At 45.9% G+C, this 121087-nt stretch overlaps 2 protein-coding genes and 1 pseudogene across 2 annotated transcripts; all 3 read left to right on the plus strand.

The window, feature by feature from the left end:
• Nucleotides 1-30681: 30681 nt before the first annotated feature.
• On the plus strand, nucleotides 30682-31444 carry LOC144695319 (claudin-3-like). The gene has a single exon (XM_078566222.1). The coding sequence runs from the start codon at nucleotides 30682-30684 to the stop codon at nucleotides 31312-31314; it is 633 nt and encodes a 210-aa protein (XP_078422348.1). The 3' UTR covers nucleotides 31315-31444.
• A 30117-nt stretch (nucleotides 31445-61561) lies between these two features.
• On the plus strand, nucleotides 61562-96321 carry LOC144695584 (guanylate-binding protein 1-like). The gene is made up of 10 exons (XM_078566475.1): nucleotides 61562-61625; nucleotides 63257-63458; nucleotides 68192-68319; nucleotides 73962-74071; nucleotides 78093-78289; nucleotides 81013-81255; nucleotides 81761-82038; nucleotides 84091-84303; nucleotides 84652-84754; nucleotides 95639-96321. The coding sequence occupies exons 2-10, from the start codon at nucleotides 63266-63268 to the stop codon at nucleotides 96034-96036; spliced, it is 1863 nt and encodes a 620-aa protein (XP_078422601.1). The 5' UTR covers nucleotides 61562-61625; nucleotides 63257-63265; the 3' UTR covers nucleotides 96037-96321.
• A 7244-nt stretch (nucleotides 96322-103565) lies between these two features.
• Nucleotides 103566-113872, plus strand: LOC144695495 (zinc-binding protein A33-like; annotated as a pseudogene).
• Nucleotides 113873-121087: the final 7215 nt, after the last annotated feature.

Raw genomic sequence — 121087 nt, forward strand, 5'->3', positions numbered from 1 at the left:
ACCTTGCACAGCCTTAGGGCCTGCAAACAACAGAAAGGCCTTGGGAGCTGGACTGGAGTCAGAGGATGACAACAACATAGATTAAGTGAGCTCTTCAACAGATAAGGAAAGGACAGATGGTCCCAGCCTAGATAGGGGGAGAGGTCTCTGCCGGTGTGAAAGAGGGTGTATGATGTAACCTATATCCTGACAAGGTTGGAATTTGAACAATGTTCTTGTCGGTGATCAGTAGTTTATAACTAAGCTGTATACTTGTGATTTGGTAGAGTTCTACCTCAAGCTGCTTTGAGGTGGCTCTCTCCTTGCAATTGCTTGAATAAACGATTGTGGCCTGTACCTGAGCCTCCTGTGGTTCGTTTGTCAAAGTTACCACAACAGTTTGGCGTAGTCGGCAGGATACTCTGATCGGATCCTCGGGGCGGCTCTGCAAAGTGGGGGAGTATGCTTTATTTACCACCCGTAGTTAGTGCAGTAAGCCTACCCAAGAATTGTCCAGAAGAGTATCAAAAGAATCGGGAGGTGGACTCAGGAAAGGATGTGCTGGGGTAGGAGGCAGAGCCGTGCTGGCAGGCTAGCAGTGCCAAAGCCATGCAGGGAGTCCGGACCACTACCGAAACAGGAAGCGGAGCCGTGCTGGTGGACTATGGTTTGAAATATAACCATAGCCGAAGTCACGCAGGGAGGCCAGATCCCTGGTTAGAGAAACAGGAGGCGGAGCCTTGCTGGCGGGTTATGGTTTGCAATAAAGCCATAGCCGAAGCCATGCAGGGAAGCCAGACCCCTGGGGAAACAGGTAGACCGCAAGTACCGCAAGTATCTAAGTTGTCAGAGCCGCCCGAACTAACTGCGCAGAGACAGACGGAATAGAAGAATAGAATGCCATTAGGAAAACAGGAAAGTGCTATGGAACTCGACTGTGGAACCATGGGCTCCATCACGAGATTCATAGCAGAACAACAGTCAAAATTAATCAAGAAAATGTGGAAGGATGATTGGAACTCGAAGGGTCCCCTATTGAATTTTCTGTAACTTAAAGAAAATGAATTGATCTAAGTTACAGGAGATGTTTGTGCTGAAGAGAGAGAGAGAGAGAGGGAAAGGGGGCATCCCTCGGGGGGTTAATGAGCACTGACAGGCAGGAGCAGAGGAAATGTGAGCTTCAGTCAGTTTGATTGTCCCTATAGGTGGAGCCTCCAAGATCCCTTTATTCCCCCTGCTGCTACTTGAAGTTTCATTTAGAGTACGAGAGTTTTAAGTCGTTAAGTTCAATATTATAGGAACATATCTACATACCTTTATGTATGTGTTTGTTTGTGTGCAAGGAAGCATTTGTGAGCTTTCATGTGTTTTTTTCCCTAAATTGTCATTTATGTGTGTAGTTCAGCAGTTTAGAGTCGAAAGCCCCATATTAGATTAAGGGAAAAGTATACTCAAACATTCCAAAGTTTTAAGTACAAGGTTTGGTTGAGATTTCCAGCAAAAATTGCAATTTGAAGGTATTGTAAAGATAAAACAAGGCTGGCCTTTGTTTGAGATGAACCAGCCTTTGTACCACCCCCTTGCAGACTGGTAGGAGCCAGCCCTTACCACTAGCTTCCAAGCTGATAGGGATTGATACAAACTGTTGCCACAACAGTTTGGCCTAGCCGGCAGGAGTATTGTCGTATAGTTAATCTTTTCTGGTGTAATAAATGTTTTATTCCTTTGTTAAAAGTTCATCATCTGACTCCTGTGACTCTGTTCAATAGCTACTCTTCATGTATCTAAGCAAACAAATTAAATGTTAGGATCTATCAAGCTGGATTCCACTCTGGGATCAGGCTTGTCCAGGGGTGTAAGCTCAGCTGGGGATCATGACAAAGTTGGGGTTCTTGCAGGATTTGAAATGCGTACAGTGGGTGATCAGACATGGAATAATGATTGGTTTGGGGTTATCATTATAAGGTGGGATTGGAAATCCTTGAATATTGGTGGGATCTGTGAACCCTTTAAAACAAGTACATGGAGGAACAGAGGTACTTGCGTGGGAATTGGAGTTGCTGTGAGGAATGTTTTACAGGTTGGAATTCAAAATGGCTTTCGAGTTTGGTACAGGTGGAATATGTAATCCTGGCTGGTTTACAGAAATTAACCAAGAGTAAGCTAATGGAATTGGCGGAAAAGTTGGACTTTGAATTACCTGAAGAGGTGAGGAAAGCAGACATAGTTGATAATTGCACAGTCATTTGAAACTGGGGGGGGTAACAGAGAGACCACATTCTCCAGGGAGTGAGTCACAGCTGGAGGTAGTGAGACTTCAGTTACAAATGAAGAACAAGCAAAGGAACTAGAAAAAGTAAAAGAAAAGGAAAAAGAGAGAGTATTTCAAAGAGAAATGGAAATGTGAAAACTTGACCTCTGGCGGGAGAAGTTAGCAATGGAGGAAAGCGAGAAGAGACAAGAAGGCGAATAGTAGCTTACAAGGCTGGAAGTTAAAAAGAGATCTCAGGTGCTAAGGAAAGTTCTGATGATGAGAAAAGCTTCAACCTAAAACCTAATGGGGAGATGTTTAAGTTTGTGCACATTCTCCCAAAGTCTGAGTAAAGGAATGTAGGGGCATTTTTATTTTGTTTGAAAAGGTGGCTAAGCAAATGAAGCAGCCAAATGAAATCTGGACATTACTTTTACAGTCTAGGTTGGTAGGTAGAGCTGTTTCACTTTTAGAAGAGGTACTGGTGGATTATGATGCAGTGTAAAAGGCTATTCCGAGTGCATATGAGTTAGCCCCTGAGGCACACAGGCAGAAATGTCAGAATATAAGGAAACAGCCTGGGCAGACATATGTTGAGTTTGAGAGGGTAAAATAAAATAATTTTGGCCGTTGGATATGGGCATTAAAGGTAGAGAAGACGTATGAAGTTCTTAGGGAACTAATTCTCTTGGAAGAATTTAAAGATTCACTTCCTGTTGTAGTTATAACCCATGTTAAAGACCAGGACATTAAAACAGCTAGGGAGGCAGCGGAGGTGGCTGACGATTTTGAAGTGGTCCATAAACCTATACCCTTTTCCTTGCATCCCCTAAACCCGAGAGGGATAGAAGATGGGAAGGTGAAAGGGAGGCAAGTGGCCAGGGAAGAGAAGGGTCAATTGGGAATTCTTCCAACAGAGGGCGCTGGTGAGAGGTGATGGAAGAATTCTGGGAGAAGTCACCGCAGACACCACGACTCAGGAGGGAATTGAGGAGAAGGACTCTTGCACTCAACAGGAGGAAGAACATCCAACAGAGGGTGCTGGTGAGAAGTGACGGAAGTGTTCTGGGAGAAGTCACCGCAGACACTGTGACTCAGGAGGGAATTGAGGAGAAGGTCTCTTTCATTCAACAGGAGGAAGAGCATCCAACAGAGGATGCTGGTGAGAAGTGACTGAAGCATTCTGGGAGAAGTCACCGCAGACACCGCGACTCAGGAGGGAATTGAGGAGGACCCACTATCAAAGAACGGAATAGCCCCAAACATTACATTGCTGTAGTGTTTCCATCCCTCCCTCCTCCTCAAACATAAAAAAAAGAGAGAGAGGAAGAGGCAGTGCCTTCAGGAGTGCACAAGGCTGTGAGGGACACTCTTCTAAAAGTGGATTTTAAAGAAAAAGCAGCTGATTGGTAGTAAATCCTGGGAGCAGACTCAGAGGGAGGAGCACTGGAGCAATGAGTATATATCTAGCTTACCTCGGGGATTCACGGTCTTGTCTCCAGGGAGCAGACTCGGAGGGAGGAGCACTGGAGCGGTGACCTTGGGGCACAGAGTCACTGAAGCCAAAACTGAAAAAGTGACATCACAGGAATGTTGTGACCTGATTGGTTGGTAGGAAATCTGCACCAAATCTGAAAAAAAAACACTGCAAAGCTAATTAATAAATTAATTAACTAAGTCGAGATGGCTGGGCAGGTGATGTGCTGTAGATCTGTGATGTGGGAGCTGGCAGATCCCATTGCGAGCCGCAGTGACCTCATCTGCGGCAAACGTTGGTTGCTGGAGGAACTCCGGCTCAGAATTGATGAGCTGGAGTCGGAGCTCTGGACGCTGCGGCACATCCGGGAGGGGGAGAGTTACCTGGACGCTTTGTTTCAGGAGGCAGTCACACCCGGTAGATTAAGTACCTCAAGCTCGGTCAGTGGTCAGGGTCAGCAGGGTGTGACTGCAAGGGGGGCAGGTAGAGGGATCCTGTGTTTAGGAACAGAGGAGCCTCAGCTCTTGACCTTGTCCAACAGGTACGAGGTACTTGCTCCCTGTGTGGATGAGGAACAGGGCTGTAGGGAGGATGAACCAGCTGACCACGGTACCATGGCACAGGAGGCCATTCAAGAGGGGGGAGCAAAAAGACAAGTGGTAGTTGTAGGGGATTCTATAATTAGGGGAATTGATAGCTTCATTTGTAAGCAGGATCGAGAGTTCCGCATGGTATGGTGCCTGCCCAGTGCCAGTGAGGGACATCTCTGACCGGCTTGAAAGGATATTGGAGAGGGTGGGGGAGGATCCAGTTGTTGTGGTCCACGTCGGGACAAATAACATAGGTAAGACTAAGAAAGAGGACCTGTTTGGGGATTATCAGGAACTAGGAACTAAATAAAAGAACAGGTCCTCAAGGGTTATAATCTGTGGATTACTACCCGAGCCACGTGCAAATTGGCATAGGGACGCGAGAATAAGGGAAGTAAACACGTGGCTAAAGGAGTGGTGCGGGAAAGAGGGGTCCATTTCATGAGGCACTGGCATCAGTGTTGGAACAGGAGGGATCTGTACCATTGGGACGGTCTCCACCTGAACCGATCTGGGATCAATGTTCTAGTGAAAAGGGTAAATAGGGTGGTCAACAGGACTTTAAACTAGAAAGTGGGGGGATAGGGAAAGGTAAAACTCCAAGAAATATGACTAATGGGAAACAAAGCAGCAGGTTGGCGTGTGGGGGGGTGAATTCAACTTCATGGAAAATTATGAAAAAACCAAGGAGAACCCAGGAGAGGCTATTAAAGTCCCCAGAACACAAAATAGGACAGAGTGTTTGGAAAGGGCTAGGAATCTAACTTCAAGCACATCAGATAAAGGGACGACAATGAGATAGGGGACGGGAAATACAAGACTGAAGGTGTTGTATCTGAATGCACGCAGTATACGAAATAAGGTAAATGAGCTTGTGGCACAGATTGAAATTGGCAGGTATGATGTGGTGGGCATCACAGAGACATGGCTGCAAGGGGATCAGGAATGGGAGCTAAGTATCCAGGGATATACATCCTATCGAAAAGATAGGCAGGTTGGCAGAGGGGGTGGGGTTGCTTTGTTAGTAAGAAATGAAATTAAATCGATAGCAAGAAATGATGTAGGGTCAGATGATGTAGAATCTGTGTGGGTGGAGCTGAGGAGCCGCAAAGGTTAAAAAACCATAATGGGAGTTATGTACAGGCCTCTGAACAGTAGTCAGTATGTGGGGCACAAGATATACCAGGAGATAGAAAAGGCGTGTAAGAAAGGAAAGGTTACAGTGATCATGGGGGAATTCAATATGCAGGTAGACTGGGAAAATCAGGTTGATAGTGGATCCCAAGAAAAGGAATTTGTGGAATGTCTACGAGATACGAGATGGCTTTTTTGGATCAGCTTGTGGTGGAGCCCATTAGGGAACAGGCAATTCTGGATTTAGTGATGTGTAATGAGGCAGATTTGATAAGGGAGCTTAAGGTGAAGGAACCCTTAGGAGGAAATGACCATAATATGACAGAATTTACCCTGCAATTTGAGAGGAAAAAGCTGGAATCAGATGTAACGGTATTACAATTGAATAAAGGCAACTACAGAGGCATGCGGGAGGAGCTGGCCAGAATTGACTGGGAGATGAGCCTAGCAGGAAAGAGTGGAACAGCAATGGCAGGAGTTTCTGGGAGTAATTGGCAGGCACAGCAAAAATTTATCCCGAGGAAGAAGAAGCATACTAAAGGGAGGACGAGGCAACCATGGCTGACAAGTGAACTCAGGGACAGCATAAAAGCTAATGAGAAAGCATACAACGTGGCAAAGAGCAATGGGAAACCAAGGGATTGGGAAGCCTACAAAGAACAACAGAGGACAACTAAAAAAGAAATGAGGGAGAAGATTAAATATGAGGGTAAACTAGCCAGTAATATAAAAGAAGATTGCAAGAGTTTTTTTAGATATGTAAAGGGTAAGAGAGAGGCAAAAGCGGACATTGGGCCACGGGAAAATGACTCTGGAGGAGTAGTAGTGGAGAACAAAGAAATGGCGGAGGAACTGAATAGGTACTTTGCGTCAGTCTTCACGGTGGAAGACACAAGTAACATCCCCAGAGTTCAAGCGAGTCAGGGGCCAGAGGTGAGTATGGTGGCCATTAACAAGGAGAAGGAAAACTGAAAGGTCCGGAGGTGGATAAATAACCTGGACCAGATGGATTACACCCCAAAGTTCTGAAGGAGATAGCTGAAGAGATAGTGGAGGCGTTAGTGGTGCTCTTTCAGAAATCACTGGCGTCAGGGAGGGTCCCAGAGGACTGGAAAATCAAGGGAGAGAATTCAAAAATCTGGAGTGCAAAGGGACTTGGGAATCCTAGTCCAGGATTCTCTTAAGGTTAACTTGCAGGTTGAGTCGGTAGTTAGGAAGGCAAATGCAATGTTGGCATTTATTTCGAGAGGACTAGAATACAAAAGCAGGGATGTGCTGCTGAGGCTTTATAAGGCTCTGGTCAGACCACATTTAGAATATTGTGAGCAATTTTGGGCCCTGTATCTCAGGAAGGATATTCTGGCCCTGGAGAGGGTCCAGAGGAGGTTCACGAGAACGATCCCAGGAATGAAAGGATTAAAATATGAGGAACGTTTGAGGACTCTGGGTCTATACTCGATGGAGTTTAGAAGGATGAGGGGGGATCTGACTGAAACGCAGAATACTGAAAGGCCTGGATAGAGTGGACATGGGGAAGATGTTTCCATTAGTAGGAGAGACTAGGACTCGAGGGCACAGCCTCAGGGTAAAGGGAAGACCTTTTAGAACAGAGATGAGGAGAAACTTCTTTAGCCAGAGAGTGGTGAATCTATGGAATTCATTGCCACAGAAGGCTGTGGAAGCCAGATCATTGAGTGTATTTAAGACCGAGATAGATAGGTTCTTGATTGGTAAGGGGATCAAAGGTTATGGGGAGAAGGCGGGAGAATGGGGTTGAGAAACTTATCAGCCATGATTGAATGGCGGAGCAGCCTCGATGGGCCGAATGGCCTAATTTCTGCTCCTATGTCTTCTGGTGTTATGGTCTAAAATCGCTAATGTAACCCCCCTGTTTAACAAGGGAGTGAGGCAAAAGATGGGAAATTACAGGCCGATTGCCTGACCTCGGTCGTTGGTAAGATTTAAGAGTCCATTATTAAGGATGAGATTTCAGAATACTTGGAAGTGCATGGTAAAATAGGGCAAAGTCAGCACGGTTTCATCAAGGGGACGTCATGCCTGACAAATCTGTTAGAATTCTTTGAGGAGGTAACGAGTAGGTTAGACAAAGGAGAGCCAATGGATGTTATCTGCTTGGACTTCCAGAAGGCCTTTGACAAGTTGCCACACAGGAGGCTGCTCAGTAAGATAAGAGCCCATGGTGTTAGAGGCAAGGTACTAGCATGGATAGAAGATTGGGTGTCTGGCAGGAGGTAGAGAGTGGGGATAAGGGGGTCCTTCTCAGGATGGCGGCTGGTGACTAGTGGAGTTCCGCAGGAGTCAGTGTTGGGATCACAACTTTTCACTTTGTACATTAATGATCTAGATGAAGGAACTGAGGGCATCCTGGCTAAGTTTGCAGATGATACAAAGATAAGTGGAGGGACAGGTAGTATTGAGGAGGCAGGGAGGCTGCAGAAGGATTTGGACAGGTTAGGAGAATGGGCAAAGAAGTGGCAGATGGAATACAACATGGGGAAGTGTGAGGTCATGCACTTTGGTAGGAAGAATAGAGGCATGGACTATTTTCTAACTGGGGAGAGAATTCAGAAATCTGGAGTGCAAAGGGACTTGGGAGTCCTAGTCCAGGATTCTCTTAAGGTTAACTTGCAGGTTGAGTCGGGAGTTAGGAAGGCAAATGCAATGTTGGCATTTATTTCAGACTATATTTAGAATATTGTGAGCAATTTTGGGCCCCGTTTCTCAGGAAGGATGTGCTGGCCCTGGAGAGGATCCAGAGGAGGTTCACGAAAATGATCCCAGGAATGAAAGGCTTAACATATGAGGAATGTTTGCAGACTCTGGGTCTATACGCGATGGAGTTTAGAAGGATGAGGGGGGATCTGATTGAAACTTATAGAATACTGAAAGGCCTGGATAGAGTGGACGTGGGGAAGATGTTTCCATTAGTAGGAGAGACTCGGACCCCAGGGCACAGCCTCAGAGTAAAGGGAAAACCTTTTAGAACAGAGATGAGGAGAAACGTCTTTAGCCAGAGAGTGGTGAATCTATGGAATTCATTGCCACAGAAGGCTGTGGAGGCCAGGTCATTGAGTGTATTTAAGACTGAGATAGATAGGTTCTTGATTGGTAAGGGGATCAAAGGTTACGGGGAGAAGGCGGGAGAATGGAGTTGAGGAACTTATTCAGCCATGATTGAATGGCAGAGCAGACTCGATGGGCCGAATGGCCTAATTTCTGCTCCTAGGTCTTATGGTCTTATGGTTCACTAAATTGGTCCCTGGGATGATGGGGTTGTCCGATGATGAGAGGCTGAGTAAATTGGGTTTATATTCTCTGGAGTTTAGAAGAATGAGAGATGATCTCATTGAAACATACAAGATTCTGAAGGGGTTTGACGGGGTGGACGCTGAGACATTGTTTTCCTAGGTTGGAGAATCTAAAACAAGGGAGCTCAGTCTCAGGATAAGGGGCCGATCATTTAGGACTGAGGTGAGGAGAAATTACTTAATTGAAGTTAAGGGTTGTGAATGTTTGGAATTCTCTACCCCAGAGGATTGTGGATGCTCCATCGTTGAATATATTTAAGGTTGGGATAGACAGATTTTTGGTCTCTCAGGGAATTAATGGATATAGGGAGCGGGCAGGAAAGTGGAATTGAAACCCAAGATCAGCCATGATCGTATTGAATAACGGAGCAGGCATTGGAATGTTCCACAGCTCGTCTGGTGGAATCTTTATCTCTAGGATTCCTATCTAGAAAGGTCAGATGTGGTCTGCTCCTGCTCCTATCTCTTGTGCTCATGCAGGTGACCAAATGTTTTAAAAAAAAGACTTGCATTTTCATGGCATTTTTCACAAGTACCAGACATCTCAAGGAGTTTTACAGGCAATGAAGTACTTTTGATGTGGTCACTGTTGTCTTGTAGGAAACATGGTAGCCAAGTTGCACACAGAAAGCTCCCACACACAGCGATGTGATAATGACCAGATAGCATGTTTTTGTGATGTTGATTGAGGGATAAATATTGGCCAGGACACTGGGGAGAACGCCCCTGCTTTTCATTAAAATGGTGCCGTGGGATCTTTTACATCCATCGAATCAGGCAGATGGTTTAGCGTCTCATCTGAATGACGGCACCCCTCTGACGGTGCTGCACTCCCTCAGAGCTGCACTGGAGTGCCAGCCTTGATTTTGTGCTCAAATTTGGTGAGAGAGTTAGGTTTTAAGGAGTATCTAAAGGAGGAGAAAGAGAGGTAGAGAGCCAGAAAGATTTAATGAGGGTATTCCAGAGCTTGGGGTTGAAAGCCAATGGTGAGGTAATTGAAATCTGGAATGTGAATGAGGTTAGAATTGGGGGAGTGCAGAGATCGTGGAGATTTGTAGGGTTGGGGAAGGTTATAGAGGAAGGGTGAGGGGGTCATGGAGAATCATGGAGAAACTTGAGAATTTTAAAATCGAGACATTACCAGGTCAGCAAGCACAAGGATAATGTGTGAACAGGACGCGACGCGGATTAGGATATGGGCAGCAGAGTTTTACATGAAGCCGGGATTACTGAGGGCGAAAGATGGGAGGCCGGCCGGTAGGGTGTTGGGAGTAGTCTCATCTAGAAGTGACAAAGACATGGTTGAGGGTTTCAGCGGCAGATGAGCTGAGGTAGGGGTGGAGTTGGGCAATGTTACAGAGGTGGGAGTGGTCGGCCATTGTGATGGAGCAGATATGTGGTCGGAAACTTATTTTGAGGTTGAATTCTACACCAAGGATTTGAACGGTTTGATTCAGCCACAGGCCTTTGCAGGTTTGGGAATGAAAATGATGGGCAGGGAATGGGTAGGGATTGAAGACAGTAGCTCTGGTATTCCTACTAATTAGCTGGAAGAAATTTCCACTCAGCGACAGGAGTCTGAAGTGGTATTAAATTAGGCTTTGAATGTATATGCTGTACAAAAGGTGATAAATTTCAACTCCATAGCATTGATGGTCTTTTTTAAATGATTCTTTCATGGGATGTAAGCATTGCTGGTAAGGTTAGAATTTGTTGCCCACCCTTAAATGCCCTTGAACTGAGTGGCTTGCTCGGCCATTTCAGAGGGCAGTTAAGAGTCAACCATATTGCTGTGGGTCTGGAGTCACATGTAGGCCAGACCGGTTAAGGACGGCAGATTTCCTTCCCTAGAGGGCATTAGTGAATCAGATGGGTTTTTAAGACAATCGATGATAGTTTCATGCTCACCCTTACTGAGACTATCTTTATATTCCAGATTTAATAATTGAATTCAAATTCCACCAGCTCCCGTGGTGGGTTTTGAACCCGTGTCCCCAGAACATTAGCCCGGGTTAATCGCACATCGCAACCCTTGGATCCATTTTTGGGGGCCATTGAGTTTTCGGCCTGTACGCACATATACAGAGAGGGAGGGGGTGGGTTAAGACCTCCTCTAATGTCACATTTAGAATTAAAATCTTTGCAACCAGCTCCAAATCGTGTCTTTCAACATCACTGAAGAGATTATCCAATCAGCGTCACATTGCTCTTTATTTTATTGTTGTACTACCTGTGTGACTTTACTGTGTGCAAATTGGCTGCACCATTTCTTATAACGCAACAATCCAAAAGTACCTCAGTGACTTTAAAATGCTTTGGGACATCTTGAACCAAATTTCTTTTCTGTTCTTTCCTTCTTTCGCTGTCTCTAAACCCTGGAGCTGACCGAGCCTGTCAGCCACACAGGATGAAAAGGAGGGGATTAAGGGAATTAACTCTGAGACAGCAGGAGTGATTGATGAGCATTTAGGCAAATCCACCTCCCACCTCCAAACCATCATTAATTCTAACAGTTAAAGTGTTAGGAGGCACTTGTTCTGTAGCTGCTTATCTCAAAGCAATAGCTGAAACACCCATTTGCAGCTGGCAGTAGCTGGCTTGTGTTTTCTGGCTGTGATTGATGTCAGATGCAGTACTGATTAAAAAAGCTAATGGGTTGCTCTGTGGATAGAGTTCAGGAACATAGGGAATGGGAGGTGACCATTCAGATAGATCATGTCCAATCTACCCCTCAACTCCATTTTCCTGCCTTTGATCCTGGTCCCTCGATACGCTTACCTAATAATTATCTGGCGATCTGCCTTGAAGATTTAATGCTGTAGTGCCCACCAGATATTTGGGGTAAAGAATTCCAGATTTCCACCACTCTCTGTGTGAAAGAATACTTTGTGGTGTTTCACTCCTGAATGTTGTGAATCATAAGAATTTTACATTGCCGAGGGAGGCTATTTTGTGTCTTATGTCCCTTTCTTTGAATTAGTCCCATTCCCGTACACAAGGAGCAGGCCATACAGCCCATCGAGCCTGCTCCTCCATTCAGTACGATCATGGAGAATCATGGGCTTCGACTCCACTCTCCTGCCTCCTCCCCATATCCCTTAATTCCCTGAGAGACCAAAAATCTGTCTCTTTTACTAAGTGGTTTGCTCAGCTGTTTCACAGTCTGGAGTCACTTGGAGGCCAGGCCCTGTAAGGAGAGCAGATTTCCTTCCTTGAGGGTGTTAGTGAACCAGATGGGCTTTTACAACAGCTGAGGATGGTTTCACAGTCACCATTACTGAGACTAGCTTTTAATTCCAGATTTATTAACTTGAATTTAAACTCCACCAGCTGCGGTGGAATTTGAACCCTTGCCCCCAAAGCATTAGCTTGGGTGTCTGGATTGCTGGTCTATTGACATTACCACTACCCCACCATGTCCCCCTATAGTGCGATGACTTTATGAAAATCTCTCATAACTTTGAACAGCTCTGTTAAACCTCCCTTTAACCTTTTCAGCCCTCAGGAAAACAATCAGAGCTTTTCTCATCTCTCCACATAACTGTTTACATTTGGAGTCAATTGAGAGGCATAAAGAGGTATCCATGCTCACAAAACTTTTAGATAAGTTTTTAAGCAGCTTTTGAAAGTGTCCAGGAGGCCCAAGGAACTTTGCAGAATTAATCTGACAGCTCAGAGAGATTATAACGCACTTGGTGCCAAGCCGAAGTGGAAGTGAAGTCATTTCTCAGGGGGATGGGGAAGGGCCAGGGTGGGAGTCACAGACTTTACCTCTGTGAAGAGATTTTGATGCCCCCCTCCTCCCACCTCCTCACTGTATAGAGGGAACAGATTTATTCCCATTGGGATCTGGAATGTACAGCCTGACAGCGTGGTGCAGGGCTTTCAAAAGGGAATTGGATAAGTACCTGATGGGAAACGAAAATTTGGGTTCTGGGGAAAGGGCGTGGAAGTGGGAACTAACTAGTGCTTGCAGAGGGCCAGCATGGACACAATGGGCCGAAAAGCCTCCTTCTGTGCAGTAACCATTCTGCAATTCTATCATAAGGTTGCATGATTATGTCTGAAGGTTTTTAGATCTTTATTTGGTACAGTACAGTTGTTATGTGACTAGACAAGTAATCCAGAGGCCTGGGCTAATGACCCAGTAGGCGTGAGTTCAAATCCCACGATGGCAGTTCAGAGATTAAAATTAAATTAATTAAATATGGAATAAAAAGTTGTACTTAGTAATGTTAACTGTGAAACAACCATTTTGTTGTAAAAACCCATCTGGTTCACTAATGCCCTTTAGGGAAGGAAATCTGCTGTCCTTACCCGGTCTGGCCTACAAGTGACTCCAGACCCACAGCAATGTGATTGACTCTTAACTGCCCTCTGAAATGGCTGAGCAAACCACTCAGTTATATTTAAAAAGGTGACCCGCTATCACCTTCTCAAGGGTAATTTAGACACGGACAATAAATGCCTGGCCTTGCCAGTATTGCCCAGGTCCAATGCATTAAAAAAAACCTGGTGCCTGTGACAGTCGATAAATAATCTATCAATGTTTGAAACCTGGGAAAGGTAGCAGGATGTACCTTTGGTGTTGTAATGTTAAAATGGCAGAAACTAATCCCGGTAGCTCAGTGGGTGAATGCTCCACCTCTTGAGCTGCCGCAATATGCAGAGTGGGAATGTCCTCTGATCATTGCGAAGTGGGCTGATCTCAGGTGGACTTGACAAGATGGTGGGTGGGGGGCAGGCTACATGTGGTATTATCACTTCTGGGCGAGGGTTTGGAAGATCAGCTCCTGATTATTGCCCTAATGTCTCCTGCTGGAAAGTGTTAAGAGGTGAACATACCAACATATGAATTAGGAGCAGGAGTAGTCCACTCGGCCCCTCGAGCCTGCTCTGCCACTCAATAAGATCATGCCTGATCTGACTGTAACTTCAACGCCACATTCCCACCGACTCCAGTTAACCTTTCACCCCCTTGCTTATCAAGAATCTATCTAGCTCTGTCTTAAAAATATTCAAAGACTCTGCTTCCACTGCCTTTTGAGGAAGAGAGTTCCAAAGACTCACAACCCTCTGAGAGAAAAAAATTCTCCTCATCTCTGTCTTCAATGGGCGACCCCTTATTTTTAAACGGTGACCCTTAGTTCTAGATTCTCCCACAAGAGGAAACATCCTCTCCACATTCATCTTGTCAAGTCCCCTCAGGATCAGGGGAGAGACGGGAGCCAGACTCTGGTATAATAAAAGCAAAATATGGCAGACGCTGGAAATCTGAAATAAAAACAGAGAGTGCTGGAAAAACTCAGCAGGTCTGGCAGCATCTGTGGAGAGAGAAACAGAGTTAACGTTGTGAGTCCGTGTGACTCTTCTTTGGAACTGATAGAACTGACAGCTCCAAAAAAAGAGTCATATTGGACTCGAAACGTTAACTCTGTTTCTCTCTCCAGAGATGCTGCCAGACCTGCTGAGTTTTTCCAGCACTTTCTGTTTTTATTTCCGATGCAATGAAGTTCACAGCCTAAGCGTCCAGAATGAGAATAGCCATTCAGGGAAAGTCTAATTTCCTCACCTTTATTCCATCATTCCCACCCATCCCATCCACCCATTCCCATTGATTGCTGAGGTATCACAAGAGACACCAAGGGCAGAATTTACTGTCCCTGTTGACGTCGGGGGGTCATGGTGGGCGTGAGCGGACAATATGGTGGGAGGGCCAAAAATCAGTTTCACGCCGTCGTTTGCGATCACCCGCTCCGCCCGTTAATGGCGTCCCACCTTCCTGCTGCTGCACGTCAGGAACATCATTTTAATACATTTACATCTGATGATTAGCCCAGCTTGCTGGAGTAAGTGGGAGGATGCCCAGGGGAACGTGCAAGGGTGGGGGGTGCCTCTGGAGCCCAGGACTGCCTCCTGGGGAGCGGAATGAGGGTGGGCATGGTCAGAGGGAACGGTGAGAACGAGAGTGAGCCGGTAGGGTGGGAGGGTGAGGGTGCGATGGGAGTGGTAGAAGGGGCAGCGAGGCTGGTTGGTGGGGACTCAGGGCCAGGCACGGACCCTGGGGGTGGGAGGGGAGGGGGGAGGTCGGAGTGTCAATGTGGATGGGGTGGGATTCTCGGGAAGATAGGGAACGCGCACATTCACCTGGAAATCCTGGAAAGAAAAGGGATTGGAATGTAGGGTGAGGATTTGGGAAGCCTGTCATTGAAGCTGAAAGATGCCATTACACATTATTCAGTGAAAGCGATTATATTTTCAGATTATAAAGTGACAAAACGTGTTCACCCGTGTAACCAGTTGTGATCAGAAGTTCTTAACTTTTCTAGGTGCTGCCCTGACATCCGCGGCAGGGGTGGAGACAACCTGTGCAATGGCTGGTCCTGTTGCCCCTGATGACTTTGGCCTGGGTCCTCTGGAGAGCTGAGGCCTCAAGGGGCCCAGCTTGCTTTGGCTGTCCTCCTATAGACCGGTGACAGAGGACGTATTTGAGGGGGTCACAGGTGAAGGGGGCTCAGAGGGAGAGGACAGCTTCTGTGATTCCCGAGTGGATGACCCAGGGCGGTCCTGCTGCCGCTCCTCCTTCCTTCGGGTGACTGAGGGCCCCGGCCTGACCCCTTGAGGGGAAGGAGCACCTGGAGGGACATCGAGGTGCCTCATTTCCTTCTCGCGTCGCCACTGCAGGAACTCACCCATGGCTCCCGCGATGGAGTGCAGGTCCGTGTACATCTTGGCGTTCTGCTGGACCAGATTCTCCATGGTAACTGCCATCCTTCCCATGGAGACCTCCATATGGACACGTGTGGGCACCGCTTCAGCAGAAAACAGGCAGACGCACTCCTCTAAGTCACGTGCCACTCTGCTGAGGGTTTCCAACAGCTCTGTGTTATGTTCCCCCACCTTCTGCTGACTCTCCAGGATGAGTTGGAAGGCCGAATCCAGAGATTCATCATCTGACTCGGACCTCACAGATGTCTCTTCCCCAGCAGCCCTCCAAGTGCCAGGGAACTCAGCTGAACCTGCCTCCTCCTGCTGCGGACACCTGTCTGTGCCGTGACCACTAGATTATGAACCTGGGCCTGCTCTAGTTCTAGTTCCTACTGAGGTGTGTGTCTCTGCGCTGGTGGAGGGTGTGGGTAAGCGCTGTGATGGGTCTTCCAGGCTGCTTATTTCCAGCTCTTCAATGAAGGAGGTGTCCTCTTGGCTGGAGGTGAGGACATTGATGGAGCTGAGGGACTGGCTGGCTGAGGCTGAGGGTCGCTTGGCAGAGGTATTAGTGCATGGCAGCAGAGTCAAAAGCAGGAGCGAGAGCACGCGCATTTGTGTTGAGAGAGGGATGACATGGTGCAGGAACCTCACGTGGGCGTTCATCGCCGACCTCACTGTCGCCGCAGGTATGGTCCACGCTCCGCAAAGTGAGTGAGGGGCCTAATGTGGACCACTCCACGCCCCGGTCTGGGACCTCTTCGTGCTGATGTGAGCTAGCTTCTCCTGCATGAAAACAGGGAGAGAGTGAGAGCAGGACGTATGGTGGGTAAAATGTCCTTTTTCCCTTCACGCAAATCTGGGACAATTCCTCCCCAAGACTCTATCTCAGCTGTGAGTCTAGGTGGACTATTTGACTATGGGAGCATCACAGCTAAGAGTCAATGCTGTTTATGCACCAGCTACTGGAATTAGGAACAGCTGAAGCAGCCTTGACCGCGATCAGGTAAGTGAGGACAGAATAGAGATCAAACTTAGGCTTTCCCAATACCATGGCACACTATCATACTGGACATGTGCTTTTCCATCAAGGTTTCCACTGAAGTTCTAGAAGGACAGGAAGCAGAATCCATGTGCAAGTGAGGAGGCTTCTCACTTTTTTTCCTTTATTCTTTCATGGGACCTGGGCATCACTGACAAGGCCAGTATTTATTCAGTATTTATTCCCCAATCCTAATTGCCCTTGAACTGAGTGGCTTGTTAGGCCATTTTAGAGATGATTGCTGTGGGTCTGGAATCACATGGTGAATTTGAAAACAATCAACAAGACTAGCTTTTATATTCCAGATTTATTAATTGAATTTAAATTCCACCATTTGCCATGGTGGGACTTGAGCCCGTGTTCTCCAGGTTATTAGCCAGAGTCTCTGCATTACTAGCCCAGAGACATTACCACTATGCCACCATCTCCCTGCTGATTGGAATGGAACTTGATGCCCATTAATTTGTGTCATATGATTGTCAGCATTACACATTGTGTCCTTTATTTGCAGTGTTGAGCTGGGCTGCAGTGGCAGCTCCATTCCAATCAAGTTTTGTAAAATGAAGGATGGATAAACTTCCTCTGGCACACCCTCGGCAATAAATATATCTCTTGTTTGATTCAATTGCCTAGGTTTTAATCAGCAGAGGAGTCATTTGTTATCTTCAACACTCCTTTCAAAGAGGAAGTTATCGCTTAGCTAAGACTTATTGCCTGGAATATTTGACTCCAGACTCCCACCTGACTTTCAGTGTTAATGATTCATCCACGACTGTCATTATTTACGTGAATGCAGAACTTTGGTTTTTCTTGTACATTTTCTGCTTTCTCCCTCGTCTTATCTTGTTTTTCCATGAGTTTCCCAATCCTGAAACTAACTGGCCAGTTCGCACTGTAAGATTTGGCCACTGTTAATTAGTGTCCCCCTTCTGCATACTCATCTTTCAACTTATTTGTTAAAATTAAAGCCCATGGTATTAAAGGGACAGCGGCAGCCTGTATACGCAATTGGTAAAGGGATAGAAAGCAAAGGGTAATGGTAGTGGGAGAGGCAGTGGTATAGTGGTGTTGTTGCACAACTAGTAATTCATGAAGCCTAGGGTAATTTCTTTGGGGGACCTGGGTTCAAATCTCACCACAGCAAATAATGTAATTTAGTGCAGTGTTTATGATACTGGACCAAGAACCCGAAGATCATGTATTTAAATCCCACTATAGCCGGCTGTGATATTGGCATCGAACAGTTCTATTCAATGTTCATGATAGCTGCTGGATTATCTTAAAAACCTAACTGGTTTATTAATGTTCTTCAATGTGGGAACCTACCACCTCTACTCAATCTGGCCAATGGCTCAGAGTTCGACATTTAACACTCCCTGAAATGTCTAGAAACAAAAAGCAAAGAGAAGCACCACAAAGCCATGATGATCTGATACCAGGCACCAGTACCACAAGGATTAATTCAAAAAGAATCACTACCCCCTCGGTGAAAACAGGGATGGTTAATAAATGTGACTTTGTTAGCGTCCTTGAAAAATATTTTAAAATGCCACCAACATTAATTCTTCAGCTGTTTTTTAGTTGCATATTTATTGTGTGCAAACTGGAGGACATTAAACGGGGATTCACTTGAGTTCCTATAAATAGACACAGATTGAAACTGTGGTTGTTGGTGTTAGGAGGTCTATATATATATATATATATATATTTGGAATGAATAACTGTAAATAAATATAAAAGTGTGTAAAGATTGGCTCCAGTTACTGCCCTTTACCACTTTTTTTTCTGAAATGAAGAGTTTCAATCTCCTGTGAGAAAGTCCCACAGCCTTTCTCTCTTTAGTGACCAATGGCAAATCAAGTATAACTCTTCCATCAGAATTCAGGTGTCCTTTTTTAATGTGGCATTTCTATGCAGTCAGGAATCATCATGCTGCACACAGCATCTATTCACCTGTGACCATATTTGCCTCACAACCTTTGACCCTGTTCCCAATCACTGGTCTTTTCCGACCTGGACTTGTTGTGATAATCATCCAACTCTTGTCCTTTAAAGAACAATAACTGCTGGAATGGATGTTTACTTCCCATAATCATCCCATAGTTGAGCCCTCTTAGTGACTGATTAATTTTATACTTATATGCTCCAGTCCAGTGCTCACAGTTAAATAACTAACAAGCATAACATAACATAACTGGTAAAAGGAATAAATACTCACATTCTGATAGCAAACTTATCACATCAAAGCTTTTCAAAGCACATCACACAATTCAGTACATTAGTTCTGGAGAGGCTGGTATATAGACAAAAAGAGCAGTCATGCAGAAAGGAAGTGAGCAATTAGGTTGTTGGCTAATGGAAGAACATTGCTCAGGGCAATGGGAGAACTCACTTTTCCCCTTAACATCTACCCGCATGATTTAATATTGCATCTGTGAGAGGACAACACTTCCTCAGTACTGCACTGAAGAGATATTCAGCTCAGATGATATATTCACATGTGCTTGAACCTGTGACCGCCCCCCCCGAACCTCGAATTGTAAATATTACCAATTGAGCTGAACTGACAGGTTAAATTTCGATTCACTTTGGAAATAAATAAAGGTAATTAGATTCAAGACATCAACATTTGACTTCAATAATGACCTCACTGCAGCCTCATGAGCTGCAGAGATGAATGAATGTTTGCAGTGATGCTCTTTGCTTTTGGAGAGCTATATCGTCTGTCCTGAGTCTGGCACTGATGGAGAAGAAAGCTGCAAAGAATCTTACAAACCACCCACAGAGAGGAAAAGAAGATAAACAGTGTCATCTAATTAATATATTTCAGGCACACTATTAAGTATGTTTTTAAACCATTGAGAAAGAATTGTATATAAAGTTGCCAGCCAGGCTAGAGCCCAAAGATATGCCAATCATCAGTACTTCTAGGGATGGTTCAAGATCAGAAATTTAATGTCATATTGTTGTGAGCTGTTTTGTACTCAGTACAATCCCTCCATGGCCTTCCCTCTCCCTATATTTGTAATCTCCTCCAGCCTGACAACCCTCAAGCAAACTGCACTCCTCTAATGTTGGCCTCTCTCTCCAGATTGCCAACCCCCCAGGATTGGATTGGGGTGTCCAGGAATTGAAGATCAAGCTCCAGGATTTTATTCATCATTTTCTTTGAACATTTCTCTTTACCAGATATAAAAATATTGAACAAGGGGTGGAAAGAAAAGGCTGTCTGGCTGACATCCAATTGGACAATGAGTTTAATTTTTGGCTTTCAAATTGGCATAGGAAGACAGTATGTGACAAGGATGGATGTGTTGGCCGACTAATGGCTGGAGCGTGGGGCAAAGTCATGCGATGAAATTTCCAGGAATACCTTTAATCAAAGTTGGCAACCCTAGTCTTGACCATCCCCAATTTTAATTGCTCTGCAATTTCTGTCATAATGGAAAAGTGTATAATAACTGTGATAACACAAGGAGACAGAATTAGAAATTCAACTTAATAATGATTACAACACTATGAAACCTTAACTTTAGCTCCCATGTTTTTCTTTCCCTCTTTAGGGAAGAGCATCTGCCGTCCTTAGCCTTATTTGGCCGATATGTGACTCCAGGCTTACAGCAATGTGGTTTACTTTTAACTGTCCTCTCCAATAGCCCAGCAACCCACCAAATTGCTACAGAAAAACACCCAAAAGGAATATAACTGGCAGGACAGACCCAGTGGCACGATAGTTGAGGGGGAGCCTCTGGGAGTCTTCAGCATTGACTCTGGACCCCATGAAGTCTCCTGGTATCAGGTCAAATATGGACAAAAATGATGCAGTATTACTACTATCAATTACTGCTTACTATCCTCCCTCAGCTAATGAATCACTGCTACTCCATGTTGAACACCACTTGGAAGAAGCACTGAAGGTGAAACTGAAGCTCCATCAGTGTCATGTAGATCATTTGCTTATGACATGTCAATAAGACATGAAAGAAGTCAAAGCTGTGTATACCAAATTTTTTTTTGCTATTTTAAAATGGACTTTTGTTGAACCAAAAGATGGCTGCTACAGGTCATATGACTCACAGGATTGGCCACCTGTCCTGGAAGCTTACAACAGGAGTTACAAGAACAAAAGAGTTCCCTCTCATCCTCATGGAATCATGTACCCCATTGTAAGGACATTATAATCATGAAACCAGGGAACTTGCAGTGATCGAAACTTGTTATTCCTACAGGGTTGTTTACAGACCCATCTCACATCTGGGACTGTCCAGGTCCATTTCATAAGGGGACCAATGAGGAGAAAATGAAAGTCATTTGCATCTTTATAAGCTTACCCCTCCAGCGGATTCTGAGGCTCTGTCCAGACAATGGCTCCCAAAAAACAAGATCCTCAACATGGATGGTGACTCTTTCAGAGGCTAATGACTGGGACATTATGAGCCATAAAACAAAAGCCAGGCCTAGACACCAGATAAATATCCCTTTTGAAATCGTTGTGGAGGAAGGAGGTCACATGACTCAAGTGACCATTTTGAAAACTCTACATTCAGTTGAGAACTGAGAAACAAGCAGTCTGGCTGGCTTACATGTGACTCCAGACCCACAGCAATGTGGTTGACTCTTTAACTGCCCCCTGAAATGAACCAGCAAACCACTCAGTTGAAGGGCAATAAATGCTGGTGCTTGGCAGTGATTCTCAATCCCCATGAAGAGAGTAAAGGAAAATAAAGTCAGAGAGGACCGTCACCTATGTGACTTCATTGTCGTGTCAACTAATCCCATTCAGGTGAAAGCCGAACTGCTGTGTGTCTCCACTTCTGTTTCAGGTTTTCAGCACCTGCAGTGATTTTCTTTATTATTCACAGTAAGAAACTGGCCCACTCAACTTACCCCTCTAGCAGTACAGACTGCCTGGACATAGCTTCCACCTTACTTCTACATTGACCAACATAGCGACAGTATAAGCTGGGTGGCTTTGACAGCGGGAGGAGTGAAACTGAAAATCAACTGACCCCTGCATTTTCTTATATTTTCCTTACCACTGAGAGGGAGGGGATGAATCACCGTCAGAGTGTTTCTGTAAATTTACAGCTTTTACTGCTTTTTGTGTGTGCTGATGAAGTGGGGAAAGTCAGTATTAGTACTTTGCCACTCTAGGCACCTAGGATCAGCATCAGACTTGTCTACATCAGGAATACTCCCAATTTCAAAGAGCAGAGTACCCCCTACTGTGGAGAAGAGCCAGGAGCCTAACCCATAGCTTCAGAGAAAGTTGACCTTCTTGGTCATGCAAAGGGACAACTAAGAGGAGACCTCGTAGAGGTCTGTATAATGTTATGTAGTACCTTTACAATGTAAACCCAAAGTTAAACTATTATTACAGCACAAGAGACGAAGTAGTGAGTAACAAAATGTAAATTCAGAACTAATTTCAGGAGGTTTTCCAACAATTGATCAGCATACGGAATAGAATTTTGGATAGGGCGATGGAGACAAAAGCCTTGGAATCATTGAAGAAGCATGTGATAGATGGACTGTGGGGTCTTTCAGGAGCAATGAGCTGTCTCAGGCCCTCCTTCATCAGTATCTGCTTTGTGATCTTCTCGAGCATGAGCATTTACATTTCCCAAACCAGCCATCCTTCTGACCACTCTTTTGAGAAGTGGATGATTTTCCCTGATATTAACTGAGGGAAATAATGTTGTAGACATAAAAACATAAGAAATAGGAGCAGGAGTATGGCCCGGTCAAGTCTGCTCTGCCATTCAATTCAATCGTGACTGAACATCTACATCAACTCCACTTTCCTGCTCTATTCTCCATAGGTCTTATTTCCCTTAGCACCATATAAATGGTGGCTACAAGAGCAGATCAGAGGCTGGGAATTCTGCAGCGAGTAACTCACCGCCCGACTCTCCAAAGCCTGTCCACCATCTACAAGGCACAAGTCAGGAGTGTGCTGGAACATTCTCCACTTGCCGGGATGAGTGCAGCTGCAACAACACTCAAGAAGTTTGACACCGTCCAGGACAAAGCAGCCCCCCTTGATCAGCACCCCTTGCGTTGCCTTAAACAGTCATTCCTTCCACCAATGAGACACAGTGGCAGCAGTGTGCACCATCTATAAGATGCACTGCAGCAACTCACCAAGGTTCCTTCCAAACCCACGACCGCTACAATCTAGAAGGACAAGGGCAGCAGACAAATGGGAACACCACCAACTGCAAGTTCCCCTCCAAGCCACTCACCATTCTTGGAAACATATCACTGTTCCTTCACTGAAGCTGGGTCAAAATCCTGGAACTCCCTCCCTAACAACACTATGGGTGTACCTACACCACATGGACTGCAGCAGTTCAAGAAGGTGGCTCATCACCCCCTTCTGAAGGGCAATTAGGGACGGGCAATAAAAATGCTGGCCTACCAGCGATGGCCACATCTTGTAAAACAATAAAAAAAGGCCCAAAAGTCTATCCGTCTCAGTCATGAATATAGTCAACAATTGAACATCCATTTTAGGGTAGAGAATTCCAATTTCAGTATCTGCTAATGATGAGGGATTTTTCACAGTTGTTTTCCTGTGGAGCTGGGAGCAGGCTGCCCATTTAGCACAGGGTTTGTTCAGCCAATAGCCAGAGAAATCCTTCATCCATCAGCCTGAGTTTAATTTGAGTCTAAATACCACCAAGTCCCAAGTCATCTTCACTCTTAATGGTTGACTGAATACAATTTGTTCATCTGGGAACAGATTGTCCAACTATAAAGGAGAAGATACGGATGAAAGATTAATTGTGTCAGCTAGGAACAGGGTGTTCAATGACTAACTACAAATTAGAAGAGATAGATGAATGGCTTACACTCTTTGCTTGGGTTTGTTGTTACGGCAACAAGGGTCATGTTAATTTTCTCCCTTACCGCCCTGTTTGTGCATCTCACAATCAACTATGGCCTCTGGACCAAACTATTGAAGAAACTTTGTAATGAATGTCCCACCATGGAAAAAAGTAGTCAGGCAGATATATGAAGAAGCTGCTGGCTTAAGACAAAAAGCTGATAGATTGTCTATACACCCCAATAATTTAACATTAATTTAAATAGCTTGGGGGTAACTTCCCGCTGTTGCATTCTACAGGGCAGCATCTGGACCAATCAGAGTCCACTTGCCAACCAGTCAGCACCCTACTCCCACGCAGTACAAACTGTTGTTCCCTTTGAGATTTGACATTCTTGTGATTCTGCCCTGATCAGTTTAAAATGAAAAGATTCAACCACAACGCAACAATAATCAAGTTCTCTACTACCAAACGACTATTAATATAAAGTAAGACTTGCATTTACATACAGCCTTATCACATGTCTCAGATATGTCATAAAACATTTAGTATGCAAAGCATTGGATTGAAGTGTGATTACACTAATTTATACAATTAAACTCTTCTGAACACTTCAAGATCCCACAATCAATGAGATGAATGCCCAATTTGTTGAGGAAGGGATATTAGCCAGGACATTGGGAGAGATCCCTACATGATAACCCATGGGGATCCCTTAAACTTCACCTGAACAATTAGACAGAATCTCAGTTGCCATATCTTTTGAAGGAAGGCATTTTCCAACAAAGCAGTGAGTTTGGTTCCCTAACACTCTGCCTCAAATCAGGGAGCCACTACCTCAGTAGCTTAATGAGTGAATCAGGCATTAAACCAGGTCAAAGAGACCAGCAAGTCCTTGGTCCATATTGCTGTGGTGTTAAGATAAAAGCAAAATACTGCAGATGCTGGAAACCTGAAACAAAAACAGAAAATGTTGGAAAAACTCAGCAGCTCTTGCAGCACCTTTGGAGAGAGAAACACAGTTAACGTTTTGAGTCCGAATGACTCTTCTTCAGAGCTAAAGAGAAGTTAAAATGTGATAGAATTTATACGGTTGTAGGGGGCTGGAGCAGGCAAAGCAGGATAGAAGGCCAGCGATAGATGGGGGCCAAGGAGAGATAAACAAAGATGTCATGGACAAAAGACAATGGGAGTGTTAATGGGAGTGGTGAAGGCTAAGGAAGGAGCTGATGGTGCCATAGAGATAAGAAAACAGAATTTGTTAACAGCAGAACAAAGGTCAGCACTCTGTGAAATGGCGGAGGATGATCCTTTGAATGTGGAGGCTGGTGGGGTGAAAAGTGAGGACAAGGGGGACCCTATCATGGTTCTGGGAGGGAGGGGAAGGGATGACGGCGAAGCATGGGAGATGGGTCAGACACGGTTGAGGGCCCTGTCAACCAAAGTTGGGGGAAACCTCAGTTAAGGAAGAAGGAAGACATGTCAGAAGCGCTGTTTTGGAAAGTGGGATCATCAGAACAGATGCGATGGAGGCGAAGGAACTGAGAGAATGGATTAGAGTCCTTACAGGAAGCGGGGTGTGAGGAGCTCCTATCTCCTTTCTACCTCCTTCCCAAAATTGACAAAAGGACTGACCTGGCTGACCCACTGTGTCAGCCTGTTCCTGCCCCACGGAACTCATTGCTTCCTATCTTGACTCCTTTCCCTTTCCCCTTATCCAGTCTCTTCCTACTTTTTTCATGATTCCTTTGATGTCCGACAACATATTAACAATTTCCAGTTTCTTGGCCCTAACTTGGCCTCTTCACCATGGAAGTCAAAATCCCTCTACATTCCCATTCCCCACCAGGATGGTCTGAGGGCTCTCTGCTTCTTCCTTGAACAGAGGCCCGAACAATCCCCATCCACCACCACTCTCCTGCGTCTGGCTGAATTTGTTCTCTCATTGAACAACTTCTCCTTTAACTTGTCTCACTTCCTCCAAATAAAAGGTGTGGCTATGGGTACCCGCATGAGCCCCAGTTATGCCTGTCTCTTTATGGGGTATGTGGGACATTCCTTATTCCAGTCCTACTCAGGACCCCCTTCCACAACTCTTTTTTTGGTACTTCAATGATTGTATCGGTGCCGCTTCATGCTCTTGTCTGGACCTGGAAAGATTCATTGATTTTGCTTCCAATTTCCACCCTCTATCACCTTCACATGATCCACCTCCATCACTTCCCCTCCCTTCATTGACCTCCCTGTCTCCATTTCTGGTGATAGACTGTCTAGCAATGTTACACGCCCACTGACTCTCACAGCTACCTCAGCTTTAGCCGTCACAACCCCAGGGCATCACTGCAGGAGTTCCTGAGGGTAGTGTCCTAGGCTCAAATATTTTTAGCTGCTTCATCAATGACCTTCCATCTCTCATAAGGTCAGAAGTGAGGATGTTCGTCGATGCTTGCAAAATGTTCAACACCACTCGCAATACCTCAGCTGCTGAAGTAGTCCGTGCCCATATGCAGTAAAGCACTGGGCAACAGTCAGGCTTGAGCTGATAAACAGCAGTAACAGTTACACCATACAAGTGCCAGGCAATGACCACCTTCAGAAGAGAGTCCTCAAAACCCTGTCTGCCACATACAAGGAACAAGTCAGGAATGTGACAGGATGCTTTCCAATTGCCTCGATGAGCATGGCTTCAACAACAGTCAAGAAACTCAATACTATACAGGACAAAGCATCACCACTTGCTCAGCATTCCATTCACAACCTTAAACATTAACTCTCTCAACCACCGATGCATAGTGACAGCAGCGTGTACCATATACAAGATGCACTGCAGGAACTCCTGAAGGCTCCTTTGACAGCACCTTCCAAACCCACAACCACCACAATTTAGAAGGACAAGGGCGGCAGATGCTTGGGAACACCATCAATTGCAGGTTCCCTTCCAAGCCACTCACCATCCTGACTTGGAACTATATTGTCATTCCTTCGAACTCCTTCCTGGAATTCCTTTCCTAATAGGACTATAGGTGTACCTACACCAGATGGACTGCAACAATTCAAGAAGGCAGCTCACCACCACCTTCTCAAGGGCAATTAGAGATGGGCAACAAATGCTGGCCTAGCCAGCGACACTCACATCTTATGAAAGAATGAAAAACAATACTCGACTGTGATACTCTCAATATTTGATTAGCACCCACTCATGCATAAGGAATGCCGACTGGTGAAACCTAAGTGAAGACTGTTGATACCCGTGAAGTTGCATCTTAAGCAAGGAGCTTAAGGGAAATAGAGTTGTCTTGGAGGCAGTACAATGAATTAGATTGGTTCCTGGGATGAAAGCGTTGCCCTATGATGAGAGGCTGAGAAAATTGGGCTTAGTCTCTGGAGTTTATAAGAATGAGAGGTGATCTCACTGAAACATCAAAAATGTTGAAGGGGACTTGACAGGATAGACACCGAGAGGTTGTTTCCCCTGGCTGGGGAATCTAGGAAACAAGGGAACAGAATACGGATAAGAGGTTGATCATTTAGGGCTAAGATGAGGAGGAATCTGTCTTTGCTGAGAGTTTTGGAATTCCCTACCCCAGAGGGTTATGGATGCTCCACTGTTTAGTAAATTTAGGACTGGGACAGATGGATTTTCGATCTCTCAGGAAATCATGGGATATGGGGAGCGGGCGGAAAGTGGAGTTGAGGCAGAAGACCAGCCATAATTGTATGGAATGACATAGCAGACTCGAGGGCCTGTATGGTCCACTCCTGCTGCTGTATCTTATGTTCTTAAGACCCAACATCTTAAGGATAAGAGAGAAAATTTATAATTAACCTTTCAGGTGATGGTGGCATAGTAGTAATGCCATTGGCCTAGTAATCTAGAGGCCCAGGCCCGTGTTCTGGAGATATGGGTTCAAATCCCACTATAGTAAGCTGGTAGAATTTGACTTCAGTTAATACAATCTAGAACTTAAAAATTTCAGTTGTAGTTACTATGAAACTATTATCAATTTTTGTAAAAATCCACCAGGTCCACTAATGTCCCTTAAGAAAATCTAATGGTCCCTAAGGAAATCTGCCGTCCTTACTTGGTCTGGCCTACATTGTGACTCTAGGTCCACAGCAATGTGGTTGACTCCTAACTGCCCTCTGAAATGGCTCCAGACAACTGGGATGGGCAACAAATGCTGGCCTTGACAGTGATGGCCACATTCTGTGAAAGAATAAAGGGAAAAAAAACATCATGTAAGGTCTTAATGCCCAAAGTCTCCTCTGCGACTGAGCCATTGTAACATTTCCTGTACTGGATGATGGCTATTCCCAAAGTCAACAATAACCAGAGTAAAAACTTGTGGGTTGCCAATTAATAATCAAACCCATTGTTTCTCTTCTTTTAACTTTGCACAAACTAGCAAACTTTGTCCAGTCCATCAATTACTATTTCCTTTCTTTTAAAACACTCAAACTTTAACTGCCCTGGTGTGGTACTGAGCCACACTGCTCACATGTTTAATTACAGGTCTATTGGCATGTTGGATGACCATAGCCAAGGTGCTGGTAGGGATTTTGTTATTGGCTTGCATGTTGCTAATTGAGGAAATGGCAAGCCAGCAGTTTTCTCACTGCTCATCATTGTACCATATGGGGCAGGGGAAAAGGAGATAGTGATATAGTGATGGACCCAGGTTAATCCTGTGGGGGCATGGGTTCAAATCTCACCACAGCAGCTGGTGGAACTTAAATTCAATTAATAAACCTGGAATAGTCTCAGTAATGGTGGCTGTGATAACTATTATTGTAAAAACCCATCTGTTTCAATAATTTCCTTTTTTGGGAAGAAAATCTGCCACCCTTACCCGGTCTGGCCGACGTGTGACTCCAGACCCACAGAAATGTGGTTGACTCTTAACTGCCCTCTTAAATGGCCTGGCAAGCCATTCAGTTCAAGGGTAATTAGGGAAGGGCCAAAATTGCTGGCCTTGCCAGCGATGCCCACATCCCATGACAAAACAAAGAGAAAAGAATGAAAGGAACATTTATGCAGAAGCCCATTAAGATCTTGATTGCTCAGGTATGATGCTGCAATGATTGAATAGCCTAGGAATATTTACTAGGCTCATTCTGTAAAGTAACCATTTGAGCAAGGGGCCAGAGCACAGCTGGCATCCATTATTCTCTATCATTATATGTGGAGGGGCAAACATTAAGAAATCATACATTTTAAACATGATGTTATTTTTCTAAAATAAGAAGTTTATTCTCCCAGATCTTTCTTCATAATTCATTTTTTATACCAAGAGAATATGTTTGTGACCATCCTCTGGCTTGGATCAGCTACATTTGTATTTATTTCTTCAGTATGCTGACTACACATGGAAACAATGCTTCGCTTGTGGTGTTGTTGATAACACGAGCACAGGAGTCAGAATCAGTGGTGGATGTGGCAGGGGCACCCTAGACTAATGATCACGGCTGTACTCACACGGTGGTCACATGCATTGTCTCTTCATTGTGGCTCGTTTGTCAATGGTTGCTCATTAACCTCAGTGGTACAAAGATTTCCATCTCTTCACACTCTGTTGACTTTGAGCCATGTGGCAGTGTGCTTCATGGTGGAGTTCCAGCCCGTGACCCCTTGGGCTAAACTTTCCAGCAGCCAACACCTTTGGTCTCAGACACTGAAACCTTCCCCCTCGTCCCTCCTCCTGTAGGTAGGCAGAAATGGGATGCAGCGAACATGCCCAAATAGGTGCCCATATAAGCATGGCATTGATGCTGGCCATGCCCACCTGCTCCCAGCATCACCCACTCCAACCTTAAGTTTCAGGAGGGTAATGGCCAATCAGGGGGGGAGGGCGTGGAATCTGACAGACAGAGAGGCATGAAGCTTCACAAAGATGTGCACTTGGATGGGTAACAAGGGAGCAGAAGGAACATTGTGTAGCTCTGGCCTTTCACTCTAGTGAATAGGAGGACAGGAGTGAAGGCAGGATGATTTGTCACGGCAACCCCTTCTCTTTAATTAAAAAAAAGGTTATTCATCCCACAAGTGGGGGAGATGCGGTTTATTGAGATGTCAGATTGCCTTTGAAATACACGACTGACGTAAATGTATGTGAGGGAACGCCAGGCTGCCTCACTCCTATGTTGGCTTTCGTGAACCATTGGAAGCGGATGGTGGTGGAGGGGAGCACTGGAATCTCCAGGGTGGTGAACGCTTCTCGGAATTTCTCAGCAATCCCTTATCTTGAAGCAGAGGAAAAATAAAGTAAGGCTGGGAAAAGTCACATCATCAGTCCTGCAGTGGGTTCTGCTCGGGTTTGAGAAATAAATAAACGCCGACAGGTCTCCTGAGCGGCAAAATAGAGGAAGAGAGAGAGAGAGAGAGAGCGACCCACATAAAACAACCCTCAGTGAGACCTCTTCAAGGCGGACTCTGGATTCAGTGAAACACATTTGAAAAGACATCAGCTCTTTCTAAGTCATCCGAAGACTGTATGGGAAGGAACTAGGTTTAGGATAAATTCACTGCAGTAGATGAGGAGTGGGGAGATTATAAAACAGATTTTGATTTTTTTGATATAGAAAAAGCATGGCATGAAGACTCTACAGTGAGAAGCCTCCCCGAGACTTCAGGAGACTGAAGAATCAGATATTGTTGGTTCAAATTGGACAAGTGTCAGGAAGAACCCCCCATTCCCTCCTGGGTGCAGACTCTACACAGTTGAACGGGTCAATCCATTGCCTGCCTCCAGGCGGTCATCAGTCAAAGTGCAGCTAACGCCGAGTTACATATGGATTAGAGTGAAGAGTGAACGGCCTGTGGAACATAGACACCCAGGGGAGAAGGTGCTTCGGGCATTAACTCTTAACCTGAGACCCTGGGTTAAAAAAAGTCATTGCCTGAACTTAAACATTGTGACTTGTTCTTTTTAAAAGAGTGAATTACTCTTCCTGCGAAGACTAGCGCGAAATTCTTGACAGCTCCGCAAAAATGCAAATTCTGGGCGAATAGACTCGTTTCTGGAGGTGAGATCAGCCAAGGAGCAACAGCTAAATACTGCGGGTGCTGGAGATCTGAAATATATATTTTTAAAAACCCAGAAAGTGCTGGAAAAACTCACCCGGTCTGTAGAGAGAGGAGCTGAACTAACGTTTCTCAAGCCTGACATCTTCGTCTATTTGGCTTTAAGAAAGTGAAGATTTTCTTTTTCAAAAAAGCGTTGAGAATCGGGCTTTTTTTGCCTTTCTGAGGTTGAGTTGGGTGCTCAGTGGGACACCTGAGAGGGGAATTTGATTTGGTTGCTGTACCCAGGACATATTGCTACAACCAAAGAGAAAGGAGGCAGGATGGAGCCTGTCATGCTGGAGATCACTGGCCTCTTCCTCTCTGTGAATGGGTTGATTTGTGTTATCCTGACCTGCACATTGCTCCTGTGGAAGGTGCCCGCTTTCCAAGGGGCCAATATCCTGACCGCCCAGCAGACCATGGAGGGGCTGTGGATGGACTGCATGTGGCAGAGCACGGGCGAGCTGGTCTGCAACACCTTCGACTCCATGCTGATCCTGAGCCAGGAGCTCCAATTGGCGCGGGCACTGACCACCACCGCGGGGGTGCTGGGGGCCTTGGGCATCCTGGTGAGCATCGGCGGGGCTAGCTGGACCAAGCTGGTCAGGAGCGTGCCCTGCAAGGGCCGGCTCATCTCGGCCGCCGGCTTCATCTTCACGGTGACGGGGATTCTGCAGCTCGTCCCGGTGGCGTGTTACGCCAGCAACATAATCAGGGATTTCCACAGCGTATCCATTCCCGATGCTGTCAAGAGGGAGCTGGGGCCATCCTTGTACATTGGCATGGCGGCTGGCGTCCTCTTCATTGCTGCCAGCGGGCTTCTGTGGAGCTCCTGTTACAGATCGAGAACACAGACAACTCCAACACATTACGCTCGTGGGCAAGCAGGCTACAGTGAGAGCCATTATGTGTAGAGAAATGGCACAGAAATTGGGGTACCTTCTAACTGAAGAGTATTGGAGATTAACAGTCAACAGTGTGGAAATTGAGGGATCCTCAATTGTAAAACTGTTGTAATCCTATATTGTCCGCTTAGCTTTTCAGTCATATATGTATATATATATATATATATATAGATAGATAGATAGATAGATATATAAAAGTTTATAATCTGGTTTAAGCTACATAGCAATCAGAATGTCTAATTAAATGCAACTCAGAGATTCAGTACAGCTCACAACTTAGTAAAAAACATATTTAATATAGGCTTCTTAGCAGTAGAGGTTTGAAAGTGCAGGCAGCAGAGTGTCTTTCTGATTTAGCACGCTCAAATAGATTATGTTAAGCAATTTAATTATTAGGCCAAGTCTACCTGCAGAGCACAGGAACTGGGGTAACTCATTCCCAGAACAGGGGCACAGTCTCAAACTAAGAGGCAGGCCATTTAGGATCAAGATGAGGAGGAATTTCTTCACTCAGAGGGTGGTGAATCTTTTGGGATTCTCGGTCCCAGAGGGCTGTGGAGATTCGATCATTGAGCATGTTCAAGACTGAGATTGACAGATTTCAAGATATTAAAGGTATCAAGGGATATGGGGACAGTGCAGGAAAATGGCATTGAGGTAGAAGGTCAGCCAAGGTCTGGTTGGATGGCAGAGCAGGGCTGAATGGCCTATTGCTGCTTCAATGTTCCTATGTTCCTCTGTTCCACCATTCAATGGAATCGTGGTTTATTTGTATCCCCACTCCACATGCCACACCTTGATCCTTAACCTTTTATACCTTGCCTAACAATAAAAACAATCTATCAGCCTCAGTGGCTATTCTGCCTGTAGGGTCTCAACCTAGATTGATGGGGGCAACATAGGAGATCCCAGTGTTAGACTGATGGAACTTCAGACCAAGGCTACACTTTGAGTTTGTAAATGAGGAGATGGTGGTGCAGTGGTAATGTCACTAGATTAGTAATCCAAGAGGCCCAAGCTAATGTTCTGGGGACTTGGGTTCAAATCCCACCATAATTCAATTAATAAATCTGGAATATAAAGCTAGTCTCAGTAATGGTGACCATGAAACTATCATCAATTGTTGCGAACACCCATCTGGTTCACTAATGTTCTTTAGGGAAGGAAATCTGCTGTCCTACATGTGACCCCAGGCCCACAGCAATGGGGTTGACTCTTAACTGCTCTCTGAAATGTCAACTCAGTTCAAGGGCAATTAGGGATGGGCAACAAATGCTGACTTTGCCAGTGCCACCCACATCCCACGAAAGAAAAAATAATCTGGTTTTGGCAAAAGTCTGGAGTGAGATTCCCCAAAGAGAACAATCTCACACTTGGCACTAAATAGAGTAAAATAGTTGGAAGTGGTCATTAACAGTGCTATCAAGCAACACTTGCTTAGCAATAACCTGCTCACTGATGCTCAGTTTGGGTTCTGCCAGGGCCACTCAGCTCCTGACCTCATTACAGCCTTGGTCCAAACAAGGGCAAAAGAGCTGAACTTCAGAGGTGAGGTGAGAGTGATTGCCCTTGTCATCAAGGCCGCATTTGACCGAGTGCGACATCAAGGAGCCCTAGCAAAACTGGAGTCAATGGGAATCAGGGGGAAAACTCCACTGGTTGGAGTCATACCTACCATAAAGGAAGATGGTTGTGGTTGTTGGAGGTCAATCATCTCAGTTCCAGGACATCACTGCAGGAGTTTCCCAGGGTAGTGTCCTTGGCCCAAACATCTTCAGCTGCTTCATCAATGACCTACCTTCCATCATAAGGTCAGAAATGGGGATGTTCACTGATGATTGCACAATGTTCAGCACCATTCGTGACTCATCAGATGAAGCAGTCCGTGTCCAAATGCATCCTGGACAATATCCAGGCTTGGGCTGGCATGTAGCAAGTAACATTCACACCACACAAGAGCCAAGCAATGACCATCTCCAACAAGAGAGAATCTAACCATCGCCCCTTGATGTTCAATGGCATTGCCATCACTGAATCCCCCACTATCAACATCCTGGGGGTTACCATTGACCAGAAACTGACTAGCCATATAAATACTGTGGCTACAAGACCAGGTCAGAGGCTATGAATCATGTGACGAGTAACTCACCTCCTGATTCCCCAAAGCCTGCCCACCATCTACAAGGCACAAGTCAGGAGGGTGATGGAATACTCCCCACTTGCCTGGATGAGTTTAGCTCCAACAACACTCAAGAAGCTTGACACCATTCAGGACAAATCAGCCCGCTTGATTGGCACCCCATCCACAAACATTCACTCCCTCCACCACCAACGCACAGTAGCAGCAGTGTGTACCATCTACAAGATGCACTGCAGCAACTCACCAAGGCTCCTTGGACAGTGTCTTCTAAACCCATGACTGCTATCATCTAGAAGGATGAGAGGAGCAGATAGATGGGAGCACCACCACCTGGAAGTTCCCCTCCAAGTCACTCACCATCCTGACTTGGAAATATATTTGTCGCTGGGTCAAAATCCTGGAACTCCCTCCCTAACAGCACTGTGGGTGTACCTACACCACATGGACTGCAGCGGTTCAAGGAGACAGCTCACCACCACCTCCTCAAGGGCAATTAGGGATGGGCAATAAATGCTGGCCCAGCTAGTGATGCTCAGATCCCATGAATGAATAAAAAAAACCTCCAATGATGCATCAAGCTTGCTTTGCAAAGTCCATGGGGAAGTCTTTTGGATTCCCTTGGATATTATTTTGAGATGCACCTGACATTAACTTAAAGAATTTGAGAGCAGCAACTCTCTCCTCCTACATGCCCACCACCCCCACTCCCCCCACCCCACCCCCACCCCCACCCCCACCCCATGACCACAACAGTCTCCAAACAGGCAGATTGCCCTCTTTACTCCCTGGGTGTTAAGCAACGGTTGTGGGGATCCCAGAAAGGAAATCTGACAGGGAGGATTTCGCAAAGGGACAAACAAATGGATTTTTCTTCCATACATTACTGGCTGATAATACTTCAAGCGTCACGGTCCTGTCTGCCATCTTTCCTTTCCGCGTTCCATTCAGCCAGGCAATACTCAATGCCCAGGTGGTATAGATGGACATTTGTCCCAACATTTTTTTGTAAATAGCCGGGAGAGGACTTTATGCATGTGTGTGCATCCAGGGATGTGCAGAGCTCCCTACTGGGCAGAGCAAGCAGGCACCAGCCTGGAGGCATGCCAGGTGAACATTAAGTTTAAATTGCTTGGGTGGCAGATCCTGGACCAGGGACTCCCAGGTTCACAGCCCTGTCCCCGTCACTAATTCTCCATCGCCACAGGACTTGGCAAATGGAGCCTGGGAGAGGCCTGCGTGACACTTTGTTCAGCATGTGGACCTTGGGGCACTGTCATTGTCCACACAATCTTGAGGGCTGGTGGCCAGATTTCAGTAACATGTCGAATCACAAAGGCCTGGACCGCCTTGCCGCTGCTGCATTCTTCCAGCTCTGCAGCTGGTGAGACGCACAGCCTCCCTTCACCGCTAGCAGAGGAACTGCTACAAAGTTTAACCTGAGGGGTGAAGGCCCAGGTTTTGAGATGATGCAGATTGGATGTGATACTGGAAACTCCTTTCAACAGTCGATACCAGTGACCAATGAACTGTCAGAAAACTTCCCAGTCACAAATCCTTCACTCTTGGTTCCCTGCTCCAAAATGCCTTATTTTGCATCATTTTTCTTTGAATTATTTCCTATCTTATCCCTTTTTTTAAAAAAGGCTCGTTTCCTGCCCTGCTGTGCCACATCTTGCCTGTTCGTCACGCCCAACCCAACCTGGAATCTCTCTGCCCACCCTACCTGGAATGACAACCCCCACCATATCATACCCCCTCTCTCCCTACTTCCACCCACCACCCCCCACCCCACCCCAGGATATCGAACAAGTGGCGAGCGCCCATAACACACCTGCAGGTTGAGTTCTTTTGACTACTTGTTCCTACAATTCCCACCAGTAGAGGTCAGGGAAGCAGCATTGACCAAGGCAGGCAGCAGACCAATCAGTGTTAGGTGAACAAATTGCAATAACTTTTTTTCTAACTGTAGAACGAGCAATATTAGGTTGACTGCCCTTTATAGATTCCTGCTAATTTCCCTTTCCATTGACTTTCATACACAGGAGAGATGTAGATTGGGAAGCAGATCCAAGAGCGATCATTTTACACTCTGTCCGAAACTTAAAATTATCTCCAGCCTCCGTGATTAATGCCCAATTAAAAACCTGATTGCCAAAATAATTGGAATACGCGTGTTCCATTGCATGAACTGACCCACTGAAGAGGCCCTGGATAATTTCCCAGGTTGCTTTTATTCTTTTATTCATTCATGGGATGTGGACATCGCTGACTAGGCTGGCATTTATTGCCCATCCCTAATTGCCCTTGAGAAGGTGGTGGTGAGCTGCCTTCTTGAACCGCTTCAGCCCCTGTGGTGTAGATACACCCACAGTGCTGTTAGGGAGGGAGTTCCAGGATTTTGACCCAGCGACAGTGAAGGAACAGTGATATATTTCCCAGTCAGGATGGTGAGTGACTTGGAAGGGAACTTCCAGGTGGTGGTGTTCCCATGTATCTGCTGCCCTTGTCCTTCTAAATGGTAGAGGTCGTGGGTTTGGGAGGCGCTGTCGATGGAACCTTGGTGAGTTCCTGCAATGCATTTTATATTATAACACACACTGAGGTGAAGGACAACCACAGCTTAGGGGCTACATGACTAAAGACACAGCCACCGATGGTGGAGGGGGGAGGAAGTCCGGGATATACAAGAGGTTAGAATCGGAGGAATTCAGATAGCTCAGAGGGCTGCAGGGCCACAGGAGTTCACACAGGTAAGGAGAGGCCAGGCCTTGGAAGGATTAGAACATAAGGGTAAGCTCACCACACCTTTCCAAGGGCAATTAGGGATGGGCAATAAATGTTTGCCTAGCCAGAAAAGTCCACATTCCAAGAACCAATAATAAATAATAATTTTGTCATGTTGCTTGGCCCAGGGAAAGTGAGGTGGATGGATTTAAAGTCTGGGACTGTAGTCTTCCTTGTGGAGCTATTGGACTTGTAGCTATTCGTTTTCTGAAGCAACGCTTTTGACCCACACTGAACATGGCGGCACATTGGGAGCTCACTGGGAGCTTCTAGGCAAGTCCTCTACTCTCTACACACAGTGATATCTCATGAAGCTTTCCTCCTGACTGTAATTCAGACCAATGTTAGACATGTCCTTTTCGAAAGGGTACATGGAGAGCAGCTGTTTTCCCCATGTGCAGGGCATTACAGATGTCCTGTTGTGATTCTCCACTTCAGCGCCCCCCTGTCTCCCCATCCCCCCCACCCATACACACCGGAGACACGGCAGGAAATGTCTGGGCTGGAGGCTGTGTTCAAGGGGTACTAATGTAGCAGAACGTCCAGGCTGATGCCTCCATGTTATTCGAGGAGCAGCTGTGTTGGGTTTACCTGGCAGTGAAATTGTAAGGTATTCACAAGCCTGGAAGAACTTGAGTGAGAACAGATGACAGGAGTTACACGGATGTGGATGATGAACTATTCCTGTTGGTGATTACTATATACAGATATATATATAGTATATATTACTATATAAATGTCCTGTGGCACGGAACTGAATGATTGGCTCTGCTTTATAAAACATTCCAATTAATTTCTGTATGTGCCACTATTAAAGTGCCTTTTAAAAACGGTATTAAAACGGTATTTTCTCATTTTATTCCTCCTCCTCTCCTGAAGGTGCTCACTCATGTATACGGATATAGGAGCAGGGGTAGGTCATTTACCACTTCAAGCCTGTTCTGTCACCTTTCAATGAGAACATGACTAATATGTGACATAATTCCATAAATCACATTGTCCCACACCCCTTAATACTCATTGATTGTTGTAAAAACCCATCTGGTTCACTAATGTCCTTTAGGGAAGGAAATCTGCCGTCCTTACCCGGTCTGGCCTACAGTTGGCTCCAGACCCACAGCAATGTGGTTGACTGTTAACTGTTCTGTGAATTAAGCTTTCATTTCAAGGGCAGTTAGGGATGGGCTATAAATAAGTCCACATCCCAGGAAAGAAGAAAAAAAATACCTTTAGTTATCAAAAACCTATCAACCTCAGTTTTAAAATTAAGAATTTACCTACCATTATCCATTGTGGAAGAGAGTTCCAAACTTCTGCACCTTTTGCATGTGGAAGTGTTTCCTTACTTCACTTGGAATGATCTGGTTGTAATTTTTAGACCGTGTCCCCCAGTCTTAGGTTCCCCAATCATCGGTAATGTTTCTTTCTGTCAGCCTTATCAGTTCCCCTAGTACCTTAAAAACTTTGATCAAATCAGAATCACAGAATCACACAGTGCAGAAGAGGCCCTTCAGCCCATCGAGTCTGCACCGACACGTGAGAAACACCTGACCTACCTACCTAATCCCACTTACCAGCACTTGGCCCATAGCCTTGAATGTTATGATGGTGCCAAGTGCTCATCCAGGTACTTTATAAAGGATGTGAGGCAACCCGCCTCCACCACCCTGCCAGTCCACAATCTTCGAAATTCCAGGGAATAGAACATAGAGATCTGGAAAGGTCTATCCCTCCTTGTCCCATGAATGAGCCAAGTTTACCAGGCAATTATCGAGAGTGCCCTGGAATACCAAGGACCAGTCTGGCTCAGGTACCCTCAAAGATACTTCATTCCAAAAATACTTAGCTCCCACTGTCCCAACGTGAAGGATAATCGCACTGAGCAGTGTGAGGTTGAGTCCTTGTTTAGCATTCCAGATATCAGCAGCATCTCAAGAGCAGCAGCGTAAGCAGTGAAGGAGTTTGAGGATGGAATTTGAGAGCAAGGGGCGCTGATGGCCATCGGCATGGATGCCACCAGTGGGGAAGATGCACAACAGAAAGATGGTCCATCCCATTCTGGCATCCTGACCAACCGACTGAGTCGCAGCTAACAATTTACCTGGCTTTAACTCAAACAATGCCAACCAGCACACTGCGTGAACATCTGGGAGATATCTGCATCCCATCCTATCATCTTTGTGGGCTGGGAGGGGGTGAGATTAACACGGCACCAAGGTCAAATGGCAATGAGAAATTGAAACCTACCTGATCATTTCAGTCCAATTTTTCAATCCAATGTCTTTGGGAGGCAAGCGGTAGATTTTTAGGCCTGAATTTCATGCTTTGTGTGTGCACGAAATCGGCAGGCCCGGAAGCCGATGTAGAATCCGCTCCCAGGTGAGGTCACGTTTCCAACACGATTTTGCGCTGGGTGGCCAATTAAGGCCCGCCCTGGGTGAAACACGTCCTTCCGCTGGTCGGAAGGGCCAGGCGGGGTGGGAGCCTGTTAGGCACCAGGTCCAATAGCAGCCTGGCGGGGGATTGAAAAGCAGCAGAGGCAGATCCCTGAAGGCTGCCAGGGGACACAGAAGGAGCTGTCGAGTTCGAGGAAGAAAAATTTCTTTAGAATAGCAATGGCATCTGAACCTGCTGGGCACGCCAAGCGGGAGGGCAAGCCCAGTGGGCATTCGTTCCCCCCCACTGTGGTTCTTGGATGAGTGCCTGGGTATCCTTGTGGAGGAGGTCAGTGCCAGGTGGGACATCTTCATACCCAGGGATGGCAAGAGGAGGCCACTGCACCTCACCAAGAAGGCATGGGCAGAGGTGGCAGCCCAGGTCAGCAGCCATGATGTTGTGCGGCGCACGTGGGTGCAGTGCCGCAAAAGGATCTATGATCTGCTGCACTCAGCAAGGGTGAGTACCGAGTTGGCATGGATCTGCGTGGAGGAGTGTTAACGGCTGCCCCAACTCCATGGTGCTCGGGGATGTACGAGTCTGGGTGCCAACTTTCACTGACATTGGCACCAGCCAAAGTGGTGAGCTCTGGCTGCTTGGCCTGATTGCCTTGCGGGTTGAGGGCCATGGCTCGAATGTGCCCTGCAAGTTTCCCCTCAGCTGGGGTTGGCCAGGCTGCAATGGCGCTGCAGGCAGAGAGTGGACGAGTCAAAGCCCCTCTTTCCTTTCCGGAGAAGAGAAGCCATAACACCATCGAGGGGTCAAGGACAGGCGGAGGCCCCCCCAAGCCTGATAACGAGGTACAGGATGGATGCCCTGGTGATGGAGTGCCGATTCCCAGCTCAGTCCACTGGCCGTGGAGAGGCAGGGGTCTCTGATGCAGGTAATAGTACAGTGAACAGATGTGAGAGTGTCGGAGTGTGTAAGCATTGTTGTGTTGATTCATCTGTAATGGAAACCTCAAACCTCCAGTCCTCATTGTTCATTGAAAGATGAAGGAACCATAATGCAGATCTCCATTGTCTCACCAGCCTGCCTGGCATGCACAGTGGAGTGTGCGATGATGGATACTGCTGCCATGTTGTATTCCTCCCCTAGAATCGCCACCCAGCAAACGATAGCAGGATCCCGAGGAGCCAGGCTTGACACCAGAGGCCCAGTGCCCGTCAAACGCACCAGCGTCACACCCCCTCTCTGAACCAGGCGCCAGCGCAGATACCAGCACCTCGGCCGTCATTAGATTGTTGGCTACAATGTCTGTGCACAGTGGAGAGGGCACGGCACACTGGCATGAGGAGCTTGTGGAGGCAGAGAGTACCCAGTGTGCTGGCAGTCGGAGGACTGCTGAGGACCAAGACCATGCTGAGTCCGGGGCAGATGATGAGCTTCTGGAGTCGTCCATTAGGCGGCAGATGCTGGATGTCCAGCGGGATGCACGGGAGGATCTGGTGGAGATCCAAGAGAGCCTGCATGCCATGGTCTCCGTCAGGGAGGAGTCCGTGCAGAGCACTGCGTTGACCCTCAGCACCGAGCACACTACTTTCTTCATTGAGAGAGTGGCGTCCCTCATGGAGAGGCAGCTCCAGGAACAGAATCAGGGGTTCCTGGGGTTGCACTCGGACCTGTAAACCCTCACACAGGCACTGACCTCAGGTGGTCACTGCCAGTGTGAGAGATGGATGAGGCATCTAGTATCTCTGCCAGGTCCATCAATGGCGAGAAGGGAGGGCCAGACTGACCTCACGTTGGCGGACGAGCTTCATGTTGTCTCTGCGGGCTCCCCTCAGGACACTCTGGATGGCGGCACCAACTCCTCCGCTCCTCTGCCAGTGACTGCCATCTGATGAGGCGCAACGACTGAGGAGTGCCCAGCCATGGAACTGGACCCACCCTCAGAGGCAGTGGCCACACAGGGTCTGCCAGCCAGGGGACGGCCGCCAAGGTCACCAGGGCCATCATGACACCCGGGTCAGCAGGCGGCCTCCGATGCCACTGCCAGTGAGGGGAGTGGGGAGGGGGGCGGGGGGGTGGGGGGGAGGGCACCAAGGGACTTTTCATGGGTGATCTTCTGTTCTGCCATTATTTGTTAAGTTGTTTACCGGTGTGACTGTTATAATGTTATGTTCATTGTCTGCAGAGCATATAAGTTTTGCTTTTGTGTTAATGGCCTGAGTATGCTTCACTTGTTTTACAGGTGCAGGGCACGCCAGTATCTCAGTTGGACGTGAGGGGCTCTAAACTTTATTGCACAGGAACTGAGTGGACTTTGAGTTGAATGGAATGGCTCATTACAAACATTGGGTAAGGCGGCAGTGCCCCTGGCAGTCTCACTGAGGCAGCGTTGGATCAAGGCCTCCCTGGTGTTCCTGCCTCCCTGAAGGATCCAGAGGTCTGCCTCCACACCCTCACCGTGCTCCTCACTGGGCTCCTCTTTTGACTCACCACTGGATTAATCCTCTGTGGCCTGTGGAGCTGCCTCCAGATCCTCTTCCTCCAGTGGGTCCCCCCCTTGCCAGAGACAGATTGTGGTGAGCACAGCATGCAACCACGATCAGTGACACCTATTCTGTGGGGTATTGTAGTGCACCCCCTGAGCGGACCAGGCATCTGAATCTCACCGTCAGAGGACCTATGGTCCTCTCAATCATCCCCCTTATGGAGGCATGGCTCCTATTATAACGCTGCTCTGCCTCTGTTCTTGGGTGGCGGAGAGGTGTCATGAGCCACCTTTTCAAGGGATAGCCCTTGTCACCCAGCAGCCATCCATCCAGTCGAGCTGGAGCAGTGAACAGTCTTGGCACTTGTGAGTGACAGAGGATGCATGCATCATGGGAGCTCCCAGGATACCTTGCACAGACTTGCAGAACCTGTGCCTTGTGGCCACAAACTATCTGCACGTTCATGGAGTGGGATCCTTTCATGTTGACAAAGGCACCCGGCTCACCCACTGACGCCTTGATGGCCACATGTGTGCAATCGATGGCACCCTGGATGCGGGCGAACCCAGCAATCGCTGCAAAGCCTCTGGCCCGCTCAGCCTGGCTGGCCTCATCCATCCGGTAATGAATAAGTGTCATGACCCACCTGAACAGAGCGTCAGTCACCAGCTTGGCGCAACTGTGGGCAGCAAATTGGGGCACTCCAGAGCCCTCACTGAGCCCTGGAAAGAGCCGGAAGCATTGCAGTTGAGGGCCACTGTGACCTTCAGAGCCACTGGCATGGGGTGTCCACCCACACGCTTGGAGGTGATCTCAGGCCCAATCATATGACAAATGGAGATCACAGTCTCCCTGGAGAGGCGGAGTCTCCTTCGGCATTGCACCTCTGGCCTGTTGAGGTAGCTGCATTGCTGCCTGTACACTCTGGCAGCAGGATAGTGGCGTCTTCTGCGCTCCTTCTGCCTTGGACTCCCTGCTAGCCCTGTTCCCCCTGTGCCTGCACCCCCTCTCCCACAGGTTGCTCCCTTGGGCATTGCCTATGGACATCTGGCCTCCTCTCCTTTCTGACCCTTTCTTCCTCCTCAGAGGAGGTGCCACCAGTGAAGAGTACAATCCTCATTGCCAGGGTGACCGAAGGCTGTCTGGTGACAGCAAGGGTCCAAACGGTATAAATCCTCCAGGTATAAATCCGACTCCTGTGCATGCCCGTCTTCACATTGAGGACACCCTCCATCGTGTTGGGTGGCACTACCACCATGCTAAATGGGATAGATTTTGAACAGATCTAGCAACTCAAGCCTGGGCATCCATGAGGTGCTGTGGGCCATCAGCAGCAGAATTGTACTCAACCACAATCTATAACCTCATGACCCGGCATAACCCCCACTCTACCATTACCACCAAGCCACGGGATCAACTCTGGTTTAATGAAGAATGCAGGAGGGCGTGCCAGGAGCAGCACTAGGCATATCTAAAGAGATGTCAACCTAGTGAAGCTGTAACAAAGGACTACTTGCATGGCAAACGACATAAGCAGCAAGTGATAGACAGAGCTAAGCGATCCCACAACCAACAGATCAGATCTAAGCTCTGCAGTCCTGCCACATCCAGTCGTGAATGGTGGTGGACAATTAAACAACTCACTGGAGGAAGAGCTCCACAAACATCCCCATCCTCAATGATGGAGGAGCCCAGCACATAAATGCAAAAGGAAAGGCTGAAGCATTTGCTACAATTTTCAGTGTAAAGAACCTATTTTTTATTTTTCTTGGACTGTGGCCTTAAAATTGGACAAGTCTGCACAATGACTGTGCGGTGGTCACTCCTACCGATACTGTCATGGACAGATGCATCTGCGGCAGGCAGGTTGGTGAGGATGAGGTCAAGTATGTTTTTCCCTCTTGTTGGTTCCCTCACCACCTGCCGCAGACCCAGCCCAGCAGCTAAATCATTTAGGTTCGGCCAGTTCGGGCAGCAGTGGTGTTACCGAGCCACTCTTGGTGATGGACATTGAAGTCCCCCACCCAGAGTACATTCTGCACTCTTGCCACCCTCAGTGTTTCCTCCAAGTGATGTTCAACATGGAGGAGCACTGATTCATCAGCTGAGGGAAGGTGGTATGTGGCAACCAGCAGGAGGTTTCCTTGCCCATGTTTGACCTGATGCCATGAGACTTCATGGGGCCCAGAGTTGATGACGAGGACTCCCAGGACCTGTTATATAACCACAAGTAGCTGCCACAATGAATTTTAACTACAATATAAACCACAAGCACATAACACTCTCTGCTAACACACCTTGTTAGCACCATGTCTGGTTCTTCCACAGTGGGGAAGAAAACTGCAGGAACAGAGAAAGAGGAGCCCCTCCTTCAGATGGTGACCTGTGTGCTTTATCCTGTAACCTTTACTGCTCAATTACAAAGATTTCTCTTCAGGCTTATTTCATGGTTTCTTTTTTCCTACTCAGTGCAATGATTGACAATACACCGACCTACACCTTCAGCAACATCACAACTATTCTCACTGTAACACATCCTGCACCATATCATCAACACCACATGCATTAGGATTAGTCATTATTGGTTAACATATTGGGGCTAGGATTACAAGATTATATTGTCCGCTCTTTTGTCTCAAGACGAATCCTTTTCCAGTTCATGTTTTATCTGTCGCCGACAGGACATAGAATGGGCTCATGAATTGTTCCTTTAAGAACTGTCTTCTGGTTTGACACTGACCTTCTTTGACAAGGAAGACATTAAGGGAAGTAGACTTTGGTGTTACGGTTGCTCTGGTTACATTCAGTCATCAGACAGAACTGTCATCAGTCATCAGAATAAACTGATACCAGGTCCAAGTGATCACCTGATTCAGTTGGGATGTCTCCACTCATTGCTGCTTTTCACCTTCACCAAAATGTCCATTTCAGACAGAGGTACTCGCACTCCCATTTCCGACTGACAGTGTAACTGATTGTTAGGGGGGAATATAGGGGTACATTAAGAACTTATTGAAAGGGAATGGACGACTTAAAATATCCAATGCCTGCAAGTACAGTTAAAGGCCAGACTGGACAGAGAGGAATCTGAACCTTGCACACCCTCAGAGCCTGTGACCATCAGCAAGGTCAGGCCGAACAGAGAGGAATGCAAATGCAATAGGTTGGGTGTCTTAGGAGTCAGACTGGAGCCTTAGGTTGAAAAACAACCAAGATTGTGTCTGTTTATAGCAGATAGGGAAAGAACAGATGGTCCTAGTTGAGATGGGAGGGAAGGTCTCCGCCGGGGGTGAAAGTAGGGACAGATGATGCCTGTACCTTGGTACCTTTGTTACTAGAGAGATGTCTGTTTAATGTAAACCTATATGTTGACGAGATCAGAATCTGGAAACTGTTCTTGTGCGTGATCAATAATGTATAAATATGGTGAACACTTGCAGTTTAGCAGAGTGCTATCTCAAGCTACATTGGGATGGCTCTCCCCTTGCAATTGCTCGAATAAACAATCGTGACCTGTACCCGAGACTCCTGTGGTCCGTTTGTCAAAGTGACCACATCAATTTGGCACGGTCGGCAGGATACTCAGATCGGATCCTCGGGACGGCTGTGCAAAGTGGGTGAGTATATTTAATTACCACCCGTAGTTAGTGCAGTAAGCCTACCCGAGAACGGTCCCGTCAAGTATCAAAGAATCGGGAGGAGGACTCAGGACAGGAGATAGGAGGTGCCGGGGGTAAGAGGCGGAGCCGTGCAGGCGGGCTAGCGGTTTGAAATATAACCTTGGCCGAAGCCGCGCAGGGAGGCCAGACCCCAGTTAAGAGGAGGCGGAGCCGAGCTGGTGGGTTACGGTTTGAAATATAACCTTAGCCAAAGCCGCGCAGGGAGGCCAGACCCCAGTGCAATAAGTGAAACCGCACATACCGCAAGTAACTAAGTTGTTCGGGCCGCGTGAACATACCGCACAGAGATAGAGGGGAATAAAAACAGAGTGCCGTCAGGAAAAAAGAATAGCGCTATGGAACTCAACTGGGGAAGCGCGGACTCCATTACGAGGTTCATAGCGGAACAGCAGTCAAAACTAATCACTAAAACGCAGAAAGAGGGGTGGAACCCACAGGGAACCTCCGGAGAACAAAAACAGTGGTGGTTAGAGCAGAAAAAGGATAAGGAAAAGAAAGGGGTGATGGTTATTATTATCTTGTACCTGCAGTTGTGCAGACAAATTAATACTAAGTTCCAGTCGATTAGAGAGAGAGAGAGACAAAGTCAGATCCAGGACAGATCAGAGCAGTGGCGGCAGCCTGTAGTGATACTGATTAAGAGGGGGAGAGCTCCGAAGGAGAAACCTATGATGGAGTTGGGACAAAACCACCCTCATATGAACCAACCGCCCCCACTGTGCCCGTTGAATCCCATGGTCCCTATGGCAGTAACTGTTAGGAAAAGTAAAGTCAGGAAAGGCGAATTAAAACCCGAAGGGAGAAAGGGGGCTGAGGAATAGGGGGAGGATGAGGAGATTGAGAGGGTCACGGAGAAAGTTAAGCACATAACATTCAGCCCGGGGGAGAAGCAGGTTTTGCTTAAAGAACTGCTGAGACTTAAAACTCGGCATAACAACCCAGGTTTTTGGACCAAACTGCAGGAAATGCAAGATTTCCATGCAATGCACCCCCTTGATACCCACATACTGGTGAAGGCTAAATGCCCAGGGGATATCTGGGAAAGATTACGCCTGCAGTTTAGAAGTAGAGACTGGGCGAAACCTGGGGACGTCCCAGATCGGGAGAAGGCGATAGCCCTGCACAGGGACTTTGAGGAGGCAGTTAAGGAAACCTTGGGGGAGGGAGAGACGAATTGGGGGCGTAAAATGTCCCGTGCGGGATGACGAAATTTTCCTGAAAATGTGGAAGGATGATTGGGGCCCAAAAGGTCCGCTACTGAATTTTCTGTAACTTAAAAAATGAATTGATCTAAGTTACAAGAGCTGCTTGTGCTGAAGAGAGAGAGAGAGAGAGAGAGAGAGAGAAAGAAAAGGGAAGTTAATGAGCACTGACAGGCAGGAGCTGGGGAAATGTGAGCTTTTGTCAGTTTGATTGTCCCTATAGGTGGAGCCTCCAAGATCCCTTTATTCCCCCCACTGCTATTTGAAGTTTTGTTTAGAATATGAGAGTTTTAAATCGTTAAACAGGGTTAGATGAACCAACCTTTGTACCACCCCCTTGCAGACAAGTATCACCAGTTTCCAAGCTGATTGGGATTGATACATACGAGTTACATTAACTCAGAGTTAGTATTCTAAAATTCTGAGGGGAAAAATTACCTGAAGTTCAAGGGATTCTAGAAAACCAAAAGGCATAAACACACAGTCTAGGTGGTTCCAATGGATAAAAAGGGGTTTATTTTGAAGAGATGAATTAAATATGAAAGGAAATCTGCAACCCAACAGCACTTTAATTTGAATTTGGGACAATCTTGAGATGTGAAGTGCAGTGAAATTTAACAGGTTACTTTGAATAACGAGGATGTTATCCAAAGGTAAAGAATGTGTCGATAAACATACGGGAATTATAACTTGGATACAAGTCAATACACATAAGAAAGAGGTTGTTTTAATTTTGATAGCATAAATTACATTTCTTACAAAGTTTAAAATTCGAGGTTTGGTTCCTGTTAATTTCTCAAAAGGGAATTTTCATTTTAAAAGGTTTGACAACAATTGGCACTAATTCAAATACTGCAAGCTTTTGTATTCGTAAGTCTGTTCCCCAAATATGAAGCTAAGCTCAAGACCTTGACAAAGTTTGGCAGAAATCCAATTTTTGGCAGAGTTAATGAATCTGGGGTAATTCTAAAAGAAACGGGTCAGACACAATTTAGTGAGTTACTTTTGAGACAATAAAGTGTTGTTTGAGAAGAAGATAAGGAACATGTCAATGCCTGATTTCTGTTTTTAAAACTGTTATGAGAATATTTTATTTATTTTAAAGTCTCTCCAGGCAACCTGAACAAGATAAGATGGCAGCTGTTGCATGTGTAAAATGTTATGAGGCAAATAGGAGAAAGAGTTAGGCAAAGAGGACATTGTATACAAACTGTTTTAAGGGAACTGAATTTGATAATCTGGCCATCAACTGAGACATTGGAAATGCACAGGGGGAGATAAGCAAAGATCTAGAGACAGATCCTCGGTGACACGGAATAGTTAATACGGCCTAAAGAGCAAGGAAACATTATAAACGATCAAGGCAATAGAGAAACTGACCTTAAAAGAATCTTAGGATGATCATGGTCAGGGGAAAAAAAGCTTAGAAGTAAAACTATGTGGAATCTTCAGAAATTGAAATGTAAGGAGAAATAATACTTAACAACAATTTACCACAAGGTGGATATAGGTAAAGGGAAAGCTGGAAAAAGGCTAAATAGATGTATTACTAATTGTATCAATGTGCCTGCGAGCTACAAAAAGTAAGACCACAGGATTAACACTATGATGACAGACAGTTAAGCAGATCCCAGAGAGAACCGTCACTGGAAGTGAAGATACTGAGCCATTGAAAGATAGGATAAGAAGGTGCACTGTAGAGTTGTGGAGGCAGTTTAAGGAATTGAGGTCCAACGTGGGACAGCAGCAGGAGACAGTAGACTGGAAAGAGTGGAGGGGGCCTATCCAGATGGATTCAGTTCGGGGAACTCATTTCACAGGAAGAGTCATTAAAGAAATGTATAAGTTTAAATTTAAACAGAAATTCCACATTCCCTACCAGCCACAAAGCTCAGGGATGGTGGAAAGGATGAACTGAACTTAAAAAAAATCAACCACAAAAGCAATTCAAGAGACAGGGAAAAGCCCAATATTCTAATGCGCCTTAGGGCTACCCCAAGCAGGACCGCCGGGTTCACCCCATTTGAAATAATGACAAGGAGAGCAATGCAGTTACCCGAGGGAATCATAGTAGGAGTGGGAGATGTAGGACCACTAAAAGGAAGGAAGTTAGAGACCGACAGGTGATTAAGGATATGGAAACAGGCAAATCCAAAGAGCAACAATGGACCCCAAGTGGGGAATAAGGTGATGGTCAAGGTGAGCCCGGAGTGAACAGGAATGGACCATACGAGGTAATTATGACAGGTGATACATGTGCACTTGTAGATATGAGAACGGGAAGTAAATGGAGGCATTACACACAGTTAAAGATACATGACAATTGACCAAGCGGTAACCCGGAGAACGGGAGCCGATGTTAATGTCTCCACAGATCTACGATCCTGGTCATGTGCGTATCTGTACTGGCAACAAGGTCGGGGATCATCACTGCTCATCCCGCATCGCAGGAGGAACTTTGGCAGCACAGACAGTGCCGAATGTGACACGCAACGGGGAATGATAAATGTAACAGGAGGAGAACAAGTGCTTTCGAATTGTATTAAGGGTTTGCTTCAGATCGCGCATGGGAGGTCCGCCAATACCCAGCCACCTTCTACCTCTACTTCCATAGTCCGAGTAGAGATAATTGAAGCCCCTCAAACCACACCGACTGACTCACCTTGTCCGAGTATGCATCCAGGACCGACGAATGGTTTGGTACTGATTAATCAGAAGTTTTGTATGATAATGTACATCAAGAGCTGGTACCCGTAGTCTTGAACATACCCAGAATTGCCCCACCCCAGTGGTGCTCAACCCATATTCGAGCACTATATACGGCTCTAATGGGTCAGTTGATGACTGAAGCATCTCAGTTCAACGGCGAGATGCGATCAGGCTTGGAAGGGAACCGCGTTAAGCGCAGCCTGATAAATGATGCCGCTATGATATTCAATATAGGGACATCAGTGGTTAATTCAGAACCTGGCAACTGTTGACCAGAAGGTCCAGACCCTGAGCTTTAAGCTTAGGGAGATTTTAGAGCGGGGACAGGGAATTCATAACACCCAGTTAAACACAGACCAGGATATGACATGGTTAATCCAAAGCCTGGCTACCATGCTCGAAAGTCATGCGGGGATTATCAACAAACTGATTGAAATAGGAAAAATATTTCAGACGAAGCGAGCAGAAATGATGTTTGCAGCACCTATGGATCTTGGGCACTGGAACAAGCCCGAGAGAATTTAAGACAGATTAATGAAGGGGTAGTTCCTTTATGGGTAACTAATGAGCATTTATTTAATCTTTCATGACACAAGGATCATGACTTGACTGGTTGCCAGTTTAGAGGTTTAACGCGTTTATAGAATTAATGTTGAATATATAGTGAATAGCAATATGCTAATAGGCATTCTATTAGTAATACCTGTCATACCTATGTCAACACCCGGCAGGACGTTTTATAGAGTAGAAAATATTGGGGTGATATGGGGGGATTACTATATTAAGTACCACGATATTCCACCATACGCAGTAGAGATAGAAGGAAATATAGTTAGCACCACATTAGAAGGGTGTAGTATAAAGGCCACCGTAGTAGTATGTGCACATCCAATATATGAGACAGAGGAAGTGAAGTGTAGATTTAAAGCAGCTGCAAACTGTACAATGGAAACCATATGGGCTGCAAAAGAACAGACCCATGTTGCATATACAGGGAATGGGAGATATTGTATCACCACGTGGCAGGAAAGAATCCAGTATGGGAGCAACTGGTTATTCCCCATCCATAATCATTCAGTGTGCCTAGACCCACAGGTGCCGGCAAGGGTGGGGAAGGTGGAACTGGCTGAAATATACAATAGGGGAATGACTACTACTCAGGTCATGAAAAACCTTAAAGACAACCTGAAACAGTATCTGAACCAGTTCTCCTATGAAATTCCATTATTACCAGAGCACCTAACCGCAATTCGGAGACAGACTCAGCAGGTATACAGAACTTACTATACACTGCAGCAACAGGTTAGAGCCTTAAAGAAGGATATAGAACAAATAGATTCCTCCACATGGTGGGAGGACCTGTGGAATTGGGGCTGGAACGTACAGATACACCCCTGGATTTGGATTATCTCCCATGCTCTAGTTATACTTCAGCTGATATTGATTATGTATCTAACATACTTGATTCATCGCACCCGGGAGTCACAAAAAAATGTGGCTCTGGGGGAGTTTTAACAGGTGGAGAAGGAATTTGGCAAGTCAGAGGTTTAAAGTAAAGGACCAGATGATACAGATGGTCTGACCAGTATTTTTTATGTACCAAAGCTGGATACCTGGCCAGTATCAATGAGTGGCGGTGCGTAAAGGGACAGACAGTACCACTGTAATTGGCTACCTTGGGCTAGACCCAGGGCCAAAAAGGGGGGACTGTTAGGGGGGAATATTGGGATACATTAAGAACTTATTGAAAGGGAATGGACCACTTAAAATATCCAGTGCCTGCAAGTACAGTTAAAGACCAGGCTGGACAGAGAGGAATCTGAACCATGAACGCCCTCAGAGCCTGTGACCATCAGCAAGGCCAGGCCGAACAGAGAAGAATGCAAATACGATAGGTTGGGTGTCTTAGGAGTCAGCCTTAGGTTGAAAAACAACCAAGATTGGGTCTATTTATAGCAGATAGGGAAAGAACAGATGGTCCTAGTTGAGATGGGAGGGAAGGTCTCCGCCGGGGGTGAAAGTAGGGACAGATGATGCCTGTACCTTGGTACCTTTGTTACTAGAGCGATGTCTGTTTAATGTAAACCTATATGTTGACGAGATCGGAATCTGGAAACTGTTCTTGTACGTGATCAATAATGTATAAATATGGTGAACACTTTGTAGTTTAGCAGAGTGCTATCTCAAGCTACATTGGGATGGTTCTCCCCTTGCAATTGCTCGAATAAATGATCGTGACCTGTACCTGAGACTCCTGTGGTCCGTTTGTCAAAGTGACCACAACACTGATCCTTGGATTTGATCGCTCAGCGTAAGTGATCCCTGGATTTGGTCTCTGATTGGTTCAGGTGGTGTGTGATCACTTTCTGATTGGTTTCTTAAGGGAGATGGTCATCTACTGAGGCATGTGGAGCTTCTCGATGTCAAATGAGGATACAAGCACAAACCAGTCACGTGATGCTAGTGTCCTACATAGATTACAATTAAGGAGAATAAATATTGGGTTAATCGATTAATGCACACATTACTAAACCACAAAAGCAGCCTGAACAGGTCCCTTCCCTGCAATGGATTAGCTATCACAATATTCAGGTTGTTAAACCATGACAGCATTCAGGAGTTTCCAATGCGCTGAATGTTATATCATTCAGTGGTGTTCAGAAAGCTTCAGTAAGTCAAACTGGTGGCCCTTATGGAGAAATGTAGACCAATATCTTATTATTTGTGAATTTAAAGTTTCATTTCCCAAACTCTGGCTCTGAGGTGTCTCTCCAAAAGCTCCTGTCTAACATTCCAGACAGGAATTTCGCTCCTCTACCCAACACTGGGCAGAAGCTGTGTCCACACTCCAATAAAACTGCATGAGGAAGAAATCAAGACAAATTGAACAAATTGAATCCCCTGTCAGCTCGTGACCCGCTGTCTGGAAGCCATGTGCACACTCACCACTCCCAGATTCAAATAGCTTTAGTTTCAAGTTTCCTGTATTGCTGAAAGCCACTAGGGCAGTGATTTCCTGATTGTTGTAGGGTCTGAGTTACAGTTTGGTAGGTCTGAAGAAGCCTTAATAGTTATACGTAGGTTAACTGTAAGCCCTTACTGACTCTTAGAACTATTTGCGAATATACAGTAAAGGGTATAAGCTCGGAGCTGTCTCCATGCTTGCTGGTACGCATGGCTCTGTCCAACACGAGATTGATTCTAGGACATGTGCTCTCTTACATCACTGCGTTGGCAGTACTGTACTCAGTTCCACAGTAACCCTACATGCACCAGGCTCTAATACCACACTGATGAGGTTTACTGCAGCACTCAAGGAATTATTAATATAAACTTGGTTCTGTCAGCTTTTACAGAAGGGTTAGAGGACACGCAGTGTAGAATTGGAGTTCATTACATGTCTGCCTTATCAGGAAACGTTAGATACTTTGCACTATGTAAACAGGGGGAGTGGGGGGCGGGGGGGTGGGGGGAGGCGGAGGGGGCGGGGCTAACGCCTGCTTTACTTCCCCTTTGCAAAGCTGCCTTCAACACAGCCGGGAAAGGGCCAACTCAGTCCAGGAAACCCTGTTTCACAAGCTGCCTATAACCAAAGGCCTTAAAAATAGATATCAAAATGTGCAGCCTTGGAAATGCAGTCAATTTCACTGCAGTTTCAGGACTAGCACCTTGGCTCCTCCTGATTGTGAAATCCTTTCCCGATCACTGGCAACAGCTGACTGGAAGATCAGTGCAGGTAAAGTTCACACTGCTAACATTGTAATCACCAGGAGAGCCGAGGCCATGTAATTGCTGTTCATAATCGAGATCTACATCGGTTTCTAACAGAGAGACGGAGAGAAAGTCACTTTCTGCAGCAAACAAAAGAGCAAAATTAAACCAACAGCCAAAAAAATGCACATTGGCCAATCAGGAGAAGGTTTAGAAGCAGGGGGGCAGGGCCTGTATTTCCATGGGCCATTTCAAATCATCACTGCAAGATTTTGTCCATCAGGAATCGATGAACAGCCTGACTCCTCTTTTATCGGATTAAGGGAGCCTAATTATGTGGCCCAATCTTCTTCTTGAGTTCTTTGCCCGACAGCGGGTCTGACCCATAGTGCCGCAACCTCCACCAGGGGCGGGACAAGGGGGAAGGTCCCGAGTCCACCCCAGCTGGAATGGGGGTCGAATCCTACGCGATTGGCACCAATCTGATCCACACCGGTCTTCCAGCCAACCTGCCCCCTACCCCCACCCCACTCACAAAGGAGATAGGGACTTGATAGGGGAGATACTGGGAGGCTGTTTCCACTTTTGGAAGAGACTAGAACTAGGGGTCACAATTTAAGAATAAAAAGTCTATCGTTTAAGACGGAGAAGAGGAGAGATCTTTTCTCTCAAATGGCCACTAGTGTGTGGAATTCTCTTCCCCAGACGCTGGGTCATTGAACTTATTCACGGCTGAGTTAGACAGATATTTCGGAGACAAGGGAGTCAAGGGTTATGGGGGGGCAGACAGCAAAGAGGGTTTGAAGCACAACCCGATCAGCCATTATCTTATTGAACAGCAGAGCAGGCTTGAAGGGCTGAATAGCCAGCTCCTGCTCTTAAGTCCTGTGAGTCCAAGTTGCTACGGCAACATACACTTTTAAATGCCTATGGATAGTGATGGTACAAGCTCCAATTTCTTTCCATCACATGTCCGATCAGGAATCTCTCCTACTCTTACCACTTGCTATTGCTGTATGTTGGAAGGAGTTTTACAAGTTGATAATCAGCCTGTCTGGCCAAGTTATGAATACATCTTCCTTGGTCATCAAGCCCATTGAACACAGATGACCTGTAAAAGAATGTCGACATCAGTAAAAACCTTTTTTTTTTGCAGTGAGAGGTTAGGAACTGGAATACTCTGCCTGAGAGTGTGGTGGTGTTAATCGAGGCTTTCAAAAGGGAACTGGATCATTATCTGAAGAGAAAAAAATTGCAGAGCCACATGGAATCGGTGGGACTAGGTGAGTTGCTCTTTCAGAGAGCCAGCACAAACATGATGGGCTGAAAGGTCTTCTGTGCAGTAGCCATTCTATGATGAGGAAGGATGGGGGAGGCTGAGGTGAAGGATAAAGGCTGACACTGGCTGGTTGGGCCTAAAGGCCTCTTTCTGTGCTGAATATTCTATGTAATTCATTGAGTGAACTCTGACCTACAATTTCACTTGTGAAGTGCAGCCACTTTCAGGACAGACACAGTTGTTAACCCACCAGGAAAAACTCAGCAGGTCTGGCAGCATCAGCAGAGAGGAACACAGTTAACATTTCGAGTCCGAATGACCCTTCAACAGAACTAAGTAAAAATAGAAGAGAGATGAAATATAAGCTGGTTTAAGGGGTGGGGGTGGGACAAGTAGAGCTGGATAGAGGGCTAGTGATAGGTGGAGATAACCAAAAGATGTCACAGACAAAAGAACAAAGAGGTATTGAAGGTGGTGATATTATCTAAGGAATGTGCTAATTAAGGGTAGAAAGCAGGACAAGCAAGGTACGATATAATTTATATAGATTTTTCTTTTCTTATTATGTTTCTGCTCTCACTTTCCCAAGCCCAGGAATCTGTCAAAGAATAACTACAGCAAATGCAGGTTACTTCAGGAAAGAGTACAATTTATTAAGCGCTGAACCGTACAATGGCCAATGGGAGAGATCATCTAGATCTGCTTGAAGTTACAGTGTTCAACAAGCAGTATTTATACAGTACAATTACGCGACTCCAGCATATTTACACAGTGATCTTATTAACTTGAGTGATCTTATTAACTTGCCCTTCTTTATTCTCTTATAATTATATCTATGTTACTATGTTAGCTAATTGATTTTGCTTACCTGTACAGTTTCTTGATCATCCCTTATCTCTTCTAACATTCATTCCATGAAACACATCTTCTCCGCCGATGCTGCCAGACCTGCTGAGTCTTTCCAGGTAATTCTGTTTTTGTTTTGGATTTCCAGCACCCGCAGTAGTTTTTTGTTTTTAACATCTGTTTGTGTTTATTGTGTCATGCATCCTTTTTATCTACTCTTTGCCTAACCTTTGATCTCAGGTCATTTCACGTGCCCAGGCTTCTTGTTCCTATTTTTCTGTTCTTGCTTCCCTTTATAATTTAACCCTTTAGGTGATTTTTCTTCCTCAAATCCCCAGATTTTAGGGGAACAGCAAATAGGATTTTAGGACTGGACTCATTGTCACAACCACACTGACCCATTTTCACAGCCTCTCTCTCAATTCCTCTCTCCTCCACAAACACCTATTTGTGTCGGTCACCAACCCCAAAACGCTATCTCTCTTTTGTTAGAAAGCGAATATTGCCTTCCCCTTTCACATCTGACTTCCTCATTTTAATTTGGCACTCGACTGCTTCATCGCAGTAAACAGTGTGCTGGGGACAAAAGCCCCTTTATAATCTGCAAAGGTTTAATCCAATGATTTTGAGAACCCTTGTTTGTTTCTGTAAAAGAAACTCTGGCTCCTGAACCTTTTCAAACAACCTTAATTGCTGTATTTCAGGTTGAACTGGGTGTGATGGCTCCACCATTGGTAAATGTTGACTCAGCCACAGGGCTTCACTCTACAACGACCAGAAAATCCAATTGTTTGCACAATTGATTATAATCTTCCACCCAGTTACTGAAGAAGGTTGTGAAATATGCCTGTGAGTGTTTGAGCCAAACTTTAAATATTTGTGTTGGTAACCTATGAATATTTTTCTGGCTGTTTGTATTTATACACCAGCTGCTTGCTCACAGCTGGGACAGGATTTTATGTCTCACGGGCAGGCGCCCGCCTGACCTGATCGGGCGTAAAATAGTGCGTGATGACGTCGGGCAAGCGTCCTGACGCCATCGCGCACTTGCACGATATTTTGGTTAGTGGGCGGGTGCGAGAGTTGGCAGCACACCCACCGACGATTAAGAGGCCTATTAAGGCCCTTAATCAAGTAACTGAAAGCAATTTTTCGCTGCCCATCCAACTTTACGTTGGACGGGCGAGCGAATTGGCCAGGGTGCCTTTGGATTTTTCATGAAGCCTCATCCATGGACGGGATGAGATTTCCAACAGTAATTTAAAAAGTTTTTTCTTACACGTAATTTTTATTATGTATCTGCTCTCGTTACTGAGTTCAATGTCGGGGCATGTTTTTCACATTTTTAAATGGCAGCTCCTTGCTTTCGGGGTTGGGTGGTGGGGGGGGTGGGTTTCAGTGCGTGCCCCCCACCCCATCCATGCGCAGACTTTTGCGCTCGCAATCCTCCTGCACCCCAACCCAGGCAGCGCTGGGCTCCTCAGCGCGCCTTTCACGCTGGTTGGCTGTTAATTGTCCAGCCAGCGTGAAATCGCGGTCGGGGCCCGACTGCAGGTGGCAGATCGCTTCGCGGCCGCTCCCAGGCCTGCCCACCACGCCCACCTGATGATCAGTAAATCCTGAGCCTGGTTACCTTATACCAGGATGTTGTGCTTCAGCGCTGGGAAAGCACATCAGGAAATTCTTAACTGATCACCAATAATGTTTTAATGGTCAGAAAGTCAAGTGTCAGGGATGTGGAAAATCCCAATATCCACTTCCTGTGTGTGTGTGTGTGTGACAAAAATCCTGAAGTAAAATTGTTGCTTCACATTGCGTGAAGATTTGTTCCTCTTCTTGCTACATATCCCATTAACCTGTGGGACATGCAGGAGTGACATCCATTGGAGGTGGGGACTGCTGCTGTCTGCTTCCTTACACAAGTGGCCACTCTTTTTTTACAAGTGTAGATGGTGAGGATCAAACTTTTGAGGCCATCTCCCTTCCCCCTGAGTCTACCACAATCACCCAAATGATTGCCTGCAGGACTCTGGCCCACCAGAGAGGTGAGAACAAAGGAACAGGAGGAGGCCATTTAGCCTCTCAATCTGTTCAGCCATTCAGTGAGATCACGTGAGGGGCGGGTGGGGTGAGATGCAGTCAGACCTGCCAACCCCAGTAAGCCAAGGGTGGGGGAGTGTGGTGGGGCTGGGACAGCAGGGAGGCAAACTGGTTAAAAGACTTTGGCCCAGTTGTTATAGAAACTGTTAGGCGCACTAACCCTCAGCACTCACACTCCCTCACCCCACCAGCATACGCCACATGGTGCCTCATACCCTCCATGCCAAGCCAATGTCAACTAATGCCCTCCACCCATCTTCCATGATCTCACATACCCTTCATGCCATCTCCATAGCCACTCACCCAGTATCCACCATTGGCAGACCTCAGGAGCCATGTGGAGATTAGACAGGCTTCTAAAAATCTAGTGTAGCTCTCATTATATACATTTGATGCTGACTCATTGACATTCATTCCCTCCACCACTGATGCACAGTGGCAGCAGCGTGTGCCATCTGTAAGGTGTACTGCAGGAACTCACCAAGGCTAATGAGACAACACCTTCTAAACCTGAAGCCTCTACCACTTACAAGGACAAGGGCAGCAGACACATGGGGACATCACCACCTGTAAACTCCCCTCCAAGCCACTCACCATCCTGGCTTCGAAATATATCACCATTCCTTCACTGTCGCTGGGTCAAAATCCTGCAGTTCCTTCCCTAACAGCACTGTGGATGTACCTACACCACAGGGACTGCAGCGGTTCAAGAAGGCAGTTCACCACCACCTTCTCAAGGGTAACTAGGGATGGATGACAAATGCTGGCCCAGCCAGCGCCACCCACATCCCATGAAAGAATAAAAGAAATCACCCCTTATAATTTTAAATTCAATGAAGTAGATACCTAGGATGTTTAATCTCTCCTCATAGTTTAACCTTCAGAGTTCATGTATTATTTTAGTAGATCTACTCTGGACTGGTCAATATAGGTGTGGAGCCCACATCTGCTCACAGTAACTCTGGATGTGGGCCAACCAGGACTATTACAACTGAAGCATGACTTCTACCTTCTTTTAATCTAATTCTCTAGATATAAATCATTCCATTATTCTTTTTGATTGTTTCCTGTACATGGTCTTGTTGTCCGCTATTTCGGCGAGCTTTTTGAAAGTACTCTGTTCTATCCATTTTGATCCAAAGTGTATGACCTCACATTTGCCCATGTCACAATCCATTTGCCACAGTTTGGCTCATTTGGTTCATTTATCAATAGCTTTGTTATTTTAAGCTTCCAGCAGCACTGCTTACGATGCTGCCTATCTTTGGATATATGGCTCTCTCTATGCCTTCAGGTCATACAGTGAACAGTTGAGGCCCCAGGACAGATCTTTAAAGAAGATGACTAGACACAACCTGCCAGTTATAATAGCTGCCCATCACCCTGATTCGCTGTCTCCTTCACTCATCCAATTTCCCAACCAGGTTAATAATTTGACTTCAATTCCTTGAGATTCATGTTTTAGGAGGGACTTTATCAAATGCCGACTGGAAGTCCACATAAATACCATTCTTCAATCCACTGCTTTAGTCACCTCTTCAAAAAAATTCAATTAGGTTCATCAGGCAGGAAGTACTCCTTATAAATCCATGCTGACTCACTCTGATCATTGGTTACAATGATGTTTCAGTCACTCTATTCTTAATAATAGACTAGAAACTCACTGGGTGGAATTTTCTGTGCCCGCTGGCAGCGGGCGTGATAGGTGGCATGTGTGGACAATATGGTGCGATATGGTTCATGACGGCGGGAAGGCAGGTCGCGATCATCCGCTTGGCCTGCCGATAGCGGGCCGCATTTCCCGCCAACGCTCGGTGGGGAGCTCATTGTAATACATCGGCATCTCATTAAAGGGCCATCCCGCCAGGGTCTTAGACCCCACTGGATCACCCGTCCACGTCATCGGGAAAGCACGCCGCCGTGTTTCACAACAGCACCCAGGCGACGTGCACTTGGCGGCCTTCACTTTGGGGGAACTGAGGGGAGTGAGCGGCAGAGTTCTCCACAGCTCGCCAGGGTCACCTGTTGCTCTGCAGGCCTCAGGGGAGCTGGGGGGGGTCCCGGGGTGATGTGCCACCCAGGCCCACAGGTGACTGCTGCCCTGGCACTGCATTCCATACACAAGCAATCGAGGTGGGAGACAGGGTAGGCGAGGGAAGTGGCCATGCAGTACGGACACCTGTATAAACTGAGCACCCCTCTGCAACTGAGACAGTTCAGGCGCAGCCACAGTGATATGATTGGGGTCGGGCTCCTAGCCTGCCCACCCACGCAAGCAATGTGGAGGCAGTGTGAGACTGGACCATCACTGTGGTCTGAAGCTGCGCAGAGCACTGGGAAGAGGCCCTGGACTGAGACACCTGCCTTTTATCTTGTGCAGAAAGGTTTCACATCTGAGTGACAAGAACACTGCTCATCGGAACAAGCAGCCACAGGCAGGGAGACATTCTTAGGAGTTTATTGACAATAGTCAACAGGTACAATGATCAACATGTGCCCAAGCTGTGCAACTACTTTTCCTTAACTGCCCTAACCCTGTCTTGGGGCTCCCCGGACATCCACAGGTGGAGGCAGCCTGCTGACTGTGAGTGTCCTCTGGAGGGCCAAGACTTGGAGGGCCCCAGCCTGCTTTCGGAGGTCCTGCTGTGAGGCAGTGGCACCCTCCCCGGCCTGTGAAGTTGGATCTGCGGAGGTCACATTTGTGTGGGTCGGACACTCCCGGAGTCACCTGGGTGGATGGCCCCGGAGCGTGCACCTGCTGATCCTCCTCCCTATGGGTGTCCAAGGGCCCCAGGCTGACTCCTTGAGGAGCAGGGACAGCTGGAGTGAGACCGAGCTGCCCGGCACCCCTCTCACATACACACTTTAGAGGCCAACTATGGCATCAGCGATGGAGTTCAGCCTACGCAGCAGTGCAGGAGCGACGTCCTGGACCAAGGTCTCCATGGCGGCCGCCATCCTGCCAGTGTTGCCCTCGGTGCATTGCAATGCCAGCGCTATCATCTCAGCCTGAAGGCGGATGGACTCCTCCATCGTGCCTTGCAACCTGAGGAGTGCAGCTGACATCCCTTCCTGATGTTCCCGAGTTTGCCTTTGAAGCTCCAGCAACTGTGCCACGGCCGAGTCCAGAGGCTCATCATCTGACTCGAATTCAACAGGTTCCTGGCCTCCAGCAGCCCTCCGAATGCTGGGGACCTGGGAAGTCCCCGCCGTGGCCTGCTGTGGATCAGACTGTGCACTGTGCTCACCAGTATGTGATCCCGCGCATATTCTAAAGCCAGGTCCCACTGAAGTGTGTGTCCACGCACTGGTGGAGAGTGTGGGTGAGCGCTGTGATGGAACTTGTAAGGGGACTTTGGATGTGCCTTCCGAACTGGCTCAGAGGCCCTGGTTCATGGGCTCCAGCAGCTCTTGGAGTGATGTGCCTGCGGATGCAAGGGGAGATAACTAGTGCATGGCAGTGGCCTGTGAAAGGGGACACATCACTGAAGGCATGTTTGTCTGATGGATGTGGCACTGCTGGATCCTCACTGACCTCGAAATGTAATAAATTCTCCAGATATAGGCATCGCTGTCATTTATTACCCGTCCCTAGTTGCCCTGAGAAGATGGTAATGGGCTGTTTTCCTGAACTATTTCAGAGGCTGGTTGGGAGTTAACCAGGTTGGAGTAGGTTGGAGTAACAGGACAGTAATGAACTAACTGGCTTTTATGTGACAACCCAATAGTCACATGGCCACTTTTACTGGTACCAGTCCTTTTATTTCCAGAGTTTTGTTCAACTGGACTCAAATAGACTAGAGTGTTGGCTTTGACTCTGTGATGCTCCATTGCTTTGCTAATCTGATCCCTATCATGCTTCAAAGATCAAAGTCCAGGCCTCCCTGTCGCTTGCCATTTTAACACACCACCCTGCTCTCATGCCTACATGTCTGTCCTTGGCCTGCTGCATTGTTCCAGTGAAGCCAAACGCAAATGGGAGGAACAGCAACTCATCTTCCGACTAGGCACTTTACAGCCTTCCGGACTGAATATTGAGTTCAACATCTTCAGACCATGAACTCTCTCCTCCATCCCCACCCCTTTTTAAATCCCTTTCTTCAAAATTTATTTTTATTTTTTATCCACTCATTTCTATTTTTATTTATTTTTACTTTTATTGAATAATTCATCGTTTTATCCTCTTTTTTAATCCCCCCTTTTTCTATCCTTTTTTCCCCACCACTAACCCCTCCTCTACCCCACCCCCACTAGGGCCATCTGTCACTTGTTACATGTTGTCCTTTCCAGAGTGCTTACCCTTGTCCTGCTATTATCACATTCTGCTTTCTTACCTTAATGCCACCATCAGCACCTCCTTTAGCCAGTATCACTACCGTTAACATTCCCTTTATCCTTTTGTTCATGATATCTCTGGCAATCTCTCCTTTGCCCCCACCTATCACTGGCCTTCTATCCAGCTTCACCTGCTCCACTCCCTTAAACAGTAAAAATTTCACTCTGTAGCTCTGAAGAAGGGTCGTACGGACTAGAAACGTTAAGTCTGTTTCTCTCTCCACAGTTGCAGTCAGACCTGCTGAGGGTTTCCAGCATTTTCTGTTGGTGTTTCAGATTTCCAGCATCTGCAGTATTTTGCTTTTATCTTGGAAATGGCTGGCACGGCTTCGCACCGGATTTCTGTTTTAAGGAGGTACACAAGACCAGTTCGGAGAAGTACCTGTCATTTCCAAGTTCGTCGGATTTTTCCTTCTGGGAACTGGCCCGAGCTGCCCCTTCCGAATTGCACTGTACTGATGACATGCAAACCTGGTATTTGTTTTGCAGTTTGTACAGAATGACTAACAGGGCAATTTATAGCCGGTTAATGAAATCTCCTTTCACTTTCATTTTGAGTACATTTAATACTTCTTCCCACTCAGCCTATCGGGAACAGCAGACAGTTCCTCGGTGGTAGTCGGATTGAAAGCAACTTCTCTTTTCAGCTCCAGCAGGCAGGTAATGTATGAATTTAATAAAAGGGGTGATCGAGAATGTTTCAGTTGTTGGTGCTGTTTACCTTCATGCACCAAGACTGGGCATGGGCTGAAACAATGAAAATTAGTTTTACTAACTGGATTATAAATTGCTCCCACTTTACAGAAAAATAATTAACTATTTCTATAGCTTTTTTTATACACAGTCAAAAGGGCTTTTACAGCCAATGAAGTCATTTTAACATGTAGGCAGCTGGAGCAGTGGGGGGATGGTGGTGCAGTGTTAACACCATTGGCCTAGTAATCAAGCATCCTGGGTGAATACCCTGTAGGGCGTGGGCCCAAATCCCACCACAGCAACTAGTGGAATTTCAAATCTGGAATATAAAATTAGTCTCAGTAAAATGAAATCATTGTGGATTGTTGCAAAAGCTCATCTTGTTTACTAAGATAAAAGCAAAAAACTGCAGATGCTGGAAATCAAAAACAAAAACAAAAGTACCTGGAAAAACTCAGCAGGTCTGGCAGCATCTGTGGAAGGGAGCACAGTTAACGTTTCGAGTCATGAACTCTCTCCTCCATCCCCACGCCCTTTCCGTTTCTTCCCCCTCCTTTTTGTTTTTTTCCAATAATTTATATAGATTTTTCTTTTCCCACCTATTTCCATTATTTTTAAATGTATTTCCATCCATTGTTTTATGTCTACCTTTTAGCCTTTTTCGATTCCTTCACCCCACCCCACCCCCACTAGGGCTGTTTTGCCGAAGGGTCATGAAGACTCGAAAGGTTAACTGATTTCTTCTCCACCGATGCTGCCAGACCTGCCGAGTTTTTCCGGGTAATTCTGTTTTTGTTTTGGATTTCCAGCATCCGCAGTAGCTTTTAGCTTTTTGTTTCTATCTGTACCTTGCTTGTCCTGCTTTCTACCCTTAATTAGCACATTCCTTAGATAATATCACCACCTTCAACACCTCTTTGTCCTTTTGCCTGTGACATCTTTTGGTTATCTCCACCTATCGCTGGCCCTCTATCCAGCTCAACTTGTCCCAGCCCCCCCTTAAACCAGCTTATATTTCACCTCTCTTCTATTTTTACTTAGTTCTGTTGAAGGGTCATTCGGACTCGAAACGTTAACTGTGTTCCTCTCCGCAGATGCTGCCAGACTTGCTGAGTTTTTCCAGGTATTTTTGTTTTTGTCAAGAGTAAGGACCCTGGCTAATTTCATTACCTCTTCCTCCCAAAGTGTGCTGAAGGTTTGCCGTGGACAGAGGATCTGTAGGGAGCTAAGACTTTGTGTGTGGGAATAATGTAAGCTGTTTATCTTTAGATGAGGCACAGAATATATTGGGTAGAGTTTGAGAGATCAGCAAGCAGAGCACTGGAGCTAATGAAGCCTTAGGCTGTGTGAATTGGACATTGAATCTGTTTAAACACAGCCTGGAGAATAAGCCAAGCCCCCATCGCTGCTTTGGTTGAGACTAGCTGTCTCAGTACTGAGTGGGGATTGAAACTGGGATCTTCCTGTTCTGATTTGTGTCAGTGTGACACTGTCTTGGAGGTGAGAACAATTAGGGCAGCTTTTTAGAAACTTCTTTATCGGTCGATATGTTCGATGAAGAGCGCCAAGTAACTGCAGCATTTTTATTATTTCAGGTTGTTAAAATGAATTCTGACACCTACATGCAGAGTCCTGTGTGTCTGATTGAAAACACCCAGAAGGGGAAACTGGTGATCAATGAGGAAGCCCTGCAACTTCTCTCCAATATTAATGAGAGGGTGGTGGTTGTATCTGTCGTGGGATTTTACAGGACTGGGAAGTCCTACTTGATGAACAGATTGGCAGGAAAGACTGACGGTGAGATTCATGGCCTGTTACTCGATGAGCTTTTGGTGACAATCTGAGGGGCGACTGTTGTGAGGGAGAGGGTACAGTGAGTTAGTGAACTGCTCAATGGATACTAGACAAACATGGGATCTTCCACTTCAGTCTTGATGAGCAAAATTGATCCCCTAGGCATGTGGTGAGGCTGTTGACCAGTCAGGTATGGTTACAGCATCCAAAAATTCTTCAGTTCCCATTCTATCACCAGAATTGTAACAGTATGACATCTCTCGTTTGCTGTGATCCCTGTGATTGTGATGGGGGGAGCCATTTGCAGTTTGACTGGGCAATCTGATCCTGCTGGCAGTGTTGATGGGGGAGGAGTGGGGGTTCTGGAGTTTCACCTTGCCACAATGTAAAGGTCATGGCTGCTCCAGCCGAAGATGTGGTGAAGTGGTAATATTAGTAGACTAGTAATCCAGCAGCCCAGGCTAATGCTCTGGGGGTGTGGGTTTGAATCCCACCACAGCATCTGGTAGAATTTAAATTCAATTACTTAAATCTGGAATTGAAAACGAGCCTCAGTAATGGTGACCATGAAACTATTGTCGATTGTTGTAAAAACCCATCTAGTTCACTAATGTCCTTTAGGGAAGGAAATCTGCCATCCTTACCTGGTCTGGCCTACATGTGACTCCATCCCCACAGCAATGTGGTTGATTCTGAAGTGGCTGAGCAAGTCACTCAGTTCAAGGGCAATTAGGGATGGGCAACAAATGCTGGCCTTGCCAGTGATGCCCACATCCCATGAAAGAATACATTTTTAAAAAAATCAACGAATGGATAGATTTTGTGGGATTCAAGGTGATGTTTCCCTGAATGTAATTGATTCCCACTTGGAAGCTGATATTTCAGCATTTGTGGGCCTCATTTCCACCAAATGTTGCCTGTATCTTAAATGTAGTTAGAATTCTGGATAATAGAGGTGGAACTGCTGGGATTTTTTGCACTGATCCCGGTGATTTACTTTTCATCCTGCAACGGTTTCCTGGTGTTCACTGCTCTTGGTCCTCAGGTCTTAGTTCTCTGTCAATATGCCAGATCCACTGGAGCACAATATTAACCTGAGGCACCTCCAGAGGACTCCTTGATCAAACCTCGGCCGTCTCTGCTGCTCCATTTCTACCTGACCCTCTGATTTCACTGGACAATCTCCGGCTGTCAGATTATCGTAAAATCCCAATTGGATCAGCAATGTCCTTCAGGAACTCTTCTGCCCTTACACTATCTGATGTCCACATGACTCCAGTACCTCGCCAATGTAGCTGCTTCTTAGCTACCCTCTGAAGTGGCCTAGCCAACCGCTGAGGCGCAATAAATGCCAGACTTGCCAGCGATTCTCACATCCCCATAATGAATTGTCTCTGTGGTTTCTTCCTCTGCTCCTCTTGCATCCTCTGCTTTTGAGGAGCTCAGCTTGTTACACCTCTCTAGCCTCTTCTTCAATGCCCTGGATCTCTACAAGAGTGCAGGTGGTGGCATAGTGGTACTCCAGAGACCCAGGGTAATGCTCTGGGAATCCGGTTTCGAATCTACTCAGTAGTTAAGAAACAGCTACATTGACGAGGTACTGGAGTTCGATGGAGGAATTTGAATTCAATGAAAATCTGCAATTCAAAGTCTGATGATGACTACGAAACCATTGCTGATTGTTGTATAATCCCATCTGGTTCACTAAATCTGCTGTCCTTACCTGGTCTGATCTGACCCACAGCAGTGTGGTTGACTCTTAAAATGCCCCTGAACAAGGGTAATTAGGGATGGGCAATTAATGCTGGTCTAGCCAGTGATGCCCATATCCCATGAACGAATAAAAAAAAGTACCAAGATTCCTACTGATATCATCATCACTGCTTTCCCCCCTCAGCCTCTGCACTGAGTGACTTCTCACCCTCGATGGTTTTAATCTCCATGTCAACTCACCTTTCCTCCTGTCCTGTGAGTTCAATATGAAATAGGAGCAGAAGTAGACCATTCGGCCCCTCAAGCCTGCTCCACCATTCAATAAGATCATGACTGAAGTTCCACATTCCCATCTACCTCTGATAACTTTTGATTCCCTTGCCTAACAAGAATCTGTCTGCCTCTGCCTTAAAAATATTCAATGACCCTGCCTCCACTGCCTTCTGAGGCAGAGAGTTCCAAAGTCGCACAACCCTCTGAGAGAAAAAAAATTCTCCTCATCTCTGTCCTAAAAGGGCAATCCCTAAATTTAAAACAATGCCACCTAGTCCTGGACTTATCCACAATATGATACATCCTTTCCACGTCCACCTTGTCAAGGCCTTTCAGGATCTTGTATGCTTCAATCAAATCACTCCTCCCTCTTCTAAACATGGTTTTTTATTCATTCATGGGATGTGGGCGTTGCCGGCTGGGCCAACATTTATTGCTCATCCCTAGTTGCCCTTGAGAAGATGGTGGTGAGCTGCCTTCTTGAAATGGTGAGTGACTTGGAGGTGTTCCCATCTATCTGCTGCCCTTGACCGTCTAGGTGGTAGTGGTCGTGGGTTTGGAAGGTGCAGTCGAAGGAGGCTTGGTGAATTCCTGCAGTACATCTTGTAGATGGTGCACACTGCTGCTACTGTGCGTCGGTGGTGGAGGGAGTGAATGTTTGTGGAAGTGGTGCCAATCAAGTGGGCTGCTTTGTCCTGGATGGTGTCAAGCTCCCTGAGTGCTGTGGGAGCTGCACTCATCCAGGCAAATGGGGAGTATTCCATCACACTCCTGGCTTGTGCCTTGTAGATGGTGGACAGGCTTTGGGGAGTCAGGAGGTGAGTTACTCGTTGCATGATTCCTAGCCTCTGACCTGCTCTTGTAGCCACAGTATTTATATGGCTAGTCCAGTTCAGTTTCTGGCCAATGGTAACCCCCAGGATGTTGATAGTGGGGGATTCAGTGATGGTAATGCCATTAAACATCAAGGGGCGATGGTTGGATTCTTTCTTGTTGGAGATGGTCATTGCCTGACACTTGAGCGGCGCAAATGTTACTTGCCACGTTTCAGCCCAAACCTGGATATTGTCCATGTCTTGCTTCATTTGGAAATGGACTGCTTTAGTATCTGGGGAGTCGCGAATGGTGTTGAACATTGTGCAATCATCAGCGAACATCCCCACTTCTGACCTTATGATGGAAGGAAGGTCATCAACGAAGCAACTGAAGATGGTTGGGCCGAGGACACCATCCTGAGGAACTCCTGCAGTGATGTCCTGGAGCTGAGATGACTGACCTCCAAAACCACAACCATCTTCCTTTGTGCTCGGTATGAATCCAACCAGCGGAGAGTTTTTCCCTGATTCCCATTGAGTCCAGTTTTGCTAGGGATCTTTGATGCCACACTTGGTCAAATGCTGCCTTGATGTCAAGGACAGTCACCCTCACCTCACCTCGGGAGTTCAGCTCTTTTGTTCGTGTTTGAACCAAGGCTGTAATGAGGTCAGGAGCTGAGTGGCCCTGGTGGAACCCAGTGAACAGATTATTGCTAAGCAAGTGTCGCTTGATAGCTCTGTTGATGACCCCTTCCATTACTTTACTAATGATCAAGCCTAAACGGATGGGGCAGTAACTGGCCGCAGCAAAAGCTGGCCATGAAGTTCCCATAATGCATAGAGGAGTTTAACCCAAATACATTAGCGAATCCAACACTAATGATGCATCCATGAAAAAGTTGCTAGCCAATATAGGAGAGAATCTCTCTCTTATTGTCGCATCACAGTAGGACTAATGAAACCATTCACCTCACCACACGGTGTGTTTGCAAATCTGGTTCAATAACAACTCTTTTTCATGAACACCACGGTCCCTTTAACACTTTCTCCTTCCCATGCCTCTGCCATTACGCCCCCCTCTACCCACCCCCCAGCCCCCACCCCCAACCCCCCCACCCCCACCCCAACCCACCCTGCTTCTGTGGTGTGCTGTGATGATAAATAAATTTAGGAGTAAAGAAGCTGCAGTTGTATAGAGCCTTGGTGAGACCTCACCTGGAGTGTTGTGTACAGTTTTGGTCCCTTTATCTAAGGAGGGATATACTTGCCATAGAGGGAGTACAAGGGGTTTCACCAGATTAATCCCTGGGATGGCAGGATTATTTTATGAGGAGAGATTGGGGTCTGTATTCCCTAGAGTTTCCAAGAATGAGAGGTGACCTCATTGAAATGTACAAAATTCTTACAGGACGTGACAGGGTGGATGTAAATAAGAAGTTTCCCCTGGCTGGTGGGTCTAAAACCAGGGGACATCATCTCAGAATAAGGGGCAGGCCATTTAGGACTGAGATGAGGAGGAATTTCTTCACTCAGAGGATGGTGAATCTTTGGAATTCTTTATCCCAGAGGATTGTGGAAGCTCAGTCATTGAGTATGTTCAAGACAGAAATCCATAGATTTCTGGATACTAATGACATCGAAGGATATGGAGATAGTGAGGGGAAGTGGTGTTGAGGTAGATGATCAGCCATGATCTGTTAAAATAGCAGAGCAGGCTCGATGGGCTGAATGGCCTTCTCCTGTTCCTATGATGTGTGAGGTGGCTGAGTCTGGTTTAACATGACATTCATTTTCCGATGTGGAGAAAAATAAATGTTGGCAGCAAGTGAGACAGGTAGTTTGTAGTTAGTGACACTGTACAGGACCATTCATTCTAAAAGGTTGAGAATCTCCCAACCTGTCAATTAATCTTTGTGATTGTAATTGTGGTACCAGGTTTCTCTCTCGGATCTACTGTCCAATCCCACACCAAAGGGATCTGGATGTGGTGTATGCCTCATCCTAAGAAGCACAATCACTGCTTGGTGCTCCTGGATACAGAAGGTCTGGGTGATATTGAGAAAGTAAGGAGATTTCATCATTTCCATTCAAAAGCTTTTAACTGGTGAACTAAGTGAGGTGATGAGGTAACTATATCTACACATCCACCTGACACAGGTGTCAGTCTTGGCTCAGTGAGTAACACTCTTTTTGTTGTGATATGTGCCTGCATGCATTGTAATGTAAAGGTGCTCAAGGATATAATTGTGGTAATCTGATGTGTATTATACCTTTAAGAAGAATGTTATAATAGAAGATCGCATGATCTTATTATCCAATGACAGAGTAGCGTGGGCTACCTCAGTGGTCTGTAGCCTGGAGTTAGTAGTCTAGAGTAAGATTCTGTAATGTAGAGACAGGGTTTGAGTTGAAAGCACACAAGTGTAGCTGCTGAGTTCCTTTGTAAAGAAATAGAATGTGTGCTACATAAGAATTGTCTACTGATCTGCTCTGTCTATGGTACCAACTTGCTCATCCCGAAACAAGCGTGTGACCTGGATCCATCAGTCTAACTGAACTCGTGACAAGGGTCTAACAAACTGGCGACAAGGTGAGAAAGCAAGAAAAAAACAAGGAAAGATGAGAAAAAAAAGCAAGAAAAAGTGAGGAAGGAAATCGAGTGAACCGAAATCGGGCCGTACCTCGCACGATAATTGTAAGTAGATTTTCTGTCCTAATCGTCGACACAGTCCCCTTAAAGTATGCCGCAGTTTGGAAGAGTCGATCCTTTTGACCCAATGGTGGACAATTGGTTTCATTACGTTGAACGCCTCACGTTCTTTTTCCAAGTTAATGACATTGTAGGGGAGGAGGAGAGGCTCGCGATCCTCTTATCTGCATGTGGGAGTAAGGTTTATGGATTGATCCAAAGTTTAATGGCACCCCGTGCCCCGGATTGGAAAAGTTTTGATGATTTAGTGAACCTTGTGAAGAATCATTACCAGCCCAAACCCTCGGTACTGATGCAACGGTTCAATTTTAATTCAAGAACGAGAGCCCCATGGGAGACAGATGCTTATTATGTGGCAAGTCTGAAACAGTTAACAGGGTATTGTGAGTCTGGTACATCTATAAATGAAATGCTTAGAGAGCGTTTGGTGTGCGGTGTAAATAAAGATTCGATTCAGAAGAGATTACTCTCTGAAACAAGTTTGGATTTCGGAAGGCGCCTGGAAATATTACTGGCCATGGAAAGCACAGTGAGGAACTCTAAAGCCATACAGGAAGCGCAAAATGGCGCCGTAAGACCATAAGACATAGGAGCAGAAATTAGGCCATTCGGCCCATCGAGTCTGCTCTGCCATTCAATCATGGCTGATAAGTTTCTCAACCCCATTCTCCCGCCTTCTCCCCGTAACCTTTGATCCCCTTACCAATCAAGAACCTATCTATCTCGGTCCTCCACGTTGGGTGGGGAACCCCTGCTAAAAAGGGCGTGAAATTGCACAGCTCTGATGAGAAGCAGGAAACAGCCACAGCTTTCAGACAAATAAAAAGAAATGACTGAGCAGCAAAAACATGGAATAATGTTAACAGGTGGAAGCAGATAACCTTGTACTGAATGGAAGGTTAAAAAAAATTGAATGTGTTTACTGTAATCGAAACGGACACCTCTTGAGACATTGTGAGGATAGAATCAGGCAGACTTTCAATCAAAAGAAAAAACCCCATGAGATTCATAACATAGGAGAGCTTAAAGTAACGGATTCAGATATTTATTCATTGCATAGTTTAAAGGTAGGAAGAACAGAACCTATCTATGTAACAGTGAGGGTGAATGATAGAGCTATCAGAATGGAGGTGGATACAGCAGCTTCCACTATGGTGATAGATGAGTATACCTTCAAATAGCTGAATCATGGGGAATGTAAATTAAATTTGAAAGAAATAGATGTCAAATTGAAAACTTACGCAGGAGAAGACACCAAGATTAAAGGCAAAAACAGGGTTACTGTGCAGTACGGAAGTCAATCAGTAAAATTACCCTTGATGGTGGTAGCAGGAGAGGGGCCAAACCTCCTTGGATGAAACTGGCTGAAAGAAATTAAATTGGATTGGGCTAAGACCTTCCAACTGGGAGCCAGTGGCTACCTGAGCTCTTATAAAAATACACCTCAGTTTTCCAAGATGAACTCAGGAAGATCCATGGGCTACAAGCAAACATTCATGTTGTTCCATACTCTACCCCCTCCGATTTATGAAGGCAAGACCAATGTCTTATGCTATGTGGGAAAAGGTAGATGCCGAATTGGATAGATTTGGGAAACTGGGAGTATTACAACGTGTGCAGTTCTCGGAATGGGCAGCACCAGTAGTCCCCATACTTAAGTCTGACAAAAGTGTTAGAATTTGTGGAGACTACAAATTGACTGTCAATAAAGTGACGAAGTTGGACAGACATCCTATACCAAAAATTGAAGAACCTGTTTGCTAAGCTGGCAGGTGGAACCGCCTACACGATGCTTGATATGAGCCATGCTTATCAACAATTGGAATTAGAGAAGGCCTCCCAGAAGTTTGTCACAATCAGTACACACACAGGGTTGTACCAATACACCCATTTGCCTTTTGGTGTAACGTCTGCATGTGCCATATTCCAGAGAACAATGGAAAGTTTACTGCAGGGACTGTCTCATGTTGTAGTTTATTTAGATGACGTTCTAGTGACAGGACTCACCGAAAAGGAGCATTTGGCAAACTCGGACAGTTTTGAAGCGTTTTTCACAGGTGGGAGCGTGCTTAAAGAAACAAAAATGCACCTTCCAAGCGAAAGAGGTAACCTATTTAGGTCACAGGGTAGATTCACAGGGCCTAGCCTGGCTGAAGAAAAAGTGAGAGCCGTTAGAGAGACCCCAGCACCAAGGAACACCCCTTTGAGCTCATACCTGGGGATGATCAATTACTATGGACGCTTTTTGCCTAATTTGTCGACAGAACTGGCATCGCTGTATTACCTACTCAAGAAAAATCATTGTTAGTCTTGGCAAACACCACAGAAAGACGCTTTCACAAAGGTGAGACAACTGTTACACTCATCCACCCTATGAGTACATTTTGACCAAAGAAACGAGTTCGTTTTGACATGTGAGACATCTCCTTATGGAGTGGGAGCAGTGCTCTCCCATCGAATGGACGATGGCTCAGAAAGGCCTATTGGATAAGTATCAAGAACATTCAACACAATGGAAAAGGGAGACTCACAGATAGAAAAAGAAGGCTTGAGAATCATCTTTGGTGTCAAGAAATGTCACCAGTGTGTACGCGGTCGTCATTTTACTATTGTTTTGGACCACAAAGCCTTTGCTAGGATTGTTCAGCAAGGACAAGGCTATACCATCCATAGACTCAGCAAGAATACAGAGATGGGCATTGATCCTGGCAGTGTATGAGTACACTTTCATCCACAGGCTCGGGATTGCAAACACTGATGCACTTAGTCATTTGCCTTTAAAGAAAATGATGAGGATGTTCCAGCTGCTCAAGAACTTGTTTTATTATTGATTTTCTTGGATTCATCACCGGTATGTGCTAGACAGATTAGAGACCGGACAAGTCGAGACCCAATCTTATCCAAAGTTTGAGAACAAGTTCTTCACGGTTGGTCACAAGAACAGGAATCTGACAAAATGAAACGGTATTTTCACAGAAGATATGAGATAACCAGCCAGGATATCTTATTGTGGGGGGCTCGAGTGATTGTTTCTCCAAAAGGGCAAAAGCCTTTGTTAACTGAATTGCAGAGTGCACATCCAGGTATTTCCCGAATGAAGACCATAGCACACAGTTATCTATGGTGGCTTGGGATGGATGGAGAAATCGGGAGTTTAACGAAAAGTTGCATGCAGTGTCAGCAAGTGCAAAAGTTACCTCCAACAGCTCCGTTACACCTATGGTAGTGGCCAGGAAGGCCATGGGTGCAATTGCATATTGACTATATGGGACCTTATATGGGAACAATGTTTCTCCTTATTGTTGATGCTCACTCAAAATGGATGGACAGATATGAGGTAAAGCCACCAACATCTTTGGCTACAATAGCCAAGCCATGCCAAAGTTTCGCCATCAACGGACTACCAGAAGTGGTCGTATCAGATAACGGCACGGCATTTACGAGTGCTGAGTTTCAATGGTTTATCAGCCTCAACGGTATCACTCATGTAAAAACTTCACCATACCGCCCTCCTTTGAATGGACTGGCTGAGCGAGCAGCTCAAATATTCAAAACTGATATGAAGAAATTAACTGGAGACTCCAGAGTGACCAAGTTAGCACGTTTCCTTTTCCACTTTAGAACCACCCCTCATACGACAGCAGGTGCCACACTTGCAGAATTGTCAATGAATCGCCATCTCAGAATGAGATTGAGCTTAGTAACGCCAAATTTAGTTGGAAAGGAGCCAGGGAAGTCAGAAAATTGTACATGATTGGCATTGTCCTGACAGAAAGTTCACCGTAGGAGAGGTGTTATATGTGAAACATTTGGTGAAGGACCTACGTGGTTATCAGGTGAAATATGTGCAGAGACTGGACCTCTTTCTTACCATGTGAAAGTAGAAGACCGAGTCATATAAGGAGGAGAGAAACAAAGTATCAGGAAATGATTCCTCCAATGTTTATGACTGCGTCAACGTCTCCTATAGAAAGAACTCAACTGAGTACAGATGTGTTTGAAGGATCGGCTGTATCTGCAAGAATTGAGGAAACAGATTTGCAGGTGCCCACCAAAGAACCTGATGTTCGGACAACACCAAGAAAGGAAGTTCCTGACAGAACATCTGAAGCTGTAGAGCTGAGGCGTTCTATACGCATAAGAAAAGCCCCAGAAAGACTGAATTTGTAAATTACTTATCTGTGTAGATAATTTGATATTTTGAGAAGAATTGTAATTGTAATTGTAAAATGTATTTCTGAGTAAAGGGGAAGGAATGTGGTAATCTAATGTGTAATATACCTTTAAGAAGAATGTTATAATAGAAGATCGCATGATCTTATTATCCAATGACAGAGTAGCGCGGGCTACCTCAGTAGTCTGTAGTCTGTAGTTAGTAGCCTAGAGTAAGAATCTGTAATGTGGAGACAGGCACACAAGTGTAGCTGCTGAGTTCCTTTGTAAGTAAATAGAATGTGTTCTACATAAGAACTGTCTACTGACCTGCTCTGTCTATGATACCAGCTCGAGCATCCCGAAGCAAGCATGCTACCCGGATCCATGAGTCCAACTAAACTAATGACAAGGAACCAACAGTAATCCAGGCTGACACTCCAGTGCCGTACTGAGGGAGTGCTGCACTGTCGCACATGCTATCTTTCGGATGCGATCTTAAACTGAGGCTGCACCTGCCCTCTCAGGTAGACTTAAAGGATCCTGTGGCCACTATTTCCCTGGTGACCTAGGCCAAAATTTCTCCCTTAACCAATATCAATAATGCAGATTATCTAGTCATCTCCAACATTGCTGCCTGTGAGATCTTGCTGTGCACAATTTAGCCACCATGTTTCCCACATTACAACAGTGACTACATTTAGCTGTAAGGTGCGTTTGGGACACCCTGAGGTTGTGAAAGGTGCTATAGAAATGCATGTTTTTCATTCCTGTTTGTACAGTTCTTCATGTTATTGACAGTGAGATGAATGGTGTGTTTCTCATTATGTTCGTGTCCAACAGGGTGATCAGAAGAACGACTGCTGGATCTTCTCTCTGGCCGTGCTCCTGAGCAGCACGTTTGTGTACAACAGCATGGGAACCATTGACCAGTATGCGGTGGAGAAACTCCAGTATCTTTTTATCTTGTTCTAACTTTCAGGAGAAACGTCATCATTCAGAAAGTGGCGAGAATGAGAAACTCACTAACATGTGGAGCGGTAGAGATAAAAAGTGTCAATGCATTTAAGGGAGAAACAAGATAAGAAGATGAGTGGGAAAGGCAAAGCTTAAAGCTCCACAGTGTGGGAGGCAATCTGAACTGTGGGTTACTCCTCAACTTTCGGACTGACCGACTCACTGTGGATCAGGTCAGTAACATTCCTCCCCAGTGATGGAGTTAGGAGAGAGACTTAATAAACTTGGGCCAGCTAGTGGCTTGTGCCTATAACTGCATGACAACAATCGATGGCAAAAGTTAAAGGGAAATGTCAACCTCGTAATTTACAGTAAATGTCAAAGAGTGTCCTGACCTTGGGGCATTTGGAAGTTGGATTTGTGAATGAGAAGTATGCTACTTCACACAACTGCTACAGCACTGAAGGAGGCCATTCGTGGTTCTCCAAAGGAGCAAATCACCCAGTTCCACTCCCCACCTTCTCCACATAATCCTGCACATTCTTCCTTTTCAGATAACAGTATAATTGCCTTTTGAACCCTGGGCAATTGACCCTGCCTCCACCACACTCTCAGACAGTGCATTCCAGACCCTAACCACTCGATTGACCTTGTCTCCACCACACTCTCAGACAGTGCATTCCAGACCCTAATCACTCGATTGACCTTGTCTCCACCACACTCTCAGACAGTGCATTCCAGACCCGAACCACTCGATTGACCCTGTCTCCACCACACTCTCAGACAGTGCATTCCAGACCCAAACCACTCGATTGACCCTGTCTCCACCACACTCTCAGACAGTGCATTCCAGATCCTAACCACTCGATTGACCCTGTCTCCACCACACTCTCAGGCAGTGCATTCCAGATCCTAACCACTCTATTGACCCTGTCTCCCCCACACTCTCAGGCAGTGCATTTCAGACCCTAACCACTCGATTGATCCTGTCTCCACCACACTCTCAGGCAGTGCATTCCAGACCCTAACTACTGGATTGACCCTGTCTCCACCACACTCTCAGACAGTGAGTTCCAGATCCTAACCACTCGATTGACCCTGTCTCCACCACACTCTCAGACGTGCATTACAGATCCTAACCACTCGATTGGCCCTGTCTCCACCACACTCTCAGACAGTGCATTCCAGATCCTAACCACTCGATTGACCCTGTCTCCACCACATTCTCAGGCAGTGCATTCCAGACCCTAACCACTCGATTGACCCTATCTCCACCACACTCTCAGACAGTGCATTCCAGACCCAAACCACTCGATTGACCCTGTCTCCACCACACTCTCAGACAGTGCATTCCAGATCCTAACCACTCGATTGACCCTGCCTCCACCACACTCAGACAGTGCATTCCAGATCCTAAGCACTCGATTGATCCTGTCTCCACCACATCCTCGGACAGTGCATTCCAGATCCTAACCTCTTGATTGACCCTGTCTCCACCACACTCTCAGGCAGTGCATTCCAGACCCTAACCACTCGATTGACCCTGTCTCCACCACACTCTTGGACAGTGAGTTCCAGATCCTAACCACTCGATTGACCCTGTCTCCACCACACTCTCAGGCAGTGCATTCCAGACCCAAACCACTCGATTGACCCTGTCTCCACCACACTCTCAGACAGTGAGTTCCAGATCCTAACCACTCGATTGGCCCTGTCTTCACCACACTCTCAGACAGTGCATTCCAGACCATAACCACTCGATTGACCCTGTCTCCACCACACTCTCAGACAGTGCATTCCAGACCCTAACCACTCGATTGACCCTGTCTCCACCACACTCTCAGACAGTGCATTCCAGATCCTAACCACTCGATTGACCCTGTCTCCACCACACTCTCAGACAGTACATTCCAGATCCTAACCACTCGATTGACCCTGTCTCCACCACACTCTCAGGCAGTGCATTCCAGACACTAACCACTCGATTGACCCTGTCTCCACCACACTCTCAGACAGTGAGTTCCAGACCCTAACCACTCGATTGACCCTGTCTCCACCACACTCTCAGACAGTGCATTCCAGACCCTAACCACTCGATTGACCCTGTCTCCACCACACTCTCAGACAGTGCATTCCAGACCCTCACCACTCGATTGACCCTGTCTCCACCACACTCTCAGACAGTACATTCCAGATCCTAACCACTCGACTGACCCTGTCTCCACCACACTCTCAGACAGTGCATTCCAGATCCTAACTACTTGCTGCATGGAGAGGGTTTTTCTCATATCACTTTTTCTCCTTGCCCTAGAATTTTAATAATCCAATAGAGGATGTAGTTTGTGGTTACAATCATGCAGTTCACCACTTTTGATCATCTGGAATCTTTGTAGGTTCCTCCTTCGTGTTTGGTGTTTGTATATTTTGTTGCTCTAAGTTGACAGACACGGTGGTTCCTTTCTTTCATCTTGATTTGTTTCTATGTTTCAGTATTTGGATCTCCCTTTAGCTCTACCTTGTGTCTGGTCAGTTTCTCCTGTTAGGCTGTAACTTCTGGGCTCCCCAGCATCAGATTGCGGGGGGTGTAGGAAAGATGCACTGGGGAATCCCTCTCGGAACTGCACTGGTAAGGGTTTGCACGGCAGTTGCCCAGAAGTGCAAACTTCCTCTGGGCAATTGCCCTACTCCTGGAACCATCCGAAAATGCGGTTTCAATCGCAAACCTTGGATGATTCCCAATAACCATAGTTACCCAAAAAAAAGTTAGAATGAAATCCTTTTCTAACATCAGGGTAGCTGTTGTAAAGACCCAGACTCCCCACCTGCTCCTTAATGTCCGACCCCCCTCAACCCCCTCTTGAATGTTGGACCCTGCCCCATTCCCTCCCGAATGTCCAGCCACCGCATCCCCTCCTGAATATCTGATCCCTCCCTAGCCCCCAGTCCTGCACAGGACTCACCATAAGCCCCCAATCCCCCCAGGGGCTTCCCCCAACCCTGACTAACCACCCCCCATCATGGTATGCCCCCAGCCCCAAAACCCCCACGGGACTCCGCCCACAGAACCCCTCACCCAAGCCCCCAAGCTTCCCTGGGGGCCCGACTCTCACCCCCTACCCCTGAGGCACCGAGCTCCCCAACCCACAGGCCCAACCTGAAACCCCTACCCCCCACCCCTGAGGCACAACTAGACACTCACCCATTCCAAGTCCAACCCCACCCAAACCCCCATGCCTGACCCCCCCCCCTCAACCCCCAGAATGTCCGACCCTCCACCTCATCCTGATGTTTGACACCCCCAGCCTCCCCTGATGTCCGACCAGCTCAACCCCCTCCCGATGTCTGAAACCCCCCACCGAATTTCCCATGCCCCCAGCCCCCCCTCGAAGTTCGACATCTCCCAGCCCCCCAACACCCCGAACGTCCAACCCCCACCCCCTCCCAAGTGTCTGACTCCCCCACCCCCTCCTGATGTATGACACCCCCCCCAGAATGACCAACCATTCTCAATGTCCGAAAACGCACCCCCCACAAATCCTATCCACTTACCTTGGCGGCTAGTGCCGTAAAAAAGAGGTCATGTCTTCCTTCAATTCAACGGTGCTGGGTTGCGATGCTGGACTTCAGAGACAGGCGCACTGCCTGGATCTTGCCCACCCAAAGTTGGAAGGTCAGGTGAGACAGGCACCGAACCAATTTGGCGTAGGTAAGTGGGCACGGGGTGGCAATCTTTGTCTCTCAGCTGCTCTGTCGGCTCCACCTCCTCTTCAGTCAGTTCACCTGAATCTTCCCTTTCCCAACTGCAGACCTTTCACCCCCTGAAGCTCCACCAAGTTCCTCCCGATCAGATTTGTTCCACTTTCTGGAATTTGCTCCCTTGGAATAACAGGCGCCCGATCTCTGAGCCGACTTGTTATTTCAACAACAACTATTTGTCGGCAACCATCACCTACAGTGTTTTAAAGTAATTGTCTGGTGCAAAAGACTGTAGTCAGTCATTTCCTTAACAGAATGTAGTTTTATTTCCAATCTGACGGAGCTCATCAAGGTGAAGTCCAATGGAGGAGATGATGATGATGATGAAGAGCTAGACTTATTGAAGATCTCTCCGGCCTTTGTTTGGGCAGTGCGGGATTTCACCCTGGAACTGAAAATCGATGGTCAGGACGTCACGGCAGATGACTATTTAAACTATGGGCTTCAACTCAAAAAAGGTAATTGCACAACTACAAATATCCAGTATCTTTCACCCATGTGAGACTGTGTTAGACTTTATGCTATTGTGTTATCACCAGTACTTTCCACTCTGGGCCAAAACACTTCTAGAATGACACAGCTCAGGAAGAGACCAATCAGCCCATCATGCATATGCTGCTTCTGTGACTGAGCTCTCCAACTAAGTTCCACTTCCTCTTTCCTATTTCCAGAGACCTGAAAATATCTCCACTTCAAATAGTTATCCAATTCCCTTTTGATCGAATCTGCATCCCTCAACCTTTTAGACACTGCATTCCAAAACATAAAAACTCATGGTGTAAAGAATATTCTCCTCATCTCCCCTCCAGTTCTGTTACTAATTACCCTAAGTCCGACCCATCTCCTGCACCTCTGCCCTCACACCTTTCTCTCCCTCCCAGAACCATGATAGGGTCCTCCTTGCCCTCACTTTTCACCCCACCAGCCTCCGACATTTCTGCCAACTCCAGCATGACGCCACCACCAAACACAACTTCCCTTCACCCCGCCTCCCCTCTGTCGGCATTCCGTAGGGACCGTTCCCTCCAGTACACCCATGTCCACTCCACCATCAGCTCAAATAACTCACCTCCCTCCCACGGCACCTTCCCATGCAATCGCAGAAGGTGCAACACCTGCCCCTTTACCACCTCCCTCCTCACCCTCCAAGGGCCCAAACACTCCTTTCAGGTGAAGCAGTGCTTCACTTGCACTTCCTTCAATTTAGTCTACTGCATTCGCTGCTCCCAATGCGGTTTCCTCTACATTGGAGAGACCAATCGCAGTCTGGGTGACCACTTTGCGGAACACCTTCCGTCTGTCCACAAGCATGACCCAGACCTCCCTGTCGCTTGCCATTTCAATACACCACCCTGCTCTCATGCCCACATGTCCGTCCTTGGCCTGCTGCAATGTCCCAGTGAAGCTCAACGCAAACTGGAGGAATCGCACCTCATCTTTTGTTTCGGCACTTTACAGCCTTCCGGACTTAACATTGAGTTCAACACCTTCAGATCATGAACTCTCTCCTCCATCCTCACCCCCTTTATATCCCCTTTTTTCAATATTCATTCTCAGTTCATAATTTTTAAATTTTTATTTTTATCCACTTATTTTTATTTCTATTTTTATTTAAATTCATTTTTATTCATTGTTTTATCCTATTTTCTATCATTCTCCCACCACCGTCCCCTCCCCCCACCCCACCCCCACTAGGGCCATCTGTCACTGGTTACATGTTGTTCTTTCCAGAGTGCTTACCCTTGTCCTGCTATTATCACATTCTGCTTTCTTACCTTAATGCCACTATCAGCACCTCCTTTAGCCAGTATCGTTAATCATTAACACCCCTTTGCCCTTTTGTCCATGACATCTCTGGCAATCTCTCCTTTGCCCCCACCTATCACTGGCCTTCTATCCAGCTTCACCTGCTCCTCCCACTTAAACAGTAAAAATGTCATTACATTTTACTTCTCTTTAGCTCTGAAGTGGAGTCATAAGGACTCGAAACGCTAACTTTGTTTTTTTTCTCCACAGATGCTGTTGGACCTGCTGAGTTTTTCTCGCATTTTCTGTTTTTGTTTCAGATTTCCAGCATCTGCAGCATTTTGCTTTTGCCTTATATTTGTGTTCTCTGGTCACTGAGCCTCTTGCCAGTGTCTCTTTACTCGATCAAAATCCCCTCATTGTTTTATTAAATTTCCCCATTGCTTTATGTGCTCTAAGGAGATCAATTCCAGCTTCTCCAGTCTCTCCAGGTAACTGAAGTCCCACATCTCTGGTACCATTCTAGTAAATCTACTCAGCATCCTCTCTAACTCTCGACTGCCTAACAGGACTCCTATTGGACTTGGAGCGGGTGCAGCTCAGATTCACCGGAATGATACCAGGGCTAAAAGGGCTGAATATTGAGGACAGGTCACATAAACTTGCCCCGTATTCCTGTGCATTTAGAAAGTTGAGTGGAGATCTAGCTGAGGTCTTCAAAGTGATGAAGGGATTCAGTCGGATATATAGAGAGAAACTATTTCCTCTGCTGGAGGAATCCAGAGCAGAGATTATCAACAATCTTAAAGTGAGAGTCAGTTATTCAGGAGTGAGCTCAGAAGGCAGTTTTTTATACAAAGGGTGGTGAAAATGACTAACTCTCCTCAAAAATTAAGGGTAAATTTAAATTTTCCAAGATTGAGACGGATGGAATATTGTTGGTATCAAGGGATTTTTTAAAAAAAATTCATTCATGGAATGTGAGTGTCACTGGCTAGGCCAACATTTATTAGCCATCCCTTGTTCATGAGGGCATTTCAGAGTCAACCACATTGCTGTGGGTCTGGAGCCACATGTAGGCCAGACCGGGTAATGACAGCAGATTTCCTTCCCTAACGGACATTAGTGACCTTAGTGGGTTTTTAAAATAACAAAAAAGACAATGGTTTTACACTCATCATCAGACTTTTATCAAATTCACATTTCACCACCTGTCATGAGATTTGAACTCCTGTCTCTGAAGTATTACCCTGGGTCTCTGGAATATTACTGCAGTGACACCACTCTGCCACCCTCTCCCCTTAGATGTGGCTATGGAATAAAGAGGAGGAAATAGATTTAAAGTACTCCAGGGCTTTTAATTCATGTTATTCTGAACTCTCGTACTGGCAGCCAAAGTGGATTTGGTTTTGTTTTCTCTTTCTACCGAATTCAGGTATCTCGAGAAAAGTGATGGAATACAACCAGCCCCGTGAGTGCATCAGGAACTATTTCAGGTCTCGCAAATGTTTTGTTTTTGTTCAGCCAACGGCCAGTTCGAACCTAAACCAGATGGAAAAGCTCCCGGAAAGTCAGCTTGACCCCAAATTTGTTGACATGTGCCATGAGTTCTGCCAGTACATCCACCTTGAATCGCAGCCTAAGACAATCAAAGGTGGTCACAGGATCAATGGTAGAAGTAAGTGCATCACAACTGGACAAGTATGTGTGTCAGCTCATTGAAGTGTTGATGGCTGTTGTTATATACAACAAACTCTCTAATGGCTCTGACACTGAAGTGCTGAGTCTAACCAGGTCTCTCTTTTCTCCTGTCTAAGTTTGCTGCTCATCGAGATGAGGGACGTTAGTAGTGAGAAAAGAGACACTTTCCAATTCAGGCACTCAGTTTCCCACCTGAGTGTTCACATCGAACACTTCCAGGTCACCAATAAATGAACTGAGGCTCCTTCATTGACGTGTTTCAGTCAAAACCTCATAATGTTGACTCTTATTACACACTGTGGCAATTTCTAGTTTTACATCCTGAGTCCAGCTTTAGTCTCTGAATAACATTAGCAATTTAATGGCAGTCAGTGCTGGATTGGAGTTGGTGTTCTTGAGAGTGCCAACCTCACTAAGAGGATTTGATCCTCCATATTTGCAAATGTTCTGTAATGAACTGTTTGTCCTGTCCTTTGTTGCAGAGTTGGCAATCTTAGCTAAAACCTACGTTGAAACTATTGCCAGTGGGATGGTACCTTGCATAGAGGATGCTGTTAGCAGCATTGCTAAGATTGAAAATACAGCTGCCCTCAAAGATGGCCTCGCTCACTACAAACAACAGATGGACCTGATGGTGAAGATACCAACTGAAACTGAAGAACTGGCAAAGATGCACACACAGTGTCAGAAAGAGGCCTTTGACCTCTTCATGAGGAGGTCCTTCAATGACCAAGATCAGGCTTATTACAAGCAGATGGTGGTGAGGGTCTAAACCACGTTTCAAAAATAAAATGAGGACATTAAAATAAGCATGGAATTGGAATGGCCATTTTAAAGACCTGCCTCTTCCACAGACCTTGTGCAAACAACTTCAGCATGGACTCTTACCTTGACCTTTTCATCTCACGATCAAAACGCTCCCTGATTCCCTAAAGATGATCAAATAGTCATTCATCCTTACATTTTGCACTGCTCAGGCCTGACTTGTTGTTTTTCTAGACAATCTTTACCCCGACTGACATTCCCCTCACACCACACCCCCCCCCCCCCCCCACCACCCCCCCGCCGAAATGCCCTCCCCTCCCCATTGCCCCAACACCATCCCCACACACAAACAGCACACGATTGTCTATCCTTGGGGTTAGGGTGCAGTCACATAATGATTATGGCCGGGATGTTCCACCCGATCGAAAGTCAATGGGCTTTTGCCTGGCCTGCCACACCCCCCACGGAGATTCCTGCTCTGGCAGGGCCAGGAAATCCTGCCCCATGTTACTGGACTAGTAAATCATAAATCAAAGTAATGAATATAGGAGTTGGGATGTTATGGTGAGGTTGCATAGGACATTGGTGAGGCCAACTTTGGAGTATTGTGTGCAGTTCTGGTCGTCTAACTACAGGAAGGATATCAGTAAGATTGAGAGAGTGCAGAGAAGATTTACTAGGATGTTGCCGGGTCTTAAGGAGTTGAGTTACAGGGAAAGATTAAACAGGTTAGGACTACCTTGGAGCGTAGAAGAATGAGGGGAGATTTGATAGAAGTTTACAAAATTATGAGGGGTATAGACAGAGTAAATGCAAGTAGGCTCTTTCCACTTAGATTAGGAGAGATAAACACGAGGGGACATGGCTTTAGGGTGAAAGGGGAAAGGTTTAGGGGGAACATTAGGGGGAACTTCTTCACTCAGAGAGTGGTGAGAGTGTGGAACGAGCTACCATCTGACGTGGTAAATGCAGGCTCACTCTTAAGTTTTAAGAATAAATTGGATAGATACATGGATGGGAGAGGTCTGGAGGGTTATGGACGAGGTGCAGGTCAATGGGACTAGTGGAATAATATTTTGGCACAGACTAGAAGGGCCGAATTGCCTGTTTTCTGTGCTGTAGTGTTCTCTGGTTCTATGGTTCTAGTAATCCAGAGGCCTGTGGTAATGGTCTGGAGAGTTAAGTTCAAATCGCACCATGGCAATGGGCGGGGGAGGGGTGGGGGTGGGGGGGGGGTGGCGGGATTTAAATTCAATTCACTGGAGAAATCTGACATTTTTCTCTTAAAAAATAACTAGTATCAGTAATGGTGACCATTTCGCAAGGGGGGTGCAAATGGCACAACTAAAGAAATAAAAGATGTGTCGGAGGAGGTGTTCATCTCGCGCCCCCCTCTCCCCAACACCATTTTCCCCTGGCTCTGCACTTAGTTAACCTGCCATTTGTCTAACTTCTTCCAGTTCTGATGAAAGTTCATTAACCTGACATATTTACATCATGTAACCAGCCATCCTATTCCTAACCCAAAATTAATCCACCTTGTCAGCTTCCACCAAATTTAATTCCAGACCTGCATTTACAATTGGTTTCTGCTTTGCAAATTTCCACCTGTTTTTCCACGGGTTTATCTATCACTAACGTAGTGATTTGTACATTATATTTTGTAAACTAGCACGGCCAACAGTTGAGATGATTCCATAGCTGGCCTAACTACCTCCTGCTTTCCTTTCAAACAGGTTACAGAGTATCACCTTCTCCATTTGTAATTGGTCGATTCGTTGATTGCACTTGCCTCTCTCCTCTCCTTCCCCCCCCCACCCATGACCAATATATGCTTATTTTGTTCATGTTGAATATGTTTAATGTCTGATTATGCTATATTGTTCTCTCTAGAGATGTTTACTGCCCTGCGATGTATTTCTCAGCATTCACTGTTTTTAACAATGTTCTGAGTATTTTCAGGCTAACTTGACACAGCCAATCAGATACTTGCTCCAGTGTTGTCACCAGGCCTGGTTACACGATCTGGATTTTCTGTCATTGTCAGGCCGATGTGCAAACACATTATTTGGAGCTTTGTGGCAAGAATGAAGCTGCTTCCATGGAAGCGTGCACCAACCTGCTGGAGATCCTGTCTTCCAAGATAGAGGAGAAAATGCGAGAGGGACTTTATGCTCAGTCCGGTGGCTATCGACTGTATGAAGAGGATCGCCAGAAGATGATTCTGAAATTCCACTCCACCCCTGGAAAGGGGAATAAGGTAAATATTTCTCACCCATTTGGCCAAGCTTTCAGCAGGGAATCGATTGCAATTTTACGCGAAACGAAACCCTCCCCAAATTACCTTCATCGTGTCTCCATCGTGCCTCTCCTCAGCAATAAACCAGTGAGTACTCCTGCTCCAACAGTACAACAGGTTTACAGAGTAATGGACTAGAGGACTCCTGCTCCAACATGTAGATCAGATTTAATTCTCAGTAATAAGTCAGTGAGCACTCCTGCACCAACATGTCTTTTTGTCAGTGTTAAAGCAGTGTGAAGTCCTGCCCAAATGTATTTGCCTTCTCGCTATTTCTTTAATTGTATTTTAAATCCCCCACTCCCACAGGCCGAAGACGCCTTGAACAAGTTCATAAAACGCAAAACTCCGGAAGCTGACTCCGTGCTACAGGCTGACAAGATGCTGACAGACAAGGATAGGGAACTGGCAGGTAAGCTAGTTCCAGTAACTTTGTTGGTGGAAGGAAGAAAAGGCTTAAGTGGAAAGGCTTAAGTGGAAAGGAATTTAATGCGCAGGAGCTGCAGCTGTACAAGAGAGAGATGGAAAGGCAGTAGAGTTAATGACAATGTGAAGATTAGCAATGCTTGAAGTGCACAACAGCTTAACACAGAATGAGAAGGTAAAAAATGTAGGTACATAAGAAATAGGAGCAGGAGTAGGCCATTCAGCCCCTCGAGTCTGCTCCACCATTCAATAGAATCACAGCTGATCTGATTGTGGCCTTAACACCACTTTCCTCCCTGTCCTCCAAAACCCTTGACTATCTTGTCAGTCAAAAATTTGTCCGACTCAGCCTTGAATATATTCAGTGATGCAGCCCCCACTGCTTTCTGGGGAAGAGAATTCCTAAGATTAATGAACATCAGAGTGAAGAACTTCCTTCTCTTCTCTACCTTAAATGGGGTTAAAAACTGTGTCCCCTAGTTTTAGATTCCTGCATGAGTGGAAACATCTTCTCAGCATCTACCCTACCAATCTCCCCCGTCAGAAACATTTTATTTCAATAAGATCACTTCTCATGCTTCTTAACTGCAATGCGTATAGACCCAACCTGGTCTACCTTTCCTCATAAGACAACTCCTTTGACCCAGGAATCAGTCTAGTGGACCTTCTCTGAACTGCTTCCATTGCAAGTATATCTCTCTTTAAGTAAGGAGAACAAAACTGTACACAGTACTCTAGATGCAGTTGCACCAATACCCTGTACAGTTATAGCAAAACTTCCCTACATTTGCCTTCCTAATTACTTGCTGGACCTGCATGTTAAATTTTTGTGATTCATACACAAGGACACCCAGATCCCTCTGTACTGCAGCATTCTGCAGTCTCTCTCCATTCAAATAATATTCTGTTTTCCTATTCTTCCTGCCAAAGCGGACAGTCTCACATTTTCCCACATTATACTCCATCAGCCAAGTTTTTGCCCATTGACTGAACCTACCTATATCCCAGACTCTTTGTGTCCTCCTCACAACTTGCTTTTGAATCCACAAAACACTTAGTCCCTTTATCCAAGTTATTAATGTAGATTGTACATAGTAACTGGGTTAATATTTCAGTTGTGAACCCTTCATCAGAATCATCTTAACCGTAGAGAGTATCAGAGCTGAACCCAGTCATGTTTACCTTCATCATTTACACACATGCACTTTACAGGAGGGAGCATTAGACAGTGATGAGGAAGTTATCTCCTTCTTTGGTTCATTGTCCAGGTTATTTATTCTTTAAACAGCCTGGGACATTGTTAAAGACACTACATAAATGTGTGCAGTACTCGTAATAATACGAGTAGCATTGCACTAGTTACATCTAGTACCAGCAGCATCAGTAGTAGCAGCCATAGCAGCAATGCAGTAGTAGTTGTAGCATTCACAATAATCAGTAGCTTTAGCAATAGCAATACCAGCAGTAACAGTAATGGCGGGGTCTATCCCAATGGTAGGAGCAACAGCAGGAGCAGCAGTAATAGCCGTAGGATCATAGGATCATAGAGCACAGGGATGAGAGGATTGTCCAATGGTGAGAGGTTGAACAGAGTGAGCCTATACTCTGGAGTTTAGAAGAATGAGAGGCAATCTCACTGAAACACGTAAGATTCTGAAGAAGGGTAGATTCTGAGAGGCTGTTTCACCTGGTGGGAGAATCTCAAATGAGGGAGCAACTAAAGGATTGATAGTTTAAGACTGAGATGAGGAGAAAGTTCTTTATTTGGAGCATTATGAATGTCTGAGGCTATGGATGCTCAGTCATTGAGTATCTTCAAGGCTGAGATGGACTCTAGGGATATCAAGGAATATGGGGCTTGGGCAGGAAAGTATAACTGAGATCACCAATCAGCCATTGCAGGCTCAGGGGGCCTAATGGGGGCTACCCCAGCTCCCATTGCTTATGTGTTTGTTTCTCCGTGTGTACATGTATCTGTGTGTGTGTTTGTATTGTGTGTGTCTGTGTGTGAGTCTGTGCATGTGCATTTTTCAAAATTCATTCATGGGATGTGGGCTTCGCTACCTGGGCCAGCATTTATTGCCCATCCCTTACTGCCCTTGAGAAGGTGGTGGTGAGCTGCCTTCTTGAACCGCTGTAGTCCATGCAGTGTAGGTACACCCACAGTGCTGTTAGTAAGGGAGTTCCAGGATTTTGACCCAGTGACAGTGAAGGAACGGCGATATATTTCCAAGTCAGGTTGGTGAGTAGCTTAGAGGGGAATTTCCAGGTGGTGGAGTTCCCATCTATCTGTTGTCTTTGTCCTTATAGATGGTAGTGGTTGTGGGTTCGGAAGGTGCTGTCTAAGAAGCCTTGGTGAACTCCTGCAGTGTATCTTGTGGATAGTACACACTGATGCTACTGTGCGTTGGTGGTGGAGGGAGTGAATGTGGATGTGGTGTCAGTCAAGCGAGCTTCTTTGTCCTGGATGATGTTGAGCTTCTTGAGTGTTGTGGAAGCTGCACTCATCCAGGCAAGTGGGGAGTATTCCATCATATTCCTGACTTGTACCTTGTAGATGTCTGTATATTACCAAAAAATGTCAATCTGGCTTCACAATTCCTTGGTGGGGTCTTGTTTGCTTTGGCATTGTTTATGGTGGTATAGTGGTATTGTCACTGGACTGGTAAGGTAATCCGGAGAACCAGGGTAATGCTTTGGGGACCTGGATTTGAATCCCACCACAGCAGAAGGTGCAGTTTGAATTCATCTGGAATTAAAAGTCTAATGATGACTGTGAAACCTTTGTCGATGGTCACAAAAACCCATCTGGTTCACTAATGTCCTTTAGGGAAGGAGATCTGCCATCCCCACCCGGTCTGGTCTACATGTGACTCCAGACCCACAGCAATGTGGTTGACTCTTAAAAATGCCCTCTGTATAAGGGCAATAAACGCTGGCCTAGCCAACAAAGTTCACACCCCACAAATGAATTTTTAAAAAACCTTGGAAGGTGTCCTTGCACTTTAAAACAGTTTTCTCTATCTCATTTCCAATTTCAGATATCAGATGACCTATGGTGGCCATCATTATTGTCTTTTAAAAAGGATCCCCTTTAAACAGTCCAGTATGTTTTTGGTTAGCTGGTGATATTACCGGCTGATATCACTCAAGTGATATCGAGTGACTTTACATTAGTCACAATTTTCCATCATTGTGGCACCGTGTAAGTGTGCGTGTGTGTATGTGCGTATGTTTGTGTGCACTGTGTGTATGTATGAATGTATGTGTTTGTATGTCTGTGTGTGTACGTGCATCTGTGTGTGTGTGTGTGTATACCTGTGTGTGTACCTATGTGTATATATATGTGTGTATATCTCTGTATGTGTGTGTGTCTGTGTATGTGTGTGTATGTCTGTAGCTGTGTGTGTGTGCATATCTATGTGTTTGTGTGCGTGTGTGTGTCTGTGTGTGTGTGTGTATCTGTGTGTGTGTATCTGTGTATGTGTGTATCTGTGTGTGTGTATCTGTGTGATTGTGTGCGTGTGTGTTTGTGTGCATGTGTGTATCTATGTGTGTATCTATGTGTGTATGTGTATCTATGTGTGTGTGTGTATCGATTTGTGTGCGTGTGTGTATCTGTGTGTGCGTGTGTATCTATGTGTGTGTGTGTGTGTATCTATGTGTGCGTGTGTATCTATGTGTGTGTGTGCGTGTGTGTATCTATGTGTGTGTGTATGTATCTATGTGTGCGTGTGTATCTGTGTGTGTGTGTGTATCTATGTGTGCGTGTGTATCTATGTGTGTGTGCGTGTATCTATGTGTGTGCGTGTGTATCTATTTGTGTGTGTGTATCTATGTGTGTGCGTGTGTATCTATGTGAGTGTGTGTGTGTATCTATGTGTGTGTGTGCGTGTGTATCTATGTGTGTGTGTGTGTGTCTATGTGTGTGCGTGTGTCTATGTGTGTGTGCGTGTGTATCTATGTGTGTGTATGTGTATCTATGTGTGCGTGTGGGTGTGTGTGTGTAAGGGTGTGTGTGTGTTAGGGTGTGTGTGTGTGTGTGTTAGGGTGTGTGTGTGTGTAGTGGTGTGTGTGTGTGTGTTAGGGTGTGTGTGTGTGTTAGGGTGGGTGCGTGTGTGTTAGGGTGGGTGTGTGTGTTAGGGTGTGTGTGTGTTAGGGTGGGTGTGTGTGTGTGTTAGGGTGGGTGTGTGTGTGTTAGGGTGGGTGTGTGTGTGTTAGGGTGTGTGTGTGTGTGTGTGCGCGTGTGTATCTATGTGTGTGTGTGTGTGTGTATCTATGTGTGTGTGTGTGTGTGTGTATCTATGTGTGTGTGTGTATCTATGTGTGTGTGTGTGTGTATCTATGTGTGCGTGTGTATCTATGTGTGTGTGTATCTATGTGTGTGTGTTTATCTATGTGTGTGTGTGTGTGTGTGCGTGTGTATCTATGTGTGTGTGTGTGTGTGTGTGTGTGTGTATCTATGTGTGTGTGTGTGTGTGTGTGTATCTATGTGTGCGTGTGTATCTATGTGTGTGTGTGTATCTATGTGTGTGTATCTATGTGTGTGTGTGTGTGTGTATCTATGTGTGCGTGTGTATCTATGTGTGTGTGTGTATCTATGTGTGTGTATCTATGTGTGTGTGTGTATCTATGTGTGTGTGTGTGTATCTATGTGTGTGTGTGTATCTATGTGTGTGTGTGTGTGTGTGTGTATCTATGTGTGTGTGTGTGTGTGTATCTATGTGTGTGTGTGTATCTATGTGTGTGTGTGTATCTATGTGTGTGTGTGCGTGTGTGTGTGTGTGTGTGTGTATTTATGTGTGTGTGTGTGTGTGTGTATCTATGTGTGTGTGTGTGTGCGTGAAGGGGATTTTCCGGTCCCCTCAGTGGTGGGCGTCATGGTGGGTGGGACGACCAAAAATCAGTTTCCAGCCGGTGTAAAAATTGGCTGCTCCTGATTTTCATGGTAAGCCGGGTAGCTCACTGCACCATGTCAGGGACCGTGTTTGCATACGTTTAAATGTCACTAATACTCATTGAAAACTCAGCTTGCCAGAATCATGCCCCACTCCAGGTCAAAAGGCCAAGCTGGCAGCTAATTAGACCTGTGAGGTTCATGACCGGAGATAAGTGACATGCACCTGGCGACCTGCACTTCCCTGGTGATTTCGAGGTACGTCTGCCTACTTTTCATTGTGCTGCCTGGTAGCTGCCCTGACTCTGTGCCAGGCTGTGCAGGAAAGACCAGCGGTGGTTCAGAACCAAGGCTCACCATTCCAGACCAGCAGGAAGGCAGGTGGTGGGGGGGGTGGAAGAAGCTGGAGGACAAAGGCTTGACTGGGGGAGGAGGAAAAAGTGTGGAAAGTGCACACAGACACATGAGAGGGGAGGGAGGGAAATTAGTTGGGGCCAGAATGCATAGGCAGTCCTGTGGCTCAGCGCCACACTTTAGAGGGCTGAGCTTGGACTGACCCTCCTTATCCCAGTCCAGGAAGGGGAGGGGGGGGGTTTGTCAGTCCTGTGTTAGTCATGTCCAATACAGTGTGTGCAGGGATTGGTCACTGCCTCACATCAGTCCTGGGGGTTTCTGGCTTCATACTGGGCTGCAGATAGCACAGTTACAGTCAGGGGGAGGCATCTACAGCCTGTAGATGGGAAAGAGTTAATGTAAAGTCACTCGATGGTCCCATAGTGGGGAGGGTGGTCTCTGTCGGTCACTGTGAAATTGGGATTCCCACGGTCATGGGTGTTGGGGGCGGGTGGGTGATGAGCAGCTGGTCTGGTGGTAGAACGTCAGCAGCACTATTTGCCCAGCTGAATCTTTGATGAAGAAAGCAGGAAGAAAATTTCCAGGGGAGGTCTCTCAAGGTCTGTGGGAGGAGTCAGCCACTGCACTTGTGGGTTGGCTGAAGGGGCACCCTGCTAATTCCTGCTTTTCCAAATGGAGCGGAAGGCACAGCTGAGACATGTTAGGAACAGTCGAATACCAATTTAGGGAATGCCGCACCTTAAAGCGAGAGTATAATTCCAATTGGAGCCATTGCAAAGACCCTTTGTCCCACTCATGGGAAATCCCAAGTATCAGAAAGAACCAATTGAAAAAGGGACACAGGCTGAGGTGCAGATGCCTAGTGGCCCTAAGACCTCTGAACCTTCCAGCCAGGTGGTCCGTCACATTCCATTCCCTTGAGACTTTTTAGCAGTTTGATGCAAGTTGAGTGGCTTGCTGTGGGTTTGGAGTCACATGTAGGTCAGACCAGGTAAGGACAACAGGTTTCCTTGTGCTGGGCTCCTCCATCATTGAGGATGGGGATGTTTGTGGAGCCTCCTCCTCCAGTGAGTTGTTTAATTGTTCACCACCATTCACGACTGGATGTGGCAGGACTGCAGAGCTTAGATCTGATCCGTTGGTTGTGGGATTGCTTAGCTCTGTCTATCACTTGCTGCTTATGCTGTTTGGCACGCAAGTAGTCCTGTGTTGTAGCTTCAGCAGGTTGACACTTCATTTTTAGGTATGCCTGGTGCTGCTCCTGGCATGCCCTCCTGCACTCTTCATTGAACCAGGGTTGATGGTAATGGTAGAGTGGGGGATATGCTGGGCCAAGAGGTTACAGATTGTGTTCGAGTACAATTCTACTGCTACTGATGGTCCACAGCGCCTCATGGATGCCCAGTCTTGAGCTGCTAGATCTGTTCAAAATCTATCCCATTTAGCACGGTGGTGATGCCACACAGCACGATGGAGGGTATCCTTGAGCTTAAGCCGGGACTTTGTCTCCACAATGGCTGTGCAGTGGTCACTCCAACCGATACTATCATGGACAGATGCATCTGCGGCAGGCAGGTTGGTGAGGTTGAGGTCAAGTATGTTTTTCCCTCTTGTTGGTTCCCTCACCACCTGCCGCAGACCCAGTCTAGCAGCTATGTCATTTAGGACTCGGCCAGCTCGGTCTGTGCTGGTGTTACTGAGCCACTCTTGATGATGGATATTGACGTACCCCACCCAGATTACACTCTGCGCCCTTGCCACCCTCAGTGCTTCCTCCAAGTGGTGTTTAACATGGAGGAGCACTGATTCATCAGCTGAGGCGGGTCAGTACATGGTAACCAGCAGGAAGTTTCCTTGCCCACATTTGACCTGATGCCTGATGTTGAGGATTCCTATCATTCATGCAAGACAAGTGTTGATGCCACCTCATCCCACTGATGCAACTCCCTCCCGACCGGATTCCAACATGCCACCACCGGCAGGACAGGCCCAGGGATGGTGATGGTGGTGCCTGGGACATTATCTGTAAGATATGATTCCATGAGTATGCCTGCGTCAGGCTGTTCCCTGACTAATCTGTGGGACAGCTCTCCCCATGTTGGCACTAGCCCCCAGATGTTAGTAAGGAGGACTTTGCAGGGTTGACAGGGCTGAGGTTGTTGTTGTCGTTTCCAGTGCCTAGATCGATGCCGGGTGGTCTGTCACATTCCATTCCTTTTTAGTGGTTTGATACAACTGAGTGGCTTGCTGTGGGTTTGGAGTCACATGTAGGCCAGACTGGGTAAGGACGGCAGGTTTCCTTCCCTGAAGGGCATTAGTGAACCAGATGGGTTTTTACAACAATCGGCAATGGTTTCATGGTCATCATCAAACTTTTAAACTCCAGATTTTTATTAAATCCAAATTTCACCATCTGCCGCGGTGGGGTTTGGGTTACCTGGGGTATCTGGATTACTAGTCCAGCTACAATACCACTACGTCACCGCCTTAGGAGTTGTGTGCAGAGGCTGCAGGTGGCCCACAGGAGACAGTGCTGGAGCATAAGGGGTGGTTAGCATCTCCTGACATTAGCCCTGCCCCAGCTCTCAGATGGGCAATCGAGATAGTTATTTACAGCTAACATGGCATCAGTGTGCCTGCTTTGTGTGTGCATATGTTAGACTGTTGGGATCAAAATGTGTAGCCTCCAAAATGGGACCAGAGCGAGGCTGCAATACATCTGATGTGTGTCCTTTATTGTCAGCGATTTGGGCCCTTAAGGGCTGGACGGGGTGACAGCATTTTGGGGAGCACAAACGCAATATGGCATCAGGGGAAATTGGGAGACTCCGCACGGAGAGAAGTTCATGAGTGACAGGCTGATATCCAGCTCCTGAAGTCCGGATATCCAGCTCCTGAAGTCCAGATATCCAGCTCCTGAAGTCCGGATATCCAGCTGCTGAAGTCCGGATATCCAGCTCCTGAAGTTTTCGAGGTCCATTGAAAAGTGAGGTGAACTGCAGCCTCCCATCCTTCACTGAGAGTTACAGATGACTGTGTCCTATTGCTGAGGACTGAGTGAGATGAGGAGGCATCAACACTTGTCTTGCATGAATGATTGGGGAAAAAGCACAGTTTGGAATTGGAATCGACCTCACACATGAAGGCGATATCCCCTGAGTGAAGACTGACCTCCGTGAGGCACCTGGCCACATTGCAGGCATACTGCCAGGAGTGCACTGAGGATTGCAGTGTTGCTGCAGCCTCTCGTAGGCTGCCATAGGCAGTGCAATGTTGGTGAGCTACTTGAAGAGGCTGCACCCACTCAACTGTGCTGACGAAACTCCCTGTTGCAGTTATTAGCACATTACAGAAAGGCCATATGCTCTCGAGGCTGCCCTTGCCTTCCAAGGATGAGGATATTGTGACACTAGAGTGTAACTACTCATTCAGAGATTGAACTGATGCATTGAGATGAGGGGGATAGCACCGAAGGTGGTAAAGTGGACCCAACATGGAGGGCCCTGGTGAAAGAGGATTGTAATAGCTAAACGTCATCAGAAATATTGCAGCCTCACCCTGATCCCATTTTGGGGCTACACATTTTCATCCCAACAGTCTAACATCTGCACACACAAAGCAGGTATACTGACTTTATTGTAGTTGCAAATAACTATCTCGATTGCCCATCTGAGAGCTGGGGCAGGGCTAATGTCAGGAGATGCGAACCAGACCTTATGCTCCAGCGCTGTCTCCTCCCATGCCCATGTCAGCCACCTGCAGCCTCTGCACACAACTCCTAGGTCACAAGCCTTTTAACCATCTAGCAGGAAACACAAGAACCAACATGTACCAGTGAGGTTGAAAGCTGAAAAACGTAGAGATGGGAAGGTTCGGCACTAATCTTGGGGTGATGTACAGATGAACACGTGGACGTGACATAACATTGCAGGCAGACAGGAGCGTATAAGAGCTCAGAGTTTGGGTTCACAGGTAAAGCACACTCAAGGCTGACGGAAAGTACAGGCAGGACAATGAAAGATGCCCAGTCACCATGTGCACCAGCATTCCATCATCTAGAATACACACTGAGCACTCTACAATGCAGAAGCATCGGGGGACTAAAGCAGCTTCCAGGTTCTACACTCATGGCTCAACAGCAGTTGAACCTCTGAAGCTAGTCTCAGAGATACCTTGGCTAAGCACAAAGTCCTTTGAGGCTGACACTTCGCTGATGTTGATATTGGGCAGAGAATGGACAGAAACTGTTATGAGATGGTTCGACACACCATAGAGCTGAGGTACATGATGGGGCATCTTCGAGGATGGGGAGGGGGAACCTGTGACACTTGAATGACCACGAGGCATATCATCAGATAGAAGAGGCATACACAACATGTGGAGTGGAATGAGTGGAAATCTATTTACATTTATGCAAACTCCATACAGATTGTGAACACCCAGGCAACCTTTGTGCTCCTATTATTTCTTATGTTTCCTAACCCTACCATCTTGGTGCATCCCCGACATCCACAGCAGAGGTGGAGCCAGCCTGTTGACTGCTACACCCTGTTGTCTTCATGACCTTGGCTTGCGTCCTCTGGAGGGCCGATTCTTGGAGGGGCTGGCCTACTCCTACTGTGGGGCTGAGGCACTCTCCTTGGCCTGTGGAGCCGTAGCTGATGGGGTCACTGGCAGAGGGGTTTGGGATCGGCTGGACACTCTCGGAGTCATCTGGGTAGATGGCCTCAGGGTGTCCAGCTGCTGGTCCTTGTCCATTTAGGTGGCTGAGGGCCTCTGGCTGGGTCCTTGAGGAGAAGGTGCATCAGCGGTGAGGTGTCCTGTCCCCCTGTCGCTTAGCCACTGATGGATGCCAGCTATGCCTACAGCAATGGAGTAGAACTCCTGGCGCACATGAGGCTCGATGTCCTGGACCAAGGTTTCCATGGCGGTCGCCATTCTACCAATGTTGAGCTCGGAGCGCTGGCATGTCAGCACAATAACCTCAGACTGAACATGGGCAGACTCCTCCATTGTCCGTTGCAATCTGTTGACTACATCTGACGACCCTGTCTGATGTCCCCGTGTCTGTTGTTCCAGTTCCAACTTAGGGGCAAGTCCAGAGGCTCATCATCTGACTGGGCCTCCGCCGCATCCTTGCCTCCAGCAGTCCTCCACCTGTCAGAGACCTTGAATGTCCCTGTCTCCGCCTACTGTGCACCAGAATCTGTCCTGTGCTCACCAGATTGTGACCCCAAGCCTGCTCTGCAACTAAGTTCTACCTAGTTAAGTCTTTGCACTGGTGGAGGGTGCGGGTGAATGCTGTGATGATTCTACATCTAGTGGGTCCTCAGGATCCTCATCTTGATGTCATCATTGTGTTCTTGGGGCTGGGGCTGAGTTGGCACTGACTGCGCTGGAATGGAAAGGAAGATCCCGCTGACGGGAGGGGCCATAAAATTCCACCCTTCGTCACCAGAGCGGAAAATTCTACCCTGTCTGTGTATTGATATGTGTGCGTGTGTGTGTGTGTGTGCATGCGTGTATATATGCGTGTGAGTGTTTGTCTGCCTATAAGTATTCATATTCGCAATGGCATGTAAATGTCAATATTGATAAGTTTCTTTTCTACTTTTGCAGCTGAGCAGCAGAGAGCCACTGAGGCCAAACAAGAGGCAAAGGCACATGAAGAGGCAATGAAAACCCTGGAGAAGATGAGCGACAACGAGAGGATGTTCCATCAAGAGAGTGTCAAACGCCTGAAGCTAAAGATGGAGGAAGAGAAAGAGAACTTGCAGAGGGAGCAGAAGATAGCACTGGAAAGCAAATTGAGAGAACAGAAGGAATTAGCAGAGAAGGAGTTTACAAAGAAAGCTGAGATGATGGAGGAACAGATCAAGGCTCTAAAGGGGCAACAGGAATCTGTTGACTCAATCACTACATGTGAAAGGATTGCTAAGATAGCTCAAGGCATTCTAGAAACTACGCTTAATGCTTATACATCGCACAAAACTATGAAACTGTTGGCCAAGAAATAATCTTCAAGTGCATAAGTCCGCTGTGCCAGGGTAGGTACAGTTCCGACACAGGATTTCTTGGAATAGGATTTAGCCGACACTGGTTGGCTAGTAATTATCTGACGATTAGTGGGTGGGTATGCGGGAGCATTGTGGGGGGTGTATACCCGATCACACGGCCTTATTAGAACCTGCTTCATCTTCATACTGCTGGGAAAAAACAATCAAACAAAGCACTAGGCTTTATTTCTAGAGGAATAGAATTGAAAAGGAGGGAAGTTCTGCTGAGCCTGTATCAAACCTTGGTTAGATCACAGTTCTGGCCACCATATTATAACAAGGATATAGAGACACTGGAGAGGGTGCAGTGTAGATTTACAAGGACGATCCCAGAAATGTGAGGGTATACATATCAGGAAAGGATTGACAGGATGGGTCTCTTCTCCCCTGAAAAAAGTAGGCCTATGTTTTACATAGGATTACATATACTTCACATAAACAGGAAATTTGGCTCAACCAGTCCGTGCCAGTGTTTATGCTCCACTTGAGCCTCCTCCCATCTTTCCTCATCCAAATCCAGCATCGTAACCCTCTATTCCCTTCTCCCTCATCTCCTTGTCTAGTTTCCCCCTGAAATACACCTACACTATTCACTCCAGCCACTCCCTGTGGTAACAAGTTCCACATTCTCACCACTCTCTGGGTAAAGAATTTTCTCCTGAATTCCCTATTGGATTTCCTGGTGACTATCTTATATTGATGGTCTTTAGTTATGCTCTTCCCCACAAGAGGAAACATTCTCTCTGTATATCTCTGCTATCTCCTCCCTTGACTCTTTTAAAATATGTAGATGCAGTCCATCCGGACCAGGGGCTTTGTCCTTTTTGAACTTGATAATCAGGTGGCTTCAATAGCGGCTTGGTGATATGTCCCACCAGGTTTCCATCTAGGGGGCGAAGACTAAAATCTGCCCCAATAACATTCCCCCAGCTGTTATTTGAATAGGCATTTATTCAATTCCTTTCAAATGGTTTTTACTGCTTCAATTTAAATAGGAGACTCGAAGATGTCAAGTGAATATATTAACATCCATCCAGTAGCATCACTAATTGCTTGAGGTTACTTATTACTGGCAGGCTTAACCCTGTTGTTGCTGTGAGGGAATACAGTGAGTTGGCTGGTTTCAGAACCATTCACTTTATAAAGGAGATAATCTCTACGACTATTGGTGTGTTTCAAGCCCTTGTTGCTCTCTTTTATACTTGAATATCTGGATAGGACAACCCAGGACAAGTGATTTTTTTCCACAGGACCTGTTTGGATTTTGTAAATTTCTGCTTTATTTACATCATAAATATGTGTACTGAGTTGGGAATGAGGATCAAAGTTCAATTAGACTCCATTCAGCCTCTAGCCAGTGATTTTTTATAGTTTAAAAGGGGATACAATGGAGAAGTATACAGATATAGTCACAACCATCATAGGCCGCACAGATGTTCAGGTGATTTGCCCCATATACACAGAAACTAGTAAAACCAGACATGTTGTGGATAAGGTGAAACATGTACTGGTTGATGTAACCAACATATTTATTTCTTCAAAAAAGGCAGGCTTGATGCAGAATAATAGAAATCGATCTTTGGCAACTGCCTCTCGTAATTGTTAGCCATTGCACCAAATATGAAAATTCTCACAGTGAAGGCAATCGCACTTTAATCTGGTGCAAAAAGCTGGTGTAGACCTGACTTTGGCTGAATACAGCAGAGCTTTGTAAATCAGTTAAAAATAGGGGATTAACATAGTGCAAAGTATTTATTGTTCCGCTCAAAATAGCTGGTGCATTTAACATGTTATAAACTGTGCCTTTACAATTGAGGTAATGGCGGATACTTAACACGATTTGCCTGATGTGGTGGGTGCTTATGATAAGTGTGGATGGTGTAAGTGGTGGGGACTGTATTTCAACACATCCTTGCTTCCTGTAGCAAAGCCACGGCTCAGAGTAACTATTTCAAATTGTCTATAAAAACTCAGCAGGTCTGGCAGCATCGGCGGAGAAGAAAAGAGTTGACGTTTCGAGTCCTATGACCCTTCAACAGAACTGAGTAAAGTTAGGAGAGGGGTGAAATATAAGCTGGTTTAAGGTGGGGGGGTGCAGGGGTGGGAGGAGAGAAGTTGAGGGGGGTGCGGTGGTTGTAGGGACAAGCAAGTAGTGATAGGAGCAGATAAGCAAAAGATGTCACAGACAAAGGAACAAAGAAGTGTTAAAGGTGGTGATATTATCTAAGAGAATGTGCTAATTAAGAATGGATGGCAGGACACTCAAGGTACAGCTCTAGTCGGGGTGGGGTGGAAAGATTGACAGGGCATAAAAGGTATAGATTTAAAAATAATGGAAATAGGTGGGAAAAGAAAAATCTATCTAAATTATTGGAAAAAACAAAAGGGGGGGGGACAAAATATAGATTTTTCTTTTCCCACTTATTTCCATTATTTTTAAATCTATACCTGTAATGCCCTGTTAGTCTTTCCACCCCACCCCCACTAGAGCTGTACCTTGAGTGTCCTGCCATCCATTCTTAATTAGCACATTCGTTTAGATAATATCATCACCTTCATCACCCCTTTGTTCCTTTGTCTGTGACATCTTTTGATTATCTGCTCCTATCACTGCTTGCTTGTCCCTACAACCACCACCCCCCCACTTCTCTCCCCCCACCCCCCCCCCACCCCCCCCACCTTAAACCAGCTTATATTTCATCCCTCTCCTAACTTCACTCAGTTCTGTTGAAGGGTCATGAGGACTCGAAACATCAACTCTTTTCTTCTCCGCCGATGCTGCCAGACCTGCTGAGTTTTTCCAGGTAATTCTGTTTTTGTTTTGTTTTGGATTTCCAGCATCCGCAGTAGTTCTTTGTTTTTATCAAATCGTCTATGTTTGGCTGTTAATTATAGCAAGAATTCCTCCTGTCAATGTCTATCGCTTTCCCTATTTTCTGTAAAAAAATTGACTACACATTTCCTCTGAATCTAACTTTATTGTAGTTCAACCCTTCTGTTCAGTTAATTCCGATTTCACTCCATTGAATCTGAAATTAGTTCCATTAATATTACAAAATAAAACATATAAACTGACAAAACTTGATTATATGTGTGTTTTACTTCTTGCAGGTCAATATAGTCCTCAGTGTGCCTTCGCCGGTATGCTCATTCCCCATTTAACAGATCCGATACTTAGACTGCTTTTAACCAGACTCGTCAGGTGGTAATCCCATGGGATTGGTTGGAACGTTAATTTTACACCCGTCTAATATCACTATGGATTAAAATTGCACGGGCTGTACAACCAGCATCACACCCGCTCCTGTCAGTTTACTGACTAGCGAGTTAGCTTAAAATAATCCCAGTGAACATGCCTTTTGAGAGTGGGGTTGGGGAAGTTCTAACCTTAGCCCTTTCTGTTTTTAGATCCAAAACATTTTATGTTTTATGTTGAATCAGAGTGATCAGTGTGCTGGAGCCTGCTGGGCAAGCAGAGTAATGGTATCTGAGGTTTGAGGGCCCAGTCCCAAGTCCTCTCTGCTGCATGAGTGTGTGTGGGATGACTGGAGTGAGTACACTCACCTCTCTATGGGTTAAACTGGAGTTGTGATATGATGACGTTGGCAACAGAAGATGGATTCGGAGGTCGAGCCTGGTGCAGTGTGGGCTGGGTAAGGGTGTCACGAAGAGATAGCAATGTCTATAATGTTACTGGAAATCATTTTTAAATTGGAATTGTAGTAGGGTCTGTGTCTATGTGTGTATCTGGCTTAATTGGATTAGGAGTAAGCCTGGGTGCAATTATGTAGAGTAGTTTTGAGATGTTAATTCGATAAACATAAGGAAGTTAAACGGTAAAGTGCAATTTGCATTTGTTGAATAAACCATTCAAAAGAATCAATAAAATCTTGCACCTAACTGGGAGATTCCAAGCAATGTGCTTATATTACTAATAACATTGGTGGGGTGAAAGGATTATTGTTAGGAGAGGTAAAATTAAAAAACCTAGTAATACAATGGAAAACTTACATTCAAAGGGGAAGCTGGGTACAAACAGAAAGGAGTTTGTGTGTATAAGGCAGAGGCATTTAAGATCTAAGCAGCCTGTTAGCCCTACAACCGTGTCTGCAAAGGAATCAAATTACAAAGGACCCCATTTTGAATTTTTAAGGTCAATTGTGCTTTGCCTGGTGTCTGTTTAAAGTCTATGGGTTACCGTTGCCTTGGTGAAGATTTGCCTTGGTGAAGATTTACCTGGGAGTGATTAATTTGGGTATTTGTTTAAAAGTTATTATGGTAGTAATTTGTAGACATGTGTATGTTTAATTTGTTGTTAAATTAATAAATGTTTAATTTAGTTTTATACAAAAAAACCTTTCGAGGCTCGGTGGTCTGATTCCTGAATTCAGAGCTGCATCTCAAACATACCAATTGAAAATATAGGTTCTGACAGTTGTTCAAGTTACCCTCTGAGATTTAAACATCTCAGCCTTTACCAACTGCTGTGTCATAACAAAGGGGCAGCAGGGTATTTGGGTTTGGATTTTGGGAGGTTCTGGGAATACGATGAATGCTGACGATTACTTGGTGACGGATCTTCTATGTTTCTCCAGTAGGTTCTTTGAGCTAATCTTTGAGCCAGACTGTGAATGAAAGTCACCAAAATGTTAGCTTTATAAACATTTCTGTTGCAGATGCCAAATGCAGTCTTCAAATAGCAAAACATGAAAACCAAAACTGTAAATGGCGGAGATTGGAAACAAAAGCAGTAAATGCCAGAAAAACTCAACAAGTCAAATGGCATCTCTGAGAGAAAAGACAAGTTAATCTTCATTGTGAAAATCCTTCATCAGAAATAGACTCTAAAGATCGTTGTTTTGGAATCTAAAGGATGTTTAAAGGATGTTATGGAGATTTCAGAAAATTATCGAATTCTAATATCTGTGAAAGGGGCTGTACATTTTGAGATTGTTTAGATTATATTAGGAACAGTCCCTCAAGCATGCTCCATCATTCAATTAAATCATTACTGACCTGAACTCCATTGAAGGACATTTGCTTTATATCCCCGAGGGAGGCAATGGTGTTATCGCCAGGGTAATTCTCTGGGGACCTGGGTTTGAATCCTGCCACGGCAGATGGTGGAATTTGAGTTCAATAAAAATCTGGAATTAAAAGTCTAAAGATGACCATGAATCGATTGTTGTAACATCCCATCTGGTTCACCAGTGTCCTTTAGGGAAGGAAATCATCTGGCCTCCATGTGACTCCAGACCCACAGCAATGTGGTTAACTCTTAAATGCCCTCTGAACAAAGGCAATTTGGGATGGGCAATAAATGCTGGTCTAGCCAGTGATGCTCAGATGAATGAATTTTTTTTAAAAAGCCTTATCAACAAAAATCTATAAATCTCAGTCTTTCATACTGTTTAGGGGGAGAGGATTCTAGATTTCTACTACCCTCTGTGTGAAAAGTGCTTCTTGGCTCTAATTTTAAGATCAATTTAAAGACCCCTGTTCTTCATTACCCCATTAGAGGAAATGGTCTCTCTGCATCTACCCCATCAAACCCCTTAAACATTTTAAGCCCATCAATCACATCACAATCGCATCTTCTATACTTAAGAGAATACAAGTGAAGTGATGCAAGCCATTTAACCACCCCCCTCCCCCCGCCAAGTCCCCTGGATTATTCAGTCACTGGGAGGCTATTTCTCCTGGTTGGGGAATCTAAACCTTGGGGGCACAGTCTCAGGATGATCATTTAGGACTGAGATGAGGAGGAATTTCTTCACTCAGAGGGTTGGGAATCTTTGGAATGTTCCCCCCAAGAAGGCCGTGGATGTTCTATTATTGGGCGGAATAATATGGGGGAACGGACAGAAACCATGTCAGCATGGAGCTGACATGCTCCACACTGACCCGTCCCACAGCAATAAAGCACTGCAGGACTCATTAGCGAGGACCGAGGTGGGACTTCCACACCTCTTTGGGGCAAAGTCCCGCCATCTGGATTGGCCAGCAGCTCCATCAGCCCTGGCAGCGCCAGGGAATCTTCAGTGGCAGCTGCCGGAACTGTAGGTCAGTCATGGAGCCTAAGGCCTAGAATCCCTGGAGCAGGTAAGTCTCGAGTCTTGGGCCGGGAGGGTTAGGGAAGGTTGGGAGAGGGGCAGTGTGGGGGAGGGGGGTGGGTTAATGGGAGGGGGCAGGTAGGAAGGAAAAGGGGGTTCCGCCTAAGATTGGTAAACCGTAGCCCCTGAATAGTGACACACCTGCCTGCCCCACTTTCTCCCTGCCCTTTTACCATTTCAGGTTAAAAATCGGGCTTCCCACTCTCTCCCTGCTGCCTGTGTGGGCAGCGTATCATCAAGGTCAATTGGCTTGAAAACATGCCTAACTGACCCTTCATTGTTCATTTTAATATGGCTGATTTCAATGGCCTTCCACCCACCCTCCCATATTATAGGGGAGAGCTTGGAGGTGGGTGAGAAGGTGGTGGGATGGGTGCCACCCCATTTTACGTGCCCCCGCCAATGGGAAACACGCCTGCTGGGGGCACATAAACTTGAGTATATTCAAGAACGGGACAGATAGATTTTTGATTTCTCAGTCACTCGGGGGAAATGGCGAGTGAGCGGGAGAGCAGAATTGAGGCAGAGGATCAGCCACAATCATATTGCGTGGCAGAGCAGGCAGAGGAGGGTCGTATGATTTATCCCTGCTCCCATTTCTCATGCTCTTATATCTAAACCTCTATAATATAATGTATCAGGATATTATTTGTATCATACATGAATACTGTTATATTATATCATATATTTAATACGTTTACAGCTACATACCATACCTGAATATTATTTTAATCATATATGATTACTGTAGATTATAAAAAATTATGTATTTCCTGTTGTATAACAAATATTATTTGAATCATACATGAATACTGTTAGATTATATCATATATTTAATACGTTTACAGCTATATACCATACCTGAATATTATTTTAACCATATATGATTACTCTTAGATTATAAAATAAAATTATGTACCTCCTGTTGTATAACAGAATATTATTTGCATCATATATGAATACTGTTAGATTATATCATATATTTAATACATTTACTGCTGTATAATATAGCAGTATATTATTTGAAGTATATATTAATACTCTGTTAGATTATATCCTGTCTATTGTGTGTTTCCTGCTGTTTGGTGGTTTCATTCATTCACCTATTTGCGTGACAGGGGTTTACCTCACTCCACCCTTACATGGGCGGTTATTTCAGCGAATCTTTGGAGCTACCAGGAACTGAAAGTGAAAATGTTTGTGATGTCCCGAGTAGGAAGTGAGTTTCGTTCGGGCTGAATGTTGTTTTCACCGGATTAGGTGTAAGGAGGAGCCATCCTGCCTGAGCTGTGCTCACAGTGCCTGCCGGTCCTGTATGTTAACCCGGTGCTAGGAGGAGACAAGGGCAGAGGGGGGGAAAGGTTGACTCTCTGCGGGATGAAGCCTCCCCCTGGGACTGCCCAGTCCCTGGGTGGACAGGTTAGCCCGCTGAAAGGCAGCTCTCTGCAGCAGTGCCAGGAACACCAACAGCCGCTGAGACTTTACTGTAAAACCCACAAGCAGCCGCTCTGCCTGCTTTGCCAGGGTTCAAAATGGCACAGGAACCACCAGGTGGTCCCTGTGGAAGAAGCTGCCGAAGAGGTTAAGGTGAGGGCTGTGGGGAGAGCTGAACACGGAGATATCCCTGTACAATCACCTGTTTCTGGCTGCAGGTAGCTGGGAACTTGTCTGTTTTGCCCCGTGTGGACTGTTGCTCAGCTCATGGTCGACCGTCACTTAGAGGCGACTGAGAAAATAGAGGGGGACACAAACTGAGCAAATCTGCACTAGAGAATATGGTGATTATTAGCTGCTTTTGATCTTATTCAGGCATCCAGCACAGGACGGCAAGAATTAAGAACAGGAGTAGGCCATTCGGCCATTGGGCTGAATGTGGCCTCAACTCCACTTTTCCTGACTGCCTGTATGACTCCCAAAGTCTAACTCAGCCTTGAATACATTCAGTGACCCAGCCTCCATTGCTCTCCAGGGAAGAGAATTCCAAAGACTAATGACCCTCTGAGAGAAAAAAAATCTCTTACCCTTAGTCTTAAAGGGAAGACCCTGAATTTTTCAACGGTGACCTCCTAGTTCTAGACTCCCCCACATCCTCTCAGCATCTGCCATGACAAGTCCCCTCAGGGCCTTATACATTTCAATAAGATCACCTCTCCTTCTAAACTCCACTGGATACATGTCCAGTCTGTTCAACCTTTCCTCATAAGATAACCACCTCATCCCAGGAATCAGTCGAGTGAACCTTCTCTGAGCTGCTTCTAACGCAATTATATCCTTAACGAAGGAGACCAAAACTGCACACAGGACTCCAGACACAGTCTAACTAAGGCCCTGTGCAATTGTAGCTTCACTTCGCTGTTTTTATATTCGATTCCACTTGCAATAAACCACCAGCATTCCATTTGCCTTCCTAATCACTTGCTGCACCTGCATATCAACTTTTTGTGATTCATGTACCAGGACACCCAGATCCCTCTGTATCAGAGTCCTGCAATCTCTCTCCATTCAAATAATATCCTGCTTTTCTATTCTTCCTGCCAAAGTCGACAAGCCCACATTTTCCCACATTGTATTCCATCGGCCAAATTTTTGCCAGGATTCGCTTGATAATCCTTAGCTTTTCAAGCAGTTTTAACATTTGTGACAACCTATTTAAAACTAACACATTAACAGCTCTGTTACAACAGCAAAGAGATGAATGCCATACGAATGCATGATACGTTCATATTTCTAATCATAATTTTCAGACTTAACTGAGTTTATAAATGAGATGATTTCAGCAGCAATGATCAATAATTAACCGATATGTCACGTTCTCAGCAGGAATTGCTGCAAACATTAGTGAAACCACTCCAGTAGAAGAAGGGAATGCAATACCTCAAAGAGCAACTATGAGAGAACATTAGCTTACATTCAGGTACATTTAATATCATTTTATTTCATATTCTTTAACTATAAGGCTTTGAACTTTTAGTTAAAACATCCAACCCTCCTTCCCAAAACCAAACCATAATGTAACAACCTGTGTCTATGCTGTTCATGTAGAAAGACCATAAATAAAAAATAGTCGCAAATAAATCCCACCGGGAATTCAGGAGAAACTTTTCTACTCGAGAGTAATGAAAAAGTGAAACTCACTAACTCTGGGAGAAGTTGAAACAAATAGAGTAGATGCATTCAAGGGGAACCATGAGGGAGGAAGGGATAGACAGTTATGTCGATAGACTGAGATGGAGTAGAATGAGAAGAGGGTTGTGAGGAGCATAAATACTGGTATGGGTTTGTAGGGCCAAATGGCCTGCTGAACATATTTTGTAAGGATGTTGTCTTTTTGATTTAAATGCAAGAGCAGCTGAGTAATTCATTTGATGTCATCTCCACTTTGGGGGAACTGCTTTTTCATCCAGACTGTGGCTGCTGGCAATAGCTGTATTATAATCTCCACAGGAAACAGCTGCTCGAGACTCCCTGAGACTCTGCCCCGAGATAGCTCAGTACATGTCTCAGCTGGTCTCAGTAACGGTGACCATGAAACCATCATCGATTGTTGTAAAAACCCATCTGGTTCACTAATGCCCTTTAGGGAAGGAAATCTGCCGCCCTTACCCGGTCTGGCCTACATGTAACTCCAGACCCACAGCAATGTGGTTGACTCTTAACTGCTCTCTGAAATAGACGAGCAAGCCACTCAGTTCACTGGCAATTAGGGACGGGCAACAAATGCTGGCCTTGCCAGCGATGCCCCACATTCAATGAACGAATAAATAAAACAAAAACTATTTTGAAGAATAGCACGGGAGTTCTCCCCGGCGCCCTAGCCAAATTTTCTCCTGGGTCAGCATCACAAATGCAGATCTTCTGGTCATTATCACTGTGGGAGCTTGCTGTGTGCAATTTGGCTGCCATGATCCCACATTACAACAGTGTCTACACTACAAAAGTACGCCATTGGCTGCAAAGCACTTTGAGGCATCAGATTGTCATAAAAAGCACTATATAAATGCAAATCTATTTTTTAAACAAATAATGTGGTCATTTTCACACTGCATGTTTGTGTGAGTTTGCTGTGTGCAAACTGACTGCCGTTTTCCTCACATTAGGACTTCATTGGCTGTTAAGCGTTTTGGGACATTCTGAATTCATGTTTAATATGAGCATTTTTTTTTTTAACTGAACTGCATGTAGGTTTCAAAATGTTTCCAGAAAGCCTAAGAGAGCTCCTCGCTTACTGACAACGCGTAAAGCCTGGTTCCAGGTGCCACTGGAGTTATACAACAGCAACTTATATTTATATAGCAACCTTATCAAACACCTCGAGGAGTTTCCTAGGAGCATCATGTGCCACCGAGTCACATGAGGAGATATCAGGTCAGATGATCAAAAACTAAAAGAAAGATCGGCTTTAAGGAGTGTCTTATATTTAAAGTGGGGTGGGGAGGTATAGGGAGTGTATCCCAGAGCTTGGGGCCCAGGCAGCTGAAGGCATGGCAGCCAATGGTGAGGCAATTAAAATCGAGGGTGCTCAAGAGGGCAGAATTAGAGGAGTGCAGATATCTTGGAGATGTGTGGGACTGGAGGAGTTTGCAGAGATAGGGAGGGGGCAAAGCCATGGGGGGGGATTGAAAACAAGGATGAGAATTTTACAATCAAAACATTGCTTGACTGGGAGCCAATGTAGGTCAGCGAGCACAGGGGTGATAGGGGAATAGACTTGCTGTGAGTTAAAACATGGGCAGCAGAGTGTTGGATGAGCTCGTGTCTCCAGAGGCTAGAATGTGGGAGACCAACCAGAAGTGTGTTGGAGCAGTCAAGTCTAGAGATAATGAAGGCATGAATGAGGGATTCAGCAGCGGATCAGCTGAGACAAGGCAAAGTCTGGGGAGGCTAGAGAGGTGGGAGTAGGTGGAAGTTAGAAATATGAGGTCACCTTGGAATCAAATGTAACACCGAGATTGGGAACAGACTAGTTTATTCTGAGACTGTTGCCAGGGAGAGGGATGAAGTGAGTAGCTGGGGAATGGAGTTTGGAGTGGGGTCCAAAAATAGTGGCTTCAGCCTTTCCAATATTTAATTGGGGGAAATTTCCATTCATCCAGATGGATGTCGGGAAGTAGTCTGAGAATTTAGCAGTAGGGGAGTTGAGAGAGGTGGTGGTGTGGTAGCACTGGGTGTCATCAGTGTACATGTGAAAAACTAAGACTGCGCTTTCAGATAATGTCATGGAGAGGCAGCATGTAGATAAAAAAATAGGAGGCGGGGGGATGGAGGGAAGGATCGATCCTTGGGGGACACCAGAGATAATAGTACAGGTGCAGGAGGAGAAAGCATTGCAAGTGATTCTGTGGCTATGATTATAGATGAGAATGGAAGCAGGGGAGAGCAGTCCCACCCAGCTGGATGACAGTGGAGAGGTGTGGAGGAGGATGGTGTGGTCAACCATGTCCAAGGTTGTGCACAGACTCAGAAGGGCGAGGACGGAGAGTTTACCTTTTTAACTGTCACATAAGACTTGTGACATCGATAAGTGCCATTTCAGTTACAGTGGAAGAGGCAGAAACCTGATTGGAGGGATTCAAACATGGAGTTCAGGGGAAGGTGGGAACAGATTTTCCAAGTCTTTGGGAAGGAGATGAAATATAGTTTGCATGGGATTAAATGTTTGTATTCTTCAGGAGAGGGGTGAGGAAGGTAGATTTAAATGACAGAGGTACAACACCTAAGGAGAGAGAGCCCTTAAACAGTATTGGCTAACATGGGGACCAGGAGATGAAATTGGTTCTAATCACAGAAGGAAGCCATTCAGCCCATTGTATCTGTGCCGGCTCTCTGAAGTAGTGTTGAGGTAGCAGGAGCTGTGTCCTACACCTATTGCGATATCAAACCCAGTGGTTCGAGCCTGTCCCCTTTATTGGGCTCACACTGCAGGTCCCCCTGGAATGAGGTCACACCCTGTTTCTAGATCATTCTGCAACTTTTAAGGTCAGAAAGTGTTTGCTTGTAAAATATGGAATATGAGCGCCCTCTTATGGTCCTATAATTGACTCTGGATTTAGGAATACATTGGGTGCCATTTTCCATGCCTGCCGGTCATTGGGATTCTCCAGCCTGCTGAAAGTCAATGGACTTCTGGCTGGCCTGCCTCATCCCCCACCCCATTAATTCCGACAGTTGATTCTCAAACATACATACATGAAAAACCGAAGGTTGAAACAACGTGTAACAACTCTCTCAGAGCCTCATATTGCCGTTTGAATCGTTCTTCTCGCACAGCTGCGGACGAGCAAGGCAGAGCAACAAGTTAAGAAAGAACTTGAGAAACTTCACCAGTTCCCCCTCAAGGAAGAGAAGATTGCTTTGCAGAAACTGAAACAAGAAGAGAAGAGGAAGTGTCAGGCGATGAAGGGAAAGATCGTGAAGATAACTGAAGAAATGGCAGCACTGTCTGGCACCATTGAGGAGATTCAGCAGCTGCTGAGTGAGGAGGATCATATCCTATTTCTCAAGGTAGGGGGGCGGTTTTCTTACTCGTCTTTTCCCAGTTCTCACCGGTTACTCCTTGAACTAGTGCAGCAACAGAACCCGACCTGTGTCAACCGTGGCTTAGCAGGCAGCACTGTTGCTGTCCGAGCACACAATCCAGGCTGACACTGCCGTAAAGTGCTGAGGGAGTGCTGCACTGTTGGAAGTGCTGCCTTTCATCTGAGACATTAAACCCAATCCCACTCAGCTAGATGTAAAAATATTCCTTGGCAGTATTTGAGGAATTTCTAGCGGGGAAGGCTAGAAGTGTGAGTGTGTGCATTTCAGCATTGGCTGGCTCTGTGGTCATACCGCCCTCACAGTTGAATAGCCAGCAGACGTTCCGCCATTAGACTCAGACATAACCACAAGGCTGATGTACCAGGGGGCTCCCGCTGTCCATGGGATTCTATCTCAGTGAAGAATCAATGTCTTCAGAAGAAGAGAGGGGATAGAATGGGAGAACAATGGAGAGAATTAGTAAGGACAGATCTATTACTATTTTCTTGGAAATATGAAGCACACACTGTCCATCTTTAGCAGCTTATCTTGCAGAGAATATAAATGACAATAGATTAATTACATCTTGATAATTTATACTGGATTGTTAACCAGTGAGATGCATTATGAATTAACATCACCTTTATTTTCAGTTGTATTGAATCACAATAAATTCACATTCTCGGGATAAAGGACTGGTTTTGCTGTTTAAAATCAGAAAAACACTGCTATTTATCTGAAACCTACTCTAATTGAATTTGCCTGTTCTTTGGTACCGAAAGTTCTGTAAAACAAGGAGACTAACTGCTGTGTTTTTTGATTCTCTTTCAGAAAGTTCCGGAAATGGAGAAAAGTTACAGGTTAAATGCTTAACGTGAATCTTTTCTTTTTAATTTGTCCACAATTCCAACAAAAGCTGCTATTACCTTCCACTGTCTCTCTTCTTACAGAGCGAAAAGGACCATCCCAGTCCCAGCGAGCACTTGTCCCATTGTTAATGTAGAGAAGTGTATTGAATCACTCCAGTATCGAGTCTGGAAGCAGATGTTGACAGTGGTTAGCACCGGTGGGTGACATCTGCTCCATGTTTCCTTCCCAGCATCGTGCACAAGACTGATCTCTCCCGGCACAGTTCCCGAAGACGCAATTTGCCAATTCTCTCCTGAAAGCGTAATTGCCATTCTGTTTTGGAAGAATATATCATCCTCGAACATTCCACAATCCGGCACGCATTCCAGATGGTGGAGGCAGGTTCAATAGCTATTTCTGGAAGGAATTAGATATATACTTGAAAAGGAAAATTTGTAGGGCTATGGGGAAGATCAGAGAAGTGGGACAAATTGGATAGATCTTTCAGAGAGCCAGTACCAACACGATGGGCCAAATGTCCTCCTTCTGTGCCATTTCATTGTATGATTCTAGAAATCCTTGTTAGTCACAGTGGATAGATGATGAATTTATTTTCCTGACAGTTTATTTATTTTTAACCATTTTATAATCAGTTAAATCCACAGCCAGAGGAATGCTGTATGAACATGAATGTTGGCCACTAATATGGATACTCATTCCTTGGAGCAAATTAATAAATAGGGACCCCTTTGACCAGATTCATCAAAATTGTGGGAGTTTTCCTCTCGGCTCTATGTCCCAGCAACATTTTAATTACAGCAAGGCTGTTTCTGCGCAAATTATAGAATCATACAGCACTATGAAAGCCATTCGACCCATTCTTCTTGCAAGGCTCTTTAAAAGAGATGTCCAATTACCCCACTCCACTACTCATCCCCCATGGCCGTGCAAAATCTTTCCTTTTAAAGCATAGATGCCATTGCCCTTTTGAAAGTTACGAGTGAATTTGCTTCCCATCGGCAGGGCAGACCCACCAGAGGCAGTTGCACAGTGGTATACAGTCGGGATGGAGTTTCTCTGGGAGTCCTCAATGCTGACTCCAAAGTCTCATGGCATCAGGTCAAACACGGGCAAGGAAACCTTCTACTGGTTACTACCCTCCCTCAGCTGATGAATCAGTATTGCTCCATGTTCAACACCACTTGGAAGAAACACTTTGGGTGGCATGGTCACAGAGTGTACTCTGGGTGGGGAATTCACTGTCCATCACCAAGAGTAGCTCAGGAGCAGCACTACTGACCAAGCAAATCAAGTCTTAAAGGACATAGCTACTAGACTGTACTTGTAACAAGTAGTGAGAGAACCAACAAGAGGGCAAAACCTACTTGACCTCGTCCTCACCACTCTACCTGTCGCAGATACTCCTGTCCATGTCAATATTGGCCAGAGTGGCCACCACACAGTCCTTGTGGACATCAAAGATCCCCTCCATCTATTATGTGGCATTACCACTCTTTTAAATGGGATAGATTTTGAACATCGAGCAACTCAAAACTGGGCACCCATGAGGCTCTGTGGGCCATCAGCAGCAGCAGAATTGTACTCAACCACAATCTGTAACCTCATGGCCTGGCATATCCCCCACTCTACAATTACCACCAAGCCCGGGGATCAACCCTGGTTCAATGTGGAATACAAGGGGGTATGCTAGCAGCAGCACCAGCCATACCTAATAATAAGGTGTCAACCTGGTGAAGCTACTACATGGCACTTGCATGCCAAGCAACAGAAGAGGCAGCCTGCAACAGACAGAGCTAAGTAACCCCACAGTTAACAGATCAGATCCAAGCTCTGCAACCCTGCCACCTTCAGTCGTGAATGGTGGCGAAAAATTAAGCAACAAACAGGAGGAGAAGGCTCCACAAATATCCCCATCCTTAATGATGGGGGAGCCCAGCACATCAGTGCAAAAGATAAGGCTGAATCACTTGCTACAATCTTCAGCCAGAAGTGCGGAGTGGATGATCCATTTCAGTCTCCTCCTGAGGTTTCCCACATCACCCTGACAAAATCCCGGCTGTAGTACTGAAGAAATAGCCGCAGCCCTAGCCAAGCTGTTCCAGTATAGCTACAACTCTAGCATCTACCTGACAACATGGAAAATTGCCCAGGTATGGCCTGTCCACAAAAAGCAGGACAAATCCAATCCGGCCATCAATAGACTTCATTCATGAACAAAGTGATGGATGGCGTCGATGACAGTGGTGTCAAGTGGCACTTACTCATCCATAACCTGCTCATCAATACCCAGCCCAGATTCAGCCAGGATTACATGGTTCCTGACCTCATTACTGACTTGGTCCAAATATGGACAAAAGAGCTAAATTCAGGAGGTGAGATGAGAATGACTGTCCTTGACATTAAGAAAATATTTGACCGAGTGTGGCATCAAGGGGTGCTAGAAAAATTGAAGTCAATGAGAATCAGGGGCAAAACTCTCCACCGGTTGGAGTCATGCCTAGCACAGAGGAAGATGGTTGTGGTTGTTGGAGGTCAGTCATCTCAGCTCCAGAACATCACAGCAGGAGTTCCTCAGGGTAGTGTCCTTGGCCCAACCATCTTCAGCTGCTTTATCAATGACCTTCCCTCCATCATAAGGTCAGAAGTGGGGATGTTCGCTGATGATTGCACAATGTTCAGCACCATTCACGACTCCGCAGATACTGAAGCAATCTGTGTCCATATGCAGCAAGACTTGGACAACATTCAGTCTTGGGCTGATAAGTGGCAAGTAACATTCATAACACATAAGTGGCAGGCAATGACCAATGCCAACAAGAGAGAATCCAACCATTTCCCCTTGACATGAAATGGCATTACCATCGTTGAATCCCCATTATCAACGTCCTGGGGGTTGCCATTGACCAGAAACTTGCCTGGACCAGTTACATAAATGCTGTGGCTCTGAGAACAAGTCAGAGGCTGGGAATTCTGCAGAGAATAACTCATCTCCTGACTTCCTAAGGCCTGTCCATCAATTACAAGACAGGAGTGTGACGGAATTCTCTCCACTCGCCTGGATGGGTGCAGTTCCAACAACACTCAAGAAACTCAACACCATCCAGGACAAAGCAGCCCGCTTCATCAGCACCCCATCCAACATATTAAACATTAATTCCACCCACCACTGACGTGCAGTGGCAGCAGGTGCGCCATCTACAAGATGCGCTGCAGCAATTTGCCAAGGCTCCTTCGACAGCACCTTCCGAACCTGCGACCTCTACCACCTAGAAGGATAAGGGCAGCAGATAGATGGGAACACCACCACCTGGAAATTCCTCAACAAGCCGCTCACCATCCTGACCTGGAAATATATTGCTGTTCCTTCACTGTTGCTGGGTCAAAATCCTGGAACTCCCTTCCTAACAGCACTGTGGGTGTACCCACACCACAGTGGTTCAAGAAAGCAACTCACCACCACTTTGTCAAGGGACAATCAGGGATGGGCAATAAATGCTGGCCTAGCCAGCGAAAGTGCCCATTCTATGCATGAAGAAAAAAATGGTGGGGAATCACAAGCTATTCACAGAAGGTCAATGAGCCCAATATCACTGAAGGTGATGGTAACATTGCCCTGTTTCTGTCCATTGCCTCCTTGTTAATATTACTACTCATCTTATCAGTAAGCGAGCCAAGTGTGCATGTTACATGTGTTAATGACCTGTTTATTTATGTTCCCTCTAAACCTATTCCCCCAGCTCCAGTAACCTTGGACCCTTGTACCGCTCACCCTCACCTACTCCTGTCCGAAGAGCTCAGCAGGGCGTGAGTCACTCCTTGAAAAAAACAGCAGCCACTCTTGGACTGTCCAGAAAGATTCAATCCTTGCCTCTGTGTCCTGGGACGTGAGGGATTCGCATCCGGGAAACACCACTGGGAGGTGGTGGTGGGACAAAAGACTGAGTGGGATGTGGGTCTGGCCAGAGGATCTATCAACAGGAAAGAGGCCATTGACCTGAATCCAGATAACGGAGCCTGGTTAATAGCACTGAGAAATGGAAATCAGTGCAGAGCTGCAACCAAAACTTGGAAATACTTAGACCTGAGGGAGAAGCCGAGAAAGATTTGAGTCTGCCTGGATTATGAGGGAGGGAAGGTGTCCTTTTATAATGCAGATACAATGTCCCATATCCACACTTTCACTGATAGGTTCCATGAGAAGCTGTATCCTTTTTTTCAGCCCTGGTCACAATAATGGGGGGAGAAATGCTGAACCCCTGAAAATCTGTCCTCACAAAGTAACAATTCAGGAAGAATAGGATTTTTTTGAATCAGAAGGAAATACTGCAGATGCTGGAAATCAGAAAGAAAAGCAGCTAATGCAGGAAATACTCAGCAGGTCAGGCAGCATCTATGGAGAAAGGAGCAAAGTTAACATCTAAGACAGTACAGTCATTAAACATTTGAGTTTGACAACTTTAATCTTCATCCAAATTTACTCTCAGAGATTTAGTCTCAAACAGCAGATGCTGGTCATGGAGAATTTTTTAAAATTTGCTAATAAGATGTGGCCATCAATGGCTGGGTCAGTATTTATTGCCCATCGCTAATTGTCCTTGAGATCTGAGTGGCTTGCCAGGCAGTTTCAAAGGGCATTTGAGAGTCAGCCACATTGCCCTGAGTCTGGAGTCACATGTAGGCCAGACCGGGTAAGGAGGGTAGATCTCCTTCCCTAAAGGGCATTAGTGAACCAGATGGGTTTTTAACGACAATCGGCAAGAGTTTCATGGTCCTCATTAGACTTTCAATTCGAGATTTTTTTTTATTGAATTCAGATTTCACCATCTGCCATGGTGGAATTCAAACCAGGGTTCCCAGAGCATCACCAAGGGTATCTGGAATACTAGTCCATTGACAATACCACTATACCTCCGCCTCCTCAGAATGACTGCGCCAGAGCCACTGGGAATGGGGGAAGTGTGGACTAGTGCGAGGAGTGGGGATCCTCTATTGCTACACAGCTGGTGGTGAAGGGGCCTACCTACCTTTCTTTGCTGTATTCCAAGGCCATGGAAACCTCCTTCTCTTTGCCAGATTTTCCATACTTCCCTTCCGCTGTCGGGCCATTTATGGGGAGATGGTGGTGTGGTAATGTCACCTGACTAGAAATCCAGTGGCCCGGGCTAGTTTCCTGGGGCATGGGTTCAAATCAGCTGGTGGAGTTTAAATTCAATTAATAAAATCTGGAATTGGTAATTACTCTCAGTAATGGTGACCATGAAACTGTTATCAATTGTCGTAAAATTGTTATCTGGTTCACCAATGTCCTTTAGGGAAGGAAATCTGCCCTCCTTACCTGGTCTGGCCTACATGTCACTTCAGGCCCCCAGCAATGTAATTGGCTCTTAACTGCCCTCTGAATTGGCCCTGCAAGCCTCTCAGTTCAAGGGCAATTAAGGATGGGCAACAAATGCTGGCCTTACCAGTGACACCCACATCCCATGAAAGAATAAATAAATAACCCTGTACCCCTCCCTCAGACCCATCTTTTGCTTCTATACTAAACTGGTCCCATTTTGCCCAGGCCCATCATTGTTTCTATCAATTAATCTCTCCTGCCTCCCACCATATTGCAGATCTTCCCTTTTGTTATTTCCTCCCCTCCCTTTCGCCCCCTCTATACTTATTTAAAACCTTTTACATCCCTAACATCTTCCAGTTCTGGTGAAGCCTCATCAACTTAAAACCTTAACTTTGTTCCCTCACCACAGATGCTGTCTGGCCTGATGAGCATTCTCAGTATTTTCTATTTTATTTCAGGATTATTTACTTCTTATTTGCACGTTAACTATAGCATGCGCTTTTCAGACAATGAGCAGAAATGGACTAAATGAGCAATGTTTGGTAATTTTAAGATATAATACATTGCCCCTTATCTAAATTTCCAATTTGTAGCAAAATTTCATTGCCTCTCTACAAATAGACAAGCAAATTAGGCAGCTTACTTCCACGTGATTTAGGGACAAAAAATTCAGTGTAAGACTCTTTTCAACATTACTGTTGTGATCAAAAGATATTTTTCAGAGTATTGATTACAATGTGGGGACTGTTAACATGGTTCTATCTGGATTATGTTGTGGGGACTGTTAACTTGGTTCTAATCGGATTATGTTGTGGGGACTGTTATCTTGGTTCTATCTGGATTATGTTGTGGGGACTGTTAACTTGATTCTAATCGGATTATGTTGTGGGGACTGTTAACTTGGTTCTAATCGGATTATGTTGTGGGGCCTGTTAACTTGATTCTAATCCGATTATGTTGTGGGGACTGTTAACTTGATTCTAATCGGATTATGTTGTGGGGACTGTTAATATGGTTCTATCTGGATTGTGTTGCAGGGCCTGTTAACTTGGTTCTAATCGGATTATGTTGTGGGGCCTGTTAACTTGATTCTAATCCGATTATGTTGTGGGGACTGTTAACTTGATTCTAATCGGATTATGTTGTGGGGACTGTTAACTTGGTTCTAATCGGATTACGTTGTGGGGACTGTTAACTTGATTCTAATCGGATTATGTTGTGGGGCCTGTTAACATGGTTCTATCTGGATTGTGTTGTGGGGACTGTTAACTTGATTCTAATCGGATTACGTTGTGGGGACTGTTAACTTGATTCTAATCGGATTATGTTGTGGGGACTGTTAACTTGATTCTAATCGGATTGTGTTGTGGGGACTGTTAACTTGGTTCTAATCGGATTATGTTGTGGGGACTGTTAACTTGGTTCTAATCGGATTGTGTTGTGGGGACTGTTAACTTGATTCTAATCGGATTGTGTTGTGGGGACTGTTAACTTGGTTCTAATCGGATTATGTTGTGGGGACTGTTAACTTGATTCTAATCGGATTACGTTGTGGGGACTGTTAACTTGGTTCTAATCGGATTACGTTGTGGGGACTGTTAACTTGATTCTAATCGGATTACGTTGTGGGGACTGTTAACTTGGTTCTAATCGGATTATGTTGTGGGGACTGTTAACTTGGTTCTAATCGGATTATGTTGTGGGGACTGTTAACTTGGTTCTAATCGGATTATGTTGTGGGGACTGTTAACTTGGTTCTAATCGGATTACGTTGTGGGGCCTGTTAACTTGATTCTAATCGGATTGTGTTGTGGGGACTGTTAACTTGGTTATAATCGGATTATGTTGTGGGGACTGTTAACTTGATTCTAATCGGATTACGTTGTGGGGACTGTTAACTTGGTTCTAATCGGATTACGTTGTGGGAACTGTTAACTTGGTTCTAATCGGATTATGTTGTGGGGACAGTTAACTTGGTTCTAATCGGATTATGTTGTGGGGACTGTTAACTTGATTCTAATCGGATTACGTTGTGCGGCCTGTTAACTTGATTCTAATCGGATTATGTTGTGGGGACTGTTAATTTGATTCTAATCGGATTATGTTGTGGGGACTGTTAACTTGGTTCTAATCGGATTGTGTTGTGGGGACTGTTAACTTGATTCTAATCGGATTATGTTGTGGGGACTGTTAACTTGATTCTAATCGGATTGTGTTGTGGGGACTGTTAACTTGATTCTAATCGGATTATGTTCATGTTTGGCGCAGTTAATGGTTATTAAAGAATGATGCAGCACAAAAGGAGACCCTGGGTCCTGTCATGCTTGTTCCAGCTATTTGAAAGACCCATCCAGTTAGTCCCACTCCCCTGGCTTTTTCCTGTCTACTCCTGCAAATGTTCCCCCACTTCAAGAATTTATCCAATTCCATTTTAAAGGTTATTATTTGATTTGAAATGTATGTGTTGTGGTCGGGAAGTTTATTTTAACATTGATTTGGATTTCACGGCCACAGATTGGGTGGGCCAACCCCACCCCTGGCACCCCCCCTGCACCGCCCCACGGTCATGTGAAATACGGCGTGATGAGGTCAGTCCACTGTCACCGCGCCAGTCTCTGAATCTACGGAAGACAAGTGGGTGCGGAAACCAGAAGTCTGTCCGCCATTTTGAAATAACCAATTAACAAACTATTGAGCTTGCTAAAGAGCCCATTATTTGCAATTGTTCACTGCCCAGTCCATGTTGCAGCTGTTGGACAAGAAAAGATTTGGCAGTACTTCATGACATGTATAAGGAGGCAGCACAAGTGGGGAAGGAAAGACCTTCCAACAGAAGCAAGCCGGCGTTTTGTTTATTCATTCATGGGGCGTGGGCTTCGCTGGCAGGGCCAGCATTTATTGCCCATCCCTAATTCCCCTTGAGAAAGTGATGAGAGCTGCCTTCTTGAACTGCTGCAGTCCATGTGGTGTAGGTACATCCACAGTGCTGTTAGGGAGGGAGTTCCAGGATTTTGAACCAGCGACAGTGAAGGAACGGCGATATATTTCCAAGTCAGGATGGTGAGTGACTTGGAGGGGAATTTCCAGGTGGTGGTGTTCCCATCTATCTGCTGCCCTTGTCCTTCCAGATGGTAGTAGTCGTGAGTTTTGAAGGTGCTGTCGAGGGAGCCTTGGTGAATTCCTGCAATGCATCTTGTAGATGGTACACACTGCTGCTACTATGGGCTGGTGGTGGAGGGAGTGAATGTTACTGGATGTGCTGCCAATCAAGCGGGCTGCTTTGTCCTGGATGGTGTCAAGCTTCTTGAGTGTTGTGGGAGCTGCATTCATCCAGGCAAGTGGGGAGTATTCCATCACACTCCTGACTTGTACCATGTAGGTGGTGGACAGGCCTTGGGGAGTCAGAAGATGGATTACCCGTCACATGATTCTGAGCCTCTGACCTGCTCTTGTAACCACAGTATTTATATGGCAAGTCCAGTTCAGTTTCTGGTCAATGGTAACCCCCAGGATGTTGATAGTCGGGCATTCAGTGATGGTAATGCCATTGAACATCAAGTGGCGATGGTTGGATTCTCTCTTGTTGGAGATGATCATTGCCTGACACTTATGTGGCGCGAATGTTACTTGCCATTTGTCAGCCCAAGCCTGGATGCTGTCCAGGTCTTGCTACATTTGGACATGGATTGCTTCAGTATCTCAGGAGTCGTGAATGATGCTGAACATTGTGCAATCAGCAGCAAAGATCCCCATTTCTGACATTATGATGGAAGGAGGGTCATTGATGAAGCAGCTGAAGATGGTTGGGCCGAGGACACTACCCTGAGGAACTCCTGTGGTGATGTTCTGGAGCTGAGATGACTGACCTCCAACAGCCACAACCGTCTTCCTAGGTATGATCACAACCAGTGGAGAGTTTTCCCCCTTATTCCCATTGACTTCAGTTTTTCTAGGGCTCCTTTATGCAACACTCAGTCAAATGCGGCCTTGATGCCAAGGGCAGTCACCCTCACCTCACCTCGGGAGTTCAGCTCTTTTGTCCATGTTTGAACCAAGGCTGTAATGAGGTCAGGAGCTGAGTGGCCCTGGTAGAACCCAAACTGGGCATCAGTGAGCAGGTTATTGCTAAGCAAGTGCCGCTTGATAGCACTGTTGATGACCCCTTCCATTACTTTACTGATGATCAAGAGTAGACCAATGGGGCGGTAATTGGCCAGGTTGGTTTTGTCCTGCTTTTTGTGTACAGGATATATCTGGGCAATTTTCCACATTGCTGGGTAGATGCCAGTGTTGTAGCTGGACTGGAACAGCTTGGCTAGGGGCACAGCAAGTTCTGGAATACAAGCCTTCAGTACTATTGCCGGATTATCATCAGGACCCATAGCCTTTGCAGTATCCAGTGCCTTCAGCCATTTCTTGATATCATGTAGAATGAATCGAATTGGCTGAAGACTGGCATCTGTGATGCTGGGGACCTCCGGAAGAGGCTGAGATGGATCATCCACTCGGCACTTCTGGCTGAAGCTTGCAGCAAATGCTTCAGCCTTATCTTTTGCACTGATGTGCTGGGCTCCCACAGCATTGAGGATGGGGATATTTGTGGAGACTCCTCCTCCAGTGAGTTGCTTAATTGTTCACCACCATTCACGACTGGATGTGGCAGGACTGCAGGGCTTGGATCTGATCCATTGGTTGTGGGCTCGCTTAGCTCTGTCTATCACTTGCTGCTTATGCTGTTTGGCACTCAAGTAGTCCTGCGTTATAGCTTCACCAGGTTGACACCTCATTTTTAGCTATGCCAGGTGCTGCTCCTGGCATACCCTCCTGCACTCTTCATTGAACCAGGGTTGATCCCGTGTCTTGGTGGTAATTGTAGAGTGGGGGATAAGCCGGGTCAAGAGGTTACAAATTGTGGTTGAGTACAATTCTGCCACTGCTGATGGCCCACAGCGCCTCATGGATCCCCAGTCTTGAGTTGCTGGATCTGTTCAACATCTCTCCCATTTAACACAGTGGTAGTGCCACACAACACGATGGAGGGTATCCTCGATGCTAAGGCGGGACTTCGTCGCCACAACGACTGTGCGGTGGTCACTCCTACCGATACTGTCATGGACAGGCGCATCTGTGGCAGGCAGATTGGTGAGGGTGAGGTCAAGTATGTTTTTCCCTCTTGTTGGTTCCCTCACCACCTGCCGCAGACCCAGTCTGGCAGCTGTGTCCTTTAGGACTCGGTCAGTAGTGGTGTTATCGAGCCACTCTTGGTGATAAACATTGATGTCCCCCACCCAGAGTACATTCTGCCCTTGCCACCCTCAGTGCTTCCTCCAAGTGGTGTTCAACATGGAGGAGCACAGATTCATCAGCTGAGGGAGGGCGGTACATGGTAACCAGCAGGAGGTTTCCTTGCCCATCTTTGACCTGATACCATGAGACTTCATGGGGTTCAGAGTCGATATTGAGGGCTCCCAGGGCAACTCCCTCCCGACTGTATACCACTGTGCCACCACCTCTGCTGGGTCTGTCCTGCCAGTGGGACAGGACACACCCAGTGATGGTGATAGAGGAATCTGGGACATTATCTGTATTGTATGCTTCCATGAGTATGACTATGTCAGATTGTTGATTGATGAGTCTGAGAGACAGCTCTCCCAGTTTTGGGTGTTAGTCAGGAGGACATTGCAGGGTCGACAGGGCTGCGTTTGACATTGTTGTTTCCGGTGCCTGGGTCGATGCCGGGTGATCCGTCCGGTTTCATTCCTTTTTTGTGACTTTGTAGCTGTTTGTTACAACTGAGTGGTTTGCTAGGCCATTTCAGAGAGCATTTAAGAGTCAACATCATTGCTGTGGGTCTGGAGTCATGTGTAGGCCAGGCCAGGTAAGGACGATTTCCTTCCTGAAATGACATTAGTGAATAAGATGGTTTTTATAACAATCGACAATGGTTTCATTGTCATCATTAGACTTTTAATTCCAAATTTTTAAAATTAAATTCAAATTCCATCATCTGCTGTGGTGGGATTCGAACCCAGGTCCCCAGAGCATTCCCCTGGCTCTCTGGATGACTAGTTGCAGAGTTTGCTGGTGAAGTTGGTGGAGTTTGCATATTTTTTGCCTTTGTTTTTTCAGTTTTGAGCCTGACATAAGAAATTAGGAGAGGTTGAGAGGGCAG

Source organism: Cetorhinus maximus, chromosome 21 (assembly GCF_964194155.1).
Source record: "Cetorhinus maximus chromosome 21, sCetMax3.hap1.1, whole genome shotgun sequence".
NCBI lineage: Eukaryota > Metazoa > Chordata > Chondrichthyes > Lamniformes > Cetorhinidae > Cetorhinus > Cetorhinus maximus.

Bases quoted from the DNA above. Each gene is read 5' to 3' on its own strand.
- LOC144695584 (XM_078566475.1), top strand. From the start codon at position 63,266: ATGAATTCTGACACCTACATGCAGAGTCCTGTGTGTCTGATTGAAAAC. The intron at 82,039-84,090 runs GTGAGGGTCTAA...TGTCATTGTCAG, and splicing joins CTTATTACAAGCAGATGGTG to GCCGATGTGCAAACACATTA. The intron at 84,304-84,651 runs GTAAATATTTCT...CCACTCCCACAG, and splicing joins CCCCTGGAAAGGGGAATAAG to GCCGAAGACGCCTTGAACAA.
- LOC144695319 (XM_078566222.1), top strand. From the start codon at position 30,682: ATGGAGCCTGTCATGCTGGAGATCACTGGCCTCTTCCTCTCTGTGAAT.